The 123,230-nt window shown below is 36.9% G+C and overlaps 5 protein-coding genes and 2 long non-coding RNA genes across 16 annotated transcripts; 3 read left to right on the top strand and 4 right to left on the bottom strand.

Annotated features, from left to right (window-relative positions):
• The first annotated feature begins 3,714 nt into the window (after positions 1-3,714).
• Positions 3,715-38,488, top strand: SGK3 (serum/glucocorticoid regulated kinase family member 3). Of its 5 annotated transcripts, none has more exons than XM_087706990.1 (19): positions 3,715-3,843; positions 4,712-4,784; positions 14,427-14,622; positions 20,565-20,648; positions 20,788-20,860; positions 22,829-22,864; positions 23,431-23,506; positions 25,857-25,944; positions 28,040-28,089; positions 28,576-28,633; positions 28,929-29,012; positions 29,093-29,224; positions 29,747-29,859; positions 30,037-30,073; positions 30,175-30,261; positions 30,948-31,043; positions 34,793-34,948; positions 36,516-36,605; positions 37,631-38,488. In XM_087706990.1, the coding sequence occupies exons 3-19, from the start codon at positions 14,545-14,547 to the stop codon at positions 37,799-37,801; spliced, it is 1,509 nt and encodes a 502-aa protein (XP_087563116.1). In that variant the 5' UTR covers positions 3,715-3,843; positions 4,712-4,784; positions 14,427-14,544; the 3' UTR covers positions 37,802-38,488. The 5 variants fall into 5 exon arrangements, with proteins under 5 accessions (XP_087563116.1, XP_087563114.1, XP_087563118.1 ...); XM_087706988.1 differs by lacking the exon at positions 3,715-3,843 and adding an exon at positions 4,064-4,320; XM_087706992.1 differs by lacking the exons at positions 3,715-3,843; positions 22,829-22,864 and adding an exon at positions 4,066-4,320.
• Positions 38,489-40,631: 2,143 nt separating this feature from the next.
• Positions 40,632-52,623, top strand: MCMDC2 (minichromosome maintenance domain containing 2). The gene is made up of 13 exons (XM_087706985.1): positions 40,632-40,787; positions 41,888-42,044; positions 42,138-42,268; positions 42,358-42,417; positions 43,607-43,802; positions 45,258-45,380; positions 45,687-45,794; positions 47,725-47,853; positions 49,365-49,602; positions 49,868-50,073; positions 51,564-51,730; positions 52,103-52,279; positions 52,422-52,623. Exons 2-13 carry the CDS (start codon positions 41,942-41,944, stop codon positions 52,566-52,568), a joined length of 1,785 nt encoding a protein of 594 aa, XP_087563111.1. The 5' UTR covers positions 40,632-40,787; positions 41,888-41,941; the 3' UTR covers positions 52,569-52,623.
• A 5,006-nt stretch (positions 52,624-57,629) lies between these two features.
• LOC148049170 (uncharacterized) lies at positions 57,630-64,351 on the bottom strand. The gene is made up of 2 exons (XR_015695626.1): positions 58,958-64,351; positions 57,630-58,106 (listed from the first exon to the last, which is right to left on the bottom strand). It is a non-coding gene; the product is annotated as an uncharacterized LOC148049170 (long non-coding RNA).
• Positions 64,352-64,412: 61 nt separating this feature from the next.
• On the top strand, positions 64,413-79,969 carry LOC148049169 (uncharacterized). 2 transcript variants are annotated; one of them, XR_015695628.1, is made up of 3 exons: positions 64,413-64,551; positions 68,519-68,811; positions 79,598-79,969. It is a non-coding gene; the product is annotated as an uncharacterized LOC148049169 (long non-coding RNA). The 2 variants fall into 2 exon arrangements; XR_015695627.1 differs by lacking the exon at positions 64,413-64,551 and adding an exon at positions 64,583-67,517.
• TCF24 (transcription factor 24) lies at positions 69,816-78,758 on the bottom strand. The gene is made up of 2 exons (XM_087706986.1): positions 78,140-78,758; positions 69,816-71,398 (listed from the first exon to the last, which is right to left on the bottom strand). The coding sequence occupies exons 1-2, from the start codon at positions 78,527-78,529 to the stop codon at positions 71,285-71,287; spliced, it is 504 nt and encodes a 167-aa protein (XP_087563112.1). The 5' UTR covers positions 78,530-78,758; the 3' UTR covers positions 69,816-71,284.
• Positions 79,970-84,442: 4,473 nt separating the features above from the next.
• PPP1R42 (protein phosphatase 1 regulatory subunit 42) lies at positions 84,443-102,387 on the bottom strand. Of its 5 annotated transcripts, none has more exons than XM_087706981.1 (9): positions 102,253-102,387; positions 99,598-99,756; positions 98,805-98,971; positions 98,307-98,445; positions 97,342-97,458; positions 93,518-93,635; positions 89,585-89,716; positions 88,806-88,935; positions 84,443-87,501 (listed from the first exon to the last, which is right to left on the bottom strand). In XM_087706981.1, exons 2-9 carry the CDS (start codon positions 99,724-99,726, stop codon positions 87,423-87,425), a joined length of 1,011 nt encoding a protein of 336 aa, XP_087563107.1. In that variant the 5' UTR covers positions 99,727-99,756; positions 102,253-102,387; the 3' UTR covers positions 84,443-87,422. The 5 variants fall into 5 exon arrangements, with proteins under 5 accessions (XP_087563107.1, XP_087563106.1, XP_087563105.1 ...); XM_087706980.1 differs by having other exon boundaries at positions 102,238-102,327; XM_087706979.1 differs by having other exon boundaries at positions 102,169-102,279.
• A 2,097-nt stretch (positions 102,388-104,484) lies between these two features.
• On the bottom strand, positions 104,485-122,143 carry COPS5 (COP9 signalosome subunit 5). Its single transcript, XM_014076403.2, has 8 exons — positions 121,902-122,143; positions 118,504-118,738; positions 117,769-117,897; positions 117,222-117,287; positions 116,307-116,392; positions 115,439-115,550; positions 113,379-113,527; positions 104,485-104,855 (listed from the first exon to the last, which is right to left on the bottom strand). The coding sequence occupies exons 1-8, from the start codon at positions 122,051-122,053 to the stop codon at positions 104,771-104,773; spliced, it is 1,014 nt and encodes a 337-aa protein (XP_013931878.1). The 5' UTR covers positions 122,054-122,143; the 3' UTR covers positions 104,485-104,770.
• Positions 122,144-123,230: the final 1,087 nt, after the last annotated feature.

Below are 123,230 nucleotides of genomic sequence, written 5' to 3'. Positions count from 1 at the left end.
CAGCTACGGTACATTATTATATTCCAAATTTTTCTTAAAGGTAAATTAAATGTATTAATCAGCAGTCTGAAATAGTAATCTTCAAAGTAATAATACAAATCTCTGTTTTGGGTTCTTTTCTGAATATATTCAGTGATCTCAGGAAATAAGGATTCTATTCCCTCTGAATGATCTTGTTTGTTTTCCTCTAGATTACTTCTTTTCCTTGTCCTCCCAACTCCCACTCTGCTACTTTCCTGTTTTATGCAATATAATCAAGAGAAATAGCTGGCAGATTCTGTTACCAAGGCACAAAAGAGCCAAGAATTCCATTAGGAAATTATGAAGAGTGGCTGAATCTTCTCCCTTCCCCAAGAATGTAAATAAAGAAACGTATTCTCAAAAGTGCATTAAAGACAGGCCTCCAGATAGTAGTTTTTCACTCTTGTGTCAAGTGTCCAGCAAAAGAAAAGACAGTATATTGAAGACCTAAAAATGACTCCACAAAAGAAGCCAGCACTCAATCATTTTACAAGTTACAAGTGTGCTATGACAGGGGCAGTATTACCTTTGCCACTCAATTTGGATAGAAAAATTACTGTTATGTTCACTCTAACCCTGGTATCCGGTGACACTGCATTAGTGGAACCCACAGTCAGGAAAGACTAAAATCTATTAGAATGATAAAATCCTTGTTTAATTGTTAGCATTAGCTAAGCTACAGAAAATAACAGATAACTTGTTAAAGAAGACACTGCACAATTATTCCATATGTTGGAAATATCATTTCTCTATATAAATATATCTCAGCAGAGCATACACCAATAGAGATATTTGAAACAAGAATATTTTAAATATTGGAAAATATTATATAATCTGAAAAACAACAGATAATGAAAAAATATGTAAATATTAAGTTAGGAAGAAGACCAAAAGGAGAACTCTTGCTGAAGCAACTTCTTTATCCAAAATGGAAGCCCATTTTTCGGCACTGTTTAGACAGACCAATCAAAGAAATGCTTTACAAGCCTTGATACAGCCTTGTCTTCCAGAGCAAGGCAGTTGCTATGCTATAATATGACACAGGATTGCACTTACAAAGTCTTCTTCCTCCTAGAGGTATTCAGCCCAAGTTTTCAAAGAGTATCTTTGGGAACCCTGATTTTGCTTCCAATGCTGCCCTGCTCCTGAGGCAGAATTATGGTAAGGCTGATTGCTGCTTTGAAAAGAGAAATGTAAGCAAAGCTTTTGCCCAAGCTAAATAATTGTATATTTTTGACATTGAAAAATACCATAGGATTTTCATATTAGCAAGGTTTAGTGTTCTGTTTTTAATCCTAAAAGAAGAAACATATCAACTTACTCCCTTTGCAGAGAGTTTTTGCCCTTGTCACTTGGAAGCAGTTGAAACAATGTGTTGTGCACTGTTATACTGTCATTGTGTTGCTTTCCAACTTGAGATAAGTTTACTGTGGATTGGGTAATATCCTAATTCCAGTTCAAAGTAACTTTGTTGTAAATCAGATTATATATATATATATATATATATATATATATATATGTGTGTGTGTGTGTGTGTGTGTGTGTGTGTGTGTGTGTGTGTGTGTGTGTGTGTGTGTGTGTGTATATAGCACAATTTTAATCATGATGGTATTTTTATAGTTGCCAATTTCTAGCTGCGTTACTGCCAATTGTAGCTGCGTTACTAGCAAATAAATGATGAAACCTGGAAATGTATCAAATTTTTACTATTTCCAATGTGTCTGCTATTGCTGTTGATTATTATAAAATTGTATAACTGTTTTCAGTTTATTAACTACCTGATACAAATTGTTTATAAGTTGGGATAATAAAATTATTTAGGTTAATTTGCTTTTTGATCATGGAATACAATAAATGATCTGAACTGATCCAAAGTGATAAGGATGCTATATTCTAATTTATAAAATATATTTATACTTAGCTTTTACCCTATATTGACTGCCAGATTGGCACTTCAAAATTAAATAAATGGCTCAGAGATACAGTAATTAAGATTCAGATATACTAATCTATTTTTTGCTTAATAATAGTTTATTAAACTACAGCTTAATGATTTCACATAAAATGAGTTGTGATGCTTAAGGGAATTGTTTTGTCCTTTGAGTACTAATGAAATGAACAATCATCATGGCTCAATGGAGCAACATCCAGTTATACTTTACATATACAGAACATTCCCCGAGGTTTCTAGATCTAAACTACTTGGTGATGAGTCTATATATAAAAATATATACCATACTTTTCTGTTACCATCTAATATACCTCAATCAGTCAGCATATAAGCAGCAAGTAAACTCAACTCTCCCTCTCACTATGATGTTATCTACTATCTTGGTAACAAAACATCTGCAAGAAATCAGAGAGCATCAAGAATCCAACATTACCTCAAACTTTTTACCTGTATAAAAGAAAGGGTCAGAAAGAAAGTTGGGGAAAGCTAGCACAGAATGAAGAGCTATTGTCTTAAGCTCTCTTTCCTGTTTTTCAGCTTACTAATTGAAATCATCTTCAAAAGCTTTCCTCTGTTCTGTCCCTACAACTAAGAAACCAGTTTTACCTTTGAGCAGTGGCACAGCTACTTAAGGCAACTCATTTTGCATGGCATTAAACCATTATATCTTAATTACTACTGTATCTTGCAAGAACAGTAAATGGGGAAGAACTTTTGAATTCAGATGCTAAACTAGGTTTATATATTATCCAGTTTGATTTAGAGAGAGAGAGTCTATCTCATAGTACAGATGTTCTTTGGTCAGCACTACTGAGTAAAGTAGGTGGGATGAAGAACTTGGCAGGAATATAATATTTATGGGACTTTTCACCCAAGAGACAGTTTGCTGTGTCTAGGCCCTAGACCTTAAGAAAGAGCAAATGAAAGCCTTTGTCATATGGATTTCAAGATAATTAATAAGAGTACTATTAGTGAAGTCCTAGACGATATGTTCCAGGAATGGTCCGCAAGCAAAAACCACATACTGTATTTTGGATACACAATGCCAGCAGAAGATGAACTACAAAAAAAAATATGCTGGCAAGGTTGAGGAAAACACAAGGGAAAGACAATAGTTAAGTTGGATAATATGGACCAGAGATTTATGTGTTGTCCTTGGAAGAGGTACTAGCTGTTATTAAAGACGGATCAACAGGAGTTGATCTCAATTCAATGGTAATAAAACAAATGAATAAGTGTATTTGTTGTTCGCAATTTTGTTTTTAAATGATCCATCTGGATAACTTAAATTGTTAAGTGTTTTTCTGGTGCTATTTAATGCAAACTGCCTTAAAATATATGTAAACGGATTAGGTATTTATAAATGATAAAAAAATATAAGATAGCAAATTATCTTGTCGTTTTTAAAAATTTCTTCCGGGGCTCTTGCGATTTTGACAGTCATTGCTGATACTGTATAAAGCTATTCTACGAAGGATGACGGACTTACTGCATTTTGCCTACGGGACGGTCCTTGACGGTGCCTACCGTACTAAAAATACAGATTTTTTTTTTTTTTAAAGAAGATACCAATTTCCCAAGCTTTGAACCTGAACTACTTCGCAGCAGTTTCTGCTTTTGCTTAAAAAAGAATAACTCCTTAGTCGTGGCAGGTATCCGCCAGGGGGCGAGAGGTCCTGCCGAGTTCGTGTCAAAGTCACATGAATCCAACGTTGGAACGCGTCCTCAAGTGACCCTGGCGCGGCTGTTGTACTGGGAGAAAGAAACCTCATGGCGTCTCTGGCTGTTGTTCCCACAGCAGCCGGAGAAGCAGCCGCCGCTGCCACAGCAGCAGCTGCAGCCGCCTCCCGGTCCGGTGCAAGGAGAGAGAGGTTGGTAAGCAGGGCAGGATTTTTCTGGTCTTTTTTTTTTTTGTCCCGCGCTGACCAGAAACCGCGGTGAGCGAAAGCTTCGGCGGCTGGTCAAAATCGACACCCGCCCACTCACCCCCCCCCCACTACTCCAAAGGGTGGAGAAAGCAAGGCTCCACCCTGCGCAGGGACGGGGCTAGGGAGAGATTGGGCGCGTCTCTCCTACAAACTAGCTAAGGGACGGCGCCCCGGGTTACGGCGGTTATCTGACGACCGCGTGTTGGGGGAGGAACGCCTGTGCGTGGGGGTCGGGAAGCCGAGAAGCAGCCGGACTCGCGTCGGGCGGTTTGTATTTGAGGCGCGCCCTCTCGGGTTAACCACGTCAGTAGAGAAATAGCCCCAAGCGGCCAGTCGCGCGCAGTAAAATAAAATTAAAAAAAAAATCGGAAGAAGGAAGCGAGAGCGATGTCAGCTTGAAAAAGCTACAAGTCTCTTGCGGTAAGCCAGCGTGCCTTTGGGCTGGGAAAGAGGAAAGAAGTTAGGTCGCAACTGAGTTACATGCAGGTCTCGCAACCCCCCACCCCCACCCCATTTGCTTGCTTTTGAGGAAGCAAGTAAAAAGAATCCCATTCACTTAGGACCGAGTTGTTTTAATTTTCGCTTTGAATTGTTCAACATTTCCCGCACGCCGGTAAGGTAATTCTGTTGGTTGAAGTAGAAGTCTGTGTAAATGCCGAGTGATTCTTTTTTCTTTTTACTGCTAAACAAGTCTCAGCAGTTAGTGATGCGAGGTGTTTGATTCTTTACTGAACCTAAAAACCCACTTAAGTATATATTCGACCCTACATTTTCCTAGTGTTTATTTTTCTTATCCCTTCTTTTCTTTCAGCTGGGGCTCTGTATAAAGAACTATTTCTTTTTAAAAAAGGATACTACAAAATGGATTTTGAAAAGTTGCCAAGGTAAGAAAAAAAAAGAGAAGATCTGTCATAACAAGTCTGACAGACTTTAACTGGGATATTGTAGCAGAAGGAAACATATTTGTCTTTGTCAATATTACACTATTGCACCAGCATAAAGAAATTTGGTTTAAGTAAGAAAAAATATATACAGTACAGAAAAGTATTGAAAATTATTTTGTAAATCTATTTCCACATTTATGCTTTTTAATCAATTGCCAGATAAAATTATGCTTGAGGGAGATTTACCCTTTTTATATAGGTTCTTTTTTGACAGTTCTTAGAAACAAATTAATATATGGGATCAAGAAAGAGAATTCAAAAAGAAACCAACTTTCCTCTGAAGTATAAATACAAGATTATATTACTGATTATAAGTTTTGAACTTCTTGTGTGTTTAAAATTATTCTTGGGTATATTTTGACTTTTGAGACAGTCTATTTACATAATGTAACATTAAAATCAATAGTGCAGAAGCTACTCGTGATTTTGTTTTATTTTTTTACAATAGATTTTCTGAAATATTTCCAGTGATAATTATGCAGTTAGTAAAGTAGCAGATACAGAGAGAAGTTTCTTAAGACATATTTTAAAAGAGATTTGTAATTGGGAATCCATAGGAAACATACTGTTGGAGTATTGTTTTATGCAGGTCTTAAATTAGATGTCCATAATTTTGGGTTGTTGTTTTCTTTAGAGACGTAATAAAGTATCTCCTATTTCTCACTGACTGTGTTTGTCATATCAAGCTAAAGTATTCAGAAGCAAAATGTTTATATTTCTGCTGAGCTCTTTTTGAATTAATGTTGAAGTTGTGGCAGCTGTAGATTAATATATAATTACAGCTTTTAAGAACAATTTAATGCTAATTTTATCACTCTCCAGTCCTTCAAAAACAGTGAAAGTAACTCACAGTCAATATCATTGCTGCCAGGTTTAAAATGCTGAGAAATCCATAGCTGACCAATCAAATTCTACAAAAACTGGTATCCAATCAATGCCCCACCGTGATCCATTTTTAATTCATTGTATCTTTTATCCTAAATATCTAAACAATTGCTACAGTGGGGAAAGGGTGTAAAGTTGCCAAGATATGATCACTCTGTTGCACATTGAACTACTGTAGTGATATCTCAGGAAAATGTTTAATGGGTTGGATCATTGCAGGGAATAGGAAAAGAAAAACTATGTCCAGTAATTGGGAGGGAGAGGAACTGATGAGTTTCACTAAGGGAAATTAGCCAATCCACAATTTATCCAGAATTTCATTGTCTAGAAAGGTTAAGTGTAATCAGAAATACACTATAACTAATAAATGAAGATAATGGTATGTAGTTAAATAAACAAAACTGTAATGAGTAATGAACAAGCCTTCACATTTTTACAACTTTTCATCAACTAAAAAAGGCAAGTGTAAAAAAAAGGAGTCAATGATATAGCAGTAAACGATGAGTTTACAGATCACAATAGCAATTGTGACTAGTTGCTAAATGACATGATAGTAAAATGCAACATTATGGGTACCTTGATTGATTATCACAATTGAGTCCAAAATTTATGTTGCTAAGCAAGACAGTTAAGTGAATTTTGCCTCACTTTATGATCTTTCATGCCACCGTTTTTAAATGTGCCACTGCAGTTGTTAAGTTAGTAACATGATTATTAAATAAATCTGGTTTCCTCAGTACCACTTAATTCAGGGCCTTAGAAGTTCAAACAGTCACTGAATGAGATATTATGACATTGGACCATCTGTATAGTGTAGCTCTAAGACTGTCTAAGATAAATGTGCAATAAGACCCATAATGGTATCAGCTCTTTAGCAGCTTCTTCAGATTGTAAGTAATTATTTTCAAGCAACATTGTCACAAAATCATCCTTTACAGGATGAATTGAGATGAAAAGAATTGGGTGACATAGGAAGAATAAAACTACAACAACATGTAACCCATGATGCTCTAGTTAAAATAAAAGTCTCCAAAGCAAGCTGCATTACCAGCAGAGTCTGCCTAATAACCTGGCCCAAGACAAAACCAAATCTACAAAGCCTTATAAAAGGCTAACAGGTCCATCAGATCTCTGGAGGGATGGTGTTTCAAGGATGCACAACCACAGAGAAGGCAAGGCTCCAAGAAGATGGCATTGTTTAATAGAATGGTTCCAGAATGTGCATTTCCTACTAGACTGGAGAAAGAGGCAGAAAGAATGGGAGACAGGAAATAAAAGAATCTCAGCAACTGAAGTATTTATCATTTAGAACCAATTTAGGATTGAGACTTTCTTTGATGTGGCAGGGAGGCAAACCTCTTCACTGGTAACAGAAAAGCTTGCAGCTAGATGCCTATATATAATACCTGTGTCTTAAATCTCACTAAATGGTTAGTGAGGAAACTAACCATTACAGAAAGCTATAGATTTTACTTTTGAATAAACCTATATGGAATTATGAACAATAAGTAAACACAACAGAGATTTTTAATAAGCTACATGTTACGATGCTTTCAGGTTGCACCTAGTATTGATAGTCATTTATGGAGGGGTTTTCTATTTCTGAATAATATGCAATTCAAAAATTACCTCAGTCTATGCTAAAAAAATTACCTCAATCTGTGCTAAAAAGTATAGGTAACAAAGGACATGTGAGACTTGTTAGGTAGAAAACAGAAATGCAGTGAAACATGGTAGATTTTTAGCTGATCATATTCTCCCACCAAGTAAATCTAAAAATAATACATAAAAATGTTAATATGATAATAAAATATTCTCAGTTTCAAAGACTTCTAGAAAAAAGAATTGTTAAAGGAAAAAGAAAAATATATGTTCTTCAATTGCATACAGTAATAAAATTGGAGAGTAATTTTGGGTGATTTTGTGTGGGTGCACCTTCAAATAATTGTTGACTCCTGGTAACAACCTGGACTTGTCTTTGCAGTTTTCTTGGCAAGATTTTAGAAGTAGTTTGCCATTGTTTGTTTCTTAAGGTTGAGAAAGAATGACTGGCCCAAAGTCATTCAGTTGACTTCGTGCCTAGTGCAGGATTAGAACTCATAGTCTCCCAGTTTTTAGCATGGTGCCTTAACCACTATACCAAACTGACTATTTAAAATAGATCTCTAAAACAATACCATGTAAAAATGCACCTCTCGAACAACAGCATGTTCATAAAATCACACTTTACATTTGTCTTTCATTGATTTTTAAATTTAAATGTACTTTTAAATGGCTAATATTGGCATGTATTGTATAAATATGATATTATTCTAGAGATGTATTTTTACATGTCCTCCAACAAATTTACCATGTTCTTTCCTTTACTACCCGAATACTTAAATGTGACAATTAATGATTCTGGAGTTCTGCACAAATGATGTACATGACTTTTGTCAATTCATTCATATGTATTATATATATTTCATAAATGCTCAAATCTACAGAGCCAGCAGTAGCTACATCTGAGTAATCTAGGATGCAACTCACTGTGCACAGGAGTGGGCTGTAGGAGAATGAAGTTACCTCAAGAGGTTATTATGTAGTGAATTATTTCTGCTCCATTCTTGGAGGATGAGGCAATCTTTCAGTTCCCCTAGGAGTAAACAAAGACTTTACCTCCTATTACCTTCCAAAGGACAACATGTAACTGACTAGTGATTTTCTGGGAAGTACAAAATATGTTTTGTTGTTATAAAAAATAAAATGGGAAAGGGGCGTGTCTGCGTGTGATTTTTTAAAGATTAGTAAATCTAGCGCAGGGGTTAGCAACCTTAAACACTCAAAAGAGCCATTTGGATCCGTTTTCCACAGAAAAGAAAAAAACGGGAGCCACAAAACCTACCAGGAGTCAAAAAGCTCAATAAATCACATGCCGGTGGATATTTTCCAAACTCCGGAATTTGGCTTCCGATTCTTCCAGCAGTGGCTGCTCTAGGAGTGTTTTCTATGGTTATGGGCAGCCGGACAAGAAGTTTTGCTCCGAGCTCAGCAGCCGCTGCAAGGACAGCTGGCCTAGGGCATGGTGAGGCTGGGAGGCATGAGAGCTGGGAGCGGAGCAGGCGCTCGTGCAACCCCCCTCTCCAGTCAGTTACAGCTCCATGCACTGACCTAGGGGTATCCCGAATGTGCCAAGCCATGGGAGCTGGGGAGCAGGCAGAGCACCACATGGCTTACGCCTTAAGGATACTCCCTAGGTCAGTGAAGTGTGCTCTGCCCGGCTGGAGAGGGGGTTTGCCAGGTGGCTGCTCATGAGCATAGTCACGTCATGGCTGCTTCGCGCCTGAGGCTGTGCCCGGCTCTTTGGGAACCCACTCACAAGGGAGCAACCGCCTGGCAACTCCCCCCTCCAGCGAAGAGAACGCAACTCTCCAACCTAGCATTCTGAAGGTGCCTTTCTTCTGGGCCCTGGCTCCCGTGGCTTGGCACCTTCGGGATACCGCTAGGTTGGTGAGTGGTGCTCTGCCTCGCCGGAGGGGGGGTTGTCTGGGGGGCTTATTTTCAGGGAGGGGCTTATATTTTTGCCCACCCGAAAAATGTGGCAAGGCTTTAATTTCAGGGCATGTTGTATTTTCGGGAAAACACGGTAGTGACACAGTTCTTAGAACCAAATATTTCAGAAAGTCAAAAACTACATTTCATTCTTTTTAAAAAAATAAAAGATCACTGAGAAACATTCACCACATATAAAATAGAAGTAGACTGAAATAAATTGAGAAATCTTAATCTCTCCTGTTACATTGAAGTTACTATTCTGTTATATAATATTACATGACTCCTAGGACCTAAAGAAATCTAAGGTGCCATCTTAATGTGATCAATTGTGTTTTGATAGTAAAAAATTTCATTGTTAATGGTTATTTGAGCTGTGATTCAACTTTATCATAAAACAGTCACTGTACTTTTCTATATAGTTTATCAAGATGTAATGAAATAGATACAAAAGATTGGATATGGGTATTTACAATTAAATTGTAAAGTGGAGATTATTGCCATTAGTACTGAATTTTTAAAGTATTAAATGTTTTGCAGTTTTGTTGCTTGTGGGTTCATTCTCTCTTAAAAAAACCTATGAAGTAATTACTAACGTAAGATTATTTATGAGTAAAGTTATTTTGATTCTATGGCTAATCATAAAATGGATTATAAGTATTCTGAATGCTGTCTTTGAAATATATTCTACTAAATATGGTGAAGCTTATTTATCATCAGGTTTGAGCTCTAAAAGAGAACTGACATATAGGAGTGAGAGAAATACTGTAAGAGTTCAGATTTTGTACAATCTTGCTCAATTCATGATATGGCCAGAGATAATTGCAACATTTTGCTTCTTTTTAAAGGGTGGTTTTGACATTTCTGGGAAGTGAAACAGCATTGAAAACAAAGAAGTGACAGGAGTTAGACAAAAGACCCTTGAAAAATAGCATTAAACATTCTTGCATTATAAAAGGAAACTTAGTATTATTACATGCAAACAGAAAGATTTTTAGTACATGAAGAACTAACCAAAGAAATCTTTTAGGGACCATATCATACAACTGAAGAATTTGTCTCACATGTGTTGCAATGTTTTTCTGTTGTTGTAACTTTCTTTCTTTTGTTCAGATAATTGTTTTGGAGGCAATGTCCCAAACATGTCAGGAACTGAGAACAACTCTGGAGAACAACTCTGGAGGTGAACAAGCTTTTGTCTTGTTCTCAGAATTCTTCATGCAGTTGAAAAATATGTAATAACATTCAGTGGGTTAATTTACAGTCACCTTAATGTGTGCAACTGGTGTTGCTGATTTTGAAACCCAAATTCATTTATAAAGTAGGAGTTTGATTCAAATCATTAGAATTCATTGAATGGATTAGACTGCTGACTCACCCCAAGAAGTCAAGATAAAACAAATCCCCACAGAGATACTAATTTGTAATGCTTGGTATCTGAAGGTGGCTTGATGTTGCTGCTTTGTATCTCCATAGCTGAAGCAGATCTTAAAGGACTCCACAGGGATGAATGACGACGAAACTGAGCGTCAATAATTAGAATGATAGTTCTATTCCGAGACGCATCAAGACTGAAATGTTTTATACAACAGTCTTAGTTTTAAATTCCATGTGGTGGTTATGGTGGTTTCTTTCCCCAAAAGGAAGATAACCTTAAATTTAACAAGTATTCACAAGGAAAAATATAGATGGACAGACAAAAATCTGGTCCAAAGCCATTTTTCTCCACCTTGCCATTTTAAAAGGGTAACTTTTTCAGAAAGTTCACCTGCCATTAGGAAAGTTGGGAGAAAGAGAAAGTGATTAATTCAAGCTAGTTGTCTGTAAACAACATATCACACTTATAAACTGAATTCTTATCTGCAAATTTCAGCTATTCTCTTTCCCATACACTTACACTATAGATCAGTGTTTTTCAATCTTTTTTGTGCAAAGGCACACTTTTTTCATGAAAAAAATCACGAGGCACACCACCATTAGAAAATGTTAAAAAAATTAACTCTGTGCCTATATTGACTATATATAAAGTGTTTTTCCAACGGCACACCTTACACTATGTCACAGCACACTAGTGTGCCGCGGCACAGTGGTTGAAAAACACTGCTATAGATGTATACCGTACGTACGTTTAAAGACACACGTGTATACATAACACTTCCTCGTTTCTTGCCAGAAACAGCAAAGAAAAAAACAACTTGAACCAAAGTTTATATTGCATTTCAATTATAGGTGAGCTTGTATTGAGAAAGAAATGTCCTTAATTTCAATCGTTTGGGGGATGTTGTCATGTTAGATGACTAGGATATTTCATGTCCATGCCTTCATTTATTGCCAAATACCACTGTATTTGAAAACAAAGCCTGTCTTTAGTCCAAGGTTTAGGCTAGCATGACTATGAATCCCAGAATTATTCTATGTGTGGGTGAAAACAGTGGTGTACTTGTATTCCTAAGAGTGGAAGAAAGCTGCTCGTTGCAACAGCTACCTCTCCTGAACAACTCTTTCTAATCTTGTTTCCAAATATATTGTTATCCTTGGACACCAAAAAGCAGGTGCCGGTGCTGATATAACACTACATTTACAGTAAAATCTATTTGAAAAGAAATTGTTGGAGCATTGTAAGATGGTCAGTGATATCATTAAGTTTATTTATTTATATTTCATGTTTCATATTATTTAGGCTATTCCCCAACTGACTCTGAAATCTTGAAGTAGTTTTGTTTGGAAAGAATGATATAAATCTATAGAGTTCAATGAGGTGGGAAACACAAGTAAAATTTGCCTCATCCTTAACATTATATTAACATGAAGCTGGGAAAGCAATTATTAGAGACCGCTTTTGCCAGTCTATATTATTCTGCCTGGCTTCTTCCATTGATCCAAATTGCAAGAACTGGACCCTCTCTTAAGTATTTTATTTTAATTGCTTTCATGTGCAGAATAAACTTCCTAAAGATGCACCTATTTTCAAGAAGCTGTTTACTAGGGACATGAGAAAGTTTTTTGTGGATCATTCTTAAAGCATGGAATGTTTTTATTTGGATCTTTTATGTTTATTTCCATGTGTCTATTTCTGTCCAACCAGGGTGTCTAGGCAAGGCATATTATTATTTGCAGGACAGATTCATGATTTAATTTGATAGCTTATATTTGAAATATTTATAAGAGAAAACAGTCTAGGCATCTGTTTAAATCACGTCTGTCCTGTAACATGGGAAGAAAATAGCACATGGGTTTAAATACTTTTACTCTCTTTTGCTTTTTATATTAATAGCATGCACAAAAATAAATACATAGGTATATAATTGTATGTGATTTCAACCTGTGTAATCCTGAAATTGAATTGTTCCATGTTCTTTGTGCCAAGTTCCATTTTTTTTTTACATTCAAGGCTGGGCAAACTGAAACTTCTTTTCTGCTGTAGCTGTCAATGTATTTTTGTATGAGAATATTATAATTACATACCAGACTGTACGCCTATTCTTTATAGATTGGAAATAATTCATTTTTGAATTATTTGCTTGGTTTTGCTCTTTGCAAGTTGGAAATTTGGCTGCATAAAGAAATGAATTTCTTAATATCATTTTCTTTCCCTGAACTGTTTATTTTTCTTTTTTTTTTGTCTTTTTAATCTGCCAGAATCATCAAATGTATTTCTTGGGCCATTATTTGATACTTATCATTTGATGCTTAAATTTTAAATGCAGGAGGATTATTACTTGTATTTAGAACAATAGCTTGTGTTTGTCAAAAATAAATTTACTCCTGGGATAAAACAAAGACCCTATAAATCTTATAAATTAGGTTATTTATTTATTTATTTCAACTTGTTTGAACATAATCTCCAAAATCTAAGGTTCTGGGTGCATTTGAAAGCCTCTGAGCAGATCTAACTCTGAGTCACAGTCACAAGCCAGGTTGCATAAATATTGTAATTCAGAAGCCAAGTTTTACATTTTATGTTCATTAGTATACCCTCAGCAAGCTCCATATTTTAAATTAGCAGCTTAAAGCTGTAGCAGTTTTTTACATTTGCCATGTTTTCTTTTGATCTGTGCATACATTACGAGTCTATGCATTGGGGATTATTGATAAGAAGAGAATTAATTAGTATTTAGCTTTTCAAAGGAAAATCCCAGGCTGTTTTAAGGCAACATATCATATTTTATATTAGGCAGAAATTAACTATTCTGAAAAGACTGTTCTGGTTTACATGTTACAGTAAACCATAGTGTGGTTTATTTGGGGCTATTGTGTTAGCCAAGCCCAGCCATGGTGGTTTATAAACTATGCTCATGGTATAGTGTTATACACAAATCCAACTATTATTTTGAATTACTATCTTAAGAATGTCGCAAAAAAGTATAGGCTGGTAGTAGTAGCAGGCTGCAGCCAATCTCCTTTCATTAATGGTAGAAAACAACTCAGCTTGGTTGGTTGGCATTTTTTTTGCCAGCAGAATAAGGAACAAGATGTGTTTTCACAGCATCTGAGGATGCACAGTGACATCATTATGAAAAGCCCACTCTATGTCCCAGCATAATTATATAAACATTTATGCAGTGATATCACTGCAAGGTGGTACTTGTCATATCTTGTCCTATTTACATTGGAAAATATGCAGTCTTAGTAACCTTTCTCTAAATTAAAGATATTGGGCTATGTGGGAAAGAACGGATAAGAGAAGAAATAACATAAATATAATTCTACATTTATCATTTTGCAATTATGTTAGTGAGATTATATTTATTGCTTGACCATAAAACCTCAATCATAAAAATCCACCTTCATTATTCTGTTACTTGCTATGATGTGACAACATGTGACTATATGTTATTCTTTCAATAGCGTTTGTGAGATTTGTCAGGAGCTAGTAGAGCAAATAAAATGCATAATTATTTCATATTGCAGTTTACATACATGTAGTGACAGAAATAGTTCAGAGTTCTACATATCTTCTATAGAATGTATATTCAAATATTAAAAATATGCTTCTTGTGTCTGCATGCATAATCTCCAAGCCCTTTAAAAAAAAACACGAATACTCTTGTTCCAAATTCACTTTGTAGAAATGTGGGCTGGGAGTGAATTTTTAAAAGGGGAAATCAGATTTTATGAACCACATCACTTCTTATTGCTACTTTCTAACATTTCATTTTATTTAAGGTTTTCATGATGGAACCTAAGTTTACACAAGAACGACTATGTGTTTTAAGTCAATGCTGATGATACTTTCTACGTCCTGGTGTGGTGGTCTTGAGCTTTTGCTCGAAAGCAACATAAAATGGATCTGAAGGAAAGCTGTCCAAGTGTTAGCATTCCCAGCTCTGATGAACACAGAGTGAAGAAAAAAAGATTCACTGTAAGTGTAGAAACAGAAAGTGCTTCATTGTACAGTTAATTTCATATTCTCTTCCTTGCTCAGTTTGAGAAGACTTCAATGCTACACCAATGAGAGCAGACATGCTTAATTTAACCATTTGTCTCAAGGTCCTGCTACAGGCGGCTTTGGCTTCAATTCCAAATCAGCTATTTATTCCTATAATCCTATGCTATTCTTCCTTAGGCAGCCGAGATTATTCACTTCTGAATCAACTGTGATGCAGCATATATTGCAAGGTTTGGTTTTAACCTGCATTTTTGAAGCTCCATATAGCTTGGGGATCCAGCTACATTCTTACTAGCAGGAAACCCACCTCCTGACTCCAAGGCGCTGTCCAACCTTTAATTATCTTGTGACCAACCACAACTGTACAGAACAGGAAAGGGGGTACTATGAATTGTGCCAGCTACCTCCCCTAATGATAATGGTGATGATTTAGAAATAATTACAGTATAACACTTCAAATTTTTATTAGTTTATCAAAATAATACAAAGAAAAAAATGAAAATAATAAAATGGAAAAGTAAGGGACGAAGAAGGAAAGAGGGAAAGTATAGGGTAAAAGGAGAGACAAAAAAGAAAAGGGTTGACTTCCAACTTTTTTTTAGCAAGGTAGAATAAGTTAATGACATAACAACTTAACTTTTTTACTTTTACATAGTAATATATACTAACCATTTCTGTAACAATATATCTAATTAGTAAAACCCCAAATCTAAGTTTCATTGTTTTCCATCTCAAGCACCAATTCCATAAGTGATTTCCAAATAAAAACAAAGTTATTTGTACTCTTTTCTTTAATTAAAGCAGTCAATTTAGCCATCTCTGCTTTTGCAGCCAATTATCCATGTGGACATTAAAGTATTTTTCTATTGAGTACAGCATTCTTGCTGCTGTCAGGATATATAACATTAAAGTTCCCATTTTTTTCAAGTTCTTTGTCCATTGTGATTTTATCTTTACATTCAGTTCTCAATACAAAATCTATTTCTATAGTTAGACTATGTCCAAAAGATATCAATAAGAGATATGAAACAAATTTGACCTGATGCAGAAATATTAATACCAGAAATACTGGATAATAAAAATATGTGGTTTATAATACAGAGAAGGAAGCTAAAGTGAAACCATAAATGACAAGCCAAGAGAATGACTTGGATAAAGACTTCCTTCTGGATATATAAAAGAAGTTGGCTAAACTTTTGAAAATCAAAGTAAAAATAAAAATGATAAATCAAGAGAATCATGTTGATACAGGTAGTGTTTGACTTATGACCACAATTGAAACCAGAATTGTATTGTTAAGAAAGGCAGTTAAATGAGTTTTGCCAAATTTTACAATCTTTTTTGCTGCAGTTGTTAAGTTAACCACTGCAGTTGTTAAATGAAATGTGCTTGTTAAGCAAATCCGGTTTCCCCCATTGACTTTTCTTGTTAGCAGCCGGCTGAAAAAATTGCAAATGGTAGTCACATAATCCCAGGATACTGAAACCATTGTAATACATGGTGGTTGCCAAGAATCTGAATTTTGATTCCTTGTCCATGAGGATGCTGTGACAATGTTATGTGCTGTTAAAAGTTACTGGTTGTAAATCACTTTTTTGCTGTTGTAATTTTGGTCATTAAACCAGTGGTTGTAAGTCAAGGACTATCTGTAATGATTTTTTATTAGATTTACACATGAGGATTGCTAAAGCCTTGAAAAGGCCTTTGAAATGGGAAAATAAATTTTTGAAGTGAGATCAAATCCGAGGACAACATTTGAATGAATTAAAGATTAAGATTGCCAGACATAAAAGGAAGGAATATAAAGTTTGTTTGACCAATCTTAAAATAAGACATGTATCTATAAAACTCTGTTAACCCTTTAAAGACTTTTTGCTTAAACTAGGACTGAACAGTTGATATTTTATGGATTTGTATCTAGATAGGGGATTATGAGTAGAAATATTTGTTTGTAACTTTATAGGGTGTAAAGAGCTATTAAGTTAGTTTATAACTGTCATGCGGATCAAAAATAACTTCTCTATTTTTTGTTTCCTATTTCTTTTTCTTTTTTTTCTTCCTTTGCACTTTTTATTCTTTTTATTTCTCCCCTCTCTGAGATTAGTTTGTATTTGCTTTTACTATTGTAATTAAAACTTTCAATAAAAATTGTAATTTTTTTTTAAACCAGGTCATTTAGATCTGTTTCCATGTGGGCATGCCAAACAGAAAAGTTTATGAACTTGAGAACTTCAGATTTACTTTTATGCCTTCCCGTATCTATAAAGTAGGGTCCAGTCAAATCTATTAACATTTAGAATAATTCAAAGACATATAAGGACTTCATGATTATGTATATGGCATGGTACATAAACAAATTCAGCATAAAAATATTGTCATATATTTATATTGGCTTTAAACGTTTTGATATTCTATCCTTCATATCAAATTTACTGCATTGACTTTATTTAAAAATCAGAAATAAATAAATAAAAATTCCTTTAAATCAAATACATTACATTAGACTCTTCCCCTTCTTTGTTAATCTTGGTGTTTTATGCTTCTCTGTTCATTTAATTGTTTCCTGTTCTTCCTTCCCCACCCCATTTCAATAACTTGTTTGGATCTGGTTTCTGTTTTTCGTGTGTAATTTTGGCATTGGCTTTTCTTTTTAATTTCATTTATAGAACAAATTAGTTTGATAATGTCTGTTGAGAGAATTTGTAAATATTTCAGGTTGTAAACATGACAACATAATGCTCACTTGTTATCAATGTTCCCTCTAATTTTTTTTCAGTGTGTGCGGAAAAGTATAGTGTTTGAGCGGCACATTTTCATGTCTGAGCTCCTGAATTTTTTTCACAGATGTTTCACAGAGCAATTGATTTATAGGATCTGAATTGGAATGGAGAAAAATGGTTTTGTGCATGTTTGTGTGTGTGTGTGTGTTTGAGTGAGCGAGGGATCCGGTAAGGGAACTGTGCCTATTTAGAAAAGAAGGTAAATTATTGCAAACATGATCAGTCGAAGATAAGTATGGGGACAGGTTGGGCGGTAGAGAGAAAGTGATAAAAGAGTAGGAGAGAGGAAGAGAGGAAGAAAAAAGAGGGAAGAGAGACAGAAAGAGACAGAGAACGAGAGAGAAAGTGACAGAAGAGTGGGAAAGAAGGAGAGAGAAAGTGAGACAAAGAGAAAGGATGAGACAGAAAGAGACAAAGAGGAGAGAGAAGGGAGAAGGAGAGAAAAAGTGACAGAAGAATGGAAAAGAAAGAGAGAAAGAGAAGAGAGACAACGAGAAAGAGGATGAGAGAGACAGAGAGAGAAGAGAGGAAGAGGAAAGAAGAAGAGAGAACATCTCATTTCAACCCTGAGGTGCAAATATTCTCTTTGATTGGTAATTTTATTTGTCCATTTACTATCCAATACTCTCATTCCTCCTTAAGTTCATCAAGAATTTCCTTCTTTTTATTGAATTTATCACAATACCTTGAGAACAACTTTTTCAGCATAGCTTTACAACTATTTAAAATATATAGAAATTTAGGTCACATTTTCAGAACATTAGTCTACTATTTATAAATCACTGTCAAAGAAACAGAATTCAGAAAGTTGGCTTCCCTTTTTGTAATTGCCTATTGCCTGCTTAACTTTTTACCTACATTTTTGATAACTGATATTCACTGTTGACCCAAGAAGCCCATTGCGCGGCAGTTGGAAACTGCTGCGTGGTGTTTTGTTGCCACGGCCGTGGCCGCGCAACTTAGAGGGAACAGTGCTTGTTATCACTGTATTTAACTGAATAGCTTGGTGAAGGAGCATGATGGCAATAGCATATTGTTTTTCTGTTTACTGCAGCTCTTATCTGTCTGAAATAAAAAAATATTAAGATAGCCAAAATATCTGATTTTAGGGTAAATCAGATAATTTTCTTAGTATTACAATTTTAAGGTAATTGGGAGAAGCAGTTGTAGTGATTTTGCTTGGAAGAGATTGTCTTTTTTCCCCTTGCCCTATTTATCTTTGTATAATTAAGCTACATGTCCTTTTTTTCCTGTAAATATTTACAATTGGAAGGAGATGAATAAAGGATAGTATCAACAAAGTAGGCTAGGCTAAATCATTTTCTTGAGAAGAACCTGGAGCAAAATTCAGGTCCCATCATAAATAGCGTAACTTATAGCAAAGGAATATTACATTAATCAATATTCCCTGCTCTGGGGGGAAAACCCACAAAAACCTGTACAGCAACAGGAGAAACTATTAGCATGCATGAAGGTGATTAGATATTGGACCCAGCTCTTAAAGGGTATGATGTCAGTAATGCAGTTTGCTATAAACACAAGCACAGTTCTATAGATAGAATTAGATTCAGATCAAACCTTGAATATCCTTTAAGATCTTATAGGCCTATTATTTTTGAGCTACAGTGGCACAGTGGTTAGAGTGCAGTACCATAGGCTACTTCTGCTGACTACCAGCTGCCTGCAATTTGGCAGTTCAAATCTCACCAGGCTCAAGGTTGACTCAGTCTTCTATCCTTTCCAGGTGGGTAAAATGAGGACCCAAATTGTTGGGGGCAATATGCTGACTGTAAACTGCTTAGAGAAGGCTGTAAAGTACTGTAAAATGGTTTATAAGTCTAAGTGCTATTGCTATTAACACTAGCACCATTCAAATTTTGCTTAAATGCTACTCCTGCAAAAAAAGAGTAAGAGAAAAGGAGAAGATTCTGGATATGAAAAAGTAGTACAAGCCTGAATAAGAAAAGGACATGATTCCTACTGTCTTCAATATGAAACTGTACTGTGGTTATTAAAGGAAGCATTCTGATATCTTTCAGTTTATTAACGCCAGTAGAAAAGAATATCTGTAGTTCAGGGTTGATCTATGGAGTCCTTGTTGCTCTCTGAGCCTGCTTATTGGTTTGCAATTGTTTTATTATCGTATTAAGTAACATCAATACTAGTGAATATGCGGTTTGCTCCCCTTTTATATATAGTAGCTTGCCCTGCTAGTATTGGTGGAGGTATAGTTTTCTCTTTGTTTACTGTTTGCTTGTTTGTTTATTTATTCAGGTGTTAATACCTCTTTACCTGGGAATTGATTGCTGGTCTTTCTGTTTCCTTTTTAATTTTGTGTGTGTGTCTTTTGAATGATGTGTAAGCGTTGTTCTACCTCTATGTGCCTGTTGATGGCTGATTTGTCTAAGTGCCAGTTGTACCATTTGATCTAGTGGTGAAAGCACCAGGCTAGAAACCAGGAGATTGTGACTTTTAGTCCTCCCTTAGTCAAGAAAGCCAACTGGCTGACTTTGGGTCAGCCACTCTCTTGCAGCTCAACCCACCTCATAGGGTTGTTGTTGTTGTGGGGAAAATAGGAAGAAGGAATATTATATATGTTTGCAACCTTTAATTATTTATAAACATAATAAAGGTGGGATAAAGATGAATATAATATCTTTAGCACTGGCAGAGCAAGCACTGACAGAGCAAGATACTATATATAAACAGTGAGCAAATCCTGCAATTACAAGCATTGCTGATAACTTGTTAATTAATGAAACATCTGTGAACAATCAAACACAGAGCACCAAGGATTCCACATTTTATTAATCATTGCTTAATCTAGATTGTTAGTAATGTTTCTTAATGCAGTTGTTTGGGGAAAAAACCCTGATCACTTAATTTCATGCCTGTATGAAATTTGCTCTCGGTTGACTAATTTATAGGAACTGTTTTTCCTAGATTTTATAAGTTGATGAGTTCCTGCACATATCTCAGTTTCTTTCAGAAAAAATGAATGTGTTCAGCAGACCCATATTATAACATTAAGTCTTTTGATGAAATATTAAATAGTAATTAAGAAAATGGGATACGTATGTAATAATCCCATACATTTTAATAAAACTTTTCATTAAAAATTGTTTGTATCAACAGGTCTACAAAGTCTTGGTCTCAGTTGGCACTAATGAATGGTTTGTCTTCAGGCGATATGCTGAGTTTGACAAGCTGTATAATACAGTAAGTAGGGAAGTTGTGCTCAAATTAGTTTGGGAAATTCCTCTGAACCAATTTCTTCTGCTATATTGTTGGTACATCATGATTGAGAATTGAACTGATTTCTGATGTTAAATTATATCATATGACTTATGTATTTCAGCTAAGGAAACAATTTCCTACAATGAATTTGAGAATTCCTGCTAAGAGAATATTTGGAGATAATTTTGATCCTGGTAAGCAGATCTCATTTAGTTCTCATTTTATCTTTAAACTGTTTCTGCATCAATAAGTTCAACTTGAATTAAGTATTTTTGAAGTTTTCCCCACCTATATAACAGTATGTAGAAATTCACATAGAAGAATATGTGGATATAAATGTACACTAATGTGATTTATCATCTGAATCAACAGTAGGCAATCTAATTCTTTCCAAATGTTTACAAGTCCAACTCCATTTTGTTGTATCCAGTATAAGCAGAGAAAAGGGATTGTGAAAACAGGTTCAAATCAAGGCATGGGACTCTGCAAACACAAGTGCACTAAGCGTCAGACTTCTGAAAACAATGAATGATGCTTTGTACATTAAATTCTGTTTATGGTCAATTAGGATATATTTTAATCAATTGCAAAGTTGTGTAATTCTGATAAATATGGATATAAATTCTCCATTAAAGTAGTTCTGTCATCATCCAGAACATTTGTATTTGAACATTTTTCACTTGCATATAAATAAAAGTTTTTGATTTATTTTTGATGGGTTTTTTATTTGTTTGAATCTGATGTGCAGAATTTGATAATATTGGGTTTTTTAATACACAACATACCTTGTTGCTGAGAGACATATTGCATTTTTTAAATTTATCAATATCACACTTTTTAATTTTTATAAATAACTCAAGATGGCAAACACACCTTCCTGCTTCTATTTTCCCTATAACAAAAACACCCCTGTGAGGTGAGTTGGCCCAAAGTCACCCAGCTGGCTTTTAAGGCTTAAGGAATTAACAGACAGACTGAGTTGTACCCTGGGAATGATAAATTGCGATTGGTTTTATTAGTGTAATCAAATTTAGGAATAATTCGGTCTTTAAATGAATGAATCTGAATATAGATAGTCTGCTAAGGCAGCTCATGTTCTCCTGCTTTTTAGTCTGATGCCTTAATCCATAGTCCAAACTGATATTGCATTGTGCTGTATTGTATTGTACTGTACTGTTACTACTTGGCAACCAGCATGCATTTAGGATAGTTGCAGCATCTTGGGATCCTGGGATCATCATTTGTAACCTTCCCAGTTGGCTTCCAATAAACAAAATCAATGGGGAAGCCAGATTTACTTAATGAACATATGATTAACTTACACCTACAATAATTCACTTAACAACCATGGCAAAAAAGTTCATAAAATTGGGTGTGACTCACTTAACAGTCCCCTTGCTTAACAACAGACCTTGTCGTTTCAATTGTGGTTGTAAGGTGAAGACTATCTGTATTGTAATCCTCAGCTTACAACCACAATTGACACCAGAAGGTGTGTTTATACCTGTATTGTATTGTATTTACTCTATTGCATTGCATTGCATTGCATTACATGCCATTCTATTAATTAATCAGTGGGAAAAGTCTATACCTTTCAGTGCTAGGGCATATATATTATATATTTTAAATTCTTATGAATTATATGTAGCACATCCTATTTTTGGAGTGTTTGTCCTCTGTAATTAAAGTCTTTCTTTTTTTCTCATTAGTCATTATAACATGCAAATATAAACAGACTGAATGTGAATGCTTGTTTTGTACCATCCAAATGATGTAATAGACTTACCAGTATTTACCAATCATATTCAGAGAAAAACATTAGCTCAGTTATAAGAAAATTTTAGCTAAAACTAGGAAATATTACATAAGGAAGTTTGAAGTATTTGTATATTTATTCATAGAAAAGAATCCCAGTTTATCTCTGATCATATAGAACTTCTTTCACTGCATTCTACATAGCCTGGGTAAAACATTATCTGAGTTTCAAAGCAGCTTTTATATATTCTTGTTTATATTATTGTCAGTTTCTCCAAGAGTAACTTAGTACTGAGCTTAACAGAATAACTAGTTTCTGTTTCTGATTTGAGATGCCTTGCCGTCTTAAGTTTTCCTACTAGCTATGCTTACTTCAGTTGCTTTTCCATCTCTGATTTCCTACACAGGACAATGTATCACTCTGCTAATATTAATCAAAATAGGTGTGTATTCATTATTTTCTCAAATAATAAGAGTTGTATAGGAATGATAGATGTTTTTTTTAAAAAAAATTCAAGTATCTATTCAATAGTATCCATTTCACTATATCCTTCTTCTTAAAGTGACTGCAGCATTAAATCTATAGTTTAAAAGATTTGGAATTTAGAAGTAAGGAGAAATCTCCTGACAATTAGAACAATTAATCAGTGGAATGACTTGCGTCCCAAAATTATGGGTACTCCAACACGGGAGGTTTTTAAGAAGAGATTGGACAACGATTTGTCTGAAATGATATAAAGTTTCCTGCTTTGAACTCTTCTGTTTTTCTGTTATTCTGTTATTCTGGTAGAAAATAAGACTTTTTTAAAATAAAAGGTCTATTTATTATCTAATCTAATCTGTTTTACCTGTCCATTAGTATTTATGGGATGCTGGAGAGCAGCCCTGATTACAAATACAAGAGCAACAAGTTTTTTATTATTTTTTAATGAGGCAATCTAAGAAATGTATATATTTAAATTTTGAAACAGGGATTCTAATATCTGATCTTTTCTCATTGGGTTTTCAGATTTTATTAAACAAAGAAGAGCAGGATTGAATGAATTCATTCAGAATTTAGTTCGACAGCCTGAGCTTTGCAATCAGTAAGTGAAACTTTGTTTTACCCTCAAGAGAATAAAATTATGTGGTAAACTATATACTGGAAACTACAATCCATACGTACCTTCTAAGTGATATACCGGTAGTTCTCAACTTACAACCATTCATATAGCAATCATTCAAAGTTACAATAGCAGTGGAAAAAATGACAACCTGTACTCACACTTAAAACCATCTTAGTGTCCCCATGGTCACATGATGAACATTCAGGTGCTAGGCAATTGGCATATATTTACAATGGTTGCAGCATCCTGGCCTCATGTGATCATTATTCGTGACATTCCTAGCCAGCTTCCAACAAGGAAAGTCATTGGAGGAAGCTGGATTTGCTTAATAACCATATGATTCACTTAACTGTAATGATTTGCTTAACAAACATGACCAAAAAGGTTGTAAAATTGGGCCCAAATCACTTAACAACTGATCTGCTTAACAATAAAAATTCTGATCCCAATTGTGATCGTAAGTCATGGACTACTTGTATTGGAGTAAGAGAATGTCTATAACTTTTGATTACCAGATGCTGCACAAAATGACATGGAAAGTGATCACCAAGGCATGCTTTTGGCAGGTCAAGGTTAGAGTTCTCAGATGTGGTGTTTGATATGTTTTTATACTACTGCAGAATTGTTGCTAAAATCATTACTTAAGCCTTTAATAATTGGTAGCCTGATCCTATGCTTTGATTCACACAAAGGTAAAGTTTGAGTTTTTTCTGATTAAAGGAATTTATTAAAGGAATAATTTTCTTCTGAATAATTCTTCCATAACTTATAACCAGTCACTTAGCAATCATTTGCAATGACCAGTTGATTCAATCATTCAAAATTAAAATGGTCCCCCTACTTCAAAAGCTATTTATGACCCAGATTCAAAGTTGCGATGTCCAGAGCTCCCATGGTCGCATTGCTGCATTTTGGGTGTTTGACAGCTGGCCTTTTGCAGTATCCCACGATCACATGTCCACGATTTACAATGTTTTTGCTGGAATTTGGCATTTACTTTGATTTTCAAAAATTGTCCCATTGCAAACAATGGGTTCATTTAATGACTGAGGCTTTCACCTCACTACTGTCGTGTTCACTTTACAACACCTCATTCACTTAATGATTGCCACAAGAAAAGTCATAAAATTGGGTCTGGTCATTGAATGGTCTGCTTTACAACTTTCACAACACCCAAAATTGTGGACTCAATTGGGGTCATAAGTTGAGGACTAGCTGACTAGGTGACAATGAGGCCTAATAAGTTTGGCAGTTATAATTAGATAGAAAGTCGAGCTACACACCACAGTCCCGAGGGTTGGGGACTCCTGCGGTAGGTGATTCGGTTCCACCACAAAAGCGCGTAGGACAAAATCGCGCTCGACAAAAGCGCGCTGTGATGACGTCACAGCGCGACGAAAAAGATCGAAAAAATGTAAAAATAAAGCTAAAACCTTCCCCTAACCCCCCCAAACCTAACCCTAAACCTAACCCTAAACCTAACTCTTAACCTAACCCTAAACCTAACCCTAAACCTAACCGTTAAAGTAACGAAAAACGTAACGCTAACCCTTATCCTAACCCTAACGCTAACGCTAACGCTCTAAAGCTAACCCTAACCCTTAACCTAACCCTAACCCTAACCCTAACCCTAACCCTTACCTTTATGTGAATCGGCTTGCTTTAATTTAATTTTTATTAATTTTTATTTGAATTTTTCGATCTTTTTCGTCGCGCTGTGATGACGTCAAAGGCGCGATTTTGTCGATCGCGCTTTTGCCGTCCGCGCTTTTGACGGGTCACGGGTGATTCCTGTCCACAAGGTAAGTAAGAGTAGTTCAGATTCAGGTTCTACTTGTCCCATGGTTGTGTCTTCTCTGGAATACATAACCAATGGTAAAGAGTTTGGCAGTTTCATTGTTGGTTTGCTATGACTTATTAAATTGTGACTTTTTTTGAAAAATGTTTGGATTGTTAATTCCTTTGAAACTATTTTTAACAGATCAAATTTCCGAGGCTTCATTCAGTGATATATAATTGTGGTAGTGATTTCTAATGTTATTAATACAAAATTTAACAAATTAAAAGTTAAAAATGGCAACTATCAAAAGTATTATGGAAATTGCTTCTTCCTGGCGGTGTTCACAAGTGATCTAATTAATATATATTGTATCAATGGAAATGGAAGTTTCAACTTAATTAGCTCTGATGTAATTTACCTAATTTCCTGTTTGATTTCAGTTTTCAGCTAAGTCATGATCATAATTTCTTTTTTGTTTTGTTGTATATGTTATTCACATTGAAAATATATAATGAAGCATTATATAATCAGTTAAATTATCTTTCCTAGTCCAGATGTAAGATCATTTCTTCAGATGGACAATCCAAAGCACCAATATGATCCATCTGAAGATGAGGATGAAAGAAACAGTCAAAAGGTAACTAATTTTTGGCACTCTTGTGTTTAAATTACAGAAGTTACTTTATTTCCGCAACCCTATTGGCCTTTTCCAATGTCTTTCTTAATGTATACTTCACTAGAATATAAAGCATTGCCTACCTCTTTTCTCAAATATAGTAGCCTCACAATGTTGTTATTTCACATTATTCAAGGTTTGGAGATCTTTAATCTGTATTCCTAAACTATTTTTAATATATACACAATCACTCTTCCTCTATTCCAGTGAAGATGCCAATCTTTATGTCAGTAAGCATAGGTTTTGGAATATTTGCACTTTCATCAGTGAAATTACATGAACATCTACAATACTTTGTAATAAAAGAAACTATGTAAGAACAGCCACTACTCCTATAGTATTTCTGGCAATTAAACAGCATTAACTAATACTAATCACTACCATCAACTAGTTGACATAAAGTTCATGTCAACACTACTGCCTACTTCATGCTGCATTGCTCAAGCAAGCTGCGTTGAGTGTTGACTTAGCCATGGTCAGAGACTTCTGCAGTCTAATGATCATTAAAACTTTGCATTCAACCTGTAAGATACAACATGTCTCTAGGAAACGAGCCCAAATCCATCTCAGCTTTAATCCACATCTGATTTTGAACATAATTAAAGTGTCTTGCCACATTTGATCTTTTTCATGTTTATATATCATTCACAGATTTATACTGTTGTCCTATTAGAAGATTTAATATGTCAGACATGTTCTGTGGTTACCCTGCTAACAATCAGATAATTGTAATCTGATGAGTTGGTAGAGGAATGTTAATTTTCTTTGGTAGTGTGATTTTGTCATGTCATAAATGGAGTTTTTACTTGTAGACAATACTGATTCTACTTATAATATGTGTTCTGTAAATTAGTTGCTGTAGTTTTACATTAGTAAGTATACTTGCATAAGCAGTTTGTTCTCAACATTTATTTGTTATTCATTTGAGGTGAACAATAGTTTATTAAATAATAAATATAATACACCATATTGACATAACATATTCATCCATTATTCAAATAAATTCATTTATTCCAACAGTAGAATGTTATAATTGCACAAAACATAGAAAAAATCTTTTCATACTCACCAAATGCAATTGTCATTTTACAAATTGAAGTTGTTCATAGTAACTTAGGCATGTTAGGTAACAGCTATATTTTTCAAGTTTACCCCTAACTCTAATATGTCACCTGGTCTCTACCACATCTGTTCACCAAGCAGAAGAGTTTCTGTTTTCCTTCTGGAAAACCCAAAATTTTAATAAAGCCCATCTTCTCTCTGTATAGAACTGTTTCCACTGGCATTTTAGTTCAGCAGGTTTTATGGTGTTCAGGGACTGGATTAGGGAGTAGGGTGAAAAGTGTATAGACAGTCAGCCTCTGACCCAAGCATTTGTTCTATCATTCTATGGTAAGATTGACAGCCTATGGGTCATATTCATCCTTGCCATTTTTTCCCCACCTCAAAAGTCCTGGAGAAGTCTACTGATAAAATTTGATAGCAAAATGGCAAAAATTAATCTGTAAAATAAATTTCTTAAATATCTAGCAAAATTAATTCTATCAGTTGTACCTTTAAAATCTTTTTAAAAGTCTGGAAAGTTTGATCCCAACAAAAGCTGTAGATATAGTAAGAACATGTCTAAAAGGATACACAGAGTTCAGTGCAGTCCCTTCCAAATATTTTCAGAGTTTAGTTTTTAATCACTAAGTTTCCTTTTTCAATCTCAAAACTGTTTATGAAAACAAGGTGGATTTTCTTTTGAACAGCACACAGAAATATGTGGGGAACGTAGACTTTGCTCCTAAACATAGAAAACTGCCTAAGAAACACTTTTTTTAAAAAAGCAATTTATACTCACTGGTGTTAGGAATGTCTCTGTAGTGATAGGGATTACAGTAATTAACCTTTGTCCTTTTAAGCATAAAGTTACAAGAAAGACTTCTTTCCCAAAAATACTTAATTTGAGTATACTACAATGCAATCTGAAATATTATGATTAGGCTTTTTTCTAACAAATGAATTATCTATAAACTTGATTTGAGTTTAATTTATATTTTTTATTTTTAAACAGCTAAATTCTACCTCACAGAACATCAACTTGGGGCCATCTGGAAATCCTCAGTAGGTTTTAGTTAAATATAAATTAGCCTTTGCAGTTACTTTTTTAAAGGGGGTCTGGGAGTAAAGAGCACCCTTCATGTAATATCAATTAGGAGCAAGCTTAGGAAGAAATAGTTGTAATTTGGAACTAAGAGAATATTGTCTTGCAAGTTATTAAGTACAAATAAAAAAGGGAAAAGGATGAATTTGTAGAAAGTCAATAAAAGAAACAGTTATGTGGAAGATAATGAGAATGCACATGCATAACATAGGAAATACTATGTAGAATAATTTGTGCTCTAGAAGACTGAAATACCGCAGATATGTGATTCTTAAATTTGAACTGTGATGGAGAGCACAGTGAACACTGAAAGAATAGTTATTAGGAGGAGGGGAAGAAATCTGGGAAGATAGGAAGAAAATGTGGTATGACTACCATTCAGCTACTAAATAGCTACCTTTTATCATTTTGATTACCTGTTTTTCTTTATCCTGAAACCACTCCAGTGCTAAACCAACAGACTTTGACTTTCTGAAAGTTATTGGGAAGGGCAGCTTTGGCAAGGTAGGTTCCTATTATTGTTATATACTCTTTGCTAATACCACTTCATTTTTTTTATTCTATTGGTGGGATATATCTTTTTGTTGATGATATGAAAAGAAAACCTATAACTGCATGCCTTAGATACCAAAGACTCCAGTTTCAATTCCTGGAATCTCAAGGGTGATTTTTAAAAATTAGAAGTAATCTAACATCACTGCATTATCTCTATAAAGTTGCTACTTGTAAGAACTGGGGAAAATTTTACTTGAATTCTTCAACAGGGTGGAACAGACTTTCTATGAAAATTCTTCTTTAGGTTCTTCTTGCAAAACGAAAATGGGATGGAAAGTTCTATGCTGTTAAAGTGCTGCAGAAGAAAATTGTCCTAAACAGGAAAGAGGTAAAAGGGAAGAGATTTTGTTTTTCCTTCCAATTACAAAATTATTCCTACTTACTTATTGACCCTTCATTTCCTCATAGCAAAAACATATCATGGCTGAACGCAACGTGCTCTTGAAAAATGTGAAACATCCATTCTTAGTTGGACTGCATTATTCATTCCAAACCACAGAGAAGCTGTACTTTGTTCTGGATTTTGTTAATGGAGGAGAGGTAGGAATACTTTTCAGTCTATATAGTAGTCAAATGTCATCAGTTTTGGCTTGCAGTTTAAGAGAAATTGCAGTAACTAATTGTAGTGGCTCAACATAAATTGATTCCCACATTGCAAATATATATTCATTTGCTGCTATGCTGCTTTATTGCATTATTTATGTTTATATGTAATATTTAGTGTAAAAATTATTATATTCATGATTTATATTAACCAAAAGTTAGTGAAACATGGGTAGCATTCACAAATAATGTGAAGCCAAAATCTTCAAAATCATGGTTGCTGATTGTGGTTATGTATAAACTAGACCAGTGTAGTAGTTTATTTAGCAATTGCAGCTGTAGCTTGCCAAGGCTACAGATGTGAAAAAGTAAGGAAATGATTAAAGGAAGGATGTGAATAATTATGCACAATGCTTTTTCACTGTTTTGATAGCTGTTGATAGACAACTGCAGAATATGTTAATCTTATTACTAAGAATAACACTGTTTTCTCTTAACTTGCTCCATGCATATTTACAGCTCTTCTTTCACTTACAAAAAGAACGCACCTTTCCTGAACACAGAGCCAAATTTTATGCTGCTGAAATAGCCAGTGCACTGGGCTATTTGCACTCCTTAAAAATTGTATACAGGTAATGACTCAGACTAAAAGGGAAAATGAAATAAATGCAGTCATTTTCTATTAATATATATTTAGTTTTTCATTTTATAATTTGTTGGTTTATTTCTTATTAATAGTTACACAAAGGCATGATTCTTGCTAGACATTTTACTTACAGTGAATTTCCTTCTTTCTCATTTATGCCCAGGGATCTGAAGCCAGAAAATATTCTTCTAGATTCATTGGTAGGCTGTAAATATTTCTTTCTATTATCCAATAAATTTTAAATAATACAATCGCTAAAATTCTTCATTGTTTGACAGTAGATTTTCAATTTTCAATGCAGGGGCATGTTGTCTTAACAGATTTTGGACTCTGTAAAGAAGGAATTGCTACTTCAGATACAACTGCAACATTTTGTGGAACTCCAGAGGTGAGTTAATTTACTTGTGCACTCTCTCTCTGCTCTCTTTCTCAAAATACAGTACATTTGGAACTTTCATTGGTAGAACTAACAAATAGTATCTTAGATATATATAACATATTAATAAAATAGATGTAACAACTATTAGCGAAGTCTTGATGACCAAGGGGATGCTAGATTAGCTCCCTAAGAAAGTTATGGAAGATAGTAACCAAATTAGCTAATAGTTGCACAGAATGTATTGTAGCAGTATTATCTAATTATCAATATCATAAGAAAGTTCCCAACATAATTTCCCCTTAGATTTGTATGGCACTCCATCATGCCTTGATTCAAATAAGTGGATCATTTCACCCAAGCTTTGGGCTACAAGTGGGTAGCAGGCTCATTGCAAGCTTTAGAAATTTTGGTTTTACATTTATTTACTTATTTAAAATATTTGTATGACTGCCCATCTGAAAAAACAACTCTGAGAGACTAACAGCAGTAATAAAACTTCAAACCATAACATAATAAAAGCAAAATAAGCTTCAAGACATCTATTGTGTTTTATGATTACATACATACATATATGAAATCGATGTTGATCTCTGTTAAATAGTTGAGAGTGGAAAGCCATAGATATGCTTAGCATCATTCATACCAAAAGAATTTGTACCTCTTAGTGATTGGTTGGAGCTATTTTTCCCTTACAGTACCTGGCTCCAGAGGTAATCCGAAAGCAACCCTATGATAACACTGTAGACTGGTGGTGTCTTGGAGCTGTTTTGTATGAAATGCTGTATGGTCTGGTAGGTAATTCATTTTTTCAAACTGCATACCTGAATCACTTATTCTGATCTAGTAGAATTAAGTTCAAAATGAACTTAACTTTAATTATACAATACAATACAATAGCAGAGTTAGAAGGGACCTTGGAGGTCTTCTAGTCCAACCCTGTGCCTAGGCAGGAAACCCTATACCATTTCAGACAAATGGCTATCCAACATCTTCTTAAAGACTTCCAGTGTTGGGGCATTCACAATTTCTGGAGGCAAGCTGTTCCACTGATTAATTGTTCTAACTGTCAGGAAATTTCTCCTCAGTTCTAAGTTGCTTCTCTCCTTGATTAGTTTCCATCCATTGCTTCTTGTTCTACCCTCAGTTGCCTTGGAAAATAGTTTGACTCCCTCTTCTTTGTGGCAACCCCTAAGATATTGGAACACTGCTATCATGTCTCCCCTAGTCCTTCTTTCTATTAAACTAGACATACCCAGTTCTTCATATGTTTAATCTCCAGTCCCCTAATCATCTTTGTTGCTCTTCTCTGCACTCTTTTTAGAGTCTCCACATCTTTTCTACATCGTGGTAGAAAAGGCTGAATGCAGTATTCCAAGTGTGGCCTTATCAAGGCATTATAAAGTGGTATTAACACTTCACGTGATCTTGATTCTATCCCTCTGTTTATGCAGCCTAGAACTGTGTTGGCTTTTTTGGCAGCTGCTGCACACTGCTGGCTCATATTTAAATGGTTGTCCACTAGGATTCCAAGATCCCTCTCACAGTTGCTACAATTGAGCAAGGTACCATCTATACTGTACCTTTGCATTTCATTTTTCTTGCCTAAATGTAGAACCTTACTCTTTTCACCATTGAATTTCATTTTATTAGATAGTGCCCAATGTTCAAGTTTGTCAAGATCCTTCTGTATCTTAAGCCTGTCTTCTGGAGTGTTGGCTATTCCTGCCAGCTTGGTGTCATCTGCAAATTTGATGAGTTCCCTATTTATTCCCTCATCCAAATCATTGATGAAGACGTTGAAGAGTACTGGGCCCAAAACAGAGCCTTGGGGTACTCCACTGCATACTTCCCTCCATGAAGATGCAGTTCCATTGAGGACTACACATTGAGTGCGGTTCGACAGCCAGTTACGAATCCATCTGGTGGTGATGCTGTCTAACCAACATTCTTCTACTTTATCTAGTAGTAGGTTATAGTCTACCTTATCAAATGCCTTACTGAAGTCCAAGTAAACTATATCAACGGCATTCCTCTGGTTCACTAATTTTGTCACATTATCAAAGAATGCAATAAGATTAGTCTGGCATGATCTGTTTTTGACAAACTTGTTGGCTTTTGGCTATTACTTTGTTTGCTTCCAGTTGTTTGCTAATTCGTTGCTTGATTATCTTTTCCAGAATCTTTCCTGGTATTGAGGTCAGGCTGATAGGTCTGTAGTTTCCTGGATCTGTTTTTTCCCCTTTTTTGAAGATGGGAACCACATCAGCTCTTTTCCAGTCCTCTGGTAGTTCCCCGGTACTCCAGGATTTCTGAAAGATATAGTTCAGTGGTTCTGAGATCTCGTCTGCCAGTTCCTTCAGAACCCTGGGGTGTAATCCATTTGGTCCTGGTGATTTGAACTCGTCTAGGGTAGACAGGTGCTCACTTACATTTTCTTCCCTATTTCAACTTGTGTTCCTAATCTGATTTTTCAATCTGAGCCTTCTCGGTGGTAGCCCCGACCCAATGGAACGATCTCCCCGTGGAGATTCGTACCCTCACCACCCTCCAGACCTTCCGCACAGCCCTTAGAATCTGGCTATCCCGTCAGGCCTGGGGCTAAAGATTGTAACCCGCCCGAATGGTATGAATGTTGCGTTTTAATCATGTATTGTCTTATATGTAAAAGTTTGTCTTTCCCCCCCCCCCTTGGATTGTGAGCCACCCTGAGTCCCCCCAGGGAAAAGGGCGGCATACAAATAAACAATTACAATTACAATTTTTGTGGTGCTGTTTTTGATAGGTTGGACTGTTTTATCCCTTTATGTAAAGACAGATGCAAAACATGAGTTAAATAGTTCTGCTTTCTCCCTGTTGCTTGTCACCTTCTTGCCACTTTCTCCCAGCAATGGATCAATTGTTTCCTTAACCTTTTTCTTGTTTTTAACATGTTGGAAGAAGCTTTTTTTTGTTATTTTTTACTTTTGTGGCAAGCCTTTCTTCATTGTGAGCCTTAGCTTTCCTCACTTCATCTTTACATGCACGGGCTATTTGCTGATATTCTGCCTTGGTTATGTCCTCCCCTTTCCACTTTTTATACTTACCTTTTTTATCTTTCAATTTTCTCAGAGAGTTCTTTATGAAGCCATGCTGGTTTCTTTTGGGAGCTGTTATTTTTCTTCTTCATTGGTATTGTTCTAGACTGGGCTTTTGTAATCTCATTTTTCAAAAATTCCCAAGCTTCTTGAGTTGTTTTTCCCTTGAGGATTCTCATGCATGGAATTTTTCCCAAGCTCTCTCTAATTTTATTGAAATTAGCTCTCTTAAAGTCCAAGACTCTAGTTTCACTTTGTTCTACTACTTGTGTTTGCATAATATTGAATTCCAATTAACTTTTAATTTTTGAAATAAAAATATTAAAAACATAGTAACAATGCATATATGTGAATAGGCTACTTTATTCCCAGCCAAGTCTTGTGCTTTAGTCATTTGCTTCTGATGTTCTCTCAATTTCCTGGCTGTAGTGGAACAGATTATGTCACCAAGCATGAAAGAATAAACAACTGAAATAGCAATGATAGAATTTGCTCCTAAAGTGAATGGAATCATTTAGAAAAAGCTGAGAGTATCTAGGACATTTCTAACATCTTTTCACTTATCCTTTCATTCATCATTGATAATAGAATAGCAGAGATCCTTTTTGGTTTCTGCAGTAATGATATTAAAATGTACATTTTTTGGTCTTTAGGGAAAAGAATTCGAAAGTTTTTTCCTATCACCAGACTTTGCTTCCTGTCTCAGTTATAAAATATTTTTCTTATATCAAAAAGCATATACAATAATTTTGAGTGAGAATATTATTCATCTTTTCACAATCTATTTTTGTTGAAATATATTGGACAAAAAATGCAACAGGATTTTGATCTGAGATAATGTGCCAGAAAAATGACAGCTATTGCCAATTAGAACGAAGTTATTTTCTTCCTATGGTCCAGAGAATCAATATTTCTTACCAGTCCTTGGTGGTTTTTCTATTTCAGATCACTCTGAATGGGGTTGCTTTCTTTAAAACCCAATTACCCGAGAATATATTTCACTGTGGTAAATCTTATACAGTGGACCTATTTTTACACCATAATATCCATCAACAATATTTAGTTTCATAAATTTTTAGATTATGTTATCTTCAAGGTCTGGTATCAAATTTGAAACTATAATAGCTTCTAAATCAGTTAAATAAATTAAGTATTTAATTTAAATGATCCCTTGTTTATTTAATCCTAGGTATTAAGACGCTCTTGTGGCAGTTTAGAAACTGTTCTGTTGCATGAGTACCAAGCAAATTATAAAATGATGGTTCAAGTCCTAAAACAAATTATCTTTCATATCTTTATGATATGCACTTATTTAACAGTATGTTGCTCTTCTCAATGGTTTTCTTTGAACTTTAAGGGTGAACATTCTAAAGCATGGGTGATTGTTGCAATATCTCTCTCTCCTTACATTTCTTGAACAAGTATACTTAGCTTTGTTCTGTTATTTTTCCCTACAATCTGTCTAGCCGCCCTTTTACTGCCGTGATGTTGCTGAGATGTATGAAAACATTCTTCATAAACCTCTCCATTTAAGGCCAGGTGTCAGTCTTACAGCTTGGTCTATTCTGGAAGAACTCTTGGAGAAGGAAAGACAGAACAGACTAGGATCTAAAGAAGACTTTGTATGTAAAATACCTGATTTTAAATCAAGTAGTAAAGAAAAAACATTTTTAAAAATTGATTTGTTACTATGTGAAATGCAAATATTTGTTCCTTTTTATAAATATTATAGGTGATCTGAAAAATTTAAATAATCAAATTTGGGTACTGCATTTCATTCCAGCATACAGAATATATTTATTTATTAAATGTATTTGCCATCCATCTCACTACAATGTGACTCTGAAGATTAACCCAATTTTTATTGCTTTGGATGGGATTTAAGCATAATTAATTTTCTTTGAATCAAGAGTTAAACAACATGAGGTGTTGCCAGATAAAAATGTTTATGTGGGTTTTTAACAATTAAACAATTTATAGAATGTTGCCCATCTTCATTATAATTGTGTTTCCTATAGATACAGAGCTTTTATGGTACTGAATTTCATATAGTGTACATACTCAGTACTTCCTTTATGCACACAGTCTGATCCTCTCACTTAAAGATAAATTAACCATTGTTTAACATCCTGGGAACCATGACCAACCAGGAAGGGCATGGAACTGGTGGAAGCACTGACATTCTTCAGAATACTGCCCGTTTAAAATTCACAAACTTAGACTCCTGCCTTCTTCAAGCCAAGCAGTATCTCTCCCTTTCTCAAGAAGTAACTATAACCTCCCCATACTCATAGTGCAATGGAAGCCATGGGCTCCTGATAACCATACAAACAACACCTATGATATGCAAACTGAAGTTACCTGACAATAAAAACCTAGGCAACCTCCCCACCAGACCATCAGACATGAGATCCAAGAGCTTTGGGCATTCTCTGGTGGGCAGCAGTGGGGTTAGCAGCAGCTCTAGCTTTGTCCTTCTGTCCTGATATTCATGCACATATAATCATTCACCTCTATTTACTGGTGGTGGAGTACTTCTGATTACTATAAGGGTCTAATAATAACTCATCACTACACTCTCTTCCCTTGAAGTTTGTTTTATCAGAAACCTGACATTTAGCTTTATGTTTCATTTTTTAAAACACTTAAGTATATACTTGTTTAAACAGTCAGCGACTCTAAAAAAATATCTGGGCCATTTAATTTTTCTTCTGATTCTGCTTGCAAATTGCTTTTTTTTCTTCTTTTCTAAATTTATCTGTTATAAGAATAAACTATTTATAAAATTGAAATTATACAGTGAACAGAAAGTTACATGAGAAAGTATTAAAGCAAGTTATTGTAAGACAATTATGTCCATCATATCCTTCCTTTTTGTACTCTGGCATTGTTGATAATGAATAGCACATCAGGACAAATTAACATTTACAGAATATTAGAAGCACAGTTTATTTTAAGGATACATGATTCTGTCCCTATAACTTCAAAAATTAACACTGATGTGTTAATACACTGTTACCCAAATGTTTAATATCATACATAGGAAATTCAGCACAAGATCCATAATTTTTTGGAACCTGATTTTAATCAGAACAGGAATATTTGTTAACTTTTTGTGGATAACTCCAGTTTTCTGACACATTTAAGACAAATTATATATCTTATATTAACCTCCATTTTGTATTTCAGGTTGAAATTCAAAGGCATCCGTTCTTTGAATCTGTCAGTTGGAATGACCTCTTACAAAAAAAGATTCCGCCACCATTTAATCCTAATGTGGTAGGTCCAATTCCTATTCCTTATTCATTAAGTCATAGCTAGGATGAAGGAAAAAAAAATCAGGAAAGGAAGGGATGAGTAAAAACTGATATTATTTTGCATAATCTCAAGGAATTATTCCTTGATTGTTGCATAATCTCTAGAAACAAACAAGTGTCTATCTACGGCAGTATGTTGTGCATATTGGACTGTATCCAGATACAGCCATTTATTGATAGAATCAGAATGAATGAATTCCTTTCTCCACTGCCTTCAGAGGAAATAACTGGAAATCTCATTGTACAAGTGGAGGGTTCACTGCTTAACAAGATAGACTATAGCCGGGATGGCGAGCCTATGGCATGCATGCCACAGGGGACACACTGGCCAGCTGAGTTTTTTACAGCCATTTTTCACCCTCCCCAGGTTCCAGAGGCCTGGGAAGGGTGAAAACAGTCTCCCTGCCCCAGAGGCACTATGGAGGCTTCAGGAGCTTCCAGCTTCCGGAGCGCACAAAACCGCCTCTACGGGCAAACCGAAAGTTTAGGAATGGACTTCCAGTTTGCTCATAGGGCCAGCTTAAGCCCTTCGGAGCCTTCAGGGACCTTCCAGAGGCTTCACTGAAGACTCCAGAGGACGGAAAATGACCCAACAGGCAAACCGGAAGTCACTTCAGCTCCTGAAGCCTCCAGAGGGCCTCCGGGTGGGGGGGGAGGCTGTTTTTGCCCTCCCCAGGCTCCTATAAAGCCTCTGGAGCCTGGGGAGGGCAAAAAAAGCATGCAAAAAATGGGGGGGATCGCCTGCCATACGTGCATGCACGCTGGGGGTGTCGCATATTGCATTATGGATACAGCACACCCACGCACGACCCCCCTGTGCTCCCCCCGCTTATGGCACGCGAGCCAAAGGTTTGCAATCGCTGGACTATAGTATCTGTATATGCTAAACTATTTTGTTGAATTTTTTTTAAAAATCATTTTAAATTGATAATATATGGAAATATAGGCCTCTTCCTTGCAATATTTTACATAAGCTTTATTTTCTAGTTTGGTCCAGATGACATCAGGAATTTTGATGCAACATTTACGGAAGAGATGGTACCCTGCTCCATTTGCATTTCTTCTGATTATAATATTGTAAATGCTAGTGTACTGGAAGCAGATGATGCATTCATTGGATTTTCTTATGCACCACCTTCTGAAGACTTATTTCATTAAGCTGAAGATTGGAACATTGGAAACTATCTCTAGAGTGATGAAATTATATGATTATAAACAGTTTCTGAAATATATGCTACAAGTGCCTAATTTGATCTGCTGAAGAATGAACTTTTTCTGCTGTATTATGAGGATAATGGGCATTTTGCATTCCATTTTTAGACTGTTAAATATGCTGCACAAAAATATTTTTAAAAATGCATTTAAGTAAAAGTTCCTAACCTTGAAACTTTTTAAACAAAGATAATAGCTGTTTTTCATTCAGTTTACATTAACCTATCTATATCAACTATCTTTATGATCAGCATGCCCATTTAATGGGCTTTGTAATATATTGGATTTCTATGCTTGAAATACAGCTATGCAATTATTTTGGTAAACTTCTGTTTAAAAAATAAGCTTAACTACCATTGCTTACTGGCAATAATTATACTAGTTTACTAACTAGAAGATATAATGTATACAATATCACTTGGTTTAATGTAAACTTGTGCCACTGTAAATCATGATGGGCATATAAATGAAGTCATTTATCACTTCACTTAAGTATTTGATTCATTCCAGTTACCAAATACAGGAATGTATTTTCTAAGTTTAATAATGGTGGAGCAAATCATCATTTAGTATTTGTTGACAACACATCTCACAATGACCATTTCTCCTCTTCTTGTAGAAGAAGCTAAGGGTCTTTCTTAATGCAGCACTGCAGGCTACTGCTAGATCAGCAGGTCAGCGGTTCAAATCTCACCGGCTCAGGGTTGACTCAGCCTTCCATCCTTCTGAGGTGGGTAAAATGAGGACCCAGATTGTTGGGGGCAATATGCTGACTCTCTGTAAACCGCTTAGAGAGGCCTGAAAGGCCTATGAAGCGGTATATAAGTCTACTGCTATTGCTATTGCTATTTCTCCCCAAGAAATAAAAATGTAAGCATCACTGTACAGCCATTTGTAGAAGTGAATCTCCTTCCATGTTGAAAGCTAATATATTACAATTTGATTATATTAAAATATTATTTCCTTGTTATCTGTATTTTAATTTCAGTTTCTTTTTATTTGTCAAACACTTGTACAATTTGCTCCCAAATAATGTGCTAACTTGTTCATTTTTGGACATGCATGCACATTTATCCCAGTATAATTAGTGATTTGAGGATGAGGGAATTAGCTTCAAAACAGTGTCTGTGAAATTTGAATAGTGAATACTTTTTTCTTAGCTTTAACAGCCTCTGGTTGAATATAAATCAAATCTTTGCTTTACAAATATAAATAAGTTTTTCTTTGGTTTAGTTGTTCCATTCAAAGTAAAAAGACAAAGGTATTTGAGACAATCAATATAAATTGTAATATTATTACTGCTTATTTTTCACACTAATAAATGGAATTAATATTGACTAAGAAAATGCAAATAATCATATCTTAAAAATACAAATTAAATATATATTTAAGATAATAAAAAGGATGTGTTATTTCAGGAAATCTGATTTGAATAATGCTAAAAAAAGGTAACCTGTGAAGATGTTTAACAAGATGTATATACTCTCTATTATTACACTGATTAATAATTTGACTGTAGCAAACAAAATACGACCACAATTGAACTCAAAATTTCTGCTGTTAAGTGAGAAATGTGTTAAGTGAGTTTTGCCTCATTTTATGACCTTTCTTGCCAGTTATTAAGTGAGTCACTGCAGTCATTAAGTTATTAACACAGTTGTTAAGTGAATCTGGCTTTCCCCTTGACTTTGCTTGTCAGAAGGTTACAAAAGGTGATCATATGACCCTGAGACACTATGACCGTCATAAATATGAGTCAATTTGCCAAGTGTCTGAATTTTAATCATGTATCCACGGGCATACCGCAACAGTTGTAAGTGTGAAAAACAGTCATAAGTCACTTTTTTCAGTGCTGCTGTAACTTTGATTGGTCATTAAATTAACTGTTATAAGTTGAAGACTACCTGTGATGTATGGGATATGCAAACATAATCAAAATATCCAACCCAAAGCCCAATTTTATCTTCACCATAGTATTCTTAATTTTAATCCTAACTTAAGAGTCTAGTAAGATCATTTTAATCAGTTATGTTCCTCATACAAGATCCAGTTTTCTCACACAAACCACGTATCCAATGAAGTAGCTAGTCAGGTTCATGAAACTTTGGAGAATATAGATTATGTGGATCAATTCCAAATGTATTACTGGGCTGTTTTGGTAATTGCCTTGATCATCCAACTTGTACCATGTGAGTATAACTTTGTTGATCTTCCTGAATCATTACAATCTATGTAGCCATTTAGTAAAGTTGTGAGTTGGGTGCCATCAGTATGCTCACACCATCAATAATAGTATTCTGCTGAAAGGACATCTGTATTAGAGTTGGAGTATGATGCAGTATTCTTCAGTGATCCTATTCCATATTCCAGAATTGGCGTGAGAATGTGACTTCAGCAAACTTCTACCAAGTTATGGTGTCCCAAATGTATCAATTATGCCAATCTTGTTTAATTTCTATACTAATCTATTGAGTGATCTATTTAATTACCTATTAATCAGGGGCTTTGGGATTAGAGACTGCCTGTATGCTAAGGATGCCTAGCACTCCCCCCTACTTTGTAATTCACTACTTTTCTAAAATCTTGTATTAAAGGGGGGGGGTATATTGAACACATGATAATGCTTCAGAAACAATAGTTGTGAATAGATAAAAGGCCAGTTGAACTACCGTAACAAACTGGTAATTGTTAAACATTTTACTATGAGTGGGCTGTGTACTATAAGGAGTATTTGCTTTTTTCTCTAGGTTTGCTTATGTGGCATTAATGCAACAGTAGCTAATCAACGTCAATGAATGTCTCATGAATAAACTCAGTGTTTCTCAGCCTCAGCAACTTTAAGCTGTGTGGACTTCAACTCCCAGAATTCCCCAGCCGGTAAGCTGAAGTCCACACATCTAAGGTTGAGAAACCCTGAATTAAGTGATCTGAGGTAAATCTTATGGCTGAATTTGTCAAAGCTGAAAATCTTGTCGAGCAGAAGGTTGCTGTACAGCACTGTGAGACTGGCAATGGGATTACCAAGCACAGCAAGTTGGAAATCTGGTGTTGGGCTTTGATCCTCTTGAGGGAGAGAGGAAGATCTGCTGCTACCGAATGAAAGATGAATGAAGCCAGTGGCAGAGATACATGAAGGAGAAGAGGGAAGCGGAAAGAAGGCCCGAAGAGGAGAAACTGGCATAAACCTTTAAGAGAAGATACGGAAAGTTTATTAATTAAAGAGTTACAGTTTGAACAACATTGTCCCATAATCCATGGTCCAAGAGAGATGAGGGGAATGGGGGTGGGGTGGGGTGAGAGAGACAGAGTCATGCTATTCTCTAAAACACTTGAGGGTAGGACAAGAAGCAATGGGTGAAAAAGGGGGAAAAAATTAAGGTTGAAGAAAGAGTACAGCATTGAGAAAGCATCTACATTGTGATAATTAAAATTGCTAAAAATTGCTGAGCCCTTATTAATTCTAACATCTGAATAACTAATTGAAATTGGCGTTTGGGATAGAAAATGTATGTACTAAGGATGACAGACATGTTGTGAATTTATTCTCCTGTTCTGAAGCTTAATGTGGAAATAATACGTTTGTTCAAGCATCTGTAAATGATATTTCTGGGGAATAGGGGAAGTGTTGACCAAGTGTTTTGGATCCATTATTGGTTTATTATTTAAGAAAATGTCAACCAAGTATCTGAACTCAAAACCATTATCTAAGCTAAAGGACATTTTAAAGACAGATCATTAGATACAGTATGTATAAATATAATGCAATGCTTCATATTTGAAAGAGGAAGTGCTTTATAATCAGTTTTCATGAGAACATTGAATTCAAAACATACTCCATTTGAAATTAAAAACTTCCTAAGTAATGAAGGTGGTTTCATCACCATTATTATTTAGCTGTATTGAAAATATTATAGATGACATTTAGCTTTTCAGTACTCCAATTTTCTTGTGTTTTATTCTAATACAGTTTGCTAATTTCCTTTTTATTGTTCCTTTAACTATCCCACAATTATATATATTTTTATTCTTCAGAGCAACATACACTTGTAATCTTAAGGATTGGGTAGAAAAACAAGATTGGTGTAAATGAAGTTGGATCTACTGAAAATGAAAGAAGCTGCTTTAATTTACCTTGACAAGAGTGGTGGTCTTCAGAAATTTGTTAATGACTGCAAATTATATTGTAATGGTATTTACCTAAAATTATTATTAAGCAATCAGAATTATTCGTCTGAAAACAATAAATAGGAAATTTTACATTTATTCATTTCTGGCCTTGCAGAATCTAGCCAAGCTTGTGCTGTTTTCCGGTTTCTTATATTGGTAAACCCATCTGATATTACTGAGTTGGATGCTACTCTTGGAAATTATATTTTGCATCAACCTGTGAAGGGTACCCAGATTTTTCAATCAGTAAGGAATATTTTACATTTTGATCAAATATTCTATGAGTATTCTGAACCATAATTTTCTCATAAATTGAACTGAGTTTTGAATTACAGGTATGTTTTACTGCAGCTAAAACATTGTCATTAATTCAACAAATAGAGACTGAAGCTCAGGTGAGTTTTCACCATTATTTCAATCCTATTTTTTCTAAAATAGTGGCAATAATTTGTAATTTAATTACATCATGCTAGCATATGACAAAGATTTGTTATTGTTTTAATTACCTAGCTTTTTACTCTCATATTTATTTTTTCCTCTCTGGTGTAATGTTTTTTCTGAAATATAATTCTTAAGGCAAAATGCATTTATTGTAAATTTATTTATGGTAACATTAGAAAAAATAGAAAAAAATAGAGAATATATCCATATGCCTACAAACTTTCATTCACACTGACAGTTCTTGTTGTGTAATAACTTTTAACATTAATAGCAAAAGTAGCTTTCTATGTGTCATCATCATCAGTCACAGACATGTTCCCAGTCTATGATCAGTACTGAAACACTGTATGTAACTGGATATTTTGCCTGCAGTTTATTTGTTTATATCTCAGAAATAAAATTACCAAAAAAAGATGTGGAACTAAACTGATCTAAACTGATTTAAAACTGAAAGTTTTAAAGTTTATACAAATAACCTACATTTTAAAGAACCTTTATTTATATAATGTACCTGTCAACTAAAATAGTTAACTAGATGATATACTGTGGTGGATGACATGGGATTCATCTTGTATTACTGAAAAAAATTGTACTTGCATTAAAAAAGATTGGCATATAAAAATATACAGGATAGTTTGATTTTTAAGCTTGTGGGTGAACTGTATATTCAGTTAACCTTTGGAAGTAGAATGGTTTGATCAATTAATATTTTAAAACACACAGTTTTTCCTATTTGCAAATGACTTGTTAAATGTTTCTTGTGGATGTTATCTTTTTGTGTCTATGGATCTGATTAATTTTGGAGGAAGCAGACTTTATACTGTATAGTCTCATCTGCTCAGAATTCATGTCACTCTGCTGGACTTCTTGGGCATATCTAATTGACCATAGCCAGGAGTAATGCAGTGATTTTATTATTTTTCCCCATTTTGATGTTAATTTGGCCACATCCATGTTTTAATTAATTAGCCTTGGCAAGCCATACAACCTAAGCGTGTCACTTCATTCAAAAGCATTACTTACTGCTGCTTCCTTCCTGGAACTTATTTATATAATAATATTATTATAAAAAATTTAATAATGACAATATTTATATGTCTGTCCTATTTGTAATCAGCCCAATCATTTTTAATTCTCTTTTAGATGAATATAGTCCTGAAACTAACACATTTACCTTCCTTGCCGTGTTACGTTCTCAGTCTTTGCAAATTTCCATTTGATTATACTACTCAGAGGTTTTATGTGGCAGAGGGAATAGTGATTGCAATGAGTATCATAACGAAGTATACACAGGGAGCAAAATTTGTTTGTTCTGAAGAGAAATGTCAGTTTTCTGAAGGTATGCTAGTAAGCTTGAACTCAAATTCTTTCATTTTGAAGCCCAACTTTAAAGTCTATAACTTTGTTTTGGATACTACAGTACATTTGATTTCCCATGTGGATTCAGATGTTAGTCAAGATTATTTTCCTACAGAATATAATAGAAAGCAAGAGGAAGCAGAAAATAATTATTTTCTTCAATATTCATCCAAACACGATTCCCCTTATGTAGAACAGATTCCAAATAAGTTGAACTGTTACAAATTTTAACGTTCAGAATGATTTCTTATATCAAACAATCAGAACCAAGATGTTTTAAAAAACTAAATGCAATTTTGGAAAAATGTTTAAGTATGACATCAAAACATGCTTGTATTTCTACTGCATTGATCCACAGTGTAGAGTTCAATGAATAATTGTGTAGTTACAACTCTCCTCTGAAACAAACTTATTTTTGAAAGTTGAAAAAATGCTTTCTAATTTTGATTGGATTAAAGTTGGAGGAGTGCCTGTTGTCCAATTTACGCTGTCCTAATTTCTCATGGGGATCTATCACCTTTATGCTTATATAAAACAGGTATAGGTATATACACCTTTATAAATAATTTCTGAATGACTGGGAAGGGAGTGACAAGGAATGGGATAGTGTTGGCAATGAAAGTAATTGGGTATCTCAATTTGCATTTATTGTATATGCATTTATCCATATAGCAATAGCGATAGCATTTAGACTTATATACCACTTTACAGAGCTTTACAACCCTCTCTAAATGGTTTAGAGTCAGCATATTGCCCCCAACAATTTGGGTCCTCATTTTACCCACTTTGGAAGGATGGAAGGCTGAGTCAACCTTGAGCCTGGTGAGATTTGAACTGCCAAATTGCAGGCAGCTGGCAAACAGCAGAAGTAGCCTGCAATACTGTACTCTAACCACTGCTCCACCGTGTCTCAGTAAAGCTTTGGGCAAAGTAGGCAATAGCATTCAGGTGTTGTTGAACTACACTTCCCAGGATACTTCACTTTGGCCATGCTTTCTAGAGATGCTGGTAGTTATAGTTCAGCAATGCCCAGAATGTCACAGATTGATTCCTCTACCAATTTATTGAGCATATCATTTAGTATATGACTCACAATATAATTCATTATACTGGGTCAGGTGTATTCATAATTATCAGCAGTGAATTCCACATATAAAGTTAAAAAATGATAAAGTGCTTCCTGTTTCTATGAATTAACTTTGGTGGACATAAAATACAGATTGTGGCCAACCGAGGCAAGCATATAAAGATACTATAATAGGGAACTATCTGGCTAGGGTTATAAGGGATGTAAAAGGGATGTCACGTCAGTATGATATGGAAATATCTTGTTAAAGTGCATAGATTTTGAGCAGTTTTCTGCTAAAAAAACAATGAAAAATATTATCTGCTTCTGAATTTTTAGAAAACTGAATTCACTCTTGTATGATTCTAGGGTTTCAGTATATAAGAGTACATACTGCTGGAGCCACAGAATCTGCAACACTAAGAAATGATTTTGTATGCAACTTATGTATGTCACCTCTGAAAGAAGACAAGAAATATCGAGTACTTGGTGGTAAAAACTAAATAGTTCTGTTATTAATTCAATATGATACAATTTAAAGGGATCCATACCACTGGTAAATAAGTGGGGTGGCTACTGGACAACATAGAGAAATAGGAGAATACACAGATGTGAACTAGGTTTAGAAAAGTACATGAATGGCAAAGTGTGTGTACATCAGTAAAATAGATACAAGTGGATTTAAAAAAAATAAATCGATTAAACTTTTTTTGGGACCAATTCAACAAATAGATTTATCTGAAACAAAAATTGTGTATTTGCATGTTTTATATATATATATATATATTTCTTTTTAAGATAAACAAATGGTTGAAATGATTGATGCTAAAGCAGTTAGTGTGTTTCAGGGATTTTCTGGAAGTAAAACACATTCAAGATTTCAATCATTTACGGTGTTTCTAAGAGGTAAGACTTTGTTGGCTTTAAGCGTTTGTACTGTTTTTCACGGCAAAGCCTTCCCAAAATAGCCAGTAGAAGATACATATATACATAATGGGGACATTATATTTTCAAATATTTTACAAGCATATAAACACCCAAAGATTATCCTCTTTTTTTCTATCCATCTGTGTTATGCTCCTAAGACTTTCCGAACTCCTACTCTTCCCACCCAGTCAACTCCTTCCTTGGATAAACTGACACATCCCTATGAAATTCTACTGTTATGATGGAAAGACTTCAGCATCTCGGCATCATTCCCTTTTAGAAAAGACTTTTAGACTATCTTTACTGTTCACATTTGCTTAATAGGGTACAATTCACAAGTCAGAAATCTGAATTTAAATCCAGGAACTTCTTTTCAACATTTGGTTTCAGTATTTTCAACAATGTTATTTGCTAAATTCCTGGGAAAGATACTTCTCCCATCAATTATAATTACATACTTTAAAATTGTTATATGAATGAAAAGTGAGGCATAATTACATATTTTACTTTTGAAAATATTCAACAAGGATTTGATTAGAAGGGGGAAAGACATTCTACTTTTTAGTGTATTTGTCTTGGAAATAAAATATAAATGTTATGATGTGATTATTTTAAATTTATTTTTTGTATAAGACATTAATGAAGAAGTAATAAAAATAAAATCCAAGATTTCAATTAAATAAAGACAGCTGCTTTAATTCCTGCAGCAGTATCCTCTCCACCCTAGCTTGTATAAGCCCTCAAGTTTGAGTGGTAAATATTGAGGTATGAATCTCAATTACCCTGACTTAGAGTACTTTCTCATGGCTGTTATTGTGTATTGTTTCTGCTGTTGAATTGGCAGAAAAGTTAACGTTAATTGTACTGCCCTTCAAATGAATTTTATTGTGCTTTAGCAATGTATGCTAAAGCACAGTATGGTGTTCTGGTTGCAGAGTTCCTGCAGAAAAATCTCAGGACAGTAACTGATGTACTCTTGTGCTTTCTTTCTGATCCTGGTCACCAATTACTTTTTGTAACATGTAACAGAGCAGGGCTAGGAGACTAACAACATATAGACATTATGTTGGGGTGCAAGAGCAAATGTATAATTAGCTTCTGTAGAATACACCTGTACAGCAGATTTTTCTGGGAATGGGACTATCTGCTGGCAGACCAACACTGAATTTGTCAGTTGGAAAGGTATGAGGGTTGCATTAGTATTATAGAACAATGGAAGAAATCAGCTATGGAGATCAATTGTCCTAGGGCAAACATTAAAATCCAGTTGATAGGACTATTATATACAAGTTATAGGAATTCTGCAGCACAAGCCAAACTGAATGTAGAAGTCTATGCTTGGTGAGAAGCCAGGAGATTGACAGTCCTTTAAAAAAAAGTAGATGTTACCAGTATTACAATAATCATTAGCATTCCAAGGTATCAATATTCCTATTCAAAACAAATAAAAAGAATTATGAAAGCCACATGTCTAGTGTCGCATTACTCAAGCCAAAATGCAATATAGGTCAGTACCTAATGGCTAGATGGAAGGATGTGTGTTCAAGAAATGATCAAAAAGATCTCATTAGATTCCTGGCCTGAATTCATCATTGCCACCCTCATTAAGACACTATGGATTTTGTAATATTTGTATTATTATTCCTGAAATATATCTATCAGTATTCAACTAAGGGGGAACAATGTATGTGTATGTTGCTTTTTTGCACACTTTTTGTCTCAATTGCTGCTTTGATAGTTGTTTTCCTTTTTTCCTGTTGAATTCATATTTTAACTTTGGAAATAATATAAAAAATATTTTAAAAAGTGGTTCTTAAGATATCTACATTGTTGAAGGGATATGAATATGAGTCATAGAATTATTCTGCCCAATAGAAAATCCTCACCTGCCTATTTGTATTTTTCCCAGATGAATTATCCAATGAAATGAAAATGGGAAATCAATATAAAGTTATAGGAATTCCTATCTGTATGCAAAGCTGCTTACAAGCCACAATTTGTCTTGAAGCTAACAGTGTATATTCTTCTAATTCTACAGGTAGGACAAGAGGCTAGTGAAAATAGACAATAAATATATATTTGTTCCAATAGGCAACTGAAATGCATCTCTTTTTTTTCATCCCAATTTTCTTCTTCAGCAGTTCTCAAATGTGATCTAGGGACTTCTGAAGGTCCCTGGATCCCTTTCAGGGAGACAAATATATAAATATTTTAAAATTTCTCTTTTAATTTCTAATACAGTAAATGCTGATACATATAACCCACCTATTTGGGGTTTATAAACATTTTTAAGACTGGTACTAAAACTAAAATATTTAAGAATCACTGCTTTATTTAATATATTTGCTGTGAAAAAAATGTCTTTTAATTTTCAGCACATTCATTCTCTATAAGAGAGACAGGGAGAGTAATCCCTGGTGAGCTCAGGAGCCAAAAGTTCCTGAGAAAGAATAACAATGTGGAGAAAGCATGCAAAGCATGGCTGCTAGAATTCTTTTCATCTCTTTAGTAATAACTCTCTTCTGGGTCAGCTAAAAGTGACATTGATTTCATGGTACCTAATCCTTCCATCCTGGATCATGTAGGCAGCAGGAGGGAGGGGCTATGGAATGAGAACAGATGGCAACATTCTGAGACATTGCTCAACTGCCCTTCCAGTAGAGATGCCCTGGGATTTTTTACTCAGCAAACCCAGAGCGGAATGGGATAACTTGCCACAGCCAACTTGCTACAGCCAATTCACCGCGTTGCCAACTCGACGAGGGAGAACTCACCACCATGGAACAATTTAACAATTCAATTATTTAAAATAAATAAAAAAATATTTTAAATTTTGTCATTCACATTTCATTTTTTCTTCCACCTTTTACGTACTTTCTTTAATGATTCTATTGCACCATGTCTTTGATATTAGTGTAACTCTTGTCCCATGGTGAGTTGTGGTGAGTTGGCCATGGCAAATTGTAATAGACCACCCCCCCTTGAGTCTGATCTATTTTTAAGCTTGGGTTTTTCTTCTGTCAGGTTTTTCCCTAAACAAAATTTGACTCTATCCTGTTCAGTTTGCTTGTTGCAAAATTAATTTTAATTGGATTGGAAAGAATAAATAATGACTATATAACAATATTGATCTCTTCTTGTTTGTACTGGAAGAGATATTAACATGCATTTTAATTTCAGAATCATGTATCCCTATTCCTAATCTTCAAAAACAAAGAGACAATTATATCTAAATCTTTTTCTGCTCTAATTTTGTTAGCCTAGCTAATTAATATTCATTTTGTCTTCCCTGAAATTGAAATCTTGTAGGTCCACTCCTCTTTTCTTACTAGAATTCAAGAATTTTATTTCCCTTTTGAACTAAATTTTGGAACCTGGTATTCCTTTAGTGCCATTTCTTTTATATTGTTTCCTGATGTACATACAATGAATTGAACCCAGAGTTGTGTTCTACTTGTAGTAGTAGTTTCACTTATCTTACCTTTACCAACAATCAAATTTCATTCTTGGAGACTTTAAAGTATTTATCTTGCTTTTGTTTTATATCAGGGCCTTCTTGTATCAGTGAAAAATTTAAGTACCTGCTTTCTTTGACTTCAAATTCATGCTGGAAATTTACAGCACTTCTGGCTGATAGCTTTGCTTCAAAAATTCTACCATCTGGCATTTATAATATTCTGAAATTGTCCATAATGTTGAGCTTAGTACAGACTATTGATGGAGATGACAGAACAGCAGACTACTTAGATCTTTTGGTAATAACAAATGATTCTCTTATACTGGAGAGGTAATTATTCTTTTTCTTATGGAGATGTTATTATTAGCTTTCCCCAGTAGGAAAATTCTCTCTCTCTCACACACGCACATTTAATTTAGCAACCTGTTTTATTGTATCAATAATTGATGTTGTAATCTTAAATATGCATATAACCTCCTTTTCTGCATATATATTCAACTGAAATTCAATGCCATGTTGAATTATATATTTACATTTATTTATCTAAAATACTGCAATTTCATTAGTGAATTATCTATTTTCCCTAATCATCTAGAATTATGAATTATAGTATATGTCTTGTGCCTCGAGGCATTCGGCATTTTCCATCTGGTGAAGTTTTTCCAACTGTATCAAAAGATAAACATGGGACCGGAAGTGCTATTATTCAGGCCGGTAGTGCTTTAATGGCTAAAAATGGAATATGCTTCATTGGAGAGCTGACTTCATATAAGAAAGAGAAACTTGAACAATTACAAGCAGGTACAGCAATGAGCAAGTATTTGTAAGACCAAAGGTACTTTAAATATTTCTGCTAGATTGCCTTACAGCTTTGAAATCTCAGAGAAATTCTTTTAATCACTACATATTTCTATACCAGTCAATTTTAAGACCGTGCAATCAATATTTTTCTATTACAAAGTTGTATGTAAAATTTCTTAGGAATATAATGCTGTACGTTCATTCCACTAAATTCTGGTTGACAGTTGCAAGAATGCACATAAGTCTTCATAGAGCTAAGATTGCCTCCTTGCAGCACTCCTAAAAATAGGGCAATCTGATTTATACCAATTTTTCAATCTGAAATACTAGGACAGTGATGGCTAACCTTTTTGTTGTTGCGTGCTGAAAGCATGCATGCACCCACACCCACAATTCAATGCATGTGACCCCTAGTGCACCCTCCCGTGCATGCGCCCCACCCCCACATTTTGGGCCTGCAAGGCCTCCTGCACCAACCTGGAAGCCAAAATGAGGCATGAGGGTACTGCGCGAGCCCCCCAAATACAATGTAAGCGCTCTGTACATGCAAATCTCCTGCATGCACCCCACCCCCCACAAAGACGACAGAGACTGAAAGACCAGCTGGCCGTCGGGAGGCACATGCGCAATGTAGCTGGGCTGGGTCGCCAGCAGCTCTGCATGCCACCTGTGGCACACGTGCTATAAATTCACCATCACGGTACTAGGATGTATGTGTATTCTGGAAGCAATACTAGCAATGCCCCATATAAAACATGCAAAACATCTCATGATTTGGTGGTTTTTGTGAGATTTCAGACTTGAGACCATGTCTGGGTTTTCATGTTGGATTATGATAGCACTTAAAATTGCTACTGCATGTCTGGCTGACAAGATCTCCAGTGTATGAGGCAGAGTTCTTTCACATTATTTTTATTTTAAAATCAACAATTGACCTTGAGATTTCTTGCATGAAGGGTACATGCATATTGTTATTTTTGTATTGTGCTATATTCTAATTTGAGATTATTGCAAAATGAAATACATTGGTGTAAGAGAGAAATGTCCATTGCCTGATTCATAAATATACATATAAAACTACACTACAATAGTTCAAAAGGGAGCCTAAACTAACCATGTTTTCTCTAGATTCTGGCAGTTCCAGCAGTCCTGGGCTAAAATGATTTTCATTTGTAGAGATTGCTATTTTCACTACCAAAATAATCCCCTAAATATCTGTTGAATTATCTGAAACAGAATGGGAAATACCCGCTTTCTTTAATAGAAGCCCTCCATTCAATTCTGGTTTAATACATAGAATGATTTTTTCTATTCATCAAGAGACATGGATCCAATCCATGTAAACCTTTTGGGTGATACTTTTGAGAGACGAGCATTATAGAAATAACAATTCTAAAATTGGGAAATATGCAATTAATATCATATGATAAAGTAAGTTATATAAATCATCAAATTTTAAGTAGCATTTTTCTTGTTGCTGTTTTGATTAGTACTAGAGAGCAGGACAATTACTAAATTCATTCCAGGAAAGAAATATGGAGAAACCACTGATCAGCAAGTTATTTTTCCAATTCAAACAAGTTTCTGGTCATTTATTGATGTGGATTCATCTTCAAAAAAGCATATACAACTGGATAATACTGTAATTGGCCAGTTGGTGAGTCTATACTTAAAACAGTAATTGTACAATATTGATTAGGAACAGTAATACCTTTTAGAAAGGCACTATAGATAAAATGCCAAGTTAGCATGCATTTTCTTAAAGGTGTTAATTTTCCCGGTGAAGAAACATATTTTCATTATTCTATAACGCTGATATCACCCAAATACCATAAACAAATTAAATAAAAATCATGGTATAACAGCATAAATAATATTCAAGAAATTACTGCCATAGCAAATATAAGAGCATCAAGTAATATTCTGAATGTTCCTTTCTGAAAAACATTGAATCTTGCATTTTTAGAATCTTTATTTTTAAATATTTTTAAAATGTTAACATTTTATTCTAAATTATTTTTAAAATTAGGACTTAAGCTCGATTTCAGCTACTCTTATAGATGCATTTGGACTTTTGATATACTGCAATGAAGCATCATGTTGTCAGTCTCCATTTCCTGTTACAAATTTCATTTTTAAAAAATCTATTAATTCAGAAGAGATTTATTCTATCACCCAACAGTTCCAAACCCAAGATTATGAGGAAGTAAGTAGTTATTAGAAATTGTTAGAAAAAAGAAACAATCTTTTAATTAAAATATTTTATTAAAACATTAATTTTTAATTATTAAATATACATTAACTATATTAATGTTTTTTCATAAAAATAATTTATACTGTCATTTCAGTTTTTTGCTTTTTCAAAGAATTTGCATGTAGAATTATGTCCAGAATCAGAAAGATTAATTCATGGCTACTATCTAGCAAGTCGAAGAGTCAGAACACAGCTCATGAATGGACCTAATCTCTCAGCAATTTCACTAAAAATCTTGTAAGTTGTAAATTGACACCCTCTAATTAAATATTGCCCATTTTGGCTTTAAGTTGGACTAATAGATGAAATGGAGAGATGCACTAATTAGAAACTCTTGATCTCATTCAAACATGTATCCATAAATGTGATTCAGACTGCATAAAAATCTTTATGCTTTCTCTATCCAGATATTAGTCCAAACATCAAAGCACTGTTGCTTAGAACATACTGTTTTTTTCGGAGTATAAGACGCACCAAGGTTTTGAAAATGCCTTTTTTTTAAAAAAAAAAAAGTAGGTAAATAGAGGGATAGAGAGGGAGAGAAAGAAATACATGGGGTGGGTAGGGAGAGAGAGAGAGAGAGTAGTTAGATAAAAGGATAGAGAGAGAAATAGAGAGAAAAACAGTGAGGAAGAGAGAGAGAGAGAGAGTAGGTAGGTTGGTAAGTAGAGGGATAGAGAGACAGAAATAGAAAGAGATAAATATAGAGAAATACGGTAGGTACGTAGGGAGTGAATAGGTCGATAGATGTTTCCAGGTGTATTTATCCATGTGCTGGAGAAGGAAATCACTGACAATCTGCAGCACCTAAGACTTTGTTTCCGCTGGCACAGCACTTGATCAATGTAATTCTCATCAATCAGTTAAAGAGCTTTCCAAAAGGAAAAAAAGTTTTTGCACTCTGCAAGCCTCCTGAAAACGGCCCGTTTTTCACGAAAATTGGTCCATTTGTTATTTAAAAAAGGCATGAATAGCCTTTTTCACACACTTGCAGAGTGCTCCTTGGAGGTGTGGGGGGCCAAAAACAAACAAAAACGACCCATTTTTTGTGAAAAAGAATGTTGGTTTTACCTGAACGTGTCTTTTAGGTGATGTGGAGGGAGGGGGTCACGGCATGGTTTTATCACAGCCTGATTGGTCCGTTAGACTGAGAGAAAACTTCTTAGCCTTCAGCTATCCCATTGGCTCCCAGTTTCCTCGATGGCGAACAGTGTCCTTATCTGCGAACAAAACACAGAGACCCCAGGAGAGACCTCCCAGCCCTCCCCCGGACCCTAACTCAACTAGCTAGGGTGGGAATGTGACCCCTCCCTCCACATCACCTAAAAGACACGTCCAGGTAAGACCAACGTTCTTTTTCCAGTGATGTAGAGGGAGGGGTCACGGCAGGGACATACCTAAGCTACAGTCCCAGGGAGGGAAGAAGGACCCGGGGGAGGGGCGACTGCCACCTGTTGAAGGACCCTTCTACCGAAGGACCCCTCAGCCGAGGCATAAATGTCCAGCCGGTAGTGTCGTATAAACGGAGTCGGAGAGGCCCACATGGCCGCTCAGCAGATGTCTTCAAATGGGGCCTTGGTGGCCCAGGCCGCAGTCGAGGCGGTGCTGCGCGTAGAGTGGGCGGTGATACCTGCAGGGGAAGCCTGACCTGATGCTTCGTAGGCAGTCATGATGGCCTGTCTCAGCCACCTCCCTATGGTGGAGGAAGAAACCCTAGATCCCAGGGACCCCGGTCGAAAAGAGACAAACAAAGCCTCAGATCTGCGTATTGTTGCAGTCCTTCTTAAGTAAATCCGGAGAGCCCGGCGCACGTCCAGCCTATGCCAGAGCCGTTCGCACTCATGGGACAGATCCGGGCAAAAATTAGGCAGAATAACCTCCTGAGCCCTATGGAATGGGGTATTCATCTTCGGGAGGAATGTGGGATCTAGGTGGAGGACCACTCTGTCATGATGGAACTGACAGAGGTTGTCCCTAGAAAAGAGAGCACCCAACTTGGATAGCTGCCAGGAACACCACCTTAAGGATGAACCGTCCTGAGTGGCTCAAAGGGTTTCCCTGTCAATGCTCTGAGGACCAGAGGGAGATCCCAGGTGGGGAATCTATGGACCGGTGGCAGACAAAGATTTGAAGCCCCTTTAAGAAAGGGGCGCATGGGCAAGGATATGAGAACCCTCCCCATCCAAAATGTGGCTAAGGCTGCCACTTGTTGCGCAAAGTGTTCTGGGACAGACTGTTCTCAAAAACCTTTTGCAGGAATTCCAAGACAATGGAGATTGAGGCCCTGGAGGGATCAAGGTCGTGACTAGAACACCACCTCGCAAATGCCTTCCAAGTGGAGTTTTATATTCTGGTGGTGGAAGGGCGCCTAGATGCTTCGATGGTGGCAACGACCCCTTCGGACAGATTAACGCTCCTCAGGAGTCGCCGCTCAAGTGCCAGGCGGTCAAGTGTACCAGGACTACCTGACACAAGGCGATTTCCTCCTGAGGTATCCTCCAGGGCGGGGAGACCGACAGCTGGATTAGGTCCGCAAATCACGGTCTCCTGGGCCAGTAGGGGGCGAGTAGGATGACCTGGGCCTGCTCCCTGACTATCTTCCTGACCATCCTGGGAATGAGGGGAATGGGAGGAATGCATAAAGTAGGCGCGCCGGCCAGTGGCTCCTGAGAGCATCTGTGCCCTTCGCCTCTTGGGACCAGAACCAAGAACGGTAATCTAACGGACCAATCAGGCTGTGATAAAACCCTGCCGTGACCCCTTCCTCTACATCACCGGAAAATGGTGATTTTGCTCATTTCTGCCCTTCCCAGCCCCCCAGCAGCTCTCTGAAAGCCTCCATAAGGGTATGCACAGCCATTTTTGTGAAGGGAGCAGGTTAGGAGGCAAAAAATGCTGTATTCAGTGTAAAAGACACATCCAGATTTTCAGCCTTTTTTGAGGAAAAAAGGTGCATACTCTGAAAAATATGGTACATCAAAGGTGTGTCTAGTTTGTACAAGTGTGTTGTCCCATGCACTAATCAAAGGAAAATTTCCACTTTGATCCACATATTCAATGTCTTCTCAATAGCATTGTTAGTTGTTTATCCCTAGTAGCTGTTCAGATTCCGGGTTAAGTCCAAGCAAATGAGTCATTTTCACTGCAAAACGTTCTGCTAGTGATCAGTGTAGACCCCTGAATTTTTCCTATCCGTAGTTTTCTAATAGGATCAAGGTTACTATAAAAGGCCACAAGACAGACATATTAATCCTTTTATCAGTTTATTTGTTCAGCAATTGGTTGTGGGTATGGGTGAATGAAATAGAGGCTATACATGTATATTATGTTGGAATCATAAAAGCAAGATTTTCAATGAGAAAATTAGTAATCTGAAATGTACAATGGATTTAAAAGATTTATTTTTGTTTGTAGGATTTCACTGTCTAAAGCGCATGCTAAGCTGAGTCTAAGGACAAAAGTACTCGAACAAGATGTTTTAATTGCAGTGTTATTATTTGAATCATCTCTTACTTTAAAATATGGTAAAAAAAAATTAAGCTAAGCAATTGCTCATAAGTCCAAGTAAGATGACATAACATCCTTAACAGGGGACTTCACACACGTAGTTGAATACATAAGGGCGAAGATGCCGAATAGCATGCAATACTTCTCATGAGATTTCTGTTCTCTTTCCTCTTATCAATAGATGAAATAATGTTATTGAAAAATAATGGTAGGAAATATTTTACTATTTGCCTTCCTGTAGCATGTTTCAATTTTCAGAATTGATTCAACACAGCTTGTTATGTGTGGGGTTCTTTGGGGTGGGGCTGTTTGGAAAATTAAGTCTGTTCTGCTATTGCTGAACTATTAACAATCTTTCTGGTTCAACTTTATGAAACCTGTAATACTTCAGCATCTGAATAGCTATTGAGCTCCTATTCTTGAGGAAGAAAGTAAATAAATGTTTATATTATTCTTAAATATAGATTATATAAGTAATCACTTTCCAAATTAATGACATAGGAAATTGAGCAAATGCAAAAATTTGAATCATCAAGCATGAAGAAACCATTTATGCAGTGGTTATAATAAATTTCCATTTCCAAGTACTATGTAATCCATATTACAGCTTTTTAAATAAGGTTTCTTTAAGGCATGATATGGAACCTTTTTTTCTGATAAAAAACATTCCCTGAGGGATAATCCAAAACCAAGAGGGGATGTCACCACTGGTTTCCTCTCTTCCAAGCAACAGGTTGCAGATCAGATAACTTGGACCTTATTAGCAGTCTGAATTGATCTATTACATAGAGATATTAGGGTGTAGGTAATTTTAAAGATAAATGAAAAGGCATTTTACCAAAAGGTTTATTTTGCTATTATATTTCATATATACCTAGCAACTTTTCAAATAACAAATTTAAAATTTGCTTTTGCAAATTTATGCTCAAAAACAAATTCCTAGACAAACTTGTGATTTTAAAATTTTAATTAATTTAAAGATTAATTAATTTTCTTTACACAGGTGCTTCTGTATTTTGTGTGGCTCCTAATGCACTTTTTCCATTTGAAGTCAATTCTGAGAACTCCCTGAATCAAAGGGATATTTACTTGACGGAATGCTACCAACAATTGAAACAGTTCATTGCTACATATGGGCCTGTGACACATGTTTTCAGCAGTGAGATTTAACAATACACAATACTGAATCAAATTCTCAGGAAAATTAATTCATTCATCTAACCTACCATTGCCCTTACAAGCTATGTTATAGAATACATTAATGCTGTAATGACTCAATGCTGTAATGCAGGGGGGTCAAACTTGATTTCATTGAGGGCTGCATCAGGGTTGTGTTTGACCACAGGGGGCTAGGGTGGTCGTGGCCAGCTCAATATAACTCGTGTCAGGATCGTCTGTGGTGGCCCAAGCACTTTGCCAGAGAAAACAGGCTCTCCTCCTGCAACCTTCTGCCAGCATGCAGCCCTCCCGAAAAGTGATTTCAGGATGCAGGCCAGATCTAAGCACCCCACAGGGCAGATGCGGCCCCTGGGCCTTGAGTTTGACACCCCTGATATGTTTCAAATCTAATCTTTTTTTTAAAAAAGGTTGCATTTCAGCTAAAGCTAAAATTATATTCTTGCCGTACAGTAGTAGCTTTTTCCCTATATTCTTATTTTGAATGTTATAGCAAGCATAGGAAAATAGGTACATTTGTTTTAGTTGTCTCATCAAATTTTCTGTTACTGAAATTGTATTCAAATTCTTCATATAGGATTTTACTCTCACCCCCAGAAATCAGAATCACATTCTAAAATATAAAACAAGAAATGAAATTTAATGGAATTCAAAAATATACAGGCTGGTATCTCCCACATAGTATAAATAAATGACAGTTCATTAGTAAAGACTTCAATTTGATTCAGTGCTCACTAAGGCTTACAATAACATTAAAAACAAAGATATACATATACAAAAGTCAACCATGGTTGTGAGATTGAATTTTACAAAGATATAGGAAAACAGTCTATATAACCATGTTATCTATCATGGCAAGTCTGCTTTCCTCGCCCAATCTTCATGCAGAAACAAGAAAACAAGCTAACTGAAAAAAGTTATTTCCCAGAAATCTGAGAAAAAAATATGATGAAAAATATCCTTAGGAAAATGCTGAAGAGTTAATTGTCCTATATATGTTTTTAATTTAGAATTACATCAACATCAAACTAAAGTATTTGTTTAAAATTAATTTCATATTGGAAAACGCTCACTCTTCCATTTGTCTTGTTATATCCTGCAAAGAAATAGGAAGATTAGTATATCACATTGAATAGCAGCATATAAAACAGCAGCAAATGTTATATTAAGATAATACATTAAGTAAAAATGGTTCATTAAAAGTTGTCATTTTTATTTTCAAATTAGATAAAACTATTTTCAAATTAGCAAACCTTTAGAATTTTCAGTAAAATAATAAATGACATTAAACTAAAATTAAAATAAAAAACATATTTAAGTTAAATTTTGTAATACAAATATTTTGAATACATAATTTTGATCATTTTGATGACCATCATTTAACATTCAAGAATAACTTTAGTCATCTAAATAGTTCATTCAATTTAACTTTTAATCAGATTTGCATTTTTTACAAAAATTCTTAAATTCATGTGGAATTTTCAATCATTTCAAATTGATAAGTAGTTTTTAAATATAGAATTCTCAAATTCTGAACAGCAGTTCAGGACTACTTGGAGAAATATGCCAATTAAATCACTTTGGAAAGACATTTTAATATACAGTATTTAAATATGCTAAGCAAATACTTTACATGGTATAATTAAAGCTTTACTGGCACCTCAGAATTGCAAATACACATCACACATTCAGATGGGTAAACGGCTAAAGGAAATCATCATTGTGCCGGTGATAAAATATTTATCCCATTAATAAAAACATGTATTAAAATATTTTCCATTTTAGTACCTATTTGCAAATATTTTTATTTATTTCAAAAGGAAAAAAATAAAAAACAAGCATTCATGTAACTTTAATCTTCTAGAAATATGTATTCAACTTTCCAAATGCATTTATTAATCCAAATCACAATTCTTACTCTCTTTATATAGTAAGAGCAATACTCACCATTTAATATGGGATCCTGTGGGGTTTACTGATTGCTCCAAAACAAAACAAAAAAGGAAAGAAATCAAACAGTTGGCAATATTTAAGTGCAATACCATTTTTATTAAATAAAATGGAAGCATTTAGGATTTTTAAAATTTTGCATTTATGAACAAAATATATTTATGAATAAAAGTATTTTATTCCTTATAATTGCTTGATATGCAAGTATGTAGGAGATCTCATTCTATACTATTCTTAAAAAATAAAAACAAAGCATAGCTAAAACACTGGATCTCATTGAATGTACTTTTAACCCCCCCACAACAGAATACATTAATAACATTACTCTCTAAATTTACTATTCCTATTGCCATTTCATAAGGGAATTAATCTGTACCCATGGTATCAACTACTATTACCATTGAAATAAAATAGATAATTGTACTTCCTATGCACATAAGCTTTGATACAACTGGACAGTATTATATTTTATTCATAAGTACAAAAAGTATAAAGGTTGGATAGTTACAAAGAGAAACCTAGAATGGTAAATGTGTAAAATATGTTTAAGATATCAGTATGATAAGAAAAGAAATAAAGGGACTAGTCAATGGACAGGAATATATGATTTGATGAAGCACCTACAGCTAGTGTCTCTGAAATAGTAATGAGCTGGCTGCACTGTACATGGAACTTACTACAACTGGGCAACAACACCTGAATGCCCCATGTCTTAAAACATCCAAAATGCCCAAAGAAATGCTGGCAAATGAAATATCTCAGTTGCAAAGATAATAAAATAACTTGCAGTATGTTGAAGTAGTTATAACATTCTGAAAAGGCCTTTATTCTATACAATGGACTGATTTGGGCTGTTGCTGTTCCAAAACTTATGGGAAAACTACAGGAAGAATTAATCCAGAGTCAAACTATTTTATTCATGCACTACTCTAATGAATGAATCTTCTTATAGTTTATTCTTGTTTAATAAGAAAGAAATTAAGATTAAGGATTACAATTTCCATGCTTTGCGACCAGCTATTTTAACTAATAAAACATATTCCCTATAGACTTGGTTCAGGCCGAGAGCTAAGTGCACCCCCCCAAAAAACCCCATTGAAGTCTCAATGAAACGGTATTCCTAGGCGGTTACAGAGTGAAGAGGGCAGAGGTCAGGGCTCAAAGATGACTCTCTAGCTAATCCCTGCACTGACAAAGAAGCAATTAATCATTAGAACAGGGACATCTTAGCTGATGTTACTGATTTATGAAGACATCAACTGCAATAATGATCACTACTTGCACAATTCATCATTATTCAGACAGCTTGGCAGAGTGGAAATAACTCAAAATAATCAATACTAGAAGTATATTTTCCCTACAGTTTCTTGAAAACCTTAATTAAAAGCCACCAAATTCTAGAAAATATACACAAATGGAACCAGGAATTAGAAATTTTATACACAACTAACAGACAGATGTATTAAAATACTTATTACACATACATATGCTTCAAAAATGAAATTTATTGCCTGCTCCAAGGGTTGTAAAACTTTAATGTATTTTATGTCCAACCAAAAAACCCTGGGTCCTATGTATTATAATGGGCACTTTGTTGAAAAGGACTTTTTATTCTTGTAGGCATTTTAATATGTTGATCATATATTATGAATTTTATGAAACACTGCTGTACTTTATAATACATCACACAATACTTCATGCACACCTTATTTTTTGTTTTGGGGAAATTGAAAGTAATATTGGAAATGTTTTGTTACATTTACAAAGATAAACTCTTGCCATTTTTCTGCCTGCAAATCAGCAAAAAGCATTATTGCCCAAATTTTTAAAAAAATTAGAAAGCTCAACATAAACACAACACATTAAACTTCAAGTAAGGGTAGTCCTCATTTAGTGATCACAATTAAGACTAACTTGGTCTTTAAGGAAAGCTGTCACTAAACAAAACAGTGATTGCTTATGATATTTCTACTTACTACTTTGTTTTACAGACCTGCAAAGGTTGTAAACATAAGGATGTGAGTTCCATTGTAACAAGTTACAATGGAACTATGAATGATCCCCATCTATATAGTATGATAGACAGATAAAAAGACTCTTGAGAATACCAAGGACACCCAAGAAAATAATCTGATACATCATTGAGCAAATCAACCCACAGTTCTCACTCAAGGCACAAATGACCAAGCTCAAATTATCTTTCTGCAGAAATATTATGAGAAGACCTAGCAGAAGAGGACAACCAGCAGCAAGATGCATAAGTCTTACAATGGCAATGCATGCACCATTGGCAGATTCGAAAAAACAAGTTAGAGGCAGATTGTCATAGAGAAAATCTATGTGGTCAGTAGTAGTTGAAAATAACTTGATGGCACATAATCAACTTCATAGCATGATAGCAGCTCTTGGTCAAGAAACATGGACAAAATAAATTCCTAGGAAGAACTAAATAAGCTGAATATGATTTTAAAAGAGGATAGCAACAAGAAGTGTTACAACTATTTTAAGCTTCTAAAAGGGAAGCTCTATTTTATAGTCTTTCCCTGCACTAAGCAGATGGAAAACAATGGTCACAGGCTGTCTTGAAATCAGTCAACTTTAAAGCTACCACCAAACTTGTTTCCTAGTGAATGTTTATTTCAATAATAATTAAAATGTATTTTCTGCTTCTTAATTATCAATAGTGGTGCAGCTGTTTGTGTTGTCATTGCAAGATTCTTTCTTGCATTACTTATGTAAATCTTTCAATGGAGATGATTCACCACAGAAATGCAACATGCAGAAAGCCTGGAAAGCATTCTTATACAATAAACCTGAAAGATATAGCAGCTTTAACAATTTCAAAAACTCTCCTATGAAAATATTCCTGTGAATTCCAAATCAATTCTTCTGAAGAATGTAAATTCTTTCTAGTTTTTATTACTTTTAGTTTGGAGAAACCAAGTTATGCACTAGAAGTAATTATAAGGAGTGTAAGAAGTATGCCTAAAATAGCATTTTAAAAAAATATGAGTATCTTGTTTGCACAGCTACATTTCAAAATATTCTTTTGTCTAACGAAATGCTTTCAAGTTACTGTTTCATAACTTAGCACAACTAGAAAGTTGTTTTATTGCTTCACACTCATAGTGTGAGTTTCAGGTTTAGTTTTATAGTTTTTTAAAAAAATATTGTGTAGCATTCCAAATTTAATTCTGTATTTTTTCAGTAGCTTCTCATTTGACATAATAGCACAGCCAAGAATTCGGTTACTATTTTTATTATGTATAGATTTATGACAAGCTCAACTTGTACTTCACAATCAAAATCAATTACAGGGAAAGATCTTCCTAATTACATGAAAGAAAATTACTATCAATTTGTTTTTCTGCTAAAATCTTTGAGGTAGTTCAGAACTCTTTATCTGACTTATAGCACTAGGGATGTTGTTTCATCAAACTATTTTACTGCTTCTGTAATATCAAGATTACTTATGTATAATTATATAGTACGTTATGCCACTGCAAATAAAAATCTGAATGTGATTTTTTCCCCAAATAAGCATTCTACTTCTACACACCCATTTTCCTTTATACACTACCCTAAGAACATCATTTACCTTTTTACCTTTAGTACAATAAATAATGGCATCATATGTTATTGCTAGATGACCTGTACCGCTTTTGCACAACAGCTCCATCTTGTGACATTTGGAGGCTTTGAAGCAAGCCAGGGTAGTATTTAAGAACTTTCCTGCCTTTATATTTTGTAAATAATTCAAGGTAGTGAGCACACACATTACTTCCTTCTATTTAATTAGCTGATGGATAGAATCATGTAAACATATTGAATACTAACAACTTCACTAAATTTAGTAGTATCTGATTGTTAAACAAAATATACTGGTTCTAGACAAAAAAAGCTTGAGATTCTCAATGTTGCCGCCATGTTTGATATTGTCATTCTTTCATGTAAGTTTAATAATTCTAAGTTTTTCTTTCATATTCAGTACTGCAGTTCTTATTTTCCCCCTTCTTTCTCCCAAAAGTCTGCCATTCCAGCCTCTGTAGTATAATATAGTCAATAAATTCTGGAAGCTCTTCAACATTCATCATCGGCATAAAATAATTACACTAGTTTGCAATTTACAGTAGCACTATACTAGAAAATGCACTATTAATTTCTTCAGTATGGCAAATGTAAAAATGTAATCCAGAATAATGCAGTAATATTTTGCAGATTCCAGTAGTGCCAAAGTCAGTCTGTTTCAAATTTTGTTGGATTAAATAAATATCACTTGTAAGTGTTTTTGAATAATCACTTTAAGATTAGATTCTTTTTCTTAGATTCTTTTTAAGTTAAAATTAAATTATCACATCTATTCTCCTTGAATTTATTATCACTGTTTGACATGAGAAACTGATCTGTAGTCCCATAAAGTGTTAGATTTAATAGTTACTAACCCAATAGTCACTGCACCAACCTCGAAGGGTAAATTTTTATTTAAGGAGCAGCTGCTTCATCCCCAATCTTTTTTCCTTTCAATCCCAGTAGCACATCACAACAAAGCAGATTCAGCTCAGCAAATCCAATGTTCCCGGTTCCATGTTATTAGACAGAAAGTACAATTCAGCAAATTAGTTAATAGTCCAGTAAGGAGCTGATATTGTAAACTCTGAGATTCTGCAGGCCAGTAATGATAGAAGTACGTACATAATGCAAAAACGATCAAAGTTTAAACTCCTCTATTCATATTAGGCGTCTCCCCGGGGGAGCCTAGTGGTTTTAGGGGCAAATTATTAAAATGATCAATTTTCTACACCTTGGCGAACAAACTAATTCAGTGCCATGCCAACACATAAAAAGCGGGAGTTGGTCACTGACTAGCCCCCCCGGGGGGGAGGCTTAGCCTCTCCGCCGAAATGGACAAAATGGCGCAAAACTCGGTCTATTTTTAAGAACAAGGAGGAGTGCTGTGGTTTCTTGAGGGCGCCATCATTTTTTCCCCCCGTTTGACCACCCACATCGGACCGAGAGGTTCCAAAGAATCTCTCTTTCCTGGCGTACCAACCGTTTGAGGAAAACCCCAAGCGATCGCGCTTTTGCCCAATATCTACCTCTGAAGCCCCCGGTGCCGTCCGCTAGAAGGTCGCCGTAGCCTATCTTCGCTTAATTACATTTCTCGGGTCAGCAGAACGGAAGAGCCCAGCGGTTCCGGAGACGAATCTTCCAAAACGGAGGCAATGCGAGGCCCAACCAGTCACCTCTCAGCACGCTCAACTGCAGCCCACTCTAAAGGAAGCGCGCGCGCGCGCTTCTTCGCCACGAGGCGAAGCAACACGCCAAGTCTCGCGACGAGCCACAACGGTCCTTTTGAGGCCCACGTGACTCGGGGGTTGCCCTCGGGCCTGGGTGGGCTGACTTCCCCCATCTCCCTTTATCTACTTGGCAGGTTCATGTAGCACCGAAGTTTAATGCCGGTCAGGACCCGTTTACAAACCCAAATGAAATGGGATACTTTCGGATATTTCTTTCAAACTACTTTTAACGAACAAGCCAACCACTCGTTTCTGAGTTTCCCTTCGTGAAAACGGCATGAATTACCTCTCACGGTAGGATCGACGCTAAAAAATATACAGGCTCGCGATGCATTGTGGAAAATGTAGTTCCATACCTGGCCGAGTTTGGGCTCGTAAAGGTAGCAAACTGGAACTCCAGGAGCTGGTAGCCGATGCTAGGAAGGCAGACAGACATCTCGGAACCGCGCCTTATTACTTTACTGGATTAATTGTTATATAGCCGCCTACTCCAGTTTACAAAATCCAGGGAAAATATTTAAAAAACAACAGTGTTGGAAGAAATGTCCTTCTGGGTTTAGCCCCAAGTGGGGTAAAAAGACACTGGAAACATGGAGGCTGCTTGGAAAGATGGTTTAATGGTGGACAGGGCCACATGGTTTGAGATCCTGGGGGGAAAGGTGATCGCATGCTTCCAGATGTTGGGTGAAGAAGAAGAGAGCGAGATGCTGAAAGTTCCAGGCTTTATACTCTCTGTTCAGCCCCACCTCTCTGTTTCCTGTTCCTGTGTAAGAAATGTATTCTGATTGGTTGTCAGACTCCCATGGGCCCATGCAGGGGCAACTCTCTAGCTTGTGTTTTGAGTCTAAGTTGGTTGAGTTCCCAGATGCATGTGGTGGGTTTCAGTAGAAAGCTAATCCTATCATTGTTATGCAGAGTAAACTAGCTCAGGGCCCCTAATGGTCATTGAGAAAGGTGAGGCTATTAAAAGTGAGTCTGTTTCCTGCCCAAAAACATGTTTCTCCATTTCTTATCCAGGGAAATATATTCTGCCTTTTCAATATTTCCTAGGATATTTCATTCTTCTAGGAGAGGGGTGGATGCTAAGTTCCTACAACAGGAAAAAAAACAGCAATAGGGCCTTGGCAAATACAGTAACCTTTCTTGAGGGTAAACATTTAGAGTCAGGATCATGCAATATTACTGACTTGACCCATGCTAGCAATGGATGAATTGGGCCAGTTGATCCAGTTATAGCTTTTTGCCACTGCTGTCCACTCTTTAATGAAATGGGGGGGGGGGGGGGAACTAGAGGTAGTTCTTGACCATGACAACTGAGCCCAACATTTGGTTGGGGACAATAGGCTGACTCTGTAAACTGCTTAGAGAGGACTATAAAGCACTGTGAAACAGTATTAAGTGCTGTTGCTATTGCTATTTTTCTTGCTAAGCAAGACAATTGTTAAGTGAGTTTTGCTCCATTTACCATCTTTCTTGCTACAGCTGTTCAGTGAATCACTGCAGTTGTTTAGTAACACAGTTGTTAAGTGAATCTGGCCTCTCCATTGATTCTGCTTGTCACATGACCTTGGGATACTGCAGCCATCATAAATGTAGGCCAGTTGTCAAGTGCCCAAATCTTGATCAGGTTACCATGAGAATTGTTCAATTGTTTTAAGTGTGAAAAATGCTTAGAAGTCACCTTTTTCAGTGCCATTGGAACTTTGAATGGTCACTAAACAAATGGTTGTAAGTCAAGGACACTTGAATTTTGAATCCTACCACTGTGGGACAAGATGAAATTTTCTGTCCCAATTGCCAATATCTAGCCTGCTACTGCCTCTACTTTCAATTATTACTGGCTGCTTTCTCTCTCAAGGATTATGGGTGACAAAGGTTAAAATCTTGAAGTTACTTAGATGGTGGGTGAATAAAGATAAATACTATTTTAACACTATCTTGCCCTCCTTATGCTGGTCTTTGACTATAATAAGATTTGATTGATAGATGCTTAAGCCTTTTCACTCATGGACTGGGAATAGTGAAAATAAAGATACTGCCAGGACATGTTTATGCCATGTGGAAAGGCCCTATAATTTCACAGGTTTATTTGATATCATTGTGATCTCAGGAACATTCAGAAGCAGGATATGATTTAAAATTACCCTGAAGAGGGAAATAAGAATATTTCCATTTCTGTTGTGAATTTGAAAAGTGCTTCAGCAGCTAGGAAGAGAGGCTGAGGAGTTGTAAAGTTGAGATCTTTGTAAGGTGGGAGACTAGAGGTGGTTTTCAGCAGGTTCTGACCAGTTCTGGAGATCTGGTAGTGGAAATTTTGAGTAGTTCTGAGAACCGGTAAATACCACCTCTGACTGGCCCTGCCACCACCTCCCAAGTCCCAGCTGGAGTGGAAAAGGAATGGAGATTTTATGGTATCCTTCCCCTGCCACGCCCACCAAGCCATCCCTACCAAGCCATGCCACGTCCACCAAGCCAAGCCCACAGAACCGGTGGTAAAAAATTTGAATCCAACCACTGTGGGAGACAGATGTGGGTATCACATTTGTCTGTATAATTGTAGGAAGCATCTCCCCGCTCCTAGAAGAATGAAATATTTTGGGAAATATTAAAAAAGCAGAATATTATATTTTCCCAAAGGGAGAAATGGGGAAACATGTTCTTAGAAACAGAAAGGAGACTCAGTCTTTCTTAATAGCAACCCCCCCCCCAGCAGATATTTTGTGTCCATTAAGACTGAACCAGCGTATCTACAAAACAAAAGACCTTCTGCTTCAGGGTGATGGGGTTAAGAACAGAATATGATCCTTCAGGACATAATATGATTAATCCACTACCATTTAGCAGAAGACACAGAGTTTCCTACATCACACAATCTCATAAGGGTATTTCAGACATTGCACAACCCCCTAGCAGTTATCTATGAAACTTATAAAAATCCATGTACTCATCAAAACAATTGGTCAGCTGCACCAGAACCATAAACCCTGGTGGTTCTGTTCATCAATAAATGGAGCTTTCTTTCCAATCAGCCTCCAGCCTCCATTTTATTTCTAGCATCTTTCTCCCAGCTTGGACCTTAACCAGATCGATTTTTCTTTCAACACTGTGTTCCTCCTATCCATTTTCTTTTGCATGTTAATGGTAAAGGTACACCAGTATAGATCTTCCCTTTCTTATTCATCAGAATTTTTATGTTAGTGTTCCTGCTATAGGATTACTTCCTGGATCCATGTGTCCTCTATCAATCGTTTCCATTCATTGTAAGTACTGCATAACCTTAAAACACTAATGCCTGATATTGTTTCCTATCCGCCATTCTTTTTTTCATAAGTGTTAAATTGTTCAGATTATTGCTCTTCTGGAATGGACTGTTTTGTTTATATGTGTACATATTTTAGATTACATTTAAATGTGAAATAATAACATAGCAGCTCTCATACCATTATATCACACTGCATATTTTGGGAAAAAATATTTGCGTCAGAATGCATAGCATTTAGCATAGAGCGCCAATTTAGTATAGTAGTTAAGGTTAGAAATCAGAAGACTGTGAGCTCCGGTTCTGCCTTAGGCATGAAAGCCAGTGGGATGACTTTGGGCTGGTCACCACTTTGAGTCCAACTCACCTCATTGGGATATAATTATGGGGGAAATAGAAGGAAGTAGCATTAGTTATGTTTGCCACCTGAATTATTTAAAAATAATAACCTAGATAAAAGGGGGTGGGGGAAAGAAAATGATACTAAAATGACTATTTTTCAGATAAAAAAAGTATTGTAAAAATATGAAGTATTTTTTTATCTGCATACATGCCAACAATCACAATGTAACTTAATTATGAACTGTTTATACATACTTTGGCGGAATCAAAGTTAATTGTTGGAACAACTAAAGAATAAATTATTGCTAAAAGAGAACTTTTCACAAGGACTGTAAAAATAATTCTTTTACGCTATATTACATGAAAGGGGCAGGAATCTTCTGTTTAGTAGAGTTTAGTTGGGACAGCTATATTAGGAAAATAAAATAAAGCTGTTTCAGAATTCAGTGGTCAACCTTTAAACACATTCAAGACAAAATTACCAGTATCTCAGGCTAGATAGACAATAGGTCCCTCTGAAAATTAGGATTGTTTCTTGAATTATAGAATAGCAGTAAGGTAATGTTTGTTCTCTTTTGTATTATGCTGTCACAATGCTAGAAATTAAAATAAAATTACAGCACTACTGTTTTTAACCAGTTTTCTTTCTTCTGCTTACAGTCACCTGGTAAAAAAAAAACACTGAATACATAGTTGACTAGAGTATTCCTGAAGAAAGAATTCATAAGCGATATAAAATTTTGTTAGACGGCAATTCTTTCACACTGAATGAAAGATCCTCAACATTTATTAGCCAATGAATACATCTGAGATTTTAAGAAAACGAGTGCCATGAAGACAGGCTATGTCAATTATGTATTGCCACCACCAAGGAAACAAAAATTAGTGAAAGGAACCTGGAAGATGCCAGGGAAAAAACATGGTCCTCTATTTGGAAGAAAACAATTCCAAAGGTAATATTTCTGGATCCCACTGAATCTAAGGAAAAATGCTGGATTAGAGGAAGTGGGGGAGTTAAAAAATTATTCTGAGCAGCAGTTAAAATTATTCTCAAAATTTAACTGATTTTTAGTAACAGATAATACTATTTTATTGTAGATTTGAAAAACTGTAATACGATTTAATAGCTATACAACTATTCCATGCTTTATTACTTTGAAACATAAAAAAATTCTTACTTTTAAAAAATATGAGATTCTCAGATCTTGAGTTTTAGTATAACATTTGACTTAGAGATGATCTTTTATAACCTGTGATTGTATGTAATACGCAGTCCTTTTTCCACCTTGCTATATTTCTTTTATTTTGTGTGCATATGCATATATGTATAATATATTGAAAAAGTCAACATAATTCAGTACAGCTTAACATAGATATCAAATATTGCTAAAAAACTTATGAAGAATTTCCTGTAAAAAATCCTTACTCTAATAACCTAAAGACAATGTGCAATTATTCCTTATGAACTAATAGCGTGTGACTGTGTATGATAAGAAAAAGAGAGAAGTAACTCTCAGGAAATGCTAATATTAGGAATGGTGAACAGCATCTACAAATTCATACATGAGCTAAGAATATTTTTAAAGAAATGCCAAAACAAAAATCGACAACATGATGCTACATAATTGTCATCATTGCATCCAAATAATAGCATTTCAGATAAAGCTTTTCCTCAACAATGAAGATGTGAGTTTTTAATACTAAAGATAAAAAATACATTGCCATAATGGCTTGATCCATAATGATAATGTACTTAAAATTCCAATTTTACTAAAAGATGTACAATTTCTTAAAAACCTTTTAATCTGATTTTCTTGGCTTCCCTGGAAATGTTTGCATTAAAAAAAAATAATTCAAAGTAGTTTTAAAAAGTACATAACAATAAACATTATTTGAGACATAATTTTGCAAATAATTTATTCATACAATAAGAAAAAGTGTCTGTACTTGTAATCATTGTTGCTTACATGCAATATTAAATCAAATTAACCAAATATGCAAGCTTTACATTCTGCGGGGAGCATCATTTGTAAAGAATATGTATATGTTGAAGCAGAAGCTCTTTCCCAAAATAATTGGTACTTTCAAGATAAATAGCAAATTATACTACAGGTTTAATAGCCAGTTTAATCTACAAATCTACGTACATTATTTTTATGCCACACTTGTGTTTTGGAATAACTTTTGTTTCTGCTTTAGCTAGTTAACAAAACAACATGTAAGTAATACTTCCAGTGGGAAAGCTGCAATAGCAAGAGCAAAGAATCTTCAGGCACTCTACAAACTGATAGAAAGATGGAGCATACATTTCTCAGGATTAGTTTCATTAGATGTATGAATTGTTGTAAATTGAATAGTGATTATACATACACAGTATAAATAAAATGATCAAATATTATGAAAAATTAGTAGATGTACAGTTTGTAACAATACATCGTAAAAAGAATTTTGAACATATTTTTAAGAAAGTATGAAAGCTGTAACTTATTCTTCAAAGCAATATTTTTTTGTTGAGGTACATTATAACATCAACAGAATTTAATGTCTAAAGTTCATACATCCAGTTTTGCAATGTTATTTCTTGGATTAATTCTTCAAAACACCAGCTACCTTAATATTGAGGGCTTGAACTGACATCTCAATAGCTATTGAACACAATTGCAGTTTTGATTTCTAACTTGCTTACCTTTGAGCATGACAAATGTTAAGGACAACCTGTGTGAGAAGATTATTGCCTTATGTCATCTATCATAATTCTGTGACACATATGGCAAATTATGAATAGATATATCTGAGTATATAACATGGATCATTGGAATACTTGAAATAGTTGTGCGGAGCTCTTCTCAGTTAAAAGTCCCCAAAGCTTGGATGCATTATTTATTTTATTTATTTATCAAATTTATTTCTGCCCATCCCACAGTTCAAGGTGACTATGCGGCTCAGCTTTTAAACATTAGCTTAAAAATCTACACAGTATTTGGTTATCTTATTTAATTTCTTCAATATTGGGGTAAAACAATCCACATTTCATTAATTATCAACAAAGGAAGCAAAATGCCTGTAAATTATCCACTATATTACATTCAGCCATTTCTTCACAAAGAAAAGATATGTTCTCATAAACAAGATGACACATGAGCTGGTATCTTATGGATTTCAATAGTAGCACCATTCACACAATGAAAAATATATTTTGCCTCTTCAGAAATAGTAGCTATGTAAGAAACAAATAAATTATAATACACATCCGAGATGAACACGTTGTCCCTGGCTATGAAGAAAGCAATCTGAACTAACATGCTGAATTTCAAGCCTACCATCTAAGGATGCCGGTCAATTGGAAGAAATATCACAGATATTGGAAGACCTTATTTAAATGTATCTGGAATAATAAATACAATAGCATTTAAGAAAAAAACAGGATTAAATTTGAGAATTTGTTGAGGTTTCACCTTGATTTACATTTTCTGATTGCGCTGAGGGATTCAAAAATTGTCCTGATGCTCCAATGTATAAGCGTGATCTCATTGGCCATTTCTAGAAGATGAAGATGCAAAATAGATTAGTATTGCTTGCACAAATGCAGGAAACCAGCAGTTTTATTAGCAATTACATGAATTAAGCTAGTTCATTTAAGAATATGTTTATCAGTTATTGGACTATAAATTCTCCCATCCTTTATAATCTGCTGCTTGCATTGAACCAATGCAAATAGAAAGCATGTGTAATGGTATATGGGTATGCCCATGGGAGACAGAAAAACCATAGCCAGGGGAACAGCTGGATAATTAGTAGCTGAGCTTGCAGCAAAAATGTTGGTGTGACAAACTCAAAAGGGATACTCCCTACGTTTTTGGGGGCTGTAAAAACAATAGGGGAAAATATACTTTCAGACTTACAAGATCTGTTAATGAAACTTTACAACTATATTTCAGCTACTTCATTTGGGTGTGTTTCTTCTGTCTGGATCACCTTGCAAGACTGACATCATGAGATGGAGAGCTATATAGATTGGTATAGATAAGAAAGAAGATCTTGCTACCTCATTAGATACCTTTAGATTGAGCTCTGATGCCTATTTAATTTTATTGTGCCGTTTGTCTACAATTACTGACAGCTTACCTTTAGAAAAGATTTGCAAACTGGTGGCAGAAGGTAAAAAATAATAGGCCAGCACATTTATTACATTAGGTTTAAATCATCATAAACTACTGTCCTACACGGCAGCGCGCTTAGACGCTGCGGCTTTGAACTCCTGGTGCCACAGTAGAGTTAGGCAAAAACTAGTCTATACCCACAGGGAGTTATTAAAGATTGGATCTTCTAGTTGACTAGATATTACCAGCAACTTCCAGCAGTCTCATAATATACCGAGTGACATAGTAAGACGTTGTTGGGCCTAGGAGATGGTGAAGAGAGCAAAAGCAGGGATGCAGAGCTGGTTTGCTAGTTCGGTTACAGAAGCAGCCTTACAGACCAGCATTACCAAGCATTTTTTTAACCAACTCTAATCCTTTGTCCACAAAACTGATGAACTAGAGCTATGGATGGCAGCGAATAAGCTCATTCGTGACTGCTGTGTGATGATCATCACAGGGACCTGGCTTCATCCACTTGCACCAGATGCGTCAGTGGAGCTAACTAACCGCACCACACACCGCTTTGACAGAAACAGCAATTCTGGTAAAAGCAAAGGTGGAGGAGTTTGTATTTACATACATAATAACTGGTGTACTAACAGTAGAGTTGCTTATACTCACTGTTCTGCAGATGTGGAATTCTTAACTGTCATTTGTTGGCCATTTTATTTACCTAGAGAGATTTCTGTTATAGTTATCACAGGTTACATGACGCCATAAATCAATTTTTTCCCGTCCCTCTCCATGGATCCCCACCCCAATTGGAAACGAGCTGGCTATGAAAGACAAGGCAGCACGACCCGCTCGGCATGTAGAAACAGCAAAAGAAGGAACAGGAGAGGAGTTCCAAGCAGAGCTTTTCAAACAGCCAAACTCCTCTCCTGTCCCTTCTTTTGCTGTTTGAACAAGCCGTGCGGGTTGTGCTCCCTTGTCTTTCATAGCCAGCTCGTTTCCAATGGGGTGGGGATCCATGGAAAGGGATGGAAAAAATTGATTTATGGCGTCATGTAACTTAGAGAGTGCTGCGCTAACATTTGGAAACGAGCTGGCTATGAAAGAAAAGGGAGCGCAACCCGCACTGCATGTACAGACAGCAAAAGAAGGAACAGGAGAGGAGTTCCAAGCCGGGCTTTTCAAACAGCTGAACTCCTCTTCTGTCCCTTTCTTTTGCTCTTTGAACAAGCCATGCGGGTTGCGCTCCTGGTTCTGGGGATTCCCCCCCCCCCAAAAAAAAAGACCAGCTGCCCGTCTCTCCAGATCTTGTGGCTTTTCAGGATTTTCTTTTTAAAAAACGCCTCTCCGGGTGATCTTGAAAACCTGCAAGGTTGCTTTGGAAGGAGACAGATGGGCAGTATTTCCCTCTGCCCCCCTTCCTGGGTGCCTGCAGCCTCGGAGCCTGCAGTCTTAAAGCAAGTCTTTGCACAGTAAAGAAAATCTCACGAGCGAGAGTTCTTAATTGCCTTTACTGTGCAAGTTGCTGCAGGCTCCGAGGCTGCAGGCAACCAGGGAAGGGGTGGGGGAAATGCTCCCTGTCTTCCCCCTCCCAAAGCAACCTCGCAGGTTTTCAATGTCTGCAGAGGCGTTTTTAAAAAGAAAACGGTATTCTTGGGAGGGGGAGTGGGCTACACTCAGAGGAGCCGGCGCCTGGGGCGCCCTGAAGCAGCGCCAGCCAATATGTCCATAAGAAAAGCCCCAAGGGCAAGTGCGGCAGCGCCGCACCCACCTCCGCCCTGCTGGCCTTCCAGCTTCAACGGGCCTTGGAGGAAGCTAGTTATCTTGACCCCTTCCAGTCCGGCTTCAGACCTGGTTGCAGCACAGAAACCGCTTTGGTCGCATTGACTGATGATCTCTGGAGGGCCAGAGATGGAGGCCATGCGTCCATCCTGGTTCTCCTTGACCTCTCAGCGGCTTTCGATACCATCGACCATGGTATCCTTCTGCGACGACTGCGGGAGGTGGGGGTGGGAGGCACTGTTTTGCAGTGGTTCTCCTCTTACCTCTCGGACAGGTCACAGTCGGTGTTGGTCGGGGGGCAGAGATCGTCCCTGAGGCCCCTAACATATGGGGTGCCACAGGGTTAGGTCTTATCCCCCCTACTATTTAACATATACATGAAACCGCTGGGCGAGATCATTCGGAGGCACGGGATAAAATACCACCAATACGCGGACGATACACAATTGTATCTGTCCACCCCGTGCCAACTCAATGAAGCGGTGGACGTGATGAGCCGGGGTCTTGAGGCCGTTAAGAGCTGGATGAGCGCTAACAAACTGGTACTCAACCCGGACAAGACCGAGTGGCTGTTGTGCTTTCCTCCCAATAATTTGGTCGACATCCCAACACTCAGGCTGGGGGGTCAAATTTTATACCCCTCAGATAGGGTCCGTAACTTAGGAGTCCTCCTGGATCCACAGCTGACTCTCGACCATCAGTTGTCGGCTGTGACCAGGGGGGCATTTGCCCAGGTTCGCCTGGTCCGCCAGTTACGGCCCTACCTGAATCGGGAGGCTCTCGCAACAGTCACTCGAGCCCTTGTGATCTCTAGGCTGGAATACTGCAATGGGCTCTACATGGGGTTGCCCTTGAAGAGCACCCGGCGACTGCAGTTAGTCCAGAATGCGGCCGCGCGAGTGATAGTGGGCGCACCACGGTTCGCCCACATTACACCCATCCTCCGCGAGCTGCACTGGCTACCTGTTAGTCTCCGGATGCGCTTCAGGGTATTGATGACCACCTTTAAAGCACTCCATGGTAGTGGATCTGGATACTTGAGAGACCGCCTTCTGCCGATTACCTCCCTCCGACCGATCAGATCACACAGGCTGGGCGTCCTCCGGATTCCATCCGCCAGTCAATGCCGACTGGCGACTACACGGAGGAGAGCCTTTTCTGTTGTAGCTCCGACCCTGTGGAACGATCTCCCCGTTGAGATTCGTACCCTCACCACCATCCAGACCTTCCGCACAGCCCTCAAGACCTGGCTCTCCCAGCAGGCCTGGGGATAGGTTTTTAAATTACCCGCCCGAATGTTGATTGTTGAATGTATGTTGTGGTTTACTATTTTATTATTGGTCACTTATTGTTTGTCTTGTTATTGCACACCCTTCCCTTTGTGATTGTAAGCCGCCCTGAGTCCCCTCAGGGAGAAGGGCGGCCTATAAGTCTTATTAAAATCTAAATCAAAATCTAAATCTCCGCCCTGCTGGCCGCCTAGCAACGCATCCCAGCCACCTCCTTCTACTCAGCAGGCGGCGTGGGTAGGGGCATGGGCATGACCCAGGAGAGGGTGGTTAACGGCGGGTGCTGCCCAGCCAGTCCTCACTCAGCAGCAGTTCCACAATGTTGCCTTCAAGGTGAGGAGTGGGCACCACGTGGCCGGGGCAGCGGGGCTCACCAACGCCCATCCAGCCATCACTCAGTGGGCGGGCTGGCGGAAGGTTGCCCTGGCGCGACCAAGGTGGCACGTCGTGTGGAGGCTTGGCGGGCATGAAGGGCTCCTGTCTTCCCTGGCCAGGCTGGAGCATGGGATGGCCTCGCAACAGGAACGTCTGCCGCTTGCGGAGCGAAGATATGGCACTCGGAAGCGGCGGTGGGCTTGTTTTCCAGTCGTTCCTGGCCCTGTGAAGGTTCCAAAAGTGCCCGACCTTTGGGACATCCCATGCTGTGCCCGCTTCCGCTGCCGCCACCTCCGCTCCCAAACGTAACTGTCAGCTGCGAGCAGGTGCCTGTAGCTGCTGCTTGCAGTCATTTACGGCTGCAGATAGATTGTGCCTGTAGCAGGAAGCTCTTCGCCCTGTGAGAGCTCCTCTCCAGCACTCCTAGTTTGGTAACATCATCAGTGCTAGAAGGGAGTGGGGGTGGGGGGGAGAAAGAGAAAGGACAAACAGGAGAAAGAGAGGGAGAAAGAGGAGGTGGGGGCTAGTGGGATCCTTGCTGCTTTCTGAGCTTGGTGGTTTTCTTACAGGCATTTCATTACCAAACTAGGTAACATCATCAGTACTAGAAGGAAGTGGGGTTGGGGGGGAAAGAGGAGAAAGTTAGGACAACAAAGAAAAAGATAAGGAGGGAGAGGACTGTGGGGTCCTTTGGTGTTCTCTGAACGTGGTTGTTTTTAATTATTTTAGGGAATTTTTATTTATTTATTGTTTATAGAATGTTTATTACAAGAAATGTTATTCCTTTTTGCAAATGTTTTATTTGTGATGCAATATGTTGCTTTTAAGTGTTCAGACCAGGTTTATGTGTCTCAAAGTGGCTGCTTTTCTATGGGCAGGCCAGGTTGGTGCAAGGGAGCTTTGCCAGATTTAGTGTGTTTCACCCTCGTTGTTTAGGTAATTCTGAGGTGGTTGATGGTTCCGTGAGCGCCTGTCCTTTATAATTTTCCACATTGCCTTGATGGTTTTTATCCCAGTGACTTTGTTTTTCCTGTCCTTAGGCTTAGGAAAAAAACCTGGTTTCATTGGCAGTCTTTTTTTGGGGGGGGGGTTCTTATTTTTTTGGTGTTTTCCTGGCACTGTCATAGTTTGTGCGTATGTGTAAGTGGGTGTGTAATGTCTTGCAGTTATCTACGCATTAATAATGATCTAGTAATATTAATAATATCTAGTAATTAGTAATATCTAGTAATAACATCGTCTTGGCCACTCCCACCAGGTCACATAGGTGGCAGGCCACTTCCATCTGGTCACATGGGCAAGCCACTCCCATCCGGTCACATGGGTGGCAAGCCACTCCCACAAAGGAGGCCACAACCAAAGAGTAGGTTTGAACAATTTTTGAAACCCACCCCTGAAGAGGCAGCAGCAAACTTATCCTGAGGGCGCTTTTATCGTGGCTGGGGATTTTAATCAAGCCAGTCTAAAGTCTGTTCTCTCTAGGTTTGTGCAGTATGTGCAGTGTACCATCAGAGGTAAGAATACTCTAGACCATATGTACTCAAACTTAAGACAGGCATATAGAGCAATCCCCCTCTCCCATCTGGGTTCGTCTGACCACATCTCTCTTTACTGTACCCAAAGTATATCCCCTTAGGAAAAGTATATGACTAGTCTTGAAAACTGTCAAAATCTGGCCTGAGGGAGCACTCTGTCAGTTGCAGGACTGCTTTGAGACTACAGAGTGGAGTATATTTTAACATTTGAGATGTCAATGCTGTTTCAATTATTTTAAGAATATGCTTTACTTTCTGCTCTACATTATTATTTGTGCTGTATGTACTCCTATGTTTATAGCCAGAATGATTTTTTTTAAAAAACAATTAAAATATAATTATTTTTTGCTAGAGGACAAATGCGTAACTATATATCAAGCCCATCATTGATCTACATTACAATAAAACTATTTTTAAAAGTGTATACAGGCTCATTCACGATCACTGTTAGATAATGTTAGTTTTGGAAACAAATAATGAAAGGACTACTTACATCAAGGTCCATTTAGTTTGGTTTAACATAATTCTTGATTACTAGGTCTTTAAGTAGTACTTTCTTGAATTAAGCTAAGTGTAAATTATTAAATAAATTACTTATTAAAGACATAGTAGCAAGGGGAAGTCCTTTTGTAGTTGGAATATGAACTAAGATGGTTCATAAGGCAGTGGATTTTACATTGGGGTAATTACTCTCCAATGGGATATATTTTGGCATATCTTGGGGAAAATGGGGCAATTTGAAATAACATGTTTGTGAATTGAGTATCCAGTTTGGAATTGCCACTGTCAAAGTGCTTGTGTAAAACAGCAGAATCTATTTTTTGGTGGAAATAATGACATTATTTGAGACCAGGAAAAGGGATATCTGGATCAAACAGCCACTGTCATAAGGCATAAATTGCTTTGTAATAAATGGGAGTCACTTAAAACCTAGTCCCTGGTATTGGGCATAATGATTATGGTACACAGAGGTTTAATGCTGTATCTATCTGAAGTGTCATATGGAATCACATCAATGAATTGTGGTTCACTTGGTTCTAATTGATTCTGCTGATTCTGTAATGCTAAAGCTTTCTTGTATAGACTAATGTACTTGTATATTAGTATGCCGTTTTGCCTGAAGATTTCTGCACAATGGAAAGGTTTTCAAACAATACTATGATTGGACCTTCTAGGAAAAAATATTACTTCTTTTGCCTTGCTTACCTTAACAGGGTGTAGGTAGCCATCCCCCCTCAGGGTTCCCAAGCTCTTGCCAGGCAATTCTTCTTCATCCTGCAAGCTGCGGGTGAGATGGGCAATGTAGGTGGTGGCTAGAAGCAATACATCCAACTTGGAGAGCTTAGTGTCAGGTGGCACAGAGGGCAGAGTTCTCTGTAACTCCAAGAAGGCATGTCGTAGGGTCTGCACTCGGCTACGCTCTCGTGCAGCGTTGGCTGCTGCAGGTCTCCCCAAAGTTGCCCCAGTCTGTTGTCCTAAGGAGTTAGCGCCAGATGTGGAGGGTGGCGGAGAGGCATTTGAGCTTGGAACATTGACCTTGATGTTCTCGGGTACATTTTTATAGTCCATTGGTAAGACCAAACCTGCAACCAACATGATATAAATTCCCAGCTTATACCCTGAATTGTCACAACCACATTTTCTTTTTTAGAACTGTATTGCTATCTGATTTCTAAGAACTTTCTGTTACAATTTTCAGTATACTGCAATATATTCTCTTAATTCTCTCTCTCTCTCTCTCCCCTTTGCCAGCAACCACTAACCTTGCAGTTTTATTTTTAAGATAGGAGAATTCAGCTGAAAAATCATCAGCACATAGTTCTAACAACGGATTTACAATTCTAATGCATTCTCAGAAAATAACGAGCACATTTAAACACTATGTTAGGACATATTTTAAGCATCTTAACTTGAAATATATTTGGCGCCAACATTTATTATCTTTCAGAAGTGAATCCCAGTGAATTTGACTTATTATCTAGCAGAAACTATTAGTGTTGAAATGTTAATAAAGTGTTCAGATAAAAGTAGGAAATCACGCTGAGCACAGCTCCTAATTACTTTATAAATATATAAAGTACATTTCTTTATAGTAATGTGGAAGTGATTTTCTTCCTGGATTTTTAGATATTTTTATGCATTTCTTTTTACTTCTGAGTAGTCCCCAAACTACAAACTGGGATTTTCTGATGGTTCTACACATAAATACTAAAGAGATCCAATCCCATCCATTTATTTAAATGATTATTTAAGCTTAAATGCTTCTACCACACTAAAATAAACAAATAAATATGCAAAAATATAAGCCTCAATTGTGAACTCATTTATTGAACTGCTTTCCTCTTTGGTACTGATACATGTTGACTTTAAAAGATAAAAGATTAAATAGATTTGGAATATCATTTGCAATTATTTTAAAAATGAGTGCTTTTGCAGCTTGCAAACCATAAAGTACATTGAATCTAATTTGTGTTTGCATTCAGTAAATCTTATATTTATTGAGGACTGTATTCACCTGGACTGTGCCTTATAAATTATAATCTATCTCTACAGTTTTCAACAGTGGTTTTTATTAGCAAAACTAGCAAGCAATTAATAAAAGCACATTAAATTTGTGTGCTGCCCAACTATTTTATTTAACTTTAATAAAATGATTTTTCTCAGTTACAGACTTTTCCATTCAACTGAAACTACTTTTCTGAAACCAAGCAATGGAGGAGATGAGACACAAAGGAGTAAAAAGACCGTAGGATTGGAAATAACTGCACTCTAAGAGGTTTTTCCTGGTCGGCTTGAGAACTGCCTCAATTTCAGTTTCAAGTTTCTAAATTTAAAATGGATTGTTGAATAATAAATTATATTAAACATAATACTGGTAGATTTTTCTTGAGTTAACATAAATGGTTGCCCTACAGTTATGCCTTTTGTAAAGGCCTAATAGGTTTTCAAATGTATCCAATTATTTTTTGTTTTAAAATATTTATTAGCATAATTACTCAATAGTTTGGATTTAAAGTGTTAGTATTTAACATTTAGCTTATTAAAACTACAAATTAAAATTATGTTATAATTGAGTTGTTTTACTGCAAAAGATTGAATATAAATAATACAATTGATGGAGTTTGTCAATTAAAGCTGCATTTGTACAGGTCAATGAATTTGTTGGATGTTTAGAATCCCTCTATACAGTATATGGATTTATTTATTTAGTATTCATTCATATACTAGGAAAGAAAGCTTTTGGTGTAGAACACTATTCTACATATTTATCTGAATTGCACAGATGGAAAATATTTCTGGGTCTTATATCCACATACATGTTTAACACATGAACAATCAGACTAAATAATCCCTATAACATTGGCATCTCAATTCAAACCGTCAGACCAGTGGGGGAAATCCCACCTATTTGAAAGCCATATACAGTATCTAAGTTCACACTACTTTATTCGCAGTCCTATTTTACTCAGAATTTCTGGATGTATTTTTAAAAATTAAGATTATACGTATTTACAGGCACACTTGTAACCATATAACGGTCATCGGACGCATTTAAACCTACTGTACTTGTGAAGTAAATCATCAGAGTAAACCACAACTCATATTAGCGCTCCTCGTTACGGATTACAGAGGCTAAATAAATCCTTTAAAATAATTTGGATTGTCTTTTGCACCGGGGAGTATTGCAAAGCTTAAAACCTGTTCTCTAAGATTGCCTTGCTTGCACAGTATTTTTTTTAAAGATATTGAAATAGAAACAATTCAAAGAGGAATAGCAGGATACGAGCGAATAAACGGTAGTTACTCGGAAATAAAGTTCAGGAAAATGAGAGACTTTCAATTCAAACTGCTTTGAGGATCTTTTAATTCCTCAAAGGCACGACCTATCGTAAACCTGTCGGCAAGACCAAATGCGTACCCAAAGAGCGCGTGGGAGCCCTGCGAGAGTATTAAAAAGTTGCCTCAGTAAGAACTTACTTGATCTCCTGGGGGCTCCGATCAGGGAGACAGGGCGCCGCCACTCTCCCGTTGCAGATTTAATCCAGGACGGGTGTGGGGAAGCCCCGGGCTTTTATAAGGGTTGGGGAGCGCGCCCATCAGCGCTCGGCTTTTGCTGACGCCTCCCCCCGCCCCGGGTTTTGTCGCCCTCTGCCCTTTCTGGCAGGCTGTCTCGCCTGCGGGGAATCGAGCCTGGTGCACGCGAGAGCGAGAGTGCCTCTCGCAAAGCCGCAACGGGTGCGTCCCAGTCTTCGTTCGCGCTCCGTCCTCCGAGATCCAGCCGCCACTTCGCGCCTTCGAATGACTTACCAGGTTGCAGATCCACGCAATTTTCCTGGCGTCGTGAAACCCCACTGGTTTCCCATTGCTTTTCCAACGGAGAGGCTTATTAGTCTGGCCTTCAGTTAGCCCACTGCCCAGGTCGACAAAAAGAAGAGCCTCGCAGCATCTCGCAAAAAGTGTGAAATATTAAGAACTCCTTCCTAAGCAACACGGGTTAGAATGGGGCAAAGACCCACTCAGGCACCTTTGGGATCTCTTAGCCAACCTAATTACCAACCTGTTGTAATATGAGGCTTAGGTGTACTATGCACCATTGCATATTAGCAAGAAATAAATAGAAATAAGAATGTTTTTTTATAAATGATAAATGTATAATATGAAAATAATAGATAGATAACCATTCCATAAAGGGTTTCTCTGGCAGTTGTTGAATCCAGATGTGTGTTAAAATACTTAACATCTGGGCAGTAGAATAAGCAGGCACATAAGTCACTTCACATAACCTCTGTATTGAGGAAAACTGGATTGTTTTAATATTAGTCATGATTTTTAAATTACATTTTTACATACTATTGTAAAAGTGTGCCATTAGGAAGGCCTATGAACCTTCCCACAAATGCATAGATCATCATAGATACTCTCATATTGAAGCCAGAGATCTCTGCTTTGTAAATCAAGACAGTTGTCCATCTAATATATATGTTGGACTTCAATACTCACAATCTGATCAGCATCTATTCTGTTTGAAGATTATGAATGCTCATAGCTAATACGTCTGGAGGATAGTAGCTTAGGAAAAGCTAAATTAAATACACTTCTTTATGAATGGCATAATACAACATTTGTGAAAGTTTTTAGCTGGCTAATCTTTTTCATTTCCTCTGAATACCAATAAAAAAGTTTGGGGATTTTGCTTCTCTCTCCCTCCAAAGATGAATATATGTGCAGAAAATAATTAATTAGAATTAGAATTCCAAATACCTACTTGTCTTTGAAGACACAAGATTGTACAACTGCAATTCATTGGATTTTCAGTAATTGAACTTACATATTTTTCACACTATCTTAAGACAGAGAGCATATGGATTAACATTCCTATTCCATTAACTACATTTATTGAGCAGCATTTGTTCCTAATTATAATTGCAATTATAATCAGTTGAAACAAAACCACAGAATCTCTGCTCCTGCTGGTTGGGTGATGTAGCAGTGATTATTGCTGCAATGTAATAGCAGCTTTAAGCATGTAGAAGACAAAGCAAAAAGATTTCATTGTAGAATAAAGTAGTGGCAGCAAAAAGAATTTAGATTTATCAAGCATTAATTAAATTGGCTTCCCCGAAAGTTTTGAAAACTTAGCATGTGTTCCACTTCATTTCTGTCTTCACAAAGCCCTTGGTACAGTGAAAAAAATGCAATGGGTCCCCTCACGCAGGACTTAGCAGCAGCAATACATTTTCAGGCATGTTGCCAAGGTTCAATGGTAGGTGAAGGAGTACCATTTCACAATAAACACTGAATTGACTGACAAAAGTCTCTTCTATGAGCATTGCATTGGAGCCTCTCTGGCATGAACAAACACTTTGCATTATAATAGAAGAAGGTATGTCAACACAATTGGGGAGGGAGAAAGATACATAATTATGAGTCAATAGACTCTGTATCTAACATATCTTCCAGTGTTAAAGCAGCCTCATAACCAACTTAAGTCTTATAATAAGGACTGTAAGAAGACTAGCTTCTTCAGCACAACAGGTAGCAGCATTAGCACACATGGTGAATCTTGTAAAAGCATCTTATTGGAACAGAGATCTTCAGGAAATCCTTGACATAAGATGAAAAGTTAAAAAAAAAAGCCAATGGCAAATCATGTTGATATTGTTGTCAGGATAATATGTGATGCTATCTATACCTAATATACAATATTTTTTCTTCTCTGGATAAAGCTTATATTGAAATTCCATGCTGTAGTGTAATACAACTTCACAGAATTGATATACAGGTGTCTATTTCAATAAAAAATATTTCTTCTTTAAAAAAATGATAAGGTAGACATGAAGGCATGTAGCATTATACCTCAAGGAAGTATTATACCTCAGATTATAAATTAAAATAATAAATTAAAAATTAAAAACTAATAATAAATTAATAGTATTGGGTGAGATTTGTAAGGTTTTTGACTATTATGGCATGAAGCAATGGGGAATTACATAAAAGTAGTAACTTGTATTTTGACCACTACATGGATTGTTTCTGGACTTCCGGTTGGCAAAATAAATCACTTCAGGAAAAAAAATAGAGTTTAAACTCTGAACACAAAGTTACATAAATGTCATGATTTATTTTTATAGCAGATAACAAATAGTCACTCGTACATGGCTCAATTTGTGTTTGTAATAATATATTACAAAAAAGTTATATTTTCTAGACTATTTGAGTTTTCTGTTGAGAAAGCCTATTTATGGTTAAATTCCAGACAATTGAGCTACACTGCTGAGCTCTGGTATGAAGATTAGCACATAAAGCTTCTTTACGGAGTTGCTGATAAACCAGATGTGCATCCTCATATATGCTGCTTCTCTGAACTCAAATTGCCAGTTTTGAGTGTCAGTTTTGGCCCATTTTGGCCAATGTCCTGAAGCAGAATCATACTCTACTTTTATCTCACATATGCTCATAGTATTCTATCTAGAGGAAAAGATGTTTTGCAAGCTAATATCCCACCTATGAGGTACATGGAATATTCTGATATACTTGGTATAAATTCAAAAACTGCCAATAAGCCAGGCTTCTTAATCATGGAAAACAAGATGTGAATTGACGCTCTCAATAATGGACACTCTCAATAAGCCATTAACCAGCACTTTATTTCACTTTACACTAGGAAAATAGTTGCAAGGACTGTGAATTAATCATCTTCCTAGTAGAAACCTGGAAGGCATTTGCACAATGCAATGCTTATGCAGTATTCTCTAGATACCAATATTAAAATTACTTCTCAGGAAAATTGTTTAGGTTAGGATATAGCAACCTTTTGCTGGAGGGAAGTAATTTAAAGGTTGGACTCAAGAGGTTAAACAATAGTGTTTTTCCCTATTATTGTTTTCTGAATTTACTAATATCGACCTTTGTTTTGTCAAACTGCAAAGCCATCATTTTTTTCCTGGTTCTTTCAAATTTTCACTTCTTTAACCATAATTAAATTAAAAAAAATCAAAATAGCCAATAGTGAGTTAGCTATAGTTTAATATAGTAATATTATCTATCTCATAGTGAATGCTATAAAATTTAATCACATGCCAGAAAGTTTTAGTGATTTCATATTCATATCGGAATGAATAGTGAATATTGCGCAAATTTTACAGGATTCATAGAATATAGATTTAGGATTCCGCCATACACACACACACACACACACACACACGTGTGTAAATGTTCCACAACCAAATATATGTATGAGGATATCTGACAGTAAGAAAAATTACATTTGGTTGGCTGGGAATTACAGATCAAAGACATTAATGAGAAGAGACATTCAAAATAAATAGGCAGTGTATAGAGTTATACCAACCAAGCACTGGGAATGATTTTTTTTTGATTGTGAGATAACATAGATACAATAAATCAAATCTTTGTCCTAGCAAGGCAGAAAAATAAGGGCTGAATTACTAGCTACCTTTTATGCTAGCCAAGAAAATGGAATTTTTAATTTGCAGTATAATTTCTATGTTTCGGGAGAAAAAAGACAGTGCAAAGTGCAGAATACTGTGAAAATATTATGATCCTAAAGACACAGTGTTATGTTACTTTCTCCTAAAGTACATGCTGGTTTCAACAGCAAACAACAAAATTATAAGTACTGGAAACTTAATTCCTTCAAAATGAATAGGGTTGGAATTTATAATTTTAGATAAATCAAATTATATTTTATATTCAAGCCAACTAGTACACCTTTCTAAGCACATTTATTTGATATTATGACTCTTCAAAATTATTTAATTCTGTTTCCAAAGCACACTGAGGACTGTGATACAAATCAATATGAATTCAGGATAATTTAAACTGTGAGTCATGTTGAATAACTTGTATTTACCTTTGAATCAGTGTTGATTCCTAATGAATGACTGACCTAGCCTCTGCAGTTTTTTTGGCAAGATTTCAGAAGCCATTGCTTTCCTTCCACGACTGAGAGGGAGAGACTAGCCTGAGTCTCCTACATGGCTTCATGTCTGAACCAAGATTAAAACTCATGGCCTCCTGGTTTTAGCTCTATAACTTGCTTCTTCTTTTGTTTGCATTTTACTGAAATAAAGTTATGGAAGGCTGCAAATTTCACATTAAAATACAGATTCTGTTTTTTCTCATTCAATGAAAAAAAAATTAGGGAAGGTTTTCTTTTTTTCGTAATTGCAGTCTATAGAAAAGTAATCTAGTTTAGATTTAAGTTTTAAGACCAGATGTTTTGCCATACAAGAACTTCTTGTATTAATTAAAGTAATAAAATGAAATTCATGCTTATATACTGTATAAAAACACTGATAAAATCAAGTATAGGCTTAGAGTTGATAACAGCAGATTCCACAAACATGGGGTATTTCAGGTTTTGTTCTTGAGGTAATTGGAAACAGAGAAAATCTTTCAAGTTGCTATAATACTAGCATTATTATTAATAATGATCTAATTTCATGTGATGGACTAATATGAAAAATAAATCAATATCAAAATAACATGTAATTTTTTTAGTTTAGCAACAAGCTAACCTGCATAACAAACCAAGTTTCCAGATACTTTTCCATTTTTTCCTGATCCTCATTAACTAAGGAGTCAGAATTCTATTCAATTCTCATTGTTCAGTTTTTCTCACTAATTTAACTCTTTGAACTACGTGTATTTATAAATCTTAGCATTACATAGTCATATATCCCAAAACCATATTTTTGTCTACATGTTATAATTTTGGCTACACAAATATGGTACTTAAAAAGGAGTTCATTATTCGTATGTGGAATGAAGGTTCTACTTCTTTAGATCATGAATGGGAAACATTTTAAATCCCAAAGTTCTGAAAACTTGTTAACTGATGGTTAAAAATTGATACTAACTCATAGTTGCATGTATCGTTTGTGACTATACACACAGACTCAGGCACACTGTGAAAGAATGGAGGAAGTACCGGTAAGTACCATCTGTCATCCTGTCACCTGACATATAAACCGTACTAGATAGTAGCTGGAATCTGGGAAAAGAATTAAACTAGAAATTGGAATGCTGAAGAGAGACAGATTCCAAGGTGACTCAAAGAGGAATTGGCATCCAGGTTACTAGGTAAGATGGGCAATACATGAGATGTTTCTACCTTGCACAGATATTCAGATTGAGATCTAAAGACACACAAAAAAGATACAGGTTTTCTAACTTGGAGATGAGGCCAACTACACTTTAATTGGAGATTTGATGAAGCCTTTCTAGAAATTCATAGCAATTACATTTTGGCATATTACAATAGTCTTCCTTTGATTTTAAAACAGCAGTTGCTAATGCCAGCAAGGAGATAGTTAATCTAGCTATAGTAAAGCAATTAACCATAAAGAAACTGGCTACATTCCATCCATCTCTGAAGGCTGTTTGTATGCACTAGGTCTGTTTGTATGCCTTAGCTGAATTCCACTTGTGAATTACGACTGGAAAAGTCAAACTCTGAACGAAAATGATCTCTTTGTACCCTTGTTATTCTAAGAATAGAGCAAAAAGTTGATATATTTTCCAATATGACCATTGTATGTTGTATTTTGTCTGATCAATCCAGAGAACAGATTATTTATTATGTACTAAATTCCATAGAATCTTCCCATTTCCAGTGCAGTAGTACCATATCAAATCATTGGCTATAAGATCTTATCAATCTGCTGGGCCCTAGTAAATGTACTTAAAATTTTATAATTGTCCACCAATATCGTAGATAAAATGATAGTTTAATCAGTGGTTTAATTAAGATGGCTACTACTTTTAATATCAAAACACACTTGGATAAGGTCAACTTATTTTAACCTTTTTAAAACTTAAACTTACATTGGATCTATACTACAAAATATTTAGATTGTGAAATATCACTTTGTTTGCAGTAAAAAATATTTTTTCTTCATGTTTGGCTGTGAAGCATATCTTTTGTTCTGATGATAATAAGGAAGAACAACTTTCCTGTAGCTGGTTAGAGAGGCATTTGTCTAAGGAGGTGAGGTTCAAATAGGTCTTTCTGTTCATTTTGTGAAGTTTTCAAGGCTGAATGGCTGTGTGGCAAAATGTTATAAAAGAGTACTTTAAGGATAAAATATTTAGTTACAATAATAACTTTTATAAACCTCCACTAACATGTCAAAATGTTTCTGTTAATTTCTACATACATTGGAAAATAATCAAGAGGGCATATTAACTTGTGGGAAAAATTTATGGTTATCATTCTATAATTTTCATACGTTTATCCCCCAGATCTTCAAAGAGTTAAAGGAGTTCTCTCTTTGAGGAAGAGCCAAGTAGATATTATCTTTTGCATACTTTGAATCAAACTGTCAGAACTGATTTACCAATTTAAAAAACTGCAGAAATAAATTTCATCTAGCTGTCCTTTAAATAAACATACTATAGTATAGTCCTCATCGTACAATGGCATATGAGGGCAATGTCACATGACTGCATTGCTCAATGACAATAATTCCAGCATTCCTTGTTGCTGTCATTAAGCAAGGATTAAGCATGCATCTTTAAGTGAAGTCACATTACTATGACTTCTAACTTCTTGCTGGTGTCTTATTGATTTGTTCATGGGAAATTAGCTGGGAATATTAGAAATTGCATGATCATAGCTCACAGTAATGTCATAATCATGAGCTAAGGCCTGAATTGCAATCACATGACTACAGGAATGCTATGACAGCTGGAACTACAAGGACATTTAGGTACTAATTGTTTAGTACCATGGTAATTTTAAATGGATGCTGAACAAATGGTTGTAACCTGAGAACTACCTGTAACATAAATGAAAAAAGATTTTGAACATCACTGTAATATATAGGAAGGTGAAATATGTAGCTTCCTCTACACTGCAGTACTATGCAGAGCTTATTTCTAAAGGTGTTCTATTTCTTACACACAGACACACACAAGAACCATTTTGCAAAACTGTGAGCAAAACATTAAAGCAGCTGCAATCTTTGAAAGATTTGAAACACTAGCAAGTGTTTTAAAACCTGATTCACTATAATTGCCCATAGCTCTGTAAGTGACTCCAACAGAAATGCTCCTTATGTGTACACTCACATTCAGGTGGAGAAACAGAGGCAGTTTTTAAAGCAGCTGAGTGAGCTGTCCAGAGCTTCACATGTTGACACTTTGCAAAGCAATGCTTTAGAATGATTCCCACACGAATACATTAACATATACACATATATGAAGCATGCATTGTTTTTAATGTTTGTGTTTTGTTTTAAACATAATTTTCAATTTCAAAATTGTGTCTAATTTCACTACAGTAGTTATTTAACACAATGACATGGACTTGAGGTTGGATTCCAGTGGTATTGTACAGAAATCATACCTGATTTTTTCACTATTTCTGTTTTCTTCATATACTGGCTGAGATTCTTTATTATAAGGAGTTCTGTGTATCTCTCTGGAGACTGGGAAGTGGTAAATAGGAAAATGTGTATGTTCTGCATCATTATCATCTAGAGGATGTAAAGATACCAAATCATGTATTATTCAATTTTATCTAAAGTATTACACAAAATGATTAACACAGGGGCACATTCAAATTTTAGTAAATTGTAACAGCTAAGTTCATACATTTATAAATGGTATACAAAAACATAGCTTATAAATGTTCTATTGCAAAAGTTACTGATCTGCATATTTTATGTCACAAGTTCCCTGATAATATTATTCCAACACAGCAGGATAAGCAATAAAAATGGAAGAAACAGAAAAATTACTGGAAAAAAGACCTTTGTTACTGATTTTATCAATTAAATTGTCAAAACTGAGATGAATTTTTAAATCAGGAAAAAAAACATTAAAAAGTTTTTATGCAATAACTAAATGTATGACTCACCACCAATGAAATTATTTAAAACATGCAACCATACTCCATATACTTTTATAATACCGTATTTATTTCAAAATGTTTTAATGAAGGCTCTTTGTTATTCATTCATCTTTATACTATTATTATAGTATTGGGAAATAATGTTTTTATTCTACATTAAAACATTCTGAAAATATTCAAAACATAATTTCTTATTATGACAAATTTATTGGAGCTTGTTCTTTTCTTAATATTGATGCTGTAATTAATTAAAAAGATATAGTTTGTTTTACCAAAATGTGAATATGATGCATGCTCATTAATGAAGCTTTCTACTTTGTTTTTCTTCCTGGCATCTCTGGAGGCTTTCCAATTTGTCAGGAACTGTCTTTCCATTTCTTTTATTTCTTTTCCATCCAGCAGTTCTGAAGAAATGTTGTAATATGTAAATCAACAGCTTTATATTCTTAGGAAGGCAAAAGCGCATTTTTGTCGTCAAAGATATTGCTCATTTTCTATCATCAATGCTATTATACCTGAAAAACGACCAAATTGTTGACCATTGGGCTTTAATTCTACTGTACTAGTAGGTATGAGCTGGACATCTGATGAATAGCCTGTTATAGTACAACAGTGAATAGTAAAACCTTAAAACTGTAAAATAGTTGCTACAATAACAAAAAGACAGAGAAGCAAAACAATCTCTCTGCTGTTCACTTAGACTGATATCTATAATTACAGTGCAGGGTAAATGATATATATGTGGTCTATGACCTATATAATTTTAGTTATGTAACTGAATTGTTTTATATATAATCCTCCTGGGAAAGCCAAAGAAAATAATCAAAACCATAAAAAAATCAAAAGAATATTTTTGACATGTAATGTGACACCCAGAAAAATATGGCATACTTCATTTAATCCTCCAAGGAAAGATTGAAGGCACATGAAGTCCAGGCAGAAGAAGAACATCAAGACTTGAAAATCTAAGGGACTGGTTTGAACAAAATTAAAGAGCACTTTTTCGTGCGGCTGTTGATAAAAATAGGTTTGCCAACATCCGATGATGGATATGGCACAAGAAGAAGAACCCAATTGTACACTAATATATCATTAATGGAAAGAAAGATTCTGACTCTGAATTTAAGATACTCCCTCACAAAGATATTTAAAAGAATTAAATGCAGACAATCTTGGTTGTTAAATGGAGTACCGTGGCGAGGACCTGGGCCTTCTGGGTAAGTTGGGGCAAGGAGAAGGCTTGGGCATTCTACCCATACCACCAAATGAAATGATCATGGCGTTTGCTAGCATTTTCATCAGATTTGAGGTCTGTTCTTCCAGCACATTGAGAAATTTCTAGAAGGCTCAGAATGTTGGTGATTACTAGTATTGTCTCCTCCGTGGGTGGGAGTGGGGGAAATGGCATTCATTAAAATGCTAATGAATGCCAGAGTTCTGAAAGGCTTAGAACAATGGCAGTTGCTCATTGCTTTCACCAGATCTGAGGTCCATTTCACCAGTGCACAGGTGGATTTCCTCTTCCTGCATACTAAGAAGTCCAACTTCCCCTCTGCTTGCAACCTTCTCTGCCAGCTTCTCCATTGAGTTTCTGGGGAAAAGATGGCAAGAAAAATCGCTAATGGCAATCACAAGGTCTCGGGGCACTTGGCAACCAGCTGCAAACATGAACAGTTCGCCAAATGCCCAAAATGTAATCATGTGACTGGAGGAGCTGGTGCTTTCCAAGGGCAGGAAATACTTTGTGTACTGTAAAGCTCTCATTCTGAGGCAGTCATGATTGAACTGTTGTTACATGGCTGGTCATACGTTGAGGACTATCTGTAACTAATTATTTGCCTTTAAAATAAGATACTTATTTTATAAAATTATACAATACAGACCCATTCTTGATATATGTCTAGCAGAAACACAATAAAGGAAAAGGAAACAAAATGATGATGAGAAAAAGGGGAAACAAAAAGAGGAGGAATGAAATTGGATGCAACTTTTGAGCACCCTAATGTTTGGAAATTGAAAGTTGAAAAATTTGATCTACCTTAAATATCCTGTGAGGTATTTCAGTTACATTAACTACCAGAAAGCATTACATTTAACTGGTTTTATCTTTATTAGGAATCTAATAAGGTACTATTACTTGGAATTTTATTAGATCCTATATCTGATGGAATATTTAAACTCTTGTCTCAATGATGCCTGCCCAATTTTAATCATCAGAACATGCTGGCTCTCACAGATAATTTGTGAAGCCCTCAATAATTGTCTTTTTCTGTTAACTTGTCCAACCTAGAACAGTCTTCTGAGGGAATTTTGTCTCATATTCAGTGGACGATTTTGGACACAAAAGTTGAGTAGTGTAATATAGCAAAAAAGGTGTTATTGATGCCTATGATAACATTTTAAGATACATGTTCTGACCTAGGCTTCCCAAGAGCATGAAGCAAATTCCTTGTTCTTGCAAAAACCCTTTTATTAATTTGCTGTGAATTGTGTTCATTCATGTCCATCAAAGTCTTTCAAGGAAGGATTTACAGTCACAGACCTTATCTGGCTTGAAGAGCTGACAGGCCGATATATGCAAAACTTGGCAACGAGTCTTGGAGAATCACAAACCAATTAAGCAAACTAATTGTCTCCTGCAAACTCCACTCCCCTTTCACCAATCTTTCATTTCCTCTGGGAGGGGCCATTCATCATCCACCTGTGGCCTTACTGCCAAGTTGACTCCTGTTATTTAGCTGTTCTCTTCATCTGGCAACTCTGTGCATGCGCACACTGGGAACAGGCTCCAGCTGTTCGTCTGACTCACTGATGTCTGATTCTGAAGGCAGCTGATAACTGGCATACGGCTCTGGCCCCTTCTCTGCCTCTGACACAGAGCCCTCATCAGAGCCTTCCCCAGACTCCAGGACTGGCCCATGTTCCTCCCCAATCTCCTCACTGTCCCAATCTGCTGCCAGCTTTGCTGGAGGGCCAAAACAATACAGTGATTTTATCAAAGTGCAGAATATACAATAATATACAGCTTTCAGATAACTTTAAAAGCATGTTCTGATAATTGAACAGATTATAATTTGCACCAGTTAATAAGCATGAAATAAGATAAAATTGCTTCTTTTTTTTGTAATCTGGATGGCCTCAGAATTGATGGGAAGCAGAGCTGCGTGCAAGAGGGGTTAGATGGCTTCAACTGGAGAAAATACAGAGTTTCCCCAAAAATACAACAGGGTCTTATATTTTTTTGACCCACGAAATATGGCCTTGGGCTTATTAGAGGGGGAAGGCTTATTGTTTTGGGGTTGCTGGGTGGCTGCTCCCTTGCGAGTGGGCTCCCGAAGAGCCGGGAACAGCTTCAGGGGTGAAGCAGCCATGAGTCTCACTATGCCCTGGGCCAGCTGTCCTTGCAGCCATTGCTGAGCTCCGAGCAAAATTTCTTCTCCGGCTTCCAAACTCCAGAACTCGGCTTCCGATTCTTCCAGCAGCGGCCGCTCTAGGAATGTGCTTTGATTATGGGCAGGCTGCCGGAAGACTTTGTCCAGCAAGCGCTTGCGCAACTTCCTCTCCAGCCAGGCAGAGCTCCATGCACTGACCTAGGGGGTATCCTGAATGTGTCAAGCCGCGGGAGCTGGGGACGGGCAAAGCGCCACATGGCTTGGTGCCTTAGGGATACTCTCTAGATCAGTGAATGGTGCTCTGCCCGGCTGGGGAGGGGGTTTGCCGGGTGGCTTCTCATGAGCATGGTCACCTCATGGCTGCTTCGCCCCTGAGGCTGTGCCCGGCTCTTCGGGAGCCTGCCCAGCAACTCCCCCCTCCAGCCAGGCAGAATGCCACTCCCCAACCTAGCGGTATCCCGAAGGTGTCAAGCAACGTGAGTGCCTTTCTTCCACCCACCCGGCTCCCGCGGCTTGGCGCCTTTGGGATACCACTAGGTCGGTGAGCGGTGCTCTCCCTCGCCGGAGGAGGGGTTTGTCCAGGGGGCTTATTTTCGGGGCGGGGGCTTATATTTTTGCCCACCCGAAAAATGTGGCAAGGCTTTAGTTTCAGGACATGTTGTATTTTCGGGGAAACATGGTATTATGCAGCAGATTCACAGGAAAACAAGTAATGACATTAACTCCTGAGTCGTAGCCTATGCATCAATGGCTTAATAAATCAATACATATGAAATGAAAGAAGAACAATCTCTGAAATTTAGATATTTTTACCAAGAGATTTTGACTGCAGTATTACTTTGTCTCGGTATTTTGGCTTATGACAAACAGGATTCCCATTCAGCTCCATTTTGTACAACTTAGTCCATATACTCAGAACAAACTCCAAATCCTGGAAGTAACGAAGAAAAACATCACTTATCCAGTCCAAATATTACAACTAAATTTATAAATCTTTCTTTGATGTCGTAACACGTTCTATTTATTTCAATTGATGTTATTACATTTAATAACACAATCAAATATCCGTGTAGTTAAAAAAGTAAATTTTATCTGAAATATTCATTAATGATATTTTAATAGCTATTTTACTTCTTTATTCATAACTGTAGTCTATTTTTGTATTTTTACTATCTCATGAAAGTTTAAATATAAATGTAAACCAGAAAAAAAACACAAACATTAACTGCACTGTTCTCTGGCCTCCTAAATTTTGCAAAAATATATTTGTACATATTGGCAGCTAATAGCGTTTAATATAGGACAATTATTCAAAACATTTGGCTATAAATACAGATTATTATTAAAGTAAGCTAAAAAATTCAAGAAAAAGCATACGCGGGATACATTTGTTATCACAAATCGTAATAATGCAATATATGATAGAAACCACAGTATACATAGAACTATGGAAACTATGAAACATTGTTAGAAACAGGAAACCAATGTTTGGAAACAATTTTTCCTTTCTTTTCCTTCTTAAAATGGTACATTTTGTAATACTTTTATCAGTTTATTTTTGTTTGGATTTTGAAAGAAACTGATGGAACAGAAAGGTAGAAGATTACTCTCTTAGCCTGTGTTGCTCCCTGTAGTCCTCCAATTCTTTTATTCTAACTCCATGCCATTGGCACTCAACAACTAAACCATTGTGTATAATTATCACATTTGTCTACTAGTTAATATAATATAATATAATATAATATAATATAATATAATATAATATAATATAATATAATATAATATAATATAATATAATATAATATAATATAATATAATATAATATATATATACACCCACATATATATTGTACATATACATTCTCTCTCTCTCTCTCTCTCTCACACACACACACACTCACACACATCTCCATCCTGAAATACATTCAAGTGTATTAGCCCAAGTTATCAAATATTTGGCAGACAATGAGGAAAAATGAATTATTATTTTCCTTCTGTGATGAAGACCGAATAATACAATTTAAATTTAAATGTATCATTAAAAGGAATTATGCAACACTGGTTTGTACATTATCTCCAATCTAGTTGCACATAGATAGGTAAACTGGTATTTGAAATGCTGGAATACTCATATGAATGTACCATACATAATTTATTCTGAAATAATTTCTATATTGTATGTTTTCCTAAATTCACCTTGTTATGAAACCTACAAAGTTCAAGGAAGTATTAGTATAAATAAAACTGAATGTTCAAAAGAATAAAACTTGATATTCATTGATTTGCAATTTGAAGAAGCCAAAATTGAAACCTCAAAAGGATTTTAGTGTTACTTGCTAAGTTTACTATAGAAGACATTCTATAATCTATTTTCTTTCTATAGAATTAATTTTATCCAAAAGAATAAAGTCTCCTTTGAGTTTGATTCCTAGTAAAATAATGGATGCATGAAATAGCTATTTTTGCTTATTATTAATAAGCAAATTAAATTTATTACAACAAATATATATATTACATAGAACTACATACTTTTTCCTGTATATTTAGGTTTAAAATTGTATGTTTGAGCAATTTAGCTTTTAATGGCTAAAATTAAAGCAAAGTTTACAAATATGCAAATACCGCCTTTGCTCACAATCATCCCTCTTTTTCTATTTTTACAAATTTAGCCAGACCTATGAAATAGAGTCTTCTGTTAAACGCATAACAGTATCATCCTCACGTATATTTGATTTAAAAATGCACTTAAAAATCAATTCAATTAAAGATTATTTTGAAAATTCAAAACAGTATATTTCTTGGAATTCTGAAAACCATTTAGTTTTGAAGAATGCATATAATGTTTAGGTTTACATTCATTAAGCTTGGTTGATAAATTATTCAGAGTATCTTTACTCTAGCTTATCTAAGAATGTACTTATTCCATGCTGAAATATTACTTTTGGATATTCCCTACTTGTTCACTGCCTTCCTATCTCTAATAAACTGCTTTCACTTTACATCCTTTCAATAAGCTATACTAAAGAGACTAGATAGTTTTTTTGGGCAGTCTCTACTTGATAAATGATCATGTCATGTTATCACTTCGAAGTCTGCTACAAAATACTAAAAAGCAAATTGTATTCTAGGCTCATGATGGGGGTGGGTAGGTATAAAAGCCTCAGATGTCATTCATAGCACAAACTATAGCCTTCTTCCCAATTAGTGATAGTCATTTAAAAACCTACATTTGACCAATGCACTCCAATTTTTATTGGCTATGTCTAGCTCAAATAGCCTAACTACATCTGCAGATAGCAATTTGTCATCATTCTGACGGTCTGTCATTATCTCTTTCCAAAAATCTATATATTTTTTCTTGTACCTGACTGAATTGTGAAGTGAAGGAATCCATCTTTTTGATATCTAGTGTCATAATCAATAATGGCAAAGGTTGAATATATTAAATATTTACAGCCAAATCTTCAAAATATCAAAGCCTTCTGAAATAAATAGGACTTGTATTGCTGAATGTATTATAAGATAATCTGGATTTATGAGATGTAGACAGACAACTTCCTAATACCTATGACATGTCATTGCTTTCATCCTGCCCTCTGGTATAGCAGCACTATACGTTACATCATAGTGAATGGAATTAAGAGAAAATAAAAAAATAAAGAAATGGAACTTTCTCCAAGTATTGCAAAATGTTACTTCTTTAAAAATTGAATTCCTTAAACATCACTTTCCATCCTCCAAATTTGACTTAACAGTAATTGTAGACTTTGCTACTGAGATTTTAGCAAAAAATTCTGAAAATTGTAATAATAAGGAGAAGCTAAGTGCATGAGTCATCAGTATCCAGACCAGGACCCAGAAATCATTGCAGAAGGAAAGAATATTCTGTTATGCATAGGCACATGCCAAGAAAAAAGGAAATCTTTGCCCAATTTGGTTTGATATAAGTAGCTAACATTTTGAATGATAACAAATGTATTTAGATGTAATTTTCAAAGCTTACAGAATTAGCAAGGTTTATTGTTTAAAACACCTCCAAAACAAATCAGAAATAAACAAAAAAAAAATTGAAAGACAAATATATACATTCTCTTCAAAGTAAATGTTAGCACAATCTTAGTACTTTAGTCCAATTTGTTTGAAGTTTTACAATATTTTTGTTTGGGTTTAGGTTATAAATTTAGGTTATAAATAAAGCTTAATTTTATGTATTAAGTTAAAATTAGTATCTATTATTTCAATTAAATGCCTCTAATCTACTGAAAATGAGGATTTAAATTAATCTAATTATACAGGAATATTTTAATCCATGAAGTAATATATGAAATAGATTATTACAGTATTTACAGTCTTCTTACATTTACAATATTCTATTTTCTATGCGTGAAGAGTTTTCCCCAATTTTCTTTGTTAGAAATCTTTATAATCTGAATGTATTAAAATGTTGGATTTATCATCGACAACTTTGTCAGCTTCATCTATCATAAAACTGTCTACTCATAAATTTGCAAATAAAAATTTGCACAATAAAAGGACACCATGATTCAAGAGGCGATTGACAAGAATTTTAACAATTGGCAAATTATTGAAATAATACTTCCATTTATGCAATTTATAAATTTGCATTGCTTTTATTACCTTTATGTGATGAAGTTGGTTGTCAACAGCTATAAGATGGTAAATATTTTCCAGAATAGATAAGTCACTTAATTCATCAATATTATTATTGCTGATATTCAAAACTGATAAAGATTTCTGTAATGAACCAAAACATATATTTATCCCAAATATAAAACAATATTCAAGTGCAGCAATTGTATGCAGTTAACTTGAAGGAAAATCTGATTAAAATGTAGAATTTTCTTAAATGTACAAAATCTTAAACAATACAACAAACATACCTATAATTTTGGTACAAAATGATCTTGAAACTTATAGTTAATAATTTGTTAAATGGAGTAAATAACTATTAAAAGGGCTGTTAAAATCGATACAATTCAATACACAATCCTCTTCCAACTGTTTTATGTAACCTATTTTAATGTGTATGCTAAGGAGAAGGAGTTATATTTTCATTTTTAGAAAGGAAATTAGGTAAAGTAATACTGATATACTTTAAATGCTTTGACCAGTAATATAAAATAAAATAGAACTTTTAAAATAAAAATATTATATCTTCCAATTATCAGTATATTGTTTGAAAAGTAAGAAATAACAATATGGTTTTTTCCAATAAATATTGACTGTTCTGCAGATAAATCTCCAAGGAAAAGTAATTATATTGTATAAGAGTTAACATATTCTTTTAATTAAGCCTCAATGAACAATTGCGTCCATATTATACACCTGTAGATACTTTGAAATTTTGTTTCCTTAAGAAAGGTAAAGTATGCAAGACAATCTGATTTTGAAAAAAAATGTATGGTGCACTTTATGCTATTATTAGAGGAGATATTAGATATCCTTAGATATTACACAGAAACTTTAGTATGGGGGTCAGAAAAAAAGTTAGTTGAATATAAAGCTATTTATATAGAAGCCTTTAGTAGTTTTTTAACAATTAATATCTGTCGCCAAATAAATTTTAGGTACAGTGTTCTTACGGATAATGAATGAAGAGTTCTTGGGTCAAACAAGAGCTTTTCTCCTAAGGGAAGCTGCTGGCTTTCAACATGCAATTCTCTCAGTTCCTCTAAAGTCTCCAAGCCTTCCACTACAGTGATACAGTTGCCACCTAAATATCTGAAAATAGAACAAAATAGAAAGGTCTTTCATTTTTCAATTTCTTTTAAAATGCATATTTTCTGGAAAATAAAAAAATCAATTATTTTACTGAATAATTTCACTATTTCAGAAATAAAATCAGTAAAGCATAACATATTGCACCAATAATCAAATAAAAATTAATTTATTTCTACGGGAAAAAATGTGATTATATCTTATATATTTAAGTTTATCAAGCTTTGGTTCTTGAATGCAGAGTTTGTATGAAGTTTGTGTAAAATAACACCATATAAAATATATATTCATTCCATTTTATTAGTTTAAAATTTAGATTTACACATGAATCAATAAAACTAGAAACATAATTTTTTACTTACAATTTTTCAAGTCTTATCAATGATTCTAGATTTTCAATTCGTATAATGCAGTTGTTCTGCAGGTACAGATGTCTTAGATTTGTTGCAAAGTCCAAGTTATGTATCTGTCTAATATTATTATCATATAAATATAGGACATTAAGATTTTTACACAAAGAAAGATCATCCTACAAAAAAAAAATGACATGTTACTTGATAAAATTTACTGATGAGCAACAGCTTCAGCAAGATTTCAAAAGCCCTAAAATTATGTTAAACCTGCAATTTTAAGTATAGTCGTAAGTACATGTATACGGTTGAATAAGTCTGGGATGCATGTTGAAGATTCCACATAACCTAATGACGTATTTAATATATGATCTTTGAATACTGTGTTGCACATCACTTTTGTATAAAACAAATTATTCTAAGCAAGGTGTGCTGGTTCATTTGAAAGAAAAAGAAATATTAATGTGCCAAACTCTTACTCATGCCGAAATTAATTATTTTGTATTTGTACAATATCCCATTTCTGGAGAACATTTAACTTAACAACACTGAACATTACTTTATATAAAACCGTATGTCTGTCCAAAACTATTTTCCTGCAAATAATTAAAAAACAACTGAAAAAATAAAAGACAAATCAAATATATATTATTTAAATTAAACTAATTAAGACAAGGGCATGAAATAGAATCAAAATTTATTTCCAACTAGAAACTTATATTAAAACAAAATATAAAATATCACTTAATACCCGCTAAATCTTAAATATAAAAGTTACATTTTTACATAATGAAAGATTTCTTACAATGACATCTATATTTTTATTAGATAATTTCAGATGTGTTAGCTTCCTCAGTTGTTGAGCCAAAGATTCATCTCTGCGATTCTTTTGATTAAGGCTTCTAGCAATAAGCTCCAATGTTAGTCGCACCATAACTTTGTGATAAATTCAGTTTTCCACTGCCTTAAAATAGAAATAAACAGTTGTAAAGTATGCTGCCACATCATTATCACATTATCTACAACATGCACTATTAAAACATGTTTTAACTAAATTTCCTTTGCACTATCTTAGTCATTTTCTGCCTAAATCAAATTATGCATTGTAGTGAACATTATATTAATTTGCATTACATTTTTATATGTCCCTGATAAGCAGGAATTATATTTTTGCTAGCTGACTTGTGGGTCGATAAATAACTATTACTATATGCTTCCCTTAAAATCAAAAGCAAAATGCCCAGTAAGAAGAGCTAGGGTATAACAGTGGAAGATGTATATCACTCCCATGTTTTGCTTCTGCTTTTAAATTTCTCTGATGCATCTAAATATGAAAAATGCTAAAATATAGACCTTTGGCCTGATATAGGATAATTTTTTGTATATCTAATTACATAAACATTATTTCCAACCTATACTTCTTAGGATCCATTTGTTTTCCCTAATCTTACTTGGACAAATACTCATATGCCAATTACCTCCCTACGACCTATAAGATCTCATAGGTTAGGCCTCCTCCGTATTCCATCGGCCAGCCAGTGTCGGCTGGCAACTACAAGGAGGAGGGCCTTCTCAGCAGCGGCCCCGACCCTTTGGAACGAGCTCCCCGTAGAGATTCGTACCCTCTCCACCGTCCAGGCCTTCCGCACAGCCTTGAAGAACTGGCTCGCCCGTCAGGCCTGGGGATAAGGACCATTACCCCGCCCGAATGTTGTATGCATGTTGTTTGCTATTTTATTATGTGTTGTCGTCTTAGTGTTGTATTCCCCCTTCCCTGGTTTCTGTGAGCCGCCCTGAGTCCCCTCAGGGAAAAGGGCGGCCTACAAATAAAATCAATTCTAATTCTAATTCTAATATTATTATATGATTATATGAGAATTCAGATTGTTTGGGGCAATATGCTGACTCTGTAAACTGCTTAGAAAGGGCTGCAAAGCCCTGTGAAGCGGTATATAACTCTAAGTACTATTGCTATTAGAGTTACAATAGTGCAGTCACATTTTTATTAGAAGACTATGCATTGATGTACAGAAAAATAAATTTGAATTCTACAAGTATTTGGATTTTGCTTCTTTAATTTTAATAAGGTACATATTTGCTTAAGTAAGTTTAAATACATTCAATTAAGTTTATTTCTGCAAAGAAATACATAAGACTGCACTATAAAGTGAAGAATTTCCTGATACACAATTTTTACCATACTGATTTTTCCCATAGTCTAAATAACATTAGGGGAATACATACATGCTAAACCACAAAAGCTTAATATTTTTCGCTAAACTACTGTTATGAGTAATTTGTAGTTTACTAAATGTTGATGAAGGAGTATTATGGAGGGGGGGAACAGAACCATTTCAATCTTTCACTCCCCCCCCCCATTGCTTGATGAGCCATTTTTCCATTATTCCAACAATGCTTTTTTTTTTCTTACTAGGACAGTTTTCTGAAATTCTATTAGGCATTAAAGCATTTTAAAGCAATTAGTAAAATTTGTACTGCATTAATCTTACTCCAGTTTCAAATCTGTTATCCCACTACACCATTATGAATGCAGGGAAGCCTTAGTTATGAACATAAAAAAACACAAATTAATATTTCTGTATATATTCCAGTGCTTGAAACAGTGCAAAGAAAATAAAAGGTTAATGGCACGGAAGATACCTCGATGGAGAACTGCTTTGATTATATCTGAGGGGGGGGTGACGGGGAAGCTTTTTTGCTTTAAGCAAAAGCTAAACACAAAAAGTTCCAAAATAAGACAGGGAACTGTGTGACTTTTAATGTTCTTTCAAGGCAGCATTAAATGAATAACAACACTGCTCTCAGCAATATCAGATGCTAATAGATGCCAAAACCTGTATTTTCTCACTGACGAAACAGCCTGACCAATATTCACACTTTTAGTTAAGGTTGATGCACAGGCAAATTATCAATGATATCAATGCCAAAACAGGAGCTTGTTTTTTCACTGTCATGTGTCAGACAAACCTGAGAGCAGGCAAGCAACATGTAAGGCATAGAGACTGAATGGAGGGACCCAATTTTTGAACAAAAACAAACGCTTAAGAGAGGGCATCCCTCCACAGTTCTTCTCCAGATCATTGCTTCAGATGTGAGCTACGACTGGGAGAAATGCTTAGGGAAAAAAAAACCCAGCACACAGCAAATCGGTTCGGCATGGTCCTACTGTACAAACACCAGCCTCCCCCACTCCACCTTTCGGAAGAGCTTACAAGGCTCGCGAGGCGGCCTGTCTTCCCCTCACCCCCCCCCCCTCAACCCGGGCCCTCAGGTGGCTATTGCTTCAGAGCAGGCCGAGAGTGGAGGCGGCAATAGCACTGTTTGCTCCGAGAAGTTTGCTCCTATAACAACCTACACTTCATCCCAACGCGGCCTCCTTTTCCACACATGCGAGGCCCCTGCCGCCTCTGAGCCAACCACCTACATAAGCGCGCCCCACCTCGCTCCTCAGCCTCAAGGGGGGAAATGGGCGGATCCTCGGCTCGGAAAGAGAGAGAAGCCAAAGGAAAACAGAAGCCGGCAAACGGGTTGCTATAGAGATAGAAAGCCTCTAGAAGTAAGCTACCTATCAAAAACATTCTGTGAGGGGCGGGGGGAGGCGGGACAAGTGGACAAGCTCCCGTATAAGCAGGGCGGCGTGAGCGGCGGAATTAGCCCTTGCTTTGGAACGGTCCTCCCTTGTCTCTTCCGCGGCGGGGGCGGTTTGTTCCGTTCGGATGAAGCGCCGAATTCGCAGCTCACCAAGGAGATGGAGCCTCTCTTTGTTTTTTTGGTTTTTTTTGGGGGGGGGGAATCCCTGTTTTTTTGTTAACGTCCTGAGCTCGCTTCCAAAATAATAATAATAGAAAAAAACCCTACAAGTCTAATACATATAAAGAATATGATCGCTGCCATTAACATCTTATAATATATGATAGCTGGCATTCATATTTTAAATACTGTAATAATTGTTATTTAGACATAAATAAAAACGACTGATTTTCTTTTGATTAGGACTTATTACGAATATGTCTCAGTCCCAGCGATGTCTTGAATCCTCTCTCTCTCTCTCTCTCTCACACACACGCACGCACGCACGCGCCCCTACGTGTCAAATTTTAGTCCACACAAATGGTTTCACTTTTAGGGGCTAAACTTGACGTGGTAAAATAATGAGCCAAATGTGTGTTATACACAAAATTAGACCACGGTGTTTTCACTCAGTTGAGCTTGGAATAGCCCTTTGGAGTCAGGATAAGACAGGGTCAAGTGTTTGAGGATCTCTTGGCAGGTGAGAAGAAAAATGGCTCTTTTAATTCAAAAAACGATATTTGTTTCTAAGAACAAAAGCATATTCTTAAAGTAGGCAGAGCAGTGCTTCTGGAATTCTTTCCAAGTTCTTCATTCACAATAGTCCAGAAGGCACCTATATCTCCTGGGTAAAATGTATGTGTGTTTCTCTTGCAGATGGATTCCTATGGATGGAAGCACGCAGATGGGGTTGGTTCAAGAACAGAAAAAGATGCGATACTGTAGTACAGAATAAAGCACAGGTTCTCTTCAGGAGCAAGCGGGATTATGGGTGGAAGATCAGGGACACTCATGGAAATGAGGGGCCCAATCATCCCTTTTGCTAGTTATTTTTCCTAGACAGAGATGTTATTCCATTTAGTGCACCTGTAGATTTTGTTTATTGTTTAGTCAATTTACATTTTGCTGCTTAGTTATTATAGCTATGCTATTAGATTTTATATTTTATTCTATGTTTAAAACAAGCTGCTTGGAATCATTGGAGGTAAGTAGCATGTAATTTGAATTTATAAATAAATAGTCATGCATAATCACACTGGTATCCACTCATGTTCCTTGAAATTCTTCCGTTAATTAGCATCACCTGCAGACCTTTTTCATTGTTTCCTTGAATTGTAGGCAGAACTCTCATCAATGAGGATAGTAATAAAGCATGATCCTGAATTAAAACCAAGTTCACTTATATTCAAATAAATCCGAACAACCTGCCACCTTCATACTTTGCCCCTCAATGTAATAAGGTTGAATGATCAGGGCCATTTCTTAATTGCATGACTGGTTCATGTAAAAACTGATTTTCTGTCTAAGAAGACAAGGGATGTTCTGCTAAATAAGACACTATATAGTCCAAGGTTTGATCTGATAGATGCCTATAGAAACCTGTCAGCAGGAGATGAACACAATCGTAGTCTTCTTGTGTTTTCCATACACACAATACATTAACTTATTAAGTATACTTCAGTATACAATATAACTTTGTGTATCTTGATAATACATAAGCTATTATGATTAAGGAAGGAACTATTCATCATTTTTTCCTTTTTCACAACCTACTTTTGGAAGAATGTAGGGTATTTAAAATTTGTTGTAAATATATTTTGTGTGAATTTCTCTTTCCCAAATATTAATCAGGACCAGCCATTCAATTTCCAAGATAAGCCACAATCATATGTACTGCCACCTGTATAAATTAGAAAGATCTGACTAAGAAAGAATTGTGAACCAAGCCATGGATTCATTGAAAGAGAAGCATTTCCACTGCAGTGGAGATTGCATAGATGGGAAGGTACAGTTCAGGGAAAAAATGGTTTTGGCTCAGCACAAAATTTACCACAAGGAATGAAAATCACTGATAACATTAAAGTGAAAAAGAAAAGAGGAGTTGGCCATTTTAAGAGATCTTTATTGCAGACTGACACAGATAAATTCTAAACTTCTACAACCTATTTATTTATTTTGAAGCAATCAACAAAATGTTAGGGTAAAGAACAGAGCTATAATAAACTTTGAATTTGTTCTTAAAACTAGGCAAAGAAGTGGGAAAAAATGATTTAAAGTACTACAAATCAATTGAAAACAATGCTTTTGGCTCAAGTTCCACTTCTGAAATTAGTCCAAATTGGCATGTCTTCTCTATGCTGGATATAAGTATCAGTTGATGATATTCTTCAGCCAATGTTAATTTGATTAAAAAGCTTGTCCTTAATAACTTGAGACATCAGTCCATGTATTGCTTCTATTGTGGTTTTGCAGCTGAAAGAAAAATGGAAACATAAAAGGCAAATGCAGTATTTTATAATCAAAAGGAATTAAAAGATAAACTTAATGTTATCTGTAAGTAGGTATATGACTACAAATTATGGACCTGAATTACAATATAGAAAACATTCTATGTACTATGCTATTGGGCAGTGTGGTGACTCAGTAGTTAAGATGCTGGGCTTGTTGGCCACGCAACAGGATGAGCTCCTATCCTCACCCCAGCTCCTGCCAACCTAGCAGTTCGAAAGCATGCAAATGTGAGTTAGATAAATAGGTACCATTTTGGTGGGAAAGTAACAGATCTCTGCAACATCATGTTGGCTACATGATGGTGAAAGTGACTTTGAACAGCACTAGCTCAATGGCCTTGAAATGGAGATAAGCACTGTCCCCTATAGTTGGCAATGACCAGCAGAGTAAAATCTGCAGGGACTCCTTACTATGCTTTACAATAGTAATATAGTACTTTATGTAGATTCATTAACACAGTATTGTCTCAACAAACTTCTCTAATTAAACTTTTGAGTACATGTAATCAACATAATCATATTCTACAGTCATTCCTCTATTTTCCTTGAAGTTGCTTTGTCAGTTATTTGGAATGACTAATAATGGGACACATTCCTATTATTTGCAAAACATTGTACATTGCCTAGGTACACTGTGCTAAGTCACTGTAACTATGTATATATCTCAAATTATGGTTTACAAATTACACTGGCAGGTTCACATATAATGCCAAACTAAAACTTAGCATGTCAGATTTTTAGTGAAAAACTACTAAAAATGTCAACTATTTTCTTCTCTTTATACTCTACACATTCTATATTCCAGAGAAGATCTGTAAGGCTACAATTCAGATACTAAACATATGTGCTACATTTCAAAAACTTCAGGTTCAATTACTTCCTTTTCCTGTCAAGACTAAGAAAAACAGATTTTAATTCTAGAAAGCTGCTGCTACACTATGGATAATGCTAAGCTAAATAAAGCCAGAATTTCATTCTATACATTATTCATCCATGTTTTTAAATGGATAATGCAAACACGCAGGTGGCTAGTATATGGAATGAAAATCTTACTTTACTTAGCTTAGTACTGTCCATAGTCTAGCAGCAGTTCTCTTAAAACCATGTGATTGGAAGGAATACATACAATGGCTGTCTTGAGGCAAGTTAGCTCCCCTTTTGGATTAACAATCAGTTATCCATTCAAAAGGTCATTAAACAGACTATTGTCAAATTGAAAAATAGCTTAATTTCCCCAATATACAAGCATACTTTTATACATTACATACGTACATTAAAATTATTTTATCATTTCTCTTCATATATATTTGATGCTGTTCAATGTGACATACAGGGGGATGGCAGTTTATACAGTTGGTTAATAAAAAATAATTAAAAATATTTAGCTTCATAACCCATGCTGATATAAAAAAAATGAAATAGTCATATGTATGAGCTCTAAATGCTGACAAAGAAAAATAATATCTTAAATATAAAGAGTATGAAATCTTCATACAATCTATATAAATAAAAATGTAACGGTTGTTTGTTCAAAATCGCTAATCTCCAAAAGTTCTTCACCGATTGCTTTGAAATTTTGACACAACGTTGCATTTGAATACGCGAATGTTTTTATATAGGTATATTATATAGATGTCATACCTATGACAAAAAACATGATTTTCTCCAGTGCGCTGCTTGGAGAGTTCAAGTGTAGGTTAACACAGCCTATCTGTCCTTGAACTGAATAATGTTTTTCTTGACCACGCCTCCCTTTCCCTCTCCATGTTCAATTTAAAAACTCAGTCCGCCCGTTGGGACTGTTTTGGGAGTGCTCTAGTTCAAGGACAGATAGACTGGGGTTCCTAAATCCAAATTGACCACCTTTTCTTCTCTACCTGTCTACCGAAATCTATGTAAAGGTTTGATTTAAATTGCTGAGAGGTTTCCCGGGCCAGCCCTGTCATCCGCTGGTCGCAAGCGGCTCAGGGCACGTGAGTCGCTTGACCGGCTACCGCTGGCGAGCGAAGGGGGGGTGGAGACCGCACCGGCATCCCGTTCTTGGCTCCCTCGACCACCATTCCACCAAGGCCATTGCGGGCGTTAGCCGCTGGCTGAGGCAATCCTCTAGTCTGCCCGGCAACAGCAGCAACCGTTTCTGCTGCTTTGCGCACTTTTCCCTAAGCGACAGCAAAATTGGCGGGAGGAGGCTGCGCGCGCACCGGCCGCCATTTTGAGTCATCCCGAAGAGTTCTGCTGCCGCATGTGGAGAGACAGGAGCTCCGGGAGAGCGAAGAATGAAGAAGCGCACCAGGGAGAGCACGAAGCACTACCTCTCAGCCACAGAGCGCCGCCGGGGGTGTGGGGCTAGTCCGGGGCACCAGCTAGCCTTTCCCTCCTCAGCTAAGTCTTGGGGTCCGAGCGCGGTGGGGGGAAGGACTCCATCCAACAAGCGGCCCTTTCCCTCCTGAAGCATCTGCAAATGCGCTTGAGCCGGCTGGCCAGCGTTGGTGCCCTTCCATTACGTAGTCGCTTTCCCCAGGCCTTAACTCGTGGCCTACCGCAGCATGGCTGAGGAATGCAGGGAGGCGAGGAGGAGCAGGTAGGGCCCTCCATCAAATGAAGCAGAATGGATCCCTTGGCAAAAAAGGGAAAAGGGAACAGGGGCACCAGTAGCAAGTCATCCCCAGGGACTTCAGGGCCTCCCGAGGAGACCAGAGAGGCATCTCGTCCCCACAAGACGGCGGAGCCTATAGCCCCTCACCACCACAGGGATCATTGCTTACGATCAGATCAAGGGGATCAATCTCCAAGGGGCAGAAGGTCTCCCTCTGTAGAGGATTATGGGTCCAGGGATCCCTACCCAGAGGTCTCCTGGGGCTATCCGGACTCACCCAGCTCCTCACCCAGGGAGGAAAGGGACTCCTTCCAGAGCATCTTGCCCGAGGAAGGGGATTCCAGTTCAGACAGGGCTAGGCGCCATGGGCACACCAGCAAACATCGTCTGAGGGGGGCAAGAGCCCAGCACTGTCAACTGAAATGAGGGAAGTGATCTCTCTGGCCATCTCCCAGGGGATTGCGGAGGGCATTAAATAGAGAGACTCCCAAAAATCAAGGGCTCCCAAGACCAAACATCAAGCTAAGGCCTCCACCTCTAAGGAGCCGGCCTCTCCTCCCAAGTCATCTGATTCTGAACCCACTAGCACAGATGAGGAAGGTGCTGAGGGCTTTGTGCTTTCAGAGGAAGAAGACCTACCTCCAGACAAGCCGGCCTTCACTGGCCTTTTTAAGCCGTCCTTGTTTAAGTCTATACTTCACAAGGCCATGATGGCGACTGAGCTAGGCTCCACCTCCAAATCTGATTCTGCTCAGGTCTCTGCTTCATCCAAAGACCATAAGCATGGACTGTTCAAGGAAACGGTTCCTACCCAGGAACTTATTCCTGTACCTGACCTCTTTATGGATGTGGTCCAGCGTCAATGGGTCCAGCCTGGCACCCTGACCAATCCTAGTGGGGGGGATAAATCCCTTTATTCTGTGGAAGGGAAAATGAAGGACATTTTGAAATTTCCGGAAGTGGATGCCCCAGTAGTGTCACTAACATCCAATTCTAACTTACCAGCTGACCTTCTGGAAGGTCTAAAGGCAAAGGATAAGAGATCGGAGAAGGCGTGCCATAAAACTCACATGGCGTCTGCCTGGGCCATTAAGTCGTCCACCTCTGCCTCGTTTTTCACCAGGGCATCCTTGTTCTGGCTGAGACAACTCAGATCCAAGCCTCCCCCCAGAAAAATCTAGCTTACCAAAATTATTACAGCTATTGAATACTCAGCTGATGCTTTGCTGAATGCTGCGAAGTTTGCCTCCAGGGCTCTAGCTTCCAATATTACTTCTCGCCTCCTCCTGTGGCTCCGGCACTGGCAGGCTGAGATGAAAGCCAAATGGAAGTTGGCATTGGCTCCCTTCAAGGGAGGGCACCTGTTCGGGGAGGCCCTGGACAAGTTTGTCATCGAAACCAAAGACAAACGGAAGGTCCTCCCGGCCACCTTAAAAAGGAACGAACGTAAAGGTTCTGGTTCCTTTCGTAAGCAATCCTTTCGGAACCAGGAAGCCGGCCAAGCACCCTCTTCATCCTCCTACCAGAGGCCATTCCAGCAGGGGGGTGATAGGCACCAAGATAGGTCCTCCTTCGGGTCCCATAGCAGACAATCACAGTCTTCCTTTCGGAAGCCATTTCGCGGGGGCAACAACAACAACCCCGCCCTTTTCTCAGGGGGAAGTCACCATCACAGGGTTCGTCCCATTGGGAGGAGGGAGCTCATGCAAGCGGAGATACTCCATCTTCTCCAGATAGAAGCCATAGAACCAGTTCCGAGAGACCTGGAGGGGCGGAGCTCAGGGGGGTGGAGGGTGGAGGGCCATCTTGGACCTGAAAAGCCTGAATCAGCATCTGGCTTACAAGAGGTTCAAGATGCAATCCCTCCACTCCATCCTGGATTGCGTGAGGAAAGGGGATCTATTGACATCGATAGATCTGAAAGAGGCCTACCTGCATGTCCCCATCCATGCTGCCCACAGGAGGTTCCTGAGGTTCTGTTCCGAAGGGAAGCATTACCAGTGCAAGGCGCTCCCCTTCGGGCTCTCGTCAGCGCCCAGAACATTTACCAAGATCCTGGCAGCAACCATCCCGTCCATCTGGAATGTTATTTGGATGACATAATTATTCTGTCACACCAGAGCAGGCTCGACGCGATGTCATGCTGACCGTTCGGACGCTGCAACAACAAGGATTCTCTGTCAACATGGAGAAAAGCCAGTTCCGTCCATCCACGCGCATACAGCATCTGGGTGCAGTCATTGATTCCAACTCCTGCCAGGTATTCCTGTCTCCAGACCGCCTGACCAATCTGAGGAGCAGAGTGAAGCATTGTCATCAGTCCAGGTCGGTGCCGATCGTCCAGGTTCCCAGCTCTTGGGGATCATGATCTCCTGTCTGAAGGTGGTTCCCTGGGCCCGGCTGCATGCCAGGGAACTGCAATGGTTTCTCCTTCGAATGCAGAGAGCGAAAACCAGCAACTCCCACAGGCGCATGCACCTCCCATGGAAGATGACCTGATCCCTGGCCTGATGGAGGTCCAAGGCAGTCGTGAAGGGCTGTCTGTTCAAAGAACCGGAACCGGTCGTTGTGACCACAGACACCAGCCTTCTGGGGCGGGGCGCCCACTGTCAGGGTCAGCTTGCCCAAGGCCAGTGGTCTCAGAGGGAGGCTGCCCACAGCATCAACTGGCTAGAGCTGAGGGCAGCCCGACTCGCGCTACGCCGCTTTGCATGTCTGATAAAGGGAAGACATGTACTGTTAATGACAGACAATGTGGCAACAAAAGCCCACATAAACCGGCAGGGCGGTACCCATTCAAGGGGGTTCATGCTTGAGGCAGAGGCTCTGGGCAGGTGGACGGAGCGACATCTGGCTTCTCTCAGAGCAGATCGCATCTCCGCAACCAGCAACCGGGAGGCAGACTGGCTGAGCCGACAGCGCATCGATCACTCGGAGTGGCACCTACCCCCGGACCTGTTCCAACAGATCGTGAGGAAATTCGGCAAACCGCAAGTAGACCTCTTTGCTACACATTCCAACACACAACTGCCACGATTCTTCAGCTGCTACCAATCACCGTTGGTGGAAGGGACGAATGCACTGAGGTCCGAGTGGCCCCGGGAAATCTTATATGCATTCCCTCCTCTGCCCCTCATCCCTCAGGTAGTGGCCAAAATCCTGACCGAACAGGCAGAAGTTCTGTTGATGGCACTGTTCTGGCCCAGGAGGTCTTGGTATGCAGACCTTGTCAGTCACTCCATTTAGAGACTGTGGCAAATTCCTCAGGACCATGCCTCCCTCAGCCAGGGGGCCATCAGTCAACCAGACCCCCAGTGGCTACAACTAGCCATCTGGCACTTGAGGGGAACCTCCTGAGGAAACAGAACATCTCTGACAAGGTCATACGAACAATACAAACGTCCAGGAGACCCTCCACTACCAGAATATACGATGCGACCTGAGCCGCCTTTTCATCGTGGTGCAAAGCTAGAGACATTGTTGACTTTTCTGCCTCAGTCCCTCAGTCCCTCAGACCCTGAACTTCCTACAGGAAGGTCTGGATAAAGGTCTGGCACCCAGTACACTCCAGCGTCAGGTTGCAGCGCTATCGACCATCTTAGCCAGGGGTTCGTCTCGTTCTCTGAGCCAGCACCCTCAAATTAAGAGCTTTCTGAAGGGCGCAGCAAACATCAGCCCACCAACGGTCCACCGATACCCGTTCTGGGACCTCCCATTTGTCTTAATGGCTCTGACAGGTCCCCCATTTGAGCCTCTGCGTACGTCTAGTCTACACCACCTAACCATCAAGATTGCCTTTCTGGTGGCTATCACTTCTGCACGCAGGGTGTCCGAACTGGCGGCTCTCTCAGTCAGGGAGGACTTGTGCGTGATCCACCCTGACAGGGTTATATTGAGACTCGATCCTTCATTTACCTTGGACTTGGACTTAATCTTCGTAAATGTCAACGTCCATAAGGCAGTGACCGTTGCATTGTGAAGGCCAGGGGCAGGACGTCACGGATTACAGCACGCCGTATGCGCTAGTTGTTGTTACATTATCCGTGTGTTGTCCTGCCATTGGGTTCTCAGCTTGTTTCACGGTTCCATCATTTACCCCTAAAATTAACTCTCTGTTCCATAGATTTCAAGAGATTATATTGCCTAACCTTTGTCCTAAACCTTCTCACCCTAGAGAGCGCGAATGGCGCAAGTTGGACGTGAGGCGTGCCGTCCGCATTTATGTAAAGAGGACTAAGGAATTCCGTCGTTCAGAGGCGTTCTTCATCTCTTTCTTTCCCGGGTCTCTCGGCCGCAAGGTCTCGTCTCACAATGTAGGTCGTTGGCTATGCGCTTGCATTAAGCTGGCGTATGAGCATCAGGGCAAGTCGGCCCCGTGCAAGGTTACCACACACTCTATTAGGAGCGCGGCAACTTCAGCAGCCTGGGCGACCCAGGCATCTATTTTGGACATTTGCAGGGTGGCCACGTGGGCTTCCCCCACCGCCTTTATAAAAAACTATAAAATAGACACCTTTGCCTCAACCAAAGCCTCCTTCGGAAGAAGAATTTTGCAAAGAGTTGCTGAAACTCCGGAGGCTCCTGTTCTTACCCACCCTGGGACTCAGTAGCTTGGTCATGTCCCATGCTTGGACTCTCCAAGGAGCGCACTGGAGAAGGATCGTTGGCTTACCTGAACGATCGTTCTCAGGGTGCTGCGAGGAGAGTCCAAACCCAGCCAGTGGGGTTGTTTACAAACTGTGACTGTATTATTGACTGTGAACTCTTACCATACGATTGTCCTTTCATTTTTAAACTGAACATGGAGAGGCAAAGGGAGGCGTGGTCAAGAAAAAAATTACTCAGTCCAAGTGCAGATAGGCTGTGTTAACCCACGCTTGGACTCTCCTCGCAGCGCCTGAGAACGACCGTTCAGGTAAGCCAACGATCCTTTTGTAAAAACATGCTTTTTTGAAAACCAACGCCATCTGGGGGACGTAAAAGCAACACACGCTATACTAAATATTTCATGATTTCATTTCAATGTTTCCAATTGCATTGTTATATTGAATTTTCATAGATTTTGATTTATTTTCATTTTGATTATTTCGTGTGACATTGCGTTGGAATTGAGCCGTGTCGTTTACCATAGCGTTCATTTCGTGAGTATAGTATATTCGGAACAGTTCAGCCTCTCTCCAGCTTCGTCCCGACGGTCCCTTTATATGTGTGGCTGGGCTGTGGCCACACCCATTCCCCTTTCCGCCCCTCCTCTGACGAGCTTCGGCCATTTCCGCCAAGGGGAGCTGAAGCCCTTTGGCCTCCCCTCCCCTCCCACCGGGCCTTTGCTGTCTGCAGTGGGGCGCTACCTGCGCCATCCATCGGCCGCCTCTCCCCGCCCTTAAGCTGGCCTACCCCCAGCCAGCCCAGTGGAGCTCCAGAGGAGGCGGAGGCAGAGCGTCTCCTCAGCCCGGCCGGCTGCGCTCTTCACCCCCCCCCTTACAGAAAGCCAGCTATGGCCTCAAGGCAGCTCCAACGGGGTGGCGGCGGCAGTGTCAGCCTGAGGTGCAGTGGGGCTGGGGCGGCCCCTGGGTACCCCATGAGGCGGCACACCAAGGACTTCTCCTCCAAGATCCTGGACGTCTCACTCTCCCAGGCCACCGATTTGGGGGAGCCTGAGCACAGCTCCTCCAAGGAGATGCTCAACAACTTCCACGAGGCCAACAGCCCCAGCGCCATCTCCCCAACCAGCCTCACCCAGCCCAGCAGCCCTGAGTCCTGACCAACGGCAGCACCCACCTGCTGCCCCACTATGCCCAGACTGGGCCACAGCAATGCATGGCCGGGTACAGCTAGTTATCAATAAGTATTTTATTCTTAATCCAAAACCTCAAATGAAGACGACCATACCTGTCCCTTGTTGCTTTGGCTAGTTTGTCCTCTGATTTTCTGTCATGAGATTCTAAACCCAGCATGAAGCTTCCTCGTCCCAGTTGAGCTTCTGACTGCTCTAATTTTTCTGACAGGTCAAATACTTGTCCCGTTGTATAATCAGCATTCTGCATTTGAAAAAGATTTATCATGAACACAATTTCCACACGTGCTGCTATTTTCTACAACCCATACTAAAGAAGCTACTGAAGTTTAAAATCTACAATATATCTATGTAGAGGGTTTTTTTTTGGCCTGGCAACAATAGGGGTTTGACACTGCTTTCTTTCAGTGTATTTTTCAATTTTACCATCTAGTCTACAGCCCTGTTCAGTCTGATTGTCTCCCGTCCAAATACTACAGAGGTCCACCCTAAATAATTTTTTTCAAGATGAACTAAAATAGATTAAGTACTGCTAGGCTCAGCAATTAGTCAATTTTAAATGCAGAATTTACATGCTTTAGTGCAGCTTTTAGATACAAAGCAAAAATGTACTTAGGATGAAATATGGAGTGCCCACTGCAATTCAGGGCACCTCTTTAAAGAAGCATAATGTTGACAGGTGAAGCAAGCATACCCCCATCCCATCTGAAGCACCTTTTCGGCTGTGGATCCAAACTGTTGCATATCTCTAGTTAATGGTAGGCAAAAGTCCTAAAACCCATGCTATTAGAGTGAGTGTGTGTGTGTGTAATTAAGAAAATAATATGATATTGAACAATTTAAGCATATGAATTAATTTAGTTGATGGCTATGGAATAAGTGATTTAATTACTAACTGAAAAGATGTTTGTTATTTTCTATCACAGAGCAGGGTTAAATCATAGAATTATTCAACAGCCTCACTTTGCTATAGGACAGAGTTTTTGTCTATATCTACACTTTGCTTCAGAACAGTGTTAACATTTGGCAACTTTAAGATGCGTGGACTTCAACTCACAGAATTCCCCAAGATTTCTACTTAAATTTTATTTGAACATATGATCTGACTTCTTTTTTCTCTCTCACAATTCTCAAGTTCCCACGAAATCTGCCCTACTGGGTCTGCTATCCAGAGTATTTTGTGTGAGCTGCAGAGAGTTACTGGAAAAGGAATGGATGGAAATCTCTTTTTCAGGCAGATGGTATCTACCATAGATGGACAAAACAGGATTTTTAATCTTAAATAAATAAATTTTAAAAAATATAGCAATAGCACTTAGACTTATATACAATTTTACAGCCGTGTCTAAGCGATTTACAGAGTCAGGATATTGCTCACAACAATTTGGGTCCTCATTTTACCCACCTTGGAAGGGTGGAAGGCTGAGTCAACCGGTTCCACCACAAAAGCGCGTAGGACAAAATCGCGCTCGACAAAAGCGCGCTGTGACGTCATCACAGCGCGACGAAAAAGTTCGAAAAATGTAAAAATGAAGCGAAAACCTTACCCTAAGCCCCCCAAACCTAACCCTAAACCTAACCCTAAACCTAACTCTTAACCTAACCCTAAACCTAACCGTTAAAGTAACGAAAAACCTAACGCTAACCCTTAACCTAACCCTAACGCTAACGCTCTAAAGCTAACCCTAACCCTTAACCTAACCCTAACCCTAAACCTAACCCTTACCTTTATGTGAATCGGCTTGCTTTAATTTAATTTTTATTAATTTTTATTTGAATTTTTCGATCTTTTTCGTCGCGCTGTGATGACGTCAAAGGCGCGATTTTGTCGATCGCGCTTTTGTCGTCCGCGCTTTTGACGGGTCACGGAGTCAACCAATATAACATGTTAGAAAGGAAGGACGCTGTTCAATAGAAAAGTGGTCTCCAGAGCTGTCTCTATAATTGGTAATTTTTAGTGTTACGCTGAAAAATATATGACCTGTGTCCTGCAGCACCCCAAACACCAAATGGATTTTGTAACAAATTTTATGAAATTCCTCCTCTTGACCTTTTATCTTTCTGCTTACAGAAACACAGATGAGTCTTTCAAAGACTATGTATTAAATTTGTTAGTAATCTGCTTTGGTATGTTCAAGTGTTCTACAATACTTACAGTAAGCAGACTAGATGAACTAAGAGTGTTCACCCAATATTTATTCCACAACAGCTCAAGCAGCTTGCGATCCAAAGAGGATTTGAAATAGGATACTTCTAAGGCATAATACCTGTTGTATTAAAAAAAATGTTTACATAGAGACATAGAACATTTTTCAAAGTAAGCTCATGAATGGATGGTAATTTAATATATTTAAAATGCTTTTGTATACACAAATATTGAGTACTATATATTAATATGATCAAGAAAAGATGTTATTAATAACATTTTATGAGATTCTAGAAAATTAGGTAAAACTGAGGAAAGAAAGTGGAGAAAAAATATTTCAGGATCTTGGATACTGTATCTTAGGAATATAAAGAAATGTTGTACTATCAAACAGTAGAGAATGAAACAGAACTTTTTCTCCTATAGTTTTATAACTTTCACTTCAAGTTGCACAAAGCTCTGTTCACTAGGCTTATATTCAAAATCTCTCTCTCTTAATAGTGTCTGTGCATGTGCACAGTTACTCAATCATAATTACAGAAAAATGGGGAGGGTGGGATAGGTACAAGTTAGTTTGTTTGACGCATAGGAATTGTGAGCAAAATCGTCATTGAGGAAGATATTGAATGCTTTTTAATCAAAACTGGTGGGGTCAAATTTGCTACCATACCTCAGCAAATCAGATTTGCTTATTTAAAAGAGCTTCATTGAAAGCCATATTGATTACATATATCTGTTCCCTTTTTGTTCCAAAGCAAGACAAAACAATGCACATACACAATATATTTATAGGATTTATATAATTTCAAGTAGATGTATTTTTCTTTCCAAATTGGGAAACATTCCAAAGCTGTTATATTAAAAGATAATATCTTACTGTTTACAGTGCACTCCAAAATCTTCTATTTTATTAAGTGGGATAGTCTGATATTCAGAAGGGCCCTCATCAGGAGGTTTATAGCCCTGAAAGATAAAACATACTAGTACAAGGAATGGAAATATAACAACTTCCTAACAATTTAATGTATTAATTTTTGTTCAGTTTCGATTCCATTCCATCTGGTTTATAAATTTTCAGGAAGCAACCTGAATGATATAATTAAAACACCCTGATGCACACATAGAATTTTTCACTTTACTTTTTCTGACAAAAGTGTAAGGGACACACTGTATTATCTTTTGTACAAAAATTCTGCTTTAATCCCCAGTTCTTGCCACTGTCTTCAAAAAGTGCTTCCATAAGTAATTTGTGATTTCTGCATTAGCCCCTGTTAGTAATTCATTGACAAAGTGCTTTCCCTCAAGTGCTGAAACCATGTGCCTCTGAAAAGGCTAAAGAGACATAATTTTAACACAGGAAATCTTAAATTCATAAGATAAATTTTCTATCAGGTTGTTCAATTTGGTTTTCTCTTAAGGAAGACATCTTTGTTTCCCCTGTGTAAATTTTAAAAGACTTTTGATACAGAGGTGAATTTCTTAAATTAGACTAGATAAGCTCAACAGAAAAAGCCAAGAATAGTAAATGGTCACTTTCAGCTATGAATATCTAACTATTCACATACCACTGACATGCATTGGGATTAAAAATAGATTATCCTATGAAAATATTCTATGTAATGAAAATACAGTATTCTATGTAATTTTCTCCTTCTGCAATATAATGCTATATTTTTGAAAGCCTGAGAATATAAATAACCAATGTCTTATTATGAACTACATCAAAGCAAAACTTCATTTGTTTAGTTAATTCCAATTTTATATTATATAACTTTGGTTATAGTGTTGTTACCTTAGGATATGTTCTAAAAGCTCCAAGATTTACTTTTCCTGCAGATATTGTCCTTGTTGGATCAATCTGTAAAATGTATTCAGAGTTAACATATACAATACATTCCTAAAAGCAGTTAAATATTATTTTTATGTAAAATGTATGATTTTATTACGCAATCGTATATGAATTATTTTGGGGACTTCCCATCGCTGGTAAACTTTTGTTTATACTTGCTGTTCTCCTGATAGACTGGCATGTGAGTACATGCATGATATGTCTATATGGATTAATGCCTGGTTTAAACTACATTCAAATAGACATATTCTTCCAGCATTAGTAATTTTAAAAACACTTTGCTAAACTGCATACAATCAGTTTGAAATTTCTAGTTCTTATACTAATTTAACTTGAAAGACTCCACTTAATTTTTAAAATAACATTCAGATGAGCACATAAAAATCCAGCAAGTAGCAAAAAAAACCCCAACCCTGTTCACACAATACTGAGGAAATTAGCTCTCAGGCGTATTTAGTGTTTAGTTCACAAATTCTAAAATTATACTCACAACCACAGCTACAAAGGGTTCTTGAAATTGTTGATTAAGCATCTGTGTACTGACATCAATTCCTGAAAGCCAACAGCCATAGCCAGGATGGCTGTGATACCAGCCTATTGCATTTTCTAGACGACCAACCTAACCAAAACCACAAGAAGGAAGAGGAAAGAAAGCATATTGTTCAAAAGACAATTAATATAACCATTCCAGTGTTGGGGATTATTAGCAAACTGTAGATTTTATTTACACAGAATATTCAGAATCACAATACAATAAATTGTGAACGTACAGGTAGTCCTCAACTTAACCATTGAGCAATAACAATTCAAAGTTATGACAACACTAAAAAAGCAACTTATGACCAATCCTCATAAGACTATCATGTCTTCATGGTACAGTGAACAGAAATTTTACTGCTTGGCAATCAGCATTTATTTACAATCATTTGTAGCATCCTGGGTTCACATGATGACCATCTGCAACCTTTCCAGAGTGTTTTGGACAAGCAAAGTCAGTGAGGGAAGGTGGATTCACTTAACTACTGCGTTATTGGTTTAATGATTGCCTGTGGTGACCACAGCAAAACATTATCAGTGTAAAATCACGTTCATCTCACTTAAGTTTAAGAGCAAAGCATACTCAATTTAAAGGTTATCATCTAAGTGTCTCCGGATCCACAACTGAACTCAGATATCTTTAGTTAATGTTAACTTGCTAAAATAGAAGCTTATCTTCTTCTTTTACCTGCTTTGCGTTTTCAATATATGCAGCCATGTATTCATATGCAGCAGCCTGAGCATTAACTCTGGTTTCAGTGCCTTCCACTGGTAAAGCAAAACTGTCCATTATGATCATTGTTTCGCCATCTACTTTTCCAAGCATTAAGCCCATCACTTCCAAGTTGCCTCCTGATCTAGCATGCATGACCATCTTCAGAAGAGCCAAAGCAGAGATCTTGCAGTACTTGAAATAATGGTGGCTGCAAGGAAAAGACCAAATATCTTTATAATGCAACTGAATTATTATAGAAAGGAAAATGGGAAAAATACACATTATTTAAGCATATGGCTCTCTTGGACATAAAATCACTAGGCTATTTTTAGGTCATCAGAAAAAAAAACAACCCACCATTAATCTTCAAAAGAACAAAAATATATTAAAAATTTTTACATATCTAGAATATTTTGATAATTGTGATGTTACAAAAAGTGTAACTGGAGGTAGACATTTAGAAAAAATATCTGACAATTCTGAAATTATAAACATGTTAAATATCCAACATCGTAAGATGGGACTTAAGATGAGAATCTATCTACCAAAAAACAGGGAATCAGTTACTATATATTTGTTTGTTGCAACAGGTCTTGGTGTAGCCTGAAATTTGGCATACAAAACTTCATCTAGTGTAATATAAACCTTTCTTTTTCATGCCATAATAAGATTGTTATTACACAAAATTCATGTTTTCACCATTGCATTAACTTCCTTTTGTAATATTTTGGGTGATGACCCCCAAGACAAGCAATTTTTTGTATATTTATATAGTCCTAATAAAGTCACTGACTGACTGGATTATTTAACTCACCATCTGCTCAGATGTATGGCATGCGGCAGGATTTTCCCTAGAACAATTCTCTAGCTATTGAATGTGCTCTCTAGGAATATGTTTGGATCCAGCACTGATGAGATTTTTTCCATGAAATAAATAACTTTTTACTATCCATGATCTTTTTACTGTTTCTAATTTAATAATTTCCTATATTGTACGTATTTGTAATCTGTATCTTTGTTGTAAGAATATTGACAATGATGCAGGCTGCAAATTATTTTAAATAAATAAAGTAGAATTACGGTACATGCAAAACCATAAAGTAACATTGTCTGATAATTCAATAAAACATTTATATAATATTGTGCATGGTCTGGATGTATGAAATTTGGCTCAAAGGACTGCTTTGAGAGCCAAGGTGGCGCAGTGGTTAAATGCAGCACTGCAGGCTACTGCTAGATCAGCAGGTCAGCGGTTCAAATCTCACCGGCTCAGGGTTGACTCAGCCTTCCATCCTTCCGAGGTGGGTAAAATGAGGACCCAGATTGTTGGGGGCAATATGCTGACTCTCTGTAAACCGCTTAGAGAGGCCTGAAAGGCCTATGAAGCGGTATATAAGTCTACTGCTATATTGCTATTGCTATTGCTATTAATTTAAGAACTATTCTGATACCTAACTTATAGAATTACCTCTAAAACTGTGAATTCCTTCCTTTTTCTCATCACATGCTATATGCTATAGTGTTCTGTATCTTAATATTCTGTGCTTTCATATTATACATGGATACACGTAAAAATGTCTATGTATATAATCTCCACATACATCTTAAACAAAGGTGTTTTTGCATTGCTGAAGAAAAGTGTTCTGTTTCTGTTCTCAAGACATCACAAATCATATTGGCATAATTATGCAATCTTATTGCCCATCACTATCATGCTTTTGTTCTGCCTTTCTGATCTCTAAACATGCTTGCTGGTAGCATTGTATAAGCGTGCAGGCTGGGCTCGTGAATAAGACAGATGTGGTAGGAACCTCACAGCCTATTGAGCACACCACTAAATGGGCCTGGTTAGCCATTGACCAGGTTGTGTTGAACATATTCTGGAAGCCCTTAACTGCTCATATAATATTATTTTTTTTAAAAATGAGTGAAGTGAAGCTTTTTTCAAATTAAATTAAAAGCCTTGAACTCTATGACAAGTGGTATGGAACGACTCTGAGCAGGGGCAGTGGAGATGGAAGGCTTGGGCAAGAAATATTGGCCAGAAGACTCAAGCTGATTTAGGGGAAAAAGGACGAGGTAGACAAAAAGAAGGGTGTTGCTGCCCCTCAGCAAGGATCTCTATGTTGGGCAAGGAGAGGAAAATATCTCTTTGTTAGGCAAAGAAATGAAGAATTCTCAAAGCAGTGAAAGAAAGAAAAGCAAATGAGAAGAATTCTGAAGACCTCTCTGCTCAAGTAGGAGAGAAAGAGGAAAATGGGATTTGGGCATTCTTAATAAACTAATTTTCTAAACTAAATCATGCTGGAGAATTTGAAAACAGTATTATGTAACAACTCAATCATCATGACCGATAGTACTGTTTCAATGAATGACACTGCCAACTGTCAAAGTGTAATGTTTATGTATCACATACTTTTATTTAATTAATTTATATCTAATGTCATATGGCAGTATTCTTTATTTTCCTTATTTTTGAGTTAACTAGAGGCATTTATATGAATGTAGGAAATGGCTTCAGTGCTATGCCCTTGGGCTAATTCAGCATTCATGGCTATTTGAGAAAGAATCACGCTAATGAGAAATAGTAGGCTGTGGAGATTTGTAACTTCGAAAGAGCCTCTCCCTGTGGATCATCTGATGCTCTGCAGACAGAATCATCAGCAAAGTGCCTCACATTTTCTATACTTTAAAACTTGTAGGTTGATGTTGGCTAAAGGAAGAAAACAATACTTTATAACTGGGCAAGAGGCAAGAGATGAGATAAAGACAATGTTGTGGAATCATGGCAGGAAAAAAAAAGGTTGCATCATGGTTACAAGCAAAAAAAGAAAGCCCCAAATACATGGGTTAACTATATGTTGTTAAAACACAGTAGACATGTAATTAGTTATCAGTATTTGCTTGATAGGAACTACAATCCTCTAATAAGCATGCCTCTCTTCACCCAATTTAATTCCATCTTCACTTTCCTTGGTTTCATCTTTGATGTCATTTTCTCCTTTTTGTTAAGATCCATGTGAGTCAAATGCCAAATCCCATTATTTCTACCTCCTTAGGATCTGCAAAATCCACACTTCCATCTCTGTTCTTAAATTGAAATCCTTCACACATATTAACTAGCTGGTCACTTGCTCCGAGGAATGCAATCTCTCCTTGGTCCCGTTTTTCTATCTCTCTATTCTCTCCAGATCCGCCTTGCATCAGGCTACCTCTGGGGCAAGTGCATCATCGCTGCTGCACCGGCCCCTCTTCCTGGCCATGGGACCGGACAGCGACCTCGGCCGCCGGCAGAACTCTCTGAACCAAGGCAGAGAACGAGGAACGCAGAGGCAGCGACGGTTTCCCTGTCGCCCAGACACCCAACTTACTCCTTGGTCCATGGCTTGGCCGCCAGAATCTCCTGCTGCTGCTTGCGGTCATACTTGTATATCTCGTCGATGCTCTGTGCCTCCTGCATGTTGTTAGCCAGTTCCCACGTCTTCTGGGCCATCCCGCTCCCCGAAGGGCCGGCAGTCGCCATTTCACCGGCTTGTTCAGGCCGAGCCAAAGCAGGCTCTGCTTCCCTGTGAACCGCTTCGGGCAGGAGGAACCTCCCGGTCCGCTGTCGGACAGCGCAAACCGGAAGTCAGGGAGAACAGTCGTTCCTAGCGAATGGTTCCGGCCGCTCCGCGAAGCCTCCAGCTTGCCCCCTATTGGTAAGCGATGGGATTAGTCTCCCAAGAGCCAGGCTGGCTTCGCCTTTGCTTTACTCCGCGCGCCAGGTATGTCTCCGAAGGGAGCCCCAAGCCATCCAAGACAGTGTTTCTGAGTCTCAGCAATTTAATATGTATGGGCTTCCATTCCCAGAACTCCACAACCAACATGCCAGTTCCGACGAATATTGGCAAATTGCTGAGTTCGAGAAACACATATCTCAAGAGATCTCTGCGTGCTGCTGGCAGCCTTTCTCCATTGTATTTAAATATGGAACTGGGTGATGACTGCATCTCTACGGATACGTGCAGACAGACTTTTAAAGTTTATGTAATTGAAAAGCTGGGGCAAATGTAATTTGGTAATTGGTGTGAATTTTAGATACATTGGTAGCTAAATGAGACAATAAACTTCCCTAATTTGGTGCTGTCCAGATGTGAATACAATAGAAAAACAGTTGGACTTGAAGATGTGTTAAAGAATTCTTGGCAATAGCTGGATGGGAATTTGTGCATTAGTTAACACCTAACTAAGTGAACTTGGACCATAGCATTAACAGAATGTGTTTCCAGTTATTTTCCTCTAAAATATTTAGATCCTTATCCCTAAGGTGACCAGATTTTCAGATTGGTAAAGAGGGACACCTTTGAGGGGGGGTGATTAAAAATTTTATACGGAGCAACAAAAATTTTCATACAACGCAAAAATAGTATTGTAATATTTTTTTTATTTCAACATAACTACAATTTACAAATATAAATTGTAACTGTTGCCAAACTTCAAAATTTTGATCATGTGACCATGAGGATGCTGCAACGGTCGCTAAGTGTGAAAATGGTCGCTAAGTGTGAAAAATGGTCATCAGTCACTTTTTTCAATGCCATTGAAACTTTGGTCACTATACCACCTTTCTGGCCACAGTTCTTAAGTGAATAACTGCAGCTGATAAGTTAGTAACATAAGTGAATCTGGTTTCCCCATTTGACTTTGTCAAAAGGTGATTA

This window comes from Thamnophis sirtalis, unplaced genomic scaffold (genome assembly GCF_051295495.1).
Source record: "Thamnophis sirtalis isolate CommonGarterSnake01/CBP01778 unplaced genomic scaffold, rThaSir2_p1.2 scaffold_2, whole genome shotgun sequence".
NCBI lineage: Eukaryota > Metazoa > Chordata > Lepidosauria > Squamata > Natricidae > Thamnophis > Thamnophis sirtalis.
The sequence above is the reverse complement of the archived record's forward strand: the minus strand, read 5'-3'. Positions and strand labels throughout refer to the sequence as shown.

Excerpts from the sequence above, each read along its gene's own strand:
- SGK3 (XM_087706987.1), top strand. The coding sequence starts at position 17,887 with ATGGAAAAGAAAGAGAGAAAGAGAAGAGAGACAACGAGAAAGAGGATG. Across the intron at positions 28,634-28,928 it reads GGAAGGGCAGCTTTGGCAAG|GTTCTTCTTGCAAAACGAAA; the intron begins GTAGGTTCCTAT and ends ATTCTTCTTTAG. Across the intron at positions 29,225-29,746 it reads ATTTTGTTAATGGAGGAGAG|CTCTTCTTTCACTTACAAAA; the intron begins GTAGGAATACTT and ends GCATATTTACAG.
- MCMDC2 (XM_087706985.1), top strand. The coding sequence starts at position 41,942 with ATGAAGTTGGATCTACTGAAAATGAAAGAAGCTGCTTTAATTTACCTT. Across the intron at positions 42,045-42,137 it reads CTGCAAATTATATTGTAATG|AATCTAGCCAAGCTTGTGCT; the intron begins GTATTTACCTAA and ends CTGGCCTTGCAG. Across the intron at positions 50,074-51,563 it reads ACTTGAACAATTACAAGCAG|TACTAGAGAGCAGGACAATT; the intron begins GTACAGCAATGA and ends TGTTTTGATTAG.
- TCF24 (XM_087706986.1), bottom strand. The coding sequence starts at position 78,529 with ATGTTGGTTGCAGGTTTGGTCTTACCAATGGACTATAAAAATGTACCC. Across the intron at positions 71,399-78,139 it reads GCTACCTACACCCTGTTAAG|AAATGGCCAATGAGATCACG; the intron begins GTAAGCAAGGCA and ends TTCATCTTCTAG.
- PPP1R42 (XM_087706981.1), bottom strand. The coding sequence starts at position 99,726 with ATGGTGCGACTAACATTGGAGCTTATTGCTAGAAGCCTTAATCAAAAG. Across the intron at positions 98,972-99,597 it reads ATAAAAATATAGATGTCATT|GATGATCTTTCTTTGTGTAA; the intron begins GTAAGAAATCTT and ends TTTTTTTTGTAG. Across the intron at positions 97,459-98,306 it reads GAACTCTTCATTCATTATCC|AAATCTTTATCAGTTTTGAA; the intron begins GTAAGAACACTG and ends GGTTCATTACAG.
- COPS5 (XM_014076403.2), bottom strand. The coding sequence starts at position 122,053 with ATGGCGACTGCCGGCCCTTCGGGGAGCGGGATGGCCCAGAAGACGTGG. Across the intron at positions 116,393-117,221 it reads CTTTTAGAACATATCCTAAG|GGCTATAAACCTCCTGATGA; the intron begins GTAACAACACTA and ends TTTATCTTTCAG. Across the intron at positions 104,856-113,378 it reads GCCAAAGCAACAAGGGACAG|CTGCAAAACCACAATAGAAG; the intron begins GTATGGTCGTCT and ends TTTTTCTTTCAG.